The 140,884-nt window shown below is 52.4% G+C and overlaps 4 protein-coding genes and 1 long non-coding RNA gene across 7 annotated transcripts; 1 reads left to right on the forward strand and 4 right to left on the reverse strand.

The window, feature by feature from the left end:
* Nucleotides 1–3,815: 3,815 nt before the first annotated feature.
* KISS1 (KiSS-1 metastasis suppressor) lies at nucleotides 3,816–10,673 on the reverse strand. 2 transcript variants are annotated; one of them, XM_002693903.6, is made up of 3 exons: nucleotides 9,488–10,673; nucleotides 6,461–6,595; nucleotides 3,816–4,236 (listed from the first exon to the last, which is right to left on the reverse strand). In XM_002693903.6, the coding sequence occupies exons 1-3, from the start codon at nucleotides 9,600–9,602 to the stop codon at nucleotides 3,932–3,934; spliced, it is 555 nt and encodes a 184-aa protein (XP_002693949.4). In that variant the 5' UTR covers nucleotides 9,603–10,673; the 3' UTR covers nucleotides 3,816–3,931. The 2 variants fall into 2 exon arrangements, with proteins under 2 accessions (XP_002693949.4, XP_059731617.1); XM_059875634.1 differs by lacking the exon at nucleotides 9,488–10,673 and having other exon boundaries at nucleotides 6,461–7,529.
* A 92-nt stretch (nucleotides 10,674–10,765) lies between these two features.
* Nucleotides 10,766–24,360, reverse strand: GOLT1A (golgi transport 1A). Its single transcript, NM_001075361.2, is given in 5 exon segments — nucleotides 10,766–11,065; nucleotides 11,621–11,684; nucleotides 12,876–13,054; nucleotides 14,166–14,257; nucleotides 24,246–24,360. Coding segments are annotated over 5 exon segments (399 nt in total). The 5' UTR covers nucleotides 24,271–24,360; the 3' UTR covers nucleotides 10,766–11,026.
* Nucleotides 24,361–32,807: 8,447 nt separating this feature from the next.
* On the reverse strand, nucleotides 32,808–67,855 carry PLEKHA6 (pleckstrin homology domain containing A6). The gene is made up of 22 exons (XM_059875638.1): nucleotides 64,893–67,855; nucleotides 64,242–64,387; nucleotides 62,305–62,787; nucleotides 59,893–60,409; nucleotides 59,342–59,428; nucleotides 58,313–58,366; nucleotides 54,113–54,193; nucleotides 53,280–53,348; nucleotides 52,003–52,083; nucleotides 51,573–51,722; nucleotides 50,720–50,815; nucleotides 49,116–49,227; nucleotides 47,845–47,984; nucleotides 46,712–46,861; nucleotides 45,433–45,562; nucleotides 44,996–45,102; nucleotides 43,986–44,162; nucleotides 42,312–42,479; nucleotides 42,092–42,225; nucleotides 41,457–41,602; nucleotides 36,945–37,068; nucleotides 32,808–36,331 (listed from the first exon to the last, which is right to left on the reverse strand). Exons 2-21 carry the CDS (start codon nucleotides 64,310–64,312, stop codon nucleotides 36,953–36,955), a joined length of 3,069 nt encoding a protein of 1,022 aa, XP_059731621.1. The 5' UTR covers nucleotides 64,313–64,387; nucleotides 64,893–67,855; the 3' UTR covers nucleotides 32,808–36,331; nucleotides 36,945–36,952.
* Nucleotides 66,947–108,161, reverse strand: LOC532773 (pleckstrin homology domain containing, family A member 6). Its single transcript, NM_001075973.1, is given in 7 exon segments — nucleotides 66,947–67,954; nucleotides 68,152–68,252; nucleotides 70,601–70,673; nucleotides 71,338–71,442; nucleotides 75,996–76,105; nucleotides 76,832–76,912; nucleotides 107,874–108,161. Coding segments are annotated over 5 exon segments (483 nt in total). The 5' UTR covers nucleotides 76,098–76,105; nucleotides 76,832–76,912; nucleotides 107,874–108,161; the 3' UTR covers nucleotides 66,947–67,852.
* Nucleotides 108,162–124,272: 16,111 nt separating this feature from the next.
* LOC101907689 (uncharacterized) lies at nucleotides 124,273–130,230 on the forward strand. Of its 2 annotated transcripts, none has more exons than XR_003029669.2 (4): nucleotides 124,273–124,933; nucleotides 125,531–125,752; nucleotides 127,877–127,986; nucleotides 129,113–130,230. It is a non-coding gene; the product is annotated as an uncharacterized lncRNA (long non-coding RNA). The 2 variants fall into 2 exon arrangements; XR_811765.4 differs by having other exon boundaries at nucleotides 127,897–127,986.
* The last annotated feature ends 10,654 nt before the right edge of the window (nucleotides 130,231–140,884 follow it).

A 140,884-nucleotide genomic window follows, 5' to 3' on the forward strand; every position in this document is an offset into this window, starting at 1 on the left:
TGAGTCAAAAGTGGTACCGTGAAACATTTTGTGAAGGTAATATGTCGACAAGATAGTTGTTAGACTATATTGTGACCAGCAATCTCACTCCTGGGCATACAGCCTGAGAAAACCACAATTCTAAAAGACACGTGTACCCCAGTGTTCATCAGCACTATTTTTGATAGCCAGGACTTGGAAGCAACCTAGATGTCCATCAACAGATGAATGGATAAAGAAGTTGTACTACCTGTATACTCTGGAATATTACTCAGCCCTAAAAAGGAAAGAATTTGAGCCAGTTCTAGTGAGGTGGATGAACCTAGAGCCTCTAATACAGAGTGAAGAAGTCAGAAAGAGAAAAACAAATGTCATGTATTAATGCATATGTATGGAATCTAGAAAAATTGTACTGATGAAGCTATTTTGGGGGCAGGAATAGACACACAGACATAGAGAACAGACCTTGGACATGGGGTGGGGAAGGAGAGGGTGAGACGAACGAAAGAGTAGCATTAACACATACGCATACCACATGTAAGAGAGATAGCCAGCAGGAATTTGCTGTCGGATGCAGGCAGCTCAACCCAGTGCTCTGTGACAACCTAGAGGGGTGGGATGGGGTGGGAGGTGGGACCGAGGGTCAAGAGGGAGGGGACATATGTATGTATACCTGTGGCAGAAACCAACACAACATTGTAAAGCAATTATCCTTCCATTGAAAATAAATAAAAAATTTTAAAAGGCTATATTGGACAGATAATAAATAAAATATAGGCAAGCAAAGTCCAAAAAGAGGATGAAATTGGCTGCTCTTTGCTGTAATCTGGCTCTCTCCTGATGACCAAAATCGGCCCTGCTGGCCTCCAGGCCCCCTGCTCTGAGCCTGTTGGGCTCTGATGTCTAAAATGGAAGGAGGCACCCAAGGTGAGCAAGGGCACACTAGCTCCCCTGGGACTTGACACCTTCGCCTCCCTATGACCAAGTCTGGACCTGGGGAAGCTGCTTCCAGAGAAAGAAGGAGACAGACAGGGACCAAATCAGTTGCCTGATCCCTAATAGGAGGTTTGAGGGGAGGAGGCTTGCTCTGGGGATTGGTGAGCTCACCTGTGTTGTTATTAAAGAAGTCAGAGAGGGATCAGGATACAGTTACATTGACTGCCAGAGACCTGCTACCCAAGACAAATAATTCAGGAAGAAGGCTGGCTCTGCCACACAGCAGAGCAGAGAAAGGAAAGGTTGTAGTGTGTAGGCAGATGATGATACTTGGAACTGGAAGGTCAGAGTCTCACTCTGGCTCTCGAACTCGCCAGCTGTGTGACCTTGGGCACATCACTTAACCTTTCTGAGAATACTGCCCACTTCATACAGTTGTTGTGAGGTTAAAATGGAGTAGCCCTGCACTTGGCACAGTGTAGTTTCTTAAAAAAATTGCTCGTTAATGTATTAAGAGTGATACTAGAGGCAGAAATCCCCCTGGATCCCTCCCACTCCCACCCCTCATACGCTTCAGGCCATGAGACCAACACCCTCCTAGTGCAACAGACTTACCAAAAGGGGAGGAACGTGGAAAGAGGTCCTCCCACTTCCCCTTCCCCAGGGAAAGATGCCCAGGCCTCCTGGGTTCTAGCCCCTTGGGGACTGTCCAGAGTTTTCAGGAAGGAGTGCATTTGAGAGCCCCTAGGAGCCCTACCTCCAAGTCTTCGGGCCCTGTTGCCCTAGCTCTCTGAGCCAGAGGTCTCGGGAGTCCCTGGAGCACCTCACTGCCTGCAATGTGCTCTGGACATTCCCTTCAATCTGTTCAGAGTCAGGCTGGGACCCTCATGAAACCAAAGACCCCCTTCGTCCCGTGGAGACCCCCATCCCTACACAGTACATAGGGCCAAGAACTGCAGGGCCTGGGGTCCTTGGAGAGAAGACAGGATTGGCAGACCCAGTTCTTCTCCTGCTGCCCACTGAAGCAGCTAGAGCAGAGATCTGGAGAGCATCTGGGCTGCAGAGGGAGCTAACAAGGCCTGAAATGCAGTTAGAGGGGCCACACCACAGACAGTCACACAAACACACGTGTGCTTCTCACATTTACCCCTCTCTTACACATACCTTCTCACACACAGGGCTGCTTCTTATACCAGAGAACACGTTTCACACTTTCAGCCCTCAAGTCACACACACACACACACACACACACACACACACACACACACAAGCACACACACCTGTCTCCTATCTGCTTAAACTTAAGGTCATGAGGAGAGTTAGAGGGGATCACAGGAGATTTTGTAAAAGTAGGCTGGCTAAGGGCAAATTTTGGAGACTCGTTAACTTCTTCCTACCCATAGACTTCATCAGAGAAAGGACTAGTCCAGGAATAGGAGAAAAACTCACCTAACAGAGTAGGTGTTGAGTTTATGATTCCTCTCCTAGAAGTACAGAGACACACTCGAGGCTGTTTGGAGGAGGATATATCAGCAGCATCACCCTGTCACACCACGCTAGGACCCGAGCTCACAGCAGTTTCAAAAACATGAGAGATCCTTGAGGATGGTTTCGGGGTAGAGATGAGGTGGGGCAGGTTGCCCTGTTTCCATGGCAGCCTATCTCACTGCCATAGCAACAAGATTCTGCCTCTAATCCGCGGAGCTCGGGTTTCTGCCTCTAATCCACGGAGCTCGGGTTTCTGTAACTGGTGTTTCATGGAATGGTGGTGAACCTCACAGTCCTTCTCGGAAAGAGCGTTTCCATTCTAGACCAAGCAGGGTAGTGGTAGCCTGAGGCTGTCAAATAGGGCTGGGTTTTTCTGTGCGCAGAAGCCTCGATTTCCTGGAGTTTCCTAACTACTCTCTCCTTCCTACAGCAATTTAAACTCCCCAGCCATTGGGGACCCCCAGGAATGTCTGCACAAGACAGATTGACCCTTTCTGATGTCCACCACAGCTTACTCTAATGTCATGCCATGTCAGAGAAGTGTGACAGTGCGATGGGGAAGCCAGGCTCTGCAGTCAGGAGCCTGAAATGGCTTGCTACTCATTGGCTGTGTGCCTCGAGTGTTATTCTTCTTTTCAAACCTTAGGGTATTCACTGTGGAAAATGGGGTCAATACATGCTAAGCCCCCTGGGTGCCTCCAAGGATGTAGAGAAATGATGCACATAAAATCCACCCAGGGTTTCCAGGGGGTGCGGTGGATCCACCCAGGGTTTCCAGGGGTTGCAGTGGTGGATGCATGGCCCAGTCCCTGCTGACACTCCTTGCAAATGGAGTGGGGCTTTAGGGTCTTGTGGCCAAGCACCCCAGTGGAGGTCTGACTGTGGAACTAGGGTGACATTTATACCTCAGTGAATGGGGCAGCGGTCAGTATAGTCTCTCAGATCAGGCTGTTCGACTGGCTGAAAACTTCCCTGGGAAAAGGGGCGGTGCTTAAGCCAGCTGCCTTCCCCCTCCTCAAAGTGTGGGCGCCGGGCTCAGGGCCCTCTGTAAAATGCTTGCTACCCAGCTGCAGTGACATAAGTCTAGGAACTGAGATAATGTCTTCAGAAAATTTTATAGTAATTTGATGTTGCTGTAATACCACCCAAGCAGCATCCAACTGGGGTTTCTTTTTGGTTGTTTTTTAAAGTCTTAGATTCTGTGTGTGTGTGCGTGTGTATGTGTGTGTAATAGTACTGATCTGCCCCATTGGGGGAAAAACAAGCTGGTCCTTCACCACCTCTAGTTTGAAAAGCACTGACCTCGATAAGATGATAAAGCCACCTTAAAACCAGCTGAAGATGCAGTTGAGAGACAGGGTAACAATCTCACCCGCGCCACCTGCAAAAATGAGCCCCAGGTCACACGCAGGTGAGTCGGCAGCATTCCCTTTATTGCTTCGGGACACAAATTGCAGGTCGACAGCCCTGCCCTGCCCGCCCCACTCCGGCCCGGGTGGGGCTGGAGGCGAAGGCCCTACCTCGGCGCTCAGCCCCGCGCGGCGCTGCGGCTCCCGGGCAGCGCCGCCTGCCGCCTGCCGTAGCGCAGGCCGAAGGAGTTCCAGTTGTAGGCGGACACGTCCTTCTCCCGCTGCACCAGCACCGCGCCCCTCGGGGACGGGATCAGGCGGCTGCGCGGGGCGCACGGGCCCAGCCGCTGGGGGCCCGCGGAGCTCTCAGGGGGGCACAGCGCGGCCCCCCGAGGCCGAGGCCCGGCCACCTCGGGCTTCCCCGCCGCGCACCGCGGGCTCTGCTCCCAGGGCGCCCGGAGCGTCGCGGGTCCAAGCTGCGAGCCTAGGACAGAGCCACAGGGAGATGCTGAGTGAGGCGGGGGCCCGGAGAAAGGCTTTGGACCACCTCCTCACATCCCCATCTTCGGCTTCCCTTTTGTCGCTTGACCCCTAGGAAGCTCAGCGCTCCATGCTGGGCACCAGCAGCATCTTAGCTTGGGTGGCTAGTCCATTTGCTCCTCTCTCCTTCAACATAGCTATGATTTCAGATATTTCACAGGATTTTCTTGAGTGTCTTTTACATTGAATTCTTCTTCTTCTTCTTTTTTTTTTTTTTTAAGGAAGCAAGCAGGATAGAGCTTGGAAATAATCAGCTTCGCTTCTCTTCGCGGCTGGCTGGCCCTGTACCCCTGCTTTTCATCAGGCTCCTACTAGACCGAGCTCCTCGGGGTGGTTGGGGCCATGTCCACTCATCTGAGTCTTTCAGAGTGCCTTGCTCATAGCAGGGCCTCAAAAAGCCTTGTTAAATATATAAAAACTAATGAAAGGCTTGCAGTCATACAAATGAAGAAAGCGAAGCAAAGACCACTGTGCTCCCACACCCTCAGCAAATGTGACCCCTAATAAGCTATATCAGGGCTTCAGCAAAGAAGGGGAACTGGGTCACCTCAACCAGCTCGCCTCCCCTACTCCACGTGTAATCTCTCCCCTTCACACTGAGGGCTAATGAGGCTAACTTGGAAGGCACTTCACATGCAAGGCTCATTAAGTTCATTAAATTGTTAGCAGTAAGATAGTGCAGCTAGCTCTCAGGAGACAATGGCCCCAGCCAGTTGTGGCCAGGGATAGGTGGAAATGCGGTCTGGGGTGTGAGTGGGTGTGTGTTGGGTGGAGGAGGATAGTTGACTCTGAGCCCTGCTCTTCAGTGCCCCGGCACTCTCTGGAGGAGAGGAGCGTGGGTGAGTCTGGCCCAGGGTGAGTGATACTCTTCCAAGGAGGGCCCTGGGCCTGGCTGAGATGGGAGGGACGAGGACCTCTTGTCCAGCTACAGCCATCATCCCAGCAGGTGGATCACTACTTAGGCATCACTGTTTTTAGCATCACCTAAAAGGTTTTGCCAAAAAGAGCCAAGAGCTCAGTGTCCCCAGGGCGGTGATGACATTATTCTCCGGGGGATCCTCCCTTACCCAGAAAGAGCACCCGGTCCCAGGAGAGAAGATGTTCTTGGCAAGGGACGCCTGCGTCCACGGTCTCTTTGCATTGGAACATCTTTTTTTTTAATTTATTTATTTTAGTTTTGGCAGCACAGGGTCTTCTGCACATGGGCTTTCTCTAGTTACAGCGAGCAGGGGCTACTCTCTAGTCGTGGTAGGTGGGCTACTCTTGGCAGTGGCTTCTCTTGTGGAGTCTCAAGTATGCACACATCTCAAGTGTGCGGGCTTCGGTAGCTGTGGTTCTTGGGCACTAAAGCACAGGCTCAGTAGTTGTGGTGCTTGGGCCTAGTTGCTCCTTCCCAAACCAGGAATCAAACCCGTGTCTCCTGCATTGGCAGGCAGATTCTTGACCACTGAGCCACCAGGGAAGCCCCCTTTGGGATATCTATGGGCACAAGGACATCTTGTGTAGAAAGAATGGTGCACGTTCCATCGCTGGAGAGGGACACAGGTCCCAAGAGGCCAGGCTGACCACCGAGCAGCATTAAACCTTGATTCCTGACTTGGGGGTGACCACTAGCTCACGCCCTGTAGAGGGCCCTCTTGGGGGGAGCTCAGCACCTGCTGGGTTTCTGCAGCCTTGGATTGAGTGACTTTGGGAAGGTTTCTTTACCTCTTTGGGCCTCAGTTTCTCCAGCTCTTCAATCCCACAATGAACTCATAAGATTGAGAGGTATTAAGGATCTATCCTTTTGTGTAGGTTTTTTTTTTTTTTTTTCAGATTCCCCATAAAGGAACTGAGGTCACTGATAAGATAGACTTGCATAGTAAATGCCTGCCCAGCAGATCTGCACAGAGGAGCGGTTGGCATCGAGCAGAGAAGCCCGTGAAGGAGCTCGGGGGTTACCAAGCACCTGCACTTGGGTGAGCCTCCTGACGTCTGTAACGGCAGAAATCCGTCTCTTGCTCGCAAGGCTAGTGGAGCCCCGTGTGTGTTGCATGTGTCACCTTAGGTTTCCACTGTGCAGCTTTACATTCATAGCCGCAGATTAGCCATCTCTGAAAAATGTGGCAACTCTCATTTTGCATCAATTCACTGCTCCCTCCCAACCTTCTTCCCAGACAACTTCATACCTGTGGTTCTAGGATTCTCCATGGGCGCCACCTTTTCCAGTGTCTCCCTGAAGGCGGTGGCACAAAGGAGAAGCATCAGCTGCCAGGAAAGCAGCACGTTCATCCTGGTGAGAAGATGCAGGTCTTGGAAGTGCCCTGAGTCCAAGACAGAGAGAGGGAGGAGGAACGGGGTTAGGCTCGCTGCCTGGGCTAGGCCCTGGGGCAGAGCCCCGCGTGCAGCAGGCACCTGGAAGGGAGGAGACAACCCTGCCCATGGAGGGACAAGCCTGAACCAACACAGCATGGAAATAGGACTGAGAGCCCTCGCGCCATATAGTTCAAGCTAAACTCATGCTAAGGTGAAGATCATCAGGGAGGGCCTCCTGCCAGGCAAGGCCAGTAAAGTTAGGAAGGAAAGAAGGGAGGGAGGAGCCATACTTGTGGAAGGGGCAGGACTGCTCAGGTTGGAAAATGGCCAGGGTTCTGAACTTCGGGTTTGCTTGAGAGGAATGTTGGAAAAACGAGGAGTGAGATGCAGTGTAACGATGAGCAGGGAGGGGTTAAGTGAGGTGGGCAAAGAGCTGCACTGAGTGGAGGATGCTGAGGCCCCGGCCATTTCCCTGGAGCCTGGGAGCAGGGGCCTCTTGCCTGCACGCTAGGCTTTGCCGGAATCACAGCTCTCCGTGCTCCACTCTCCCAGCTGGAGCGTGCCTTTCTAAATCTGGCCCAGCCCCTCTTGCTGTAACAGGAACTTTTTTTTTCCTTTTTCAAGAAAAAAGGAAGAAGTAATCATCTTGCTTGCTCTCATAACCCTTCATAGCCTTGAAAACCATCATTAAATTGTCTTATTGCCTATAATTCAGGAAAGAGAAAAAGGCTTTCCCTGATGGATCAGGTCGATTGTCTCCACATTCTGTTCTCTGCGGGCCCTGAGAGGGTATGGATTTAATTGACTGTGTGATCTTGGCAGTTGAGGGGGGAACTGTAGACTCTGACCCCCTTTTCACCCTCTTCCCTTCTCATCCTCCACTGCCCCCCCCTCCGGCTCTTCCAGCTCCCAAGGCTGATTTCTCTTTGGAAAAGTCATCAGGCACTTTGAGACTGTCCAGCAAACACAACAGATGGGTGGAGAACAGGCAGCACTGCAGGCTGAGCGGAACGGGTGTGGGTGCCGGATCTAAGGCCGGACCTCCCTGTGCGGTCCGGGGGAAGTGGGTGGGGGAGCTGTTTGTACCCATCGGCTGCCAGTGGCAGCTCAGCCCATCCATCCCTCTGTTCTTGCTCCTGCGCCCCAGTCCCCTCCTGCTCCCTCCGAGATGCAAGTACGGGGTACGATAAGAATGGTATCAGAAGAACTCAAATGTGGCTGCAGCTCCTCCCTCCCTCCTGTGAGATTAGAACAGGTCCACCCCCAATCTCTGGATCTTATTGTTACCTGTGAAAAATAAGAGCATTGGATCAGACTGGCCACTAACTGTCCCCTCAGATGGCCACTTTCCTTGTAGACTTTGACTCTGTGATACCCTGAAACCCAGATCATGGCTTTCTGCACCAGCCGTAAGGCCTGGGGCAGGCTGTGGAGTGGAGACAGGTTCAATCCACTAGAGAGAAGAGTGTAAAACCATTTCTGTTGTGGCTTTAGGCCATGGATGCACAGGGTCCAGGTCAGTTCAGAAATCATTCCTGGTAACAACAACAGGTATTGCACACCTTCCCCGGGCCTTCCCCTGAGATCTAGCGCAAGAAATTGAGTCATAAGCAGACCGTCTCAAGGTAACATGGCCAGTGATTGACCGGAGGCTTGTGAGCATGTGGGTGGGGTCGGGGAGACCCTGAGCCCCTTTTCACCCCCTTGCCTTCTTATCCTCCACTGCCCTCCTCCGGCTCTTCCAGCTCCCAAGTCTGATGTCTCTTTGGAAAAGTCATCAGGCACTTTGAGATTGTCCATCAAACAATGGAAAGATAGACTGGTGGGGAGCAGGCAGCACTGCAGGCCGCCCGGGGTGCTTCAGAGCCCACCGGAGCCTGACCTGGAGGGTCCAGGCAGGTTTTCTGCAGGGGTGGCGCCTGAGCTGAGTTTCTGAGCACAAGTCAGCCAGGTGAATAAAGATTCATCGACGGCAGTCCCAGCAAGGAAGCCGACGCCAGGAGTAGAGGGAAGTGCCGCCCTCCAGCCTGCCGGGGTGGGGGGGGGGGGGTGGGTGTTGGCTGGGGAGAGAGTGAGCGATGAGGCTGGGAAAGGGGCCACCAGAGGCTTCATCTCGGAGCGGTGTGAGTCAGACTGGAGTGTGTGTAGATGAGCTTTCGGATGGAGAATTCAGGCTGCTCTTCAGAAGCAGGGTGGTACATGAGGGAGGGGGCAGTGGCCAAGCTGTGTGGTTAGAAGGTGGTGTTCCTCCTTCACGCTCCTCTCACTTGTATTGCTTCCTCCCCATCCCAGCAGAGGTAGTGCTTGCCATGGGCGCCGTGTGAGAACTTTGGTTTTTCCCTCCTACCTGTCCTGCGCACAGGGGCTTTTAACATGTGGTGGAACTGAACTGTTTGGAAAAGAACCATCAGCTTCCAAGGGCCACAGTGGCGATTTTGTGGTCCCGCTGTCCCAGGGGTTTTGAACCTAGAGAGTAACAGAAACTCCAGGCTTGCTTGGAAAGCTTTTGGGGTGGGGTGGCTCCCTTCTGGGGTGACCCCATCTCCTAGTGCCGGGGCTGGCAGGGCACTCACGAGCTCTTTGTTTATGTCTGTGTTTGCCATCTGCGCAACGGGGAACTGCCCAGAGGAGCCCCCCGTGTTCCCCAGGCCCCTCCAGATGCTTCTGGGACCCCTTATCCCAGCCATGGGGAGCTCATTCACTGCAGTCACTCCCCAGAAAGTAACCCCCAAGGTCCTGGTTTCAAAAAGTGCAAGTCAGTGTATTTACCCCGACATCCCAGTCATCAGGGAAGATCAGCACCCCTTTGGCCTGTCTGGACACATGCCTGCTCCCACCTCGTGAGCCTCCCTGGGTCCGGCCAGACCCCTCCCCTGGTGTGGAGGCTGCAGGCCACCTACCTTGCCTTGGCTGTGTCCTGAGGGGTCTCCAAAGGATGACACCGCTTGGGCGGGGGGGCACCTGGAGGCAGGCGAGCTGGGCTCCTGGGCTCACTCTCACTGATGCCCTGATCATGTCCCTTATAAAGCCCGGGGTGACGTCTGCAGGCACAGACCCACCTCTGCCCGCCCCCAGCCCCTCGGAGAGTGCAGCCCTCCTGCTCCCTGCTGCTGGCTCCTGCCTCCTGGTGCCCGTGGCTAAAATCAGCCTTTTGCTCCCTCTCCAGGAGTCTTCCAGGGCTGGCTTTCTGATTCCTAATAGTTCTTTGCAGCCTCCTCACCCCAGGCCCACTCACAGATCCACTCTGCTCCCAAACAACGTGGAAAGGGACTGTTTGAGGATGGGGGAGGCTCGGCACGCTTGTCCCCCGTGACCCCCCAGCCCTGGCAGCTCAGCTGGGGTCTCTGACCAGACAGCAGCTTCTGGGTTGGGGGCTGGGGTCTAGGACTTGGTAGGGGGATTGTCTCTTTTTTCTTCTCTGCTCCCTTCTTTCCCCAAGCAATTCCTGAGCTCAGCTCAGGGTTTGGAGAGGAACGTGCGGTGGTCAGATGGGCAAGACAGGCATGAGAGCAGCCAGCTAGGAAGGCAGCGCAAAAAGGCAGAAGGCAGGTGTCCCTGGGAGTGCTGAGGGAACGGAGGAGAGCTCTCCAGGTGAGGGTGTGTGACCTGCGGCTCCTGCAGCACCTCGGCCACATCCTGTGGAGCCACAGCCTCGCCATTCTGAAATCGCCGTGAACCTCTCTTCAAAGTGGGGAGGTCTGCTTTCCTTGCATCTTCAGCACCCGCTCCCTGGTTCTGCACAGACGCAGGGGCCCTCACAGAAACGTATTAAATGTGCTCATTGCAGGGGATTCCTGACTCTTTCCTGGGCCTGCGAGAGTGCGCTTTACCCTTAGATGAGGGGCTTCCCAAGACAGACTGGGGCTCTTAGAAGCTAGGGGCACAGCCCTCTACCCCAGCACAGAAGCTGCCTGGAGAGTGCGCTGTGCAGACATCCACCTAATCAGTAGCTGGGAAGCACTTCCCACCATCCTGGGGATTAATACTCATCCCTTGTTTAACAGCTGCTGCTAACAGGGGCTTGCAAACATCTTATCTCCCTCATTAGGGCTGGTAAACACCAGGGTTTAATGATGGGCCGTGAGGGCTGGCCTGCCCCTCCTTGGGTGGAGTGATGTCTGTGCGCCCACCCTGAGTCAGAGAGTGGGCTTAGTGGGCTAGAGACACTGAGTCTTGGGCACGTTCACAGCTTAGGGGTTTAATCTCTGCTTTTCCTCTCGTGGGCTCTGGGTCTCTGTTCCCAGCAGTCCTGACGGCTTCCTGCATTGGCTTGGGGATCGAGGTCAGTCCCTCGGCTCCGTCCGTCCTTCTGGACCTGGAGAGGTCCGGATGCGTCAGGGGAATGAGTCAGTGCGGGGTGGGCGCCTGCGAGATGTCTCCCATTTCCTTTCCAGCCCCCTCGCCCAGTGATCCAAGTTCAAGGAGTGCATCTCTGCTGTTCAGACCATTGAACTGGTGCCTTGAAGCCTCTGGAACAGCTGTGGGAGGCAAGAATCATTACTCCAGACAAAGAGCGGGGAGCAGACTCAATATCCAGGTCATTATGAAGCCAGCCTTGAGAGCTGGAGTGCCAGGTGCAGGTATGGAGGGGGCTGCGGGGTGTGCCGGGGGCGGGCGTGTCGAGGGGCGGCCGAGGGCCTCCCTGGGCTTCTAGAGGGCTGTGTTCTCTTCACTCCAGGTGCTTCAGAGAGGGGAGGGGCGGGGCCGGGGACCACCCCCTGCCCCAAGAAAAGGATAGAGGCCCAGTTCTCCAGGAATCTGGCACTTTCTGCTGGGTCACTGAGACCCCTTAAGGCTCCGTTTCTTTGGCTCTAACAGGGAGCTGTTGACCGACACCATTCCCAACACCCACACTTTTGGCACAGCTGCTCACAGAACCCTCATCCGCTCTTGTCGGAGAAAAGGGGCTGAGACGGGCCAGCTGGGGAGGGGTTTTGAGGGGAGATGGGAAAGGATCCTCTGCAGCTTCACCAAGTCCATGTGCTTCCCCCTCCCCAAGGACCACCACCAAGCCATTCACATGATTCACTTACCGCACTCAGGAAGGGGATGTTGGAGGCGCTGCCCAGGAAGCCAAAGGCAACAGGGAAAAAGCCCCTAGGAGTAGAGAGGCGGAGTGGGGATCAGGGATGAGCCGGAGGGGAGGCTGAGGTCCTGCTACAGGCTCCAGCTTTGGCTCCTGGGAGAGCAGGCCCTTGGACCCTGGGTAGGCATGGCTCTGCACCCCTGCTTTTCAAGAGGCAGTACGGTGGGGTAGTTATGAATGAAGGCCTTGGGATCAGACTCCTGGGGTCCCATCTGGACTCCACCTCTCACTGGCCCTTGGGCAAATTCCTTAACACCTCTGAATCTGTTTTCAGTTGTAAAATGGGGTTAATAGTAATAGCATCCACATCTCCACAAAGAACTGCTTGGGAAATGTTTATTTTTGTTAGTCGTCTCTCCCTAGACTGGCTGTGAACCAGCAGCCACAGGTTTCCAAGCCCCGGCACGGATCACCACTGGGGGCTGTGCTCAGACTGTTCTCCCCACACCCCTCCCCTGGCAAGAATGGTGACCCTCCAAAGGGCTTGGGGGCACAGAGGCTGGTGTGGGGAGGGAATAGAGATCTGAATTCTGGCTGAGCTACTTCCTTTCCTTGGACCTCGGTTCCCTGAGGTCCACTTGCATTTCTGAGGTCTCTGGTAGCTGTGATTTTCTTCCCCCTTCAATGCTGCTGCAAGCTGTCTTTGTCAAGGTTTACTTTTGGCTAGAACTACTGAGTCTGCAGAGGCCCCACTCGCACTTTTGATCCACACTTGGATCAAGTTCAGATCCTCTGCATGCTCCTTGTGAGAGTTCAGGCAGCGGCAGCCTCTCTGGGCCTTGGTTTCCTTATCTACAAGAGGACAGCCCTACGGTGGGTTGTGGAGATGACAGAATGAGGGGAAAATTGTGAGCCTGCTCCGTGCCTGTGAGGGGCTTCGCAGATGTGAGTTCACTGTCCCTGTTCCCTGTCTGACTGCTAGGCTTTCGGGCAGGTCCTGGGCCTCCTCCCTGGTGCTGGGCACAGTGATGGGCACACAGCAGGCACTCCATGTTTGCTGGTGGGTGTGCCTGTTCCTCCAGCTCACAGTGTCCACCAGGGGCCCACCCCCGTTCCCAGCCCTTCTGAGTCTCCGCCTCTTTTGGGATAAAGTCCGGCTTCTGCACGCACTGCCAGTCACGCTGCCCACACCCGCTGGAGCCTGAGCTCAGCTGCTCAGAGGCCCTGGGGTGCCCATCGCGAGGCCCAGGACCTGTTCTCACCTGAAGAGGCTAAAGAAGCCATAGGTTTCCAGGCACATGCCCAGGAGAGGCCAGCGCAGCAGGACGATGACCACGCCCCCCAGGAAGAAGCTGGTGCCCTTGAATTTGTGCCTCTGGAAGAAGAAGGAGAACGTCCTCCTCAGGCCAATGATGAGAGAGAGGCCAGTCAGGAACAGCAGCTGTGAGGAGGGAGAGCAGTCAGGCGGGTGAGAGTGGGCACGCTGGCTCCGAGCCCCCGAGTCCGTGGCCAGGCACGGAGCCGCACCGGATTGGGGGCAGAGGGGTTGGGAGGGTGAGAGCAGGCACGCTGGCTGCGGGACCCCCGCCCCCCGCAGAGTCCATGGCCAAGCCCAGAGCCGCACCAGATTGGGGGGCAGGACCTGCTCCTTCTTCAGAGGCCGATGTATCAGTGAGGGCGAGCCAGCGGGAGCCCCGAGTTACTGGAGCTGGTGATGGGCAGAAGGGCCCAGAGGCAGGGGACCCGAGGCCTTTGGAGGCCTCTCGCTTGTCACCCAGCCTAGCCTGGTTTCTTGGATCCCAAGCACTTCCCCATGTATGATATTTCTCGTCACACCTCCCAAGTAACGCGAAAAAGACTCCATTTCACAGAGGCTGAAGCCAGGCCTGAGTAGGTTGGGCAGCCACACCCGAGTCCCAGGGAGCTGGCGGAGCCCCGGCCCTCCACCCCGCGGCCTGTCGCCACCTCAGCCAGGCTCCTCCCGAGCCCTGCGAGCGCCTCGGGCTCCTGTCAGACTGAGCTCTCGGCCCTCTTCCAGCATGTTCTGTGCTTTCCCGCCTTCTCCATACCTCGGCTCTAGCAGATCCACCCACCTGGAAGTGCTTTATCCTCCCCACACTCTTTCTTCTCTAAATTCTTTCTCGTCCTTCTCTCACTGTGCGTACTCTTTCCCCCAAGCACCTCTTTCTATACTAGGTGTATTTATCTTACAGTGACTTTACCACTGCCCCTGCCTTCCTCCCCAGCCATGAGGTTGATGTCACATTCCCCTCCCTGGGTGGTGGGATTCTGAAGGGAGGGCCAGTGTCGGATTCATCTGAATTCCCGCCCCCCACCCCCAGCCCAGGGCCTCACCCGGAGCTTAGCATGAGAATCCAGGTCCTCAGGTCCTCTGTGCCCGGGAGGCCTTATTGTCCATCCCCAGCCACCAGCCCTTGCCTGCCCAACGCAGGTGGCACACAATGCCTGGCTGGACCCAATCTGGGTAAACTTGGGGCCGACCCTCCCGGCAGTGGAGACCTCACGCAGGTTCACAGGGCTGGAAGACTCACATTTCCGAAGGCCAGCAGCACCGAATCAAAGTACAGGAGCATTCCAAAGAGGATGAAGAAGATGCCGAAGCCGGTGGTGCCCACACCAATCTCTGCAATGGGCAAGGAAGTTGTGGTGGGATGGGTTTGGGGAGCAAGCTGGGATGCTGCAGCTGCCCCCGTTGCCCCTGGACAGGTGCCCTCCGGGGGGGGAGGCAGGGTGGCTCTGCTGTCACCCGGAACCTTGGCTTCCATGCTCTCAGAGAAGGATGGGAAGGAAGGGGCAGGTGGGCACAAGCCTCCGTTTAGCGCCTGGAAAGTGCTGCTGGGCCCTGCCCACACCCTGCCCTCACCACAGGAAGCCGGTGCTGCCCTCGCTGCTTCTATTTGCAGTTCCCTCTTGTCTTCAAGATCTTCTGACTTCTTCTCTGCCAGATCATTATCAGGGTTGTGACTCCGGCTGAACACAACCCGTTGCCTGCTCTGTCCCTGTTTTCTTGTAGTTGGGAGCCACTTGATGCCAGCTCACACCCGGGTGAAAGAGTAGCACCAAAGACTCATCGCCACAGCCCCAGAGGACCTCAGACCTGCTCAGCTGCCCTGCCCTATTGCTCAGGAGGCTTGTCCACAGCCCCAGAGGACCTCAGACCTGCTCAGCTGGCCTGCCCTATTGCTCAGGAGGCTTGTCCACAGCCCCAGAGGACCTCAGACCTGCTCAGCTGGCCTGCCCTATTGCTCAGGAGGCTTGTCCTCCTGATGATTCTCACAGCCTCTCCTTTCTTTTCTAAACTGCTCTGGTCACCGACTTTCCAGTGATGACCCTTCACACTTGATAGGGAAACAGAAGTCATCGACCAGATCATCACCTGGAAGTCTGTACTGCAGCCAGCAAAGTGACTGCCCCATACTATTTCCTACAGAAGTTACACCATTCTACGTTCCTAGTAGTGATGTGCAAGGGATTCCAACTTCTCCACATCCTCACCAACACTTGTTACTTTCTGGTTTTTGCTCTGTTTTGTTTCTGATAGCATTCATCCTAAAGGGTGTGAAGTGGTATCTCACTGAGGCTGTGGTTTGCATTTCCTTGATGATTACTAATGTTGAGAATCTTTCATGCACTTGTTGGTCATTTGTGTATCTGTTTTGGAGAAGTGTCTATTTAAGGCCTTTGCTCATTTTTAAAACAGGTTGTTTGGATTTTTTATTGTTCAGTTATAGGAGTACTTTGTATATTTTGGATAGTAACCCCTTATCGGATATATGATAAATACTTTTCCTATTCCTATATTTCCTATCCTATTCAAATACTTTCTCCTATTCTGTAGGTTGCCTTTTCACTCTCTCGTGTCTTTTGATGCACAGGAGTCTTAAATTTTTATATAGTCCAATGTTTTTATTTTCTCTGTAGTTGCCTGAGCTTTTGGTATCACACCCAAGAAATAATTGCCGAATCGAGCATTGTGAAGCCTTTCTCTTATGTTTTCTTCTAAGAACTGTTTTAGATCTTACTTAGAGCTAAAATGAACTTTAATTTTTATATGTGGTGTAATGTAAGGCTCCAGCTTCATTCTTTTGCCTGTGAATATCCAGTTTCCCCAACATCATTTGTTGAAAAGACTGTCCCTTCTCCACTGAGTGGTCTTGGTGCCCTTGTTGAAAACCATGTGCCCAGGTATGCCAGGGCTTGTTTCTGGGCTCTCTTTTACATTCCATCCTTCTCTCTGTTTGTCTTCCTGCCAGTCTCACTGCTTTGATTACTGTAGCTTTGTAATAAGTTTCGAAATCAAGAAGTTTGAAACCTCCAACTTCGTTCTTCTTTTTCAAGATTGCTTTGGCTATTCAAGATTCCTTGAGATTCATGTGTATTTAAGAATGAATTTTTCTATTTCTGCAAAAAATGTCATTGGGATTTTGATAGATTATTGCAATAAATCTGTAGACTGCTCTGGATAGTATTGACAGCTTAACAACAACATTGTCTGCCAATCCACAAATATGGGTCTTTCTACATATTCAGTTCAGTTCAGTTCAGTTCAGTCGCTCAGTCGTGTCCGACTCTTTGCGACCCCATGAACTGCAGCACGCCAGGCCCCCTGTCCATCACCAACTCCCGGAGTTCACTCAGACTCACGTCCATCGAGTCAGTGATGCCATCCAGCCATCTTATCCTCTGTTGTCCTTCTCCCCCTGCCCCCGATCCCTCCCAGCATCAGAGTCTTTTCCAATGAGTCAACTCTTCGCATGAGGTGGCCAAAGTACTGGAGTTTCAGCTTTAGCATCATTCCTTCCAAAGAAATCCCAGGGCTGATCTCCTTCAGAATGGACTGGTTGGATCTCCTTGCAGTCCAAGGGACTCTCAAGAGTCTTCTCCAACACCACAGTTCAAAAGCATCAATTCTTTGGCGCTCAACCTTCTTCACAGTCCAACTCTCACATCCATACATGACCACAGGAAAAACCAGAGCCTTGACTAGACGGACCTTTGTTGGCAAAGTAATGTCTCTGCTTTTGAATATGCTATCTAGGTTGGTCATAACTTTCCTTCCAAGGAGTAAGCGTCTTTTAATTTCATGGCTGCAGTCACCATCTGCAGTGATTTTGGAGCCCCCAAAAATAAAGTCTGACACTGTTTCCACTGTTTCCCCATCTATTTTCCATGAAGTGATGGGACTAGATGCCATGATCTTCATTTTCTGAATGTTGAGCTTTAAGCCAACTTTTTCACTCTCCTCTTTCATATTCATCGAGAGGCTTTTTAGTTCCTCTTCACTTTCTGCCATAAGGGTGGTGTCATCTGCATATCTGAGGTGATTGATATTTCTCCCAGCAATCTTGATTCCAGCTTGTGTTTCTTCTAGCCCAGAGTTCCTCATGATGTACTTTGCATATAAGTTAAATAAGCAGGGTGACAATATACAGCCTTGACGTACTCCTTTTCCTATTTGGAACCAGTCTGTTGTTTGATGTCCAGTTCTAACTGTTGCTTCCTGACCTGCATACACATTTCTCAAGAGGCAGGTCAGGTGGTCTGGTATTCCCATCTCTTTCAGAATTTTCCACAGTTTCTTGTGATCCACACAGTCAAAGGCTTTGGCATAGTCAATAAAGCAGAAATAGATGTTTTTCTGGAACTCTCTTGCTTTTTCCATGATCCAGCGGATGTTGGCAATTTGATCTCTGGTTCCTCTGCCTTTTCTAAAACCAGCTTGAATATCAGGAAGTTCACGGTTCACATGTTGCTGAAGCCTGGCTTGGAGAATTTTGAGCATTACTTTACTAGCGTGTGAGATGAGTGCAATTGTGCGGTAGTTTGAGCATTCTTTGGCATTGCCTTTCTTTGGGATTGGAATGAAAACTGACCTTTTCCAGTCCTGTGGCTACTGCTGAGTTTTCCAAATTTGCTGGAATATTCTACATATTAGCATCTTTTAAAATTTCTTTTAGCAACATTTTTTAGTTTTCAGGGTACAAGACTTTTGCCTCTTTAGTTAAGTTTATTCCTAAGGATTTTATTCTTTTTGATGCTATGGTAAAGGGAATCATGTTGCTTCCTTTTAAAAAAATTACTGATGAGGTACAACTTAAAGTTTACATTTTATTGTTTACATTGTTTTGCAACTCACTTTATTTACTTAATATAGCTAAAATGCCTTATTTTCTTTTTGTTGAATATGAAAATCATTTGTTACGATGAATAGAGAAAGAGCTAGAGTGTCTTTTTCAACTACAACATGTATAGCTTTATTAAAAATAGCTTAATTTTTAAAAAGAAAACGCATAGGTAAATTTTAAAAATAAAATTTTTACTGGACTTGTTAACTAACATCTCAGAACTGATCCTCAGCATCTCTGTGAAACTGGTATTACTGCCATGTTTCTATGTGTGTGTGCTCAGTCAGTCAGTCATGTCCAACTCTTTTTGACCCCATGGACTGTAGCTCACCAGACTCCTCTGTACATGGGGTTTTCCAGGCAAGAACACCGTAGTGGGTTGCCATTTCTACTCCAGGGGATCTTCCCAACCCAGGGATTGAACCTGCTATGTCTCCATAGAGCGTTGTAAAAAGTTGCTAAAAGTTTGGTTGTTAAGAGCAGAACTAAGAAAACAAAATAAAAACAGAATTATGAGGACAAGGCTTACTGGCTTCATTATATTTACAACTGAAAGAGAATGAAACACAATTGTCTTTCAGGTAATTAATCTTTCCTAATCTGTGCCCGTGGCTCAGTGGGTAAAGAATCTGCTTGAAATGCAGGAGACACAGTTTCGATCTCTGGGTTGGGAAGATCCCCTGGAGAAGGAAATAACAACCCATTCCAGTATTCTTGCCTGGAAATCCCATGGACAGAGGAGCCTGGCGGGCTACAGTCCATGGGGTCGCAAAAGAGTTGGACACGACTTAGTGACTAAACAAAAACAGCAACTTGTTATCATACAGATCTTAGGAGGAAATTAACACCGGTTCCAGTGTAGAAATAAGGCTAAAGGCCTTCCTTAAAAGAATCATTAAAAATACAGAAATGAGATTTGTACTGAAACCTCAGTCAACTCATATTCAAAAAAAAAAAAAAAAAAAGCCAGCCTAATTAGTTCTCCCTTTTGGCAGAGTTGGATTTGTTAGGAACCAGCACAGCATCATTTCTCTCAACATATTGCCCCGCCACCAGAATCCATCTGCAACAAAGAGCAATTCCTCCTGTTTCTGACAAACCTCTGTAATATATTCAAGCTTCCTATTTCTACCTTCTAGAATGCCTGCCCATATTAAATCTCTTAGAGCCCAAGACACTGGGCAAAATACAACCTCCTTGGTCGTTATGAAGTTTGTGTTCTTTCCATTGCATGATTTTTCTACCCTCAGGGACAATAAGGGCTTCCCCAGTGGCTCAGCAGTAAAGAATCAGCCTGCAATGCAGGAGACACAGGAGAGTGGGTTTGAGCTCTGGATCAGAAAGATCCCCTGGAGGAGGGCATGGCAACCCACTCCAATTTTCTTGCCAGGAAAATCCCATGGAGAGAGGGGCCTGGCAGGCTACGGTCCATGGGTTTGCAAAGAGTTGGACATGACTGAAGCAACTGAGCGTCCATGCATGAAGAGACAATAAACTGAGGATCAAGAAGTATTTCTACCTTGTTGTGATTATTTAACATGGGCCAGGATATTGTGGAGGAAGACCACAATCTGAATGACAAAAATATCTTAAGTTTTTATGACCACTATAAAAACCTCTTATTAGAGGTCAGGAGATTAACACTGATACATGACTACCATCCAGCGCTCAGCCCCATTCATGTTTCATCAGTTGTCCCTGTAATACCATTCCCAGCAAAAAGGTCCAGTTCAGGGTCACACGTGGCATGTGCTTGCCTTGTCTCTTCAGACTGTTATGTCTAGAACAGTTCTGCAGTCTCTCCTTGACAGGACCTTGACACTTGGAAGATCTGAGCCGGTCATCCAGTAGCACTCCCTCTATTTGGATTTGTCTGATGTCTCCGCGTGTCTGTATTCGGGTTATGCAGAAATATCAGCAAGAGGTGATGCCGTGTTCTCCTCCTGCCACTGTCGGTGACGCACGATTCCCGTTTGACCGCTACTGAGGGCGTTTCTTGAAGTCGGAGTCTGCAGGACCCTCCACATAAAGTGACTCTCCAGCTCCCACCACGACCCTGCCAGACGCCCCCCTCCTCCTGGCCAGCTGAACCCCACCCAGCGTGAACCCTCCAACCTGGGGAGCGCTCTGACGCCCGCCCTGGGCACTGCCCCGCTTCCGCAGTACGGCTTTAGGACGGAATTGTTGAAGAAGGAGGGAAAGGGGAAGAGAAAGAGCCTGTTTCTCTTTACAGAATTAGCAGCTCTGACTAATAGTAGTCATTGTTAACACTGGTGAGCGCATGGTGCCAGGCAGTCTAAGCGCTTCATGCGTATTAACTCATCTCGTCTTCATAACTGCCTATGCGGTAGGTATGCGTGCCCCCCATTTCACAGACAGAACTGAAACGTGAATGGTGTTAACCTGGGCCCTGGGGTGCACAGCCAGCAGCAGCAGAACCAGGGTGTGAACCCAGCAGACTGACTCTAGAGAAGTGACTTGAACGCCCTGTCCAGCCCACTCCTGCCCCCACCCCCTCTGCAGGAACTGCTCTGGCCAGGGTCTCCGACATCCAAAGTGCAAAGGATAGGGGTCGGGCCTCCTCTGTCAGCAGCTGGCCAGCCCCTTCTTGCAGCATCCTCTAGTGGGCTCCGAGACACCATATTCTCGATTTCTTCCTGCTATTCTGGCCGCTCCTCCCAGGCTTCTTTGCCAGCTCCCCTTTCTCTCTCTCCCTCCCGGGGTCTGAACTACTCAGGGCTTCAGCTCCAGCTCATTTCTCTTCTCAGTCTAGTTGCACATGGACTCCCACTTCTTTAAGTATCTCCTGTGTGCTGACAATGTCGATATTTCTCTCTCTAGCTCTTGGCTTCTTTGAGCCTCCAAACTCATATCCAGCTGCCTACTTGGCATATCTGCATGTTTTTCTCTCTTCAGGACATCTTGAACTCAACAGGTCCAAACTGAGCTATTGGTTTCCTTCCTTAAAGCTGCACTTGGCTCAGTTTTCCCCAAATGAATAAAATGTCGTCACCATCCACCCCGCAGCTCAAGGCAGAAGCCCAGTGGCCTCACAGCTCCGCCACCCCCTCCCCATTCGATCCACAGGTGAGTGTTATCGCTCCTTCCTCCCAAGTGTATCTTGAAAGCTGTCCGTTCCTCTCCACGCTTACGACTTAATTCTAAACCACCATTTCCTCTTTCCTGCACTCTGCGACATTCCCCAGTTAGTCTCCTGCTGCGTTCCTGCCCCCGTGATCCCTTCTCCATACAGTCGTCAGGGGTCTTGGAAAACATGCAGTCTACTCGTATTAGTGCATCGGACAATCCGTCATGGCTTCCCGTGGGCTTAGAAGGAAAGAGTCCTCCCAGCCGTGCCTCGGCTCCCGGGCCCATCACGGGGCCTCGGCTTGCTTTTCCGACTGCATCTCCTGGAGCAGGGCAGGCAAGAGTATGATCCTCGCCCTCCACACTCCGAGCACATCCTTGTTTCCAGGACGGGCCTTCCTACCTCAGGGCCTCTGTACACAGGGCTGCTTCCCACTTGTTATCTGGCTGACACACACTCCGCCTTCGGGTCTCAACGTAAATGTCAGTTTCTCAGGGAAGTCTGGTCCTCTCTCCATTCCTGACTTAATTTGGTTGCCTCATTTTTCTCTCTCGCAGGACTGACTTAGCACATTCTTCTCAGAACTTAGCACATTCTTCTTAGAACTTTGCACATTTTGGTTTAATAAAATGTAGGCTTGTCCCTGGGCTCAGGCCTCAGCCCTCTTTATTTTTCCTCCAGGTCAGTGTTTCTCAACTTGGTGGGTTGGGGGAGGGCTGATAGATGGTGGTTGGCAATTCTGTTCACAAGAAGGAAATGGCAACCCACTCCAGTGTTCTTGCCTGGAGAATCCCAGGGACGGGGGAGCCTGGTGGGCTGCTGTCTATGGGGTCACACAGAGTCCAACACGACTGAAGTGACTTAGCTGCAGTAGCAGCAGCAGACAGGCTGATGGTCACAGTCGGTGGTGAGAGTGTGCTACTGCCATCTAGTGGGGAGAGGCCAGGGATGCTGCTAAAATCCTATCACAGGAAGTTCATTTCAGTTCAGTTCAGTCCTCAGTCCGACTTCTTGCGACCCAATGAATCGAAGCACGCCAGGCCTCCCTGTCCATCACCAACTCCTGGAGTTCACTCAAACTCATGTCCATCGAGTCGGTGATGCCATCCAGCCATCTCATCCTCTGTCGTCCCCTTCTCCTCCTGCCCTCAATCCCTCCCAGCATCAGAGTCTTTTCCAATGAGTCAACTCTTCGCATGAGGTGGCCAAAGTACTGGAGTTTCAGCTTTAGCATCATTCCTTCCAAAGAACACCCAGGACTGATCTCCTTTAGGACGGAGTGGTTGGATCTCCTTGCAGTCCAAGGGACTCTCAAGAGTCTTCTCCAACACCACAGTTCAAAAGCATCAATTCTTTGGCGCTCAGCCTTCTTCATAGTCCAGCTCTCACATCCATACATGACCACAGGAAAAACCATAGCCTTGACTAGACGGACCTTTGTTGACCAAGTAATGTCTCTGCTTTTGAATATGCTATCTAGGTTGGTCATAACTTTCCTTCCAAGGAGTAAATGTCTTTCAATTTCGTGGCTGCAGTCACCATCTGCAATGATTTTGGACCCCCCTAAAACAAAGAACTGAAAGTCACGTCCGACTCTTTGTGACCCCACGGACTAATCCATGGAGTTCTCCAGGCCAGAATGCTGGAGTGGGTAGCCTTTCCCTTCTCCAGGGTATCTTCCTAACCCAGGAATTGAACCCAGGTCTCCCGCATTGCAGGCGGGTTCTTAACCAGCTGAACCACAAGGGGAGCCCACAAGGGAAGAATACTCAAGTGGGTAGCCTATCTCTTCTCCAGTGGAACTTCCCAACCCAGGAATCGAAATGGGGTCTCCTGCCTTGCAAAGAACTACCCTGCCCGCAAATGTCAGTAGTGGGGAGGCTGAGAAAGTGTGCGCCAGACAACCTCTTGGTTTAAATACTATCCGTATGCTGGCAATTCCCAGATTTCTCTCCCTTCCAGACTCATATACCTGACTACCTACTTGACCACAAACTCAGCATGTTTAAAACCCAACTCCTGCTTTCCTTCTCAACCCTTCTAATTGCTCAGGCTGTAAATATTGGAGGCACTCCTGAGTTCTTTCTCTCACACCCCACATCCAATCCACAGCAAGCCCTTTGGGCAGTTTGCTCAGCGCACGCCTAGCACTATTTCCCACCACTTTGATGCTACCACCCTGGTCTCCCCACCATCTATCAGCTCAGAGCGTCTCCCCGTCACCGTCTCCTGCCTCTTACCCGGCCTCTCTGTTGCTGTCTACTCTCAGGCCAGTACTCAGAGGGATCTTTTAAAAACGTAAGCAGATCTACCACTCCTCTGCACAAACTCTTCTAACGGCTTCCTGTCTTCTGCAGATGAAGCTGGAATCCTCACGCAGCCTGGCTGCTGGGTGGCCTCCTGACCAGCCTCCTGCCGCTCTCCCGTCCTCGCTGAGCTTCACCCACTCTAGCCGCCTTGTGTTCCTACCCAATGCCTCCGGGCTTTGGCCCTGGTGTTCCCCTCTCCCAAGAAGATCTCTCCCTCCATACAGCTACGTGGCTTTGCCCCCTCAATTCCCATGCACTTTCCCTGGGGAGTTTAGTGACCACTCTATACAAAGCAGTAACCCCTCCTACTCGTCACTCGCACGCCTCTTTACCCTGTTTTATTTTTGTCCAGAGGGTGTATCACCACCTGACAAACTACATACTGACCTCTTCATCAGCTAGTTACCTGTTTCCTCATCCTGGAGTATAAGCAGAGAATATATGTTTCATGCATTGGTGCATACGCTGTGCCCAACACAGTGCTTCGCACATAGAGGAGACAGTGAATGAATGGATACTGTCTCCAGTTCATGGATGAGACACTGGCTTTAAGTAACTCACCCAAGCGAAACTCACAGAGCCACAGTTCTCATCACTTTTCCCGGCCCTGGGGACTACCTCCCTGTCCTCTCTCGGCAAGAAATGGGAAAGACACTTAGGAGTGAAGACAGGGTGATTTAGGGAGAGGATTTGAGTTTAGTTTCTGATAAGAAGGTGCCAGGGCTACAGGAGACTTTAACAGTTTGTGGGGGAAAAAGTCTGAATAAGAGGCCTTCTAGGTTCACCCTTGCAGTACCCCCAGTTTCAGAATCCTGAATGGGGATGGGATCAAAGTGGTGAGCCTGCCAGTTCCTCTGGGCAGCAGCCTCTGGCCTCCTGGGAGCCCTGAGCAGCCCCCACCCCGGACGGCAGGGATCCCAGCTGGCCTCAGCCCTGCGGCCTGGAGGAGGCCAACGTGGCAGCTCCCAGCCACTGGCTCCGGAGGTCACCTTGCAGGTTCTCCAGGGCCAGCCAGGCTGGGAGGGGCCGCACCTCCCCGCGCCCCAGCCCAGCCCCCTCAGAAGCATGGGCCCAGCCCCCAGCACTCACTCTGCCATTCGGTAATGGAGATCATGTCGAGGGCTGCCTGGGGAACGCTCCAGGAGGAAGCTGGCCAGGGGCAAGGAGCCCTGGGGACCGAACCTGGACATGCTCAAGGGAAGCTGACCCTTGGTAAGTTGTGAAATGAGCCTCTGGCAAATCATTAACACAGACACACACCTACATGCACACAGACACACACACACTCACCCACATACACTCACATACAGGGCTGCTTAAAGTCACAGTTTCTCCCGGAGGGCACTGCTCCCTCCCTCTGGGAAGTCCACACCCATCTGACTCCTGTAATTCCTCCCAACCCATCCACTGAGGCTGAGTTCTGCAGTTTCCATCTCTCTGGCAAATCTTGGACTGTTTAGGGAAGAACTGTTTAGGGAAGTACCTGGCTTCCTTACATGGTTTGGTAGATGGTGTGGGAAGAGTTGGGATCTGTTTCTCTTTGGGAAAGTACTATTAATAAATTCATTTGTTGATTAAATTCATTAATAAATGCAGTATGAACTCAGAAATGAAGTCAAAAGCAGTATTACCGTAATACCTCCAGCCAGTGTTAAGGGATGCATAATGCAAATTCAAGTTGGAACCGACCAAAAAAGATAGCCCACAACCAAAGGCAAAGGAGAAGCCGCAACACGATGGTAGGAGGGGTGCAATCGCGTTTAAGATCAAACCTCATGCCCCCCAGAGATGCTGGGAGGGCACAAACAAAACCTTGCGTGCACCAGGACCGAGGGAGAGGAGCAGTGACCCCCACAAGAGATGGGCCAGACCTGCCGTGGTGTCTGAAGGTCTCCTGCAGGGGCCTGCTGCAGGGACAGGGGCTCCGGCAGCAGCAGTCCTGGGAGGTGCGGCCTGTGGCCCAGGTCCTCTTGGAGGAGTCACCATGAGCCCCACTGTCGGGCCGCCAGGCGGGCGACTCACAAACTGGAGGACAATCATACCAAAGAAGTTCTCACTGCTCTGAAGGTTCCAGGCCCCACCAGACTACCCAAGTAAAGGGACTCAGTATCCCCGGGGAATCTGCCTTTGAAGAGCAGCGAGATTTGATTGCAGAACTTCCATAGGGCTGGTGAAACAGAGACTCTTGGCGGGCACGAACAAAATCTTGTGCACACCAGGACCCAGGAGAAGGGAGCAATGACCCCACAAGAGACTGAGCCAGACTTGCCTGTGTGTGTGGGAGTCTCTGGTGGGGTGTGGGTCGACAGCACGGGGTCAGGGCACTGGCCACAGCAGTCCTGGGAGGCGCAGGGTGCTGGTGTAAGTCCTTTTGAAGGAGGTCGCCATTACAGTCATTACCCCTACCAGTTTGGCCTCAGGCCAAACTACATGGAGGGAACACAGCCCCACCCATCAGCAGAAAATTAGATTAAAGATTTACTGGGCATGGCCCTGCCCACCAGAGCAAGACCCAGTTTTCCCCACAGCCAGTCCCTCCCATCAGGAAGGGTCCACAAGCCTCTTATACTCATCCATCAGAGGGCAGACAGAAAGAAAACCAGAATTACAGGAAACTAACCGAATTGATCCCATGGACCACAGCCTCGCCTAACTCAATGAAACTATGAGCCATGCTGTGTAGGGCCACCCAAGACAGGCGGGTCATGGTGGAGAGTTCTGACAAAACGTGGTCCACGGGAGAAGGGGATGGCGAACCACTTCAGCTTTCTTGCCTTGAGAACCCCATGAACAGGATGAGATGGCTGGAGGGCATCACTGACTCAGTGGACATGAGTTTGAGCAGACTCCAGGAAACGGTGAGGGACGTGGAAGCCTGGCGCGCCTCAGTCCATGGGGTCGCCAAGAGTCGGACACAACTGAGCGACTGAACAACAATGTTAATAGATTCATCTTGTAAGCAGTTGGATCGCTTTGTGCTGATGCCCACGCTAGACGCCGGGGGCGACAAGCAGCTAATTGAGACCTGTTGCTGACCGTCTGAGAGCGCCAGATTCAGTTGACTCTAGGGCAGAATGTCCCAAGGGTGTTAGACACACAGCTTCGCCCCTTTCCCCCAGCGTTGTCCGGCTCTGGACTGTGAGGCTGAGCTGTGGAAAGACGAATCTAGGCTTGGGGTGGGGCTGGACAACGAGTCAGGACGCTTGGTTCTAGCCCGCCCACCTGCTGTGTAGATGCGGCTGCATCCCTCCGCCCTCTCTGAGCCTGAAAAAGGAGAAGCTGACCGGTTCCTAACCTCCTCTCTCTCTCGGTGGAGAGCAGTGGCTTTCAATCCCATTAGAGCTGGCATCCCCTTTGCAACATGCCCTCTATCCTGTAGTGCAGTTTCATAGATGATATGACCAGTCCACAGCCTTCATTTAAACACCTCAAAGGTAATTATAATAAAGAAGAAAATATTACCATAAGACACAATGTCTCCATATGTAACTGTTCAGTTCAGTTCAGTTCAGTTGCTCAGTGATGTCCAACTCTTTGCGACCCCATGAATCACAGCACACCAGGACTCCCTGTCCATCACCAACTCCCGGAGTTCACTCAAACTCACATCCATCGAGTTGGTGATGCCATCCAGCCATCTCATCCTCTGTCATCCCCTTCTCCTCCTGCCCCCAATCCCTCCCAGCATCAGAGTCTTTTCCAATGAGTCAACTCTTTGCATGAGGTGGCCAAAGTACTGGAGTTTCAGCTTTAGCATCATTCCTTCCAAAGAACACCCAGGACTGATCTCCTTTAGAATGGACTGGTTGGATCTCCTTGCAGTCCAAGGGACTCTCAAGAGTCTTCTCCAACACCACAGTTCAAAAGCATCAATTCTTCGGCGTTCAGCTTTCTTCACAGTCTAACTCTCACATCCATACATGACCACTGGAAAAACCATAGCCTTGACTAGACGGACTTTTGTTGGCAAAGTAATGTCTCTGCTTTTGAATATGCTATCTAGGTTGGTCATAACTTTTCTTCCAAGGACTAAGCGTCTTTTAATTTCATGGCTGCAGTCACCATCTGTTAGACAAGACTTAACAGAAGACATAAAGTAGGCAGATTGCTTGCACCTAATTGTAATAAGTTTGAATTTAAGAGAAATAGAAGACTTGGGCCACCCTTCCAAAAAAAAAAAAAACAAAACACCAAATTACCCCTCTCTATATACAAAAAAATCAAAAGAGCAGTAGGGAGTGAACACTAGAATAAAAACTGTTAGGTAGGTAAAAACAGACCAGAGGTCTTTGCACATATACAAATAAAAGAGGGAAATAACCTTCACTGAAGTACAGCTAACATAGCAAAGCAAGTTAAAGATGACAAAGTGAGAAAATGGAGGGAATACAATGTGAGTGCAGACAGACAGTCTGAGGGACCTCCCTGGAGGTCTGGTGGTTAGGGTTTGGCTCTCTCACTGCTGGGGCCCATGTTCCCTGGTCAGGCAACTGAAATCCCCCAAGCCACCCAAAACCACAAACCAAAAACCGGATTTGATGTGTGCTGTTAAAAATAGCTCCCCGTGTTACCACATGGGATGGGGCAGTGGAAACATGTCACAGACACATAGATCTGTGCTTTACTTTTCTTAAGATTTTTTTTAATATGGACTATTTTTAGTCTTTATTGAATTTGTTACAATATTGCTTCTTCTTCTTTTTTTTTTTTTTTAATGTTTTTTTTGGCATTTTGGTGTGCAGGGGATGTGGGATCTCAGCTCCCCAACCAGGGGTTAAACTCACACCCCCTGCATTGGAAGGCGAAGCTGTAACCACCGGGCCACCAGGGAAGTCCCCACAGATCTGTGTTTTGAAACACCATCGTGTGTTCAGGCAAACTTCAATCTGGGGGATCTTAAAAGGCCTTGGAGATCATATATTTCCAAAGGGCAATATAGGAAGGATTGGAAAGAGAAGTGGTGATATAAGCTGTTTAAAGCAATTGAATATGCACCCTGAGAAAAACAGCAGGCAATTCCCCCAAACATTTCCATATGCAATTGTTACAACATAGATGTTCATCTTTGGGCTGTAAAAACTTAAAAAATATGAAGGAGGCAATACTGTAATATGAAATAATGTCTAAAAACAGGTATTAAGGAGAGCCAAGGAGACCTTGCATCTCAAGAATCTTTGCTTTAATAATATTTGGTTCTCTCAGAGCTCCTCTGTTAACTGTTTGCAATCAGCCTCTGCTTTTTTAGTAAGACCACTGCATTGGAACCAAATATACAGTAGTTGCAGTGTTAGAATCCGTTGTATAGACAATGATTGGAGTAGATTATTCAATCATTTTGAGACAATGTCTTTATTCCATTTAAGTGTCTTCTCCATAATAAGCATCTCTTAACTTACTGACGGAGAAGGCAATGGCACCCCACTCCAGTACTCTTGCCTGGAAAATCCCATGGAGGAACCTGGTAGGCTGCAGTCCATGGGGTCGAGAAGAGTCGGACACGACTGAGCGACTTCACTTTCACTTTTCCTTTCATGCATTGGAGAAGGAAATGCCAACCCACTCCAGTGTTCTTGCCTGGAGAATCCCAGGGACGGGGGAGCCTGGTGGGCTGCCATCTATGGGGTCGCACAAAGTCGGACACGACTGAAGTGACTTAGCAGCAGCAGCAACTTCCTGAGTTATTCAGAAAACTAATTTTTTAAAAAATTAGAAGCATGCAAAAACTTTTTAGAACTATTATGAATTGTAATATGACTGACTTACACTGGTAGTGGATTTAGTCTACTTGTTTAAAGTTATACAGCAACAGTTAGAACTGGACACAGAACAACAGACTGGTTCCAAATAGGAAAAGGAGTACGTCAAGGCTGTATATTGTCACCCTGCTTATTTAACTTCTATGCAGAGTACATCATGAGAAACGCTGGGCTGAAAGAAGCCCAAGCTGGACTCAAGATTGCCGGGAGAAATATCAATAACCTCAGATGTGCAGATGACACCACCCTTATGGCAGAAAGTGAAGAGGACCTAAAAAGCCTCTTGCTGAAAGTGAAAGTGGAGAGTGAAAAAGTTGGCTTAAAGCTCAACATTCAGAAAACGAAGATCATGGCATCCGGTCCCATCACTTCTTGGGAAATAGATGGGGAAACAGTGGAAACAGTGTCAACTTTATTTTTTGGGCTCCAAAATCACTGCAGATGGTGATTGCAGCCGTGAAATTAAAAGACGCTTACTCCTTGGAAGGAAAGTTATGGCCAACCTAGATAGCATATTGAAAAGCAGAGACATTACTTTGCCAACAAAAGTCCGTCTAGTCAAGGCTATGGTTTTTCCTGTGGTCATGTATGGATGTGAGAGTTGGACTGTGAAGAAAGCTGAGCACCAAAGAATTGATGCTTTTGAACTGTGGTGTTGGAGAAGACTCTTGAGAGTCCCTTGGACTGCAAGGAGGTCCAACCAGTCCATCCTAAAGGAGATCAGTCCTGGGTGTTCATTGGAAGGACTGATGTTGGAGCTGGAACTCCAGTACTTTGGCCACCTCATGCTAAGAGCTAACTCATTGGAAAAGATCCTGATGCTGGAAGGGATTGGGGGCAGGAAGAGAAGGGGACGACAGAGGATGAGACGGCTGGATGGTATCACCGACTCGATGGACATGAGTTTGGATAAACTCCGGGAGTTGGTGATGGACAGGGAGGCCTGGCGTGCTGCGATTCATGGGGTCGCAAAGATTCGGACACGACTGAGCGACTGAATTGAACTGAAAGTTATACAGGACAGAAGGCAATTAATTATTTTGGAAAACTCTCCTGTGCATTGGAGCTACTAAATGCCAGTAAAAGTTTTGCCTCCTTAACACTAAGACAACTTAAGACCTGAAAATTTTCAAAATCACCCTTAGGGGGCCGTATAATTCCCATTGAAACTGGTAGGTAGGGAGCTCAGGCTATGACATCAGAGTGCCCTGGGCTTCACTCTAGCTTCATAAGACCTTTAGATATTCTATTCACTCTTTCTGTGCCTCAGTTTCTTGGATAATAATCACATAAATGTGAGAATTAGTGAGTAAATGCATGTGAAGTACATAGAACTAGGTACCTGGCTCATAATAAATACTTAATGAGCCACTGTTATTACTATTTTCATACAGCTGTAATAATTATACTGTTATTAACATTACTATTATTACTCTATTGTCTAGTGCTGCTGTATGAAAGACTTGGATTTCAGTTATGGTTTCAAACTGCTCCCACAGGAGTGAAAGTGAAAGTCGCTCAGTTGTGTCCGAATCTTTGTGACCCCATGGAACTACACAGTCCATGGACTTCTCCAGGCCAGAATACTGGAGTGGGTAGCCGTTCCTTCTCCAGGGGATCTTCCCAACCCAGGGGTCGAACCCAGGTCTCTCACATTGCAGGCGGATTCTCTACCATCTGAGCTACTAGGAGTAGCAGCTAGGAATCCATTCCTCTCAGCCATGGAGCCCACCTGTAAGCTAGGAACTGAACTGTCCTGAAATTGGACCATTTTCATCTGATCCTCAGATGACAGCACTGTGTACCAGAGTTGGGCCCACGGGCTTGTCTACAGCCCACCATGCTGAAGAGGGGCCCCTTCGTGGGGGCAACCTCAGAGAGGAGGACGCAGGCCCTGGGATGCCTGTTCTGGTCCGTGGGGAAGGGCTGGGAGAGCGCAGCTGCTCCCCGGGGCTGCAGGGATGGAAGCGGCAGGGGGAGGACCCCCAATGGCTGAAGGGTAGGGGCCCTACCGAAGTCCTCCAGCGAAGACCGTGGGATCAGCCAAGGATCTCCAAGGAGACATTCTCCCTCTCCCTTCATCGTGATCCTAAAGACAGCCAAGGGGCCAACACAGGGTCACTACCGTCTCCTCACATTTGTAAATGAATTTGCATTTTGAAAGTGCTTTCCATCCCTTTTTTTTATTTGACTTTCTCGAGAGCTCCTTATGGATGGTAGTTAATATCCCCATTTCACAGACAAGGAAATTGAGATTCAAGAATTTTAGTGACTTCTCCAAATCTTTATGCAGCTAGCAAGGAGCGGGACCAGGAATTGAGCACAATGTCTCCTTTGCTGCACCAGTCTCACAGTGGGGTGAGCCAGTTCTGCACTGGAAGTTTGGGGATGAGTGGGTGTGTGGCATGGCCCCCGTTCCCTGCAGCAGTAGGGTCTGAAGTCTGGCTGCTTGCCTGGCCCCCAGCACACCCGTCACCACGAATAAAGACATGGCCATGCAGTTACAGAGTCCGCTCCTTAAAGGGCCTTCTCCGAGCTGCTTGTTCATGTTTGGTTGCTGACTACCAACCTCTTTTGCACCCCTAGCCTGACTTGATGGAAGGACTGATTTGGGCCAGAGAGTGGAGCAGTCAGGGCCTGTGAGCATCCTGCCTAGAGGGAAGCCGGGCTATCACGCTCCATGTCCTCTCCAAGCCCCTGGCTCTGGCCTGGACAGAGAAGCAGGTCCGGTGTGTGGGCAACTTCTCCAGTACGCCTCCTCCAGCTCTACAGGCTTCTGCGCGAGCCTGCATCTGGTCCCAGTTCTTGATTCACAAAGGACATTAAGGTTTATAACTCTCTTGGGATGTTACAAAATCCAAAATCCAGTCATTAATACAGGTGCTACTAGCCCTTTAGGGATGAGAAAAGGTGCCCAGAATTCAAAACCAGCCATTAGAACCAAGCTAATCAAGCTTGCCTTCCTATATATCCTCTTTCTCGAACCAGGAATGCCACCTTCTCTCCCCAGAGATCCTGCGGAAGCCCAGCAAAGCCTGCTGCTGTCCTGGGCTCATGTTCACTCTCCACCCGCTTCCCCACAGAATTCACAGGGTTTCTTAATTCTCACTCCTCGCAAACATTTCAAATTGAGCAGCTCTGCTAAAGTCCCTCACACTGGGTGTCAATAAAGGATAAGCACTGAGTACCTGCCAGGAGATGTGGCCCCAAATCTCTGAAGCTGGATGAAAAGAATTCAGGCAGCCTTTCAGATACCAACCCCCACCCTGACTTCAGCGGAAGGTTCCAGGGCCTAAAGCACGTGATGCTTCCATTGTTCAGACTTGGGACAAGTCTTGATCTGGGATCACATGGATCAAAAAGATGACAGTCGTGTTGACAGCAAACCATCATCCCCAGTCTGTGGGGAGGTCCCATCCTTCCGAGAATTCTGGGATTCCTGCCCAGGAGGCAGGCCAAGGAGGGCAGCCCCCGGCTTAGGGGGAGCGGGTGGTCCCTTAGGGAAGGCCTGGCCCAGGCCTCCTCGCCCTTTCTGCCAGGCATGTAAACTGCCATGGACCCCAAGGCCAGGCACGGCAGACATGGACACGGAGTGCCAGAGACACGCCACTTGCACAAACCATTTATTTCCTGTATTGGGTTTATACAAACTTGCAAGATACAAATGCAGAGTTCACTGAGTGCTTCAGTACCTGTATCTATAAAAAGAATGTTGCTGAGAAGGAAGCAAGCTCTCACCTGTCAGTTGGGATGGCCCCTCCCTGGGGAGGGGCTTGTTGGCTAGAAAGAAGCTAAGGGGCTGCTATGGAGCCCTGACAGATACTCACTGTTTATCTAACCTTAACTCTTCTTCTAAGGTCATTTTTATACTAAATAAAGACACCAAGACCATAAATTTCCTTGTAGAGTTTATTGTCTAATACTAGCAAATCAAATTGGCCCCAATATGTGCATAAATAGATATATGTATATATACGTATATTTCATATTTTCCTTAGTTTTAAGAGCTGCCAGGTGAGGGGCTGCCTAAAGGGAAGGGAATTACTTCTGTCTTGCTACAGTCGGCCCTGCTCCAAGAGCATCCCTCTCACCAACACAGGTGAGCAAGTACGCACAGCCTTCAACCTCAGAAAATCTCTAAAGTGACAACATTAGTACTTGATTACAGCCTCCTGGTTATTGTTGAGGGAGGTAATGTGTTAACTGGGAAGGCCCTAGATTGGTAACCAGGGCTTTCCCCGGGTGGGTTACTTAGCTCTGGGCCCCCAGCCAGGCCCCCTTCATTCCTAGCAAGATGTTTTAAGCTCGGAATAGGGTGCCAGCAAAGGTCAAAGTGGGAGGCCAGGCTTCAGATGCTGGCCAGGAGCTCTGTGCTAGGCTCCAAAACCTTTGATTCCAGATCTGGACAAAAGACTTCCATTCTGCCCAAATCCTTGCAAAGCAAGAGCCCCTTGCCCACTTCAGCAGTCACTAAGCAGTTTGGAAGGCTGAGCTGGCTTAGTTCAGGGCCCCAGCAGCAGGAAAGTCCTGGGCAAGGCTGAGATGCACCTCATCCTTCGGACCCTCAGGGCTGACTTCACAGTCTGGATGCCAGACTGGGGTACCATCCCCTTAACAACGGGCCCCAGAAGAAAGGTCACAGAGGGAGGCAGGTGCTGTAGATGTCACTCAGACCAGAGAGGGACCAAGTGAAAGGAATGTGAGAAGTCCAAGGAACTTGAATGTGTCTGCCCCGAAGGACCAGAGATGTCACACTGTTTGCACTGGCCGTTGCACCATACCCTGGGTCCATCAAACAATAGACCGACATTCTCAGTGCTGTTTGGCATATTCCAGCAGGGTGATAAAGGTGGTGATCCAGGAGCACATCTGGGGCGTGTATGCCTGCAAGGGTCTGCTTTTGTGCACACAGCTGTAAACATTTCCTTCAAGAAGGTTCACATTCAATAACCCTAGAGAGTCATCAAAAGTTGACAGTGTAATCAAATCCTTAGACCAGGACTGCAAGAGAATGTCCTGCCCTGGCAAGATCCTCTCCGGCTGAGTTCTGGGGACCAGCCCTTGGCAGACTGGGAATGGGAAGGAGGAGGCTGCTGAGGAGGAGGGAAGGGTGGAGGGCGGGACCTAGAGGCAGCCCCCCAGTCCCTCACATCGTCTGCCAATTCCATTCAGACATTGCACATGTGGAAAATAGATTTGCTTTTATAACAAAAATGTAAAATAGATCTGTCTTAAAATAACTCCTCTCCCCCTCTTTGGATCAAAAGGCATGGGGTATGGCCACAGTATGCTTGGAATGATGTGGAAAGGAAAGGAGAGAAAACGGGCCTGGGCAGGAGTTTCAGGAAAGGATCAGATGTCCAAACAAATATATATATATATATATTACATATACATCTGCAATATGATAATCTTCACAAAACATATATTAAGGCATGTAAAGCAACATAAAGAGCCAGCTTTATGAAAAAGAGGTGAAAGAGAGGTCGCAGAGGGGCAGACATTAATCCTTGGTATTTCACATGTATTTCTAAAAATATCACTTAAAAAAAAGACACAAAGAAAGGGAGAAGGCGTGGAAGGACCCCCAAAATCTGCTTTTTATGGATGGACAAGGTGTGGGAGAAGATGGAGAAGGGAGAGAAGGTTACCGGGGAGCTGATCCCACCTGTCAGTCTATGGGGGAGAAAGGACACGTTTGGGGTGCTTGAGCTGTGCTGAAGATGGGAGATGCAGCCAAGGGTCACGTTTACAAAAACCTGCTAGATGTGAGGGTGAGCGAATCCTCCTGTCTGTAAACCCTCCGAAACATGGGAATGTCTTAAGCACCTACAACAGCGCCTGGTACATAAAAGGTGCTCAGGGAATATTTGTCAAGTGAATTGTCAGCTTTACTCGCATATGAACCATAACTGTCCCAGCCACGAAGGAGTGGAGAGGAATTGCTAGAAGATGAAGGAATCGTTCTCAGGGTCTCTGAAGCTCAGCTTGAAGTCTCGGGGAAGCACCCCTGGCAAAGAGAAGGTCTAGGGGCCAAGGGTTTTCACTCTAGCTCCTCCGTCCTCTCTGGCTACGTTCATCTGAAGGTGGTGGAGCGGAGGGACAGCAGGCTTTGCTCCTGTCTCTCTGCCACTGGTCCCCTGGCTACGCAGGGTGTGAATGAGCCACGCGAGAAGTGAGACCCTCCAACAGCTTCAACTTGTCCCTGTGTGGGACGCCTGGGATTGAGAGGAGGACTCCAGAATCTGGCCTACCAGGCTCAGGCCACATCTGCTCTCCTGGGACACACGCTCAGCTGGCCCACAGCACATTCCAGGGGGAAGGCGATGAGATGGTGTCACAGAAACGTTTAGGGAAGGCCCCGTGGCTGATCACACGCTCCACACCCCGACCACCCCACACCTTCTGGTCTTCCAGCAGGACCAAGACAGGTCCTTGTCTCTGCTCCTGACCCCAGGACAGGGAGGCCGACATCAGGCCCAGATCCAGAAGAAGCTGTCCCCAGCCCACGCTCCCTGGGCCCTCAGCGCACACCTCCTCCCCACAGCAGCGTGCTCCGTGGGGGTCCTGGAGCTGGCAGCCCCCGATCCCGGCACAAGGTGGGGAGAGCTGAGCTGACACCTGGCACTGTGCCTGGCACTAACCTGAGGCTCCACCCCGGGGAAACCGACCCCATTCCCTTCTCATCTCTGTCCTCCCCCTCCTCCCCGCACACGAGTCCTGCCAGTCCCTTTCCTCCTGCCCTCCCGAGACCTCTCCCCTTCTCTCCGCTACCCCTTCTCAACCTGCCCTCAGACGCTGCACACACTTGCCGCTTCCCACCCACGGCCAGCGCTCCCCTCTGGGAGCCGAGGAGCCTCTCCCATCTCTTGTCAGCTTGTCTTTGGCTCAGGCAGGTGGTCAGTCTCCACTGGACCCCAAAGGAGCACCCAATAAACCGGGATGTGCCAAGACCCTGGGCACCGCTGGACAGCAGGGCGGGGCTGATGGAAGGGGATGACGGCAGGCCCCACTCTTGGCATCGAGCGACAAGTCCTAACCTAAGAGGGCCCAGGGTGCATTCCCCACTGCATCTTCTCCACCAAGGAATGTTCCAGCAGGGCTGTCACAACCCCAGCCAGGGCCAGAGCGAGGCTCCCTGTGCCGAGGGCAGCGGACAGGATGGCGCTCCTCACCCCGCCACCTGACGCCCAGCCTAGGGTGGCTGTCTGAGTAGCGAGGATCTCGGGCCGGAGTCCCGGGGGTGTGGACACCGTGGTGTCTGTGCTGCTGTTGGGCGACCCCAGCCCCTGGCCTGGCTCCCGCAGCATTCCCGTGGGAGCGCAGGGGTTGGGGGGCCAGGGTGGGCCGCGGGGCAGAGGCGGCTTCAGAACGTGGCTCTCTGGAGCTTCGCGGCGTTGGCTTCAGCCAGGGCTTGCACTGGAGGAGAGAGACGCGGGTGAGAAGGCGCTGCACGGGGAGGGCCCTCCAGCCCACCCGCCCAGAAAGTCTCTTCTGCAAAAACCACCCCTCAACCCTGTGAGAGGCGGACAAAGGAACAGAAGTCAGTCCTTGTTCAGCTGCCTGATACTGAGGGGCTGTGTGCTAGGGGGAAGGGACACAGCCTTTGCCTAGAGCTGTCCGGGGCCACTTTACTTTACAGAAGACCTGGGTACCATCTGGGAGAGATAAGATCTGGGAGAAGCAGCTTCTAGGGGCTTCTGAGGCAGGGAACAGATGGCAGGCTTGCAGGCCGACAGGAGGTGCAGGGGTGGGGAGCTGGGGTAGCCCTCTGACAGCGGACAGGAGCGGCCTCTGTCCTGTCTGCTCCTGGAGACGCAAAGCCACTGGCACCGCAGCTTCCGGGAGCAGCCCTGCCAGCCGGCTCCAGCCCAGCACCGCGCGGGATGGACCGACGGAGGGGAAGAGCGGCGAGGCGCGCCGGCGCGGGGAGAAGCGATGGCGGGCGGGATGGAGGGTGCAGGCGGCTGGCGGGGGGAGGGCAGGGGTCCCACTCCCGGGGCTGGATGAAATACGGTAGAAAAGTGCTTACGTCAGAGCTCAGACCCGCATGACATGGCTGCTGTCGGCGCCCCGCGGGGGTTCAGACGGTAGGGGGTTGGCTGGTGGAGCCGGGGAGGCAGGGGAGGTGGGAGGGCTTGGGGTGGCACATTGCACTGGAAACAGAAATGAACAGGGCAGTGAATAGGGGCTGCGGGGGTGGGGGGTGGGGAAGGCGGAGGCATGAGGCCGGTGCCCAGAGCAAGCGAGGCCCTCCTCCACGCAGGGAGCAAGGCAGGAGGCAAGCAGAGAGGAGCGCTGAGCTTGGGCATCTGTTCAAGCTGAGCGGAGCTGGTTCCAGGGTCGCCATGGAGGAGAGCACGGGGCCCCAGGGGAGACCTGGCCGCATCCAAGCTCTGCTGAGAACCAGGGTGACTGGGGGTGATGCTGGCCCCTCTGAGCCTAGAGCTCCCCTTCCATCTGTGCAGCGGGGAGATGCTCACACCTCCCCTCGACTGTGGACAGGGTGAGGGGTGGCACCTTCAGAGGCAGTGATATCACTGATGACCATGATTAATAGTGCAGTAAAATCACACTAATCCAAATCACCAGGCCCTCATTCAATGACTCAAAGTGGAGTGATCCCAGTGTTTATCAGCTCCACGAGGACAGAGGCTCCTGATGGGCTTCAAACCAGTCTAACTTTGACTGGAGGGTTCAAAAGCGATTCCCGCTGTCACTTGAGATCTCTTTTCATCCATCCAGGAAAGGCCAACTTCAATCCACCTCTAAACAGATCATTTAAGCCCGAAAGTGGTGACATTTGAATTACTGAGATTTTACTCTATTATCATTCTTTTCCATGCTGAGAACAGCAAAGTGAAGGACAAGGAGTCGTAGTGTTAGGAACAAGCCCTGCAAGTCTCTAGACCCCCGTGCTCCCTTGGTGTGGCTGTGGGAGCCTCACTCAGGCTCAGAGCAGAACCAGGCCTGGGCCAGGGTCACAATGTCTCCCTCCGGAGAGGGACCCCGGCACCGGCCTTCCCAGACCCCTGCTCCCACCCTGCCTGGGTCCTCATCACCTTCCCTGGCCTCTGCACAGGAGAAAGGGCCCACGCAGCACCGTGGCACATCTGTGCATGCCCACAAACATACAGAAGGAAGTGATCCAGTCTGCATGGGTCCAGCAACACCACACTTTTCTACTCAGCGCACACAACTCATGTGTGTGTGTGGGCACGACTGAGCCTGCGCCTCGTACACAACCCAACACACTTGTCACTTTTCATACAAATACATCCACAAACACCTCTGAAGCACACATCCATGTGCACACCCGTATCACAGATTCAATGGGTAGTTGTCTGGTAACTTCGATTCCTAAGAGTCAAAAAACCAAAACCTAAGCAAGGAAGATCTTAAGGAAGCCAAATAGATGCTACAATGTGCATGCAATAAAGCTCTTACAATTTATTCACTCAAGAGTTCCTTGGAGTCCAGATACTTATTTAAACACAAGTATGATAGGTGTTGACTTTCTGGGTGTCTAGCCCATGAGAGATTAGAAATAGGAAAATTAGGAGAGGGAGAGAGAAAGAGGAGTTGAGAGGCCCACTGAGGCACAACTGAAGGCGAGAGCACCTTCTGTGAAAAGGAGACATATTAACTTTAAAGCCTTCACAGTCTGGGAGCATTTAGCAGGGCCACAAATAGACCTGTACGGATTAGAGACCCCAAGGGCATCTCTTCAACAGAGGTCAGCAAAATAAGGACATTTATAATGATACTCTAGTGGTAAAGAACCCGCCTGCCAATATAGGAGATGCTGGTTCGATCCCTGGGTTAGGAAGATCCTCTGGAGGAGGGCACGGCAACCCACTCCAGTATTCTTGCCTGGAGAATCCCCATGGGCAGAGGAGCCTGGTGGGCTGTAATCCACGGGGGCGCAAAGAGTCAGACACAACTGAAGTGACTTAGCACACGTACATGCATAATGATACTAAATGAGCGAGAACAAGAAAGATTAATTATGTTAAATACAACCTCTACGAAATCAGAAAAATACTAAACACAGATTATGAACATGTCCATCAAAATAAGTTCACATATGCAGCACATAGGCATTGTACAATGTGCTACTTCAGTTGTGTGTTCACAAGTACTACCACACCTGCACGTATAAATAATCAGTCACACGTATTCACGTTCATGAGGCTGTGCTCTCTCCATCCTGCACACGTCGGTGTGTTTTCACAAAAGTTCCACACACACACTGTGCACAACATATACACAAATAGCCTCGATCATCCATCACACTGCAAAGAAAGCCCATCACGTGTAAACGTCTGCATGTTTAAGCACCACCTCCACCTACATATTGTACACTCACAGCAACAGTTTCCCAAACACCACCTGTACTGATAAATAATGGGTCTCTGCACAACACCCATAGGCATCTTGCACACACAGACACACTCCTATATTTGCAAACATTCCCTCCACGCATACATCACATACGTGAATATACACACATACATGTGTACCTACAACCATTACCCAGTACAGACACTGAGATGACATCACGCCACATGGACAAACCCACTATTGCCCCATCTTCCGTGTACTGCACGCCAGGACACCGACAACGGCTACAAGCTGGCCGCCCGCCTCTGCACCCAGGCCACACGCTGCACTCAGGCCCTAACTGCACCCCCTGCCCGCTGCACCAGCCCATGGGCACCCTCTCCCACACAGCGTCTGCCGTGCCCGGCAGAGCTCTGGGAACGTGAGCCACAGGTCGGGGCGGTGGGGACAGGGTAAGTCTGAGGTCTGGCCGGGCCACAGCCATGTTTTAAATAGTTGGGGTTTTGGCAAAAGCAGGGTGACCATTTGCTTTGCACACACAGACTCTGGAATGTAAGCCCATGTGTATCAAGGGAGAATCTGAAAAGCCAGGGTGAGCTTTGTTTTCACAACGCCTTCGGTAGGGGAGCTGTAGCAGGGAAAGCCAGGGGCTGGGGAGGGTCAGAGAAGTTTTAATAGCGCCGTCTGTTCTAACTCTTGAAACAGGAAGTTGCCTTTTGCCCAGAGCATGTGGAATTTGATCTTTGGAAGGTTCGGGTTCATTTTGTAGCTAAACTACAGGGCGGTTGACAGAAGCTTCCTTGTAGCCAAACTGGTTCTGCTGCCTTTTGGCTGCAGGATGGGGCTCTCTGAAGCCTATCACTTCTCTTGCTCTCCTCTCCTGCCAACTGAGAGCTTGTTTCTGAAAGATCTCCAAGGACTTTCCCTGGCCACCCATTCTAAAGTCCATTTACACCCCAACTGCTAGTAGCTTCTCTCTTAAAGCTTACTTAGATCCCTTTTGCTGTATCTCAAAACGCTTTGGTTTCTGAAAATATCCATATTTAAAATAGCTAGAAAAACCACAAAAGGCTCCTGCTTCTACTTTAGCTGCTGCTATTTCAACTAATATGACCCCCAGCACTGGGACTACCGCTCCCACAGCAGGGGAGCATTTACTGAGCAGTTACTGAGCGCCAGGCACGGTGCTACCTGCTTAGCACCCCTTGTTTCCATCCTCACACCACTAGACAGGTATCTTGATTTAAACTTTACAGATGCAGAAAAGAGCCAGGACTGAAACCCTGTGCCACTAACATGAAAAGCCTTTCCTTCCTCTGTGCGTCTAGCCACGATCCTAATCTGACACTCACCCAGGGCATTAGAACTGTGGCCAGCACGACTAAAGTTACCACAAGCCTGGCATCCATCTAGGGCATTTGTCTTGGCTGGCCTTTGGAGCCTTCCCCCTCTCCATCCGAAGCACCTTTCATGTTGAGGAAGAGGGAATATTCTGTCTCCCAGGCTTCGTGACTTGACCACTTCCTCCACCACAAAGCCTCCCATTCACAGAGTCTCTTCCATTCTTCCCAATTACATTTTCCTCTTTTCCAGGATGCTTCCCTTCAGACGGAAGAGAAGTTAATTCTACTGGCTACACCCTGTAGTGTCCACTAAGACCCCCTAACCTTTGTATCAGTGTGCAGTCAGCTCCTTACACTCATCTTTTCTTAGCAGGAAAGTGGGTTTGGGTCAATAGCCAAGGTGGTGACTCTATTGGCTACTTGTACCATCTTCCCTTTTCATTCCTGTTATTTGCCTGCAGCACGAATGGGAAGTTGGAGAATGCCCTGGAACACTGGCCCTCACTCCGCCACACTCTGGCACACACTTGTATATCTCCGCATCAGGCTCAGTCATCACCCCTTCTCTGGGCCTTTCCTGGACCTGCACAGGTACAGCGGCTTCCTGCGCTCCCCACACGGCCTCTGGCCATTCCGCCAACCAGCAGCGAGGCGGGTCATGGTGACTCGGAGCTCCCAGATGTCAGCGACTCTGGTCCCTTCGCACCCCGTGAGCCTAGCACAGTCCCTGGTGCTCAACAAGCGCTCATCCTGACCTCAAGGAACACTGCCCTGCTCTATGCTCGCCCCTGCCACACTGCCTCCCCTACTCCTGGGCAGCCGGTCTCCCTGGCAGAGCGAGGCCCAGCCCCTCTCACCAGACAGCATGCGGCCTCGGCGGGAGGCCTCGGTCGCCAGGGCACAGGAGATTTCAATCCGCTTCTCCTGCTCCTGCAGCTGGCTCTCTGAGTCCTGGGGCACGTCCACAAAGTCCCCCTCGCCGACGGGCACCACGTTCTGCATACTGAAGAGGCACAGACACACAGACATGGAGGGGGCAGGATGGTCCAGCTGGCTTGGGGGACCTGCGGGCTGAGGGTGGTGGGGGTCCAGGGGCCTGTGAGTGTGCAAGCCTGTCCCCTGGGGTGAGTAGGACCCTGGCAAAATGCATGTCAGGACCCCTGCCTGCAACATTTCAGAACGAACTAGAAGGTTTAAGAGAACACTCAGGGCAGCCTTGATGGGGAAAAGAAGTCAGCAGAGGGCAACTCATCCGTTTGTCTTGATGAGAGCACATGCATGCGCCCAGGAGGTCTTTGTGGCACCGAGGGCTGCGTCACCGACCCAGCCACGTGTCTCGGCCCAGTCTGCCGCCTCAAACCACTTCTTCCACGGTGGGAGGCTTGGGAGAACCAACCACATGTCCGGGCACTGGATTCAGGAGCGCTAGTGCCCTCGATGTCCTGGGTGCCAGGGTGGGCGGAGAAGGTAGAGGTCACCCGAGGCCTGTTACCTGGACTTGGCAATGAGCGTCTTGATCCTCTCCACCTTCTTCTGCTTCTCCTTCAGCTCCTCTGGGCTCAGGGGCATGTCGGGCTCCAGGTCAATGTACCGCTCGGGGATGAGGACTTTGTCCGGGGTGGAGAGCTGTGGAGAGACGCGGTCACCACCTCCACGCCCTTCTACGGTCCCCCCACCCCGACCCTGTGCTGCTCTTGCAGGACGCTGCTCACCTCCTTGTTGATATCCACGTCATAATGCTGGGGCTCCAGCTCCATCTTGCGGAGCCGGGCGATCTCCTCCCGCGGAGTCTCATAGGCCTGCCCGCCGGGCTCCTCGGCTCGCAGCGCCGCCTCCAGGTTGGAGATGTCTACCTCGTGGATGCTGCGGTGGCGGCGCACCTGGGGGGCGGCAGAGTCAGGACCACGCGGGGCCTGTGTCCCGCTGCCTCCAGGCAGCCCCAACCACGCCGGGGTCCTCACCGGCCCTGCCCAGCACGCCTGACCTGGCAACCACCCCACTGTACCCACCACGCCCACTGCAAAGCTACCCTCCTTCCGTGGTGCTCATCCAAAGCCTGCTCGCCTACAAGGGTGTAGAGGAAACACCTCATCACTGTCTCCTGTCAGTGCCTGTCTCTCTCCGCCCGCCTCACCTGCGTTCACATCCTGTGCCATATATTTTGAGTAACGGAATCAGTGTGTCTTACATGGATCTCTAGCCTTATCACGTGAAAAAAGGGCAGGATTTATGGGTCATAATTTTTCTGTATTTCTGAAATTTAGTGGAAAGAGAAGTTAGCCCCATAGTTTGGGCTATTCTTAGCTCTGCACTTAGGAGCTGTGTGGCCCAGAGCTCCTTAATTTCTCATGACTTTTTCCCCGGTCTCTAAAATGGGGACAAAAGCCCATCTAGTCAAAGCTATGGTTTCTCCAGTGGTCATGTATGGATGTGAGACTGGGACCATAAAGAAGGCTGAGAGCAAAGAATTGATGCTTTCTAATTGTGGTGCTGAAGACTCTTGAGAATCCCTTGGACTGCAAGGAGATCCAATCAGTCAATCCTAAAGGAAATCAACCCTGAATATTCATTGGAAGGACTGATGCTGAAGCTCCAATACTTTGGCCACCTCATTTGAAGAGCCAACTCAGTGGAAAGGATCTTGATGCTGGGAAAGATTATAGGCAAAAGAAGGGGGTGACAGAGGATGAGACAGTTAATTAGCATCAGCATCTCGATGGACATACATTTGAGCAAGCTCCAGGAGATAGTGAAGGATGGGGAAGGCTGGTGTGCTGCAGTCCATGGGGTCGTAAAGAGTCTGAAACGACTTAGTGACTGAACCACAACAACAGTGGGGGTAACACTTCCTAGTCCAATATCCTTGAAACGACTAAACGAGACAAAAGGGCTTGGGACCTGTACTGCAGCATGTGCTGGTGCGCTGTGATGATGACCTGCCACCCCCAGCCCAATGTTAAGGGCACAGGAAATGCTCTAGAAACATTAGAAACATCTAGCATGTGCTGGTGCGCTGTGATGATGACCTTCTAAGCGCGCAGGAAATGCTCTAGAAACATTAGAAACATCTAGGCTGTGGATTCTGTACTATTCTCTATTCAATGAATTTTGTATAATTCACTTCAACTAAAACAATCAAGGCATTTCTTTTTGTGAGTTATTTTTCTTAAAACACTAAAGAGGCAAACGCTTGCTGCAGTATGTCTTCTGCCCAGCGTGGGAGAAGCTTCCCCAGGTCTCCCAGTTGCCTGGCTTGGGTCCGTCCTGGCCCCTCCCTGCTGAAACCTCCTCCTCCTCCAGGCCCCTCCGGCTGAGGTTGACCATGCCTGGTAGTGGGCAGTGCTGGCAGACGCCAGGCCATGTCTGTGGGGCCGGGAGGACGTTACCACTTTATAGGCAGGCCGGGCGCCGGGGTCGGGGGCCGGGCTGGGTGGGAGCTGCAGACTCCTCCGCTTGTCCCTCGCAGAGCCGCTCTGGCGCCGCCGCATGCGGTCCATCTGCTCCTCCACGCTCATTTTGGCCTTGCCCTCGCAGGGAAACACAGCACTCTTGGGGCGCTCCTGCTGCGGGGGGAGGACAGGGCTCGGACTGGTGCCCTCCCCTGCCCTCCGACTTTTTACCTGCCAGTATCCCTTAAAATTTCCCTTCTCTGGGAAGCCTGCCGGTAATGAGTTACATTGTGAACCCCGAAGAATACATCTAAGTCCTAACCGCAGTATCTGTGCATGTGACCTTACTTGGAAATGGAGTTTTTGCAGGTGTAATTAAGCTACGGAGCCCAAGATGAGATCATTTTCAAATGTGGTGTGTTCTAAATTGAATAATGGGTGCCTTTATAAGCAACAGGAAAAAGAAGACATACAGAGTAGAAGGTGATTGAAGGTGGGGCAGAGATTGGAGTGGCGTGTCTACAAGCCAAAGAATGTGTCTACAAGCCAAATGTTGCCAGCAACAACCAGAAGGCAGGAGGGAAGCATGGAATGGGTGTTTCCTCAGCCTGCACACACAGCCCACCTTCAGACATCTTGATTCTGGATGCTGGCCTCTCTAATGGTGAGGGAATAACTTGTTTTCAGTCACCATATTCGTAGCATTTTGCTAACTTCCTAGGAAACTAACACAGTGCCTCTGGCCAGCACATGTATCTTTGACCATTGACTTTTGCATTTGTTTCATCAGTGGCACATTATAACAATTTTGTTCAATATGATATCTTGATTATGCACAGCTTCCTTGTCTCATGGCGTGTTTCCTTGAAGCACTCCCCTGCTTCCCTTCTGTCTTGTTCTACTTTCCTCCTCTAGCTCCGGGCTTCCTGAACTGTGACAGGCGGCCACACAGAGGCTGACTCCCAGCCCAACTCGGGCAAGCTCGGGGCCTGCGGGCGTGCACTCACCCGGGAGGAGAGGCCATTGGTGAGCCCGTTGGCACTCCTCCTCACCACCCTCGATGGGGTCACTTCTTCATCGGTGGGTGACTTGGTCCGTGGGGGTACGATGCCCACTGCAGGGAGACACAGTGGCCAGTGGGTCCCACAAAGAGGGACACAGGGCTGCCCGCTCCTCATAGGGGCTCGGCCCCGCCCCTTCTCAAGGAGACTTGGCCCCGCCCCTTCTCAGAGATGCTCGGCCCCGCCCATTCCTCAGAGGGGCTCGGCCCCCGCCCCTTCTTAGGGAGGCTCGGCCCCGCCCCTTCTCAGAGGGGCTCGGTCCCGCCCCGCTGCAAAGGTGGAGGCCCAGGTGGGGAAGCGCTTTCTTGGGTGTGAGCGAGCACCTCTTTGGGCTCCCCCCTGGTGCGAAGCCTTGCTTCTAGGGGACAGCGGGGCAGGGGTACCTTTGTTGAGAGCCGCCTGCTTCTCTGCCTCAACTTCTTGCCTGGTGGACACAAGGCTGATGTCTCTAGAGGTGTCCAGGGGGGATGTCTGTTGGGGGTCTCTCTTGCTTTGCTCGTAGCTTGCCTTGGGCTAGGGAGAAAGGATGAGAAGATGGATGGACGGACTGTGCTACAGTAACCTCGGAGAACTTGGCCCTGGGTGGTGATGCTTTGTTTTGCAATGGTTGGAGTGCCAACCTTTGAAAGAGACATGGAGCAGGGAGACTGTGCACTCACTGGCAAGTGGGCAAGGATGCACTTGAGCCTCCCACCCATGCCAATGTGGGGCCCTCTTGTGGAATGAGGGCTCAGGGTCTCCAAGAGGCCCCCAGTTGAGGCTCATCAGAGAAATTCCCTCATGGCAAACATGAAATGTACAGACTTGCTGTGAGCCAGAGGAGGAACGACTGGAAGAGGGGGCCACAAAACCAAAGATCTCTGAGGATTCTATCGGGTTTTCCCACAAGAAAACCAGATGAGTTTTGTGGGAAGGAAAAGGGCATTGGGGTTGTGGACTCCCAGAACCATGTAACTAGACCAGAGGTCAGAAACTAGCTCTGGCCTAACTGGAGAGCTTGGGTGAGTCCTACCACCTGTTTTTGTCTGTAAAACTGAGGTAATGATGCCTGTCCTGCCCACCTTACCGGGCAGACCCTCAGGGTTGTGCATATTACCAGTAAATGGCTGAGCCTGTTTTACGACTCTTTCTACTCAGCACGCAAACTCTTCCAAGCCTAACTGCACATTTCTCCTGAACCTTGGCTAGCGATTCAGGTGAGAGAAGGAGCCAGAACAGGGGAGAAAGTGTGTGTATCCTTACATTCCGGGGGCTGGTGAGGCCCAGAGACACAGGCAAGGGGAGAAGGAGAGCGTGGGGGGACGGGGGCTGAGGTGGACCGAGGCAGGACGAGACCAGAACGGCACTGGTGGGGATGGGGCACCGCGGGGTCTCCGCTGTCGGTCACGCTGGCAGGGAGAGGGCCCCAACCCACCACCTACAGCCATGGGCTGCCATGGGGCAGGGCAGCAACGCAGTTTTCCATTGTCCACAGGAAGCAAAAGGGGAAAGAGGGCCGGTACGAGGGCCTCAGCCATCCCTTTGCTCATCCCAGAGTCTGACTAGACAGAAGCCAGGAACGCTGAGCTGTGGGAAAGTCAACCCTGGCATAGGGTCAGTGACTTGGTCTCCTGCAGGCCGTTCCCTCCATCCCTGCCCTCGGGGCCCGAGGGCACTGGGTACCTGACCCCTGGCTGTCTCACCACCGCGGTGCCAGGAAGGGGAGTTGGGGTGCGGCCAGAAGCGGCTCTCGCTAGGGAGTGGAGGCACAGTGGGAGGAGACTCCAGGGGGACGTAGGCTTTGGGGAGAGGGGGCCGCGGCGGGCCGGGCTCCTGAGGCAGAGAGAAGCCAGAGCGTTAGGAGGAACAAGAGCAGCCGCTGTGAGAGCAGAAGAAGAGAACGTTAGCAGAGGCAGACGCGACACTGCAGGAGCCTGGGCGGGCCTGACCGCCATACTCCCACCTGAACTGGGGCGGGCCGGGACCCCCTCACTCCCACCCAAGCCTGGGCGGGGCAGGACCACCACACTCCGACCCAAGCCGGGGCGGGCCCAGGACCACCTCACTCCCACCCGAGCCAGGGTGGACTCCATCTGCAGCGCAAGCCCTGCCTGCCCGTGACGCCCTCCTGTACTGAGGCCCCAGCATGTTCTTCAGAGCTCTCTCCTCATCACCACCCCCATCACTCTGGGCACATCCTCCCTTCTACCTCTGTTCTGCTCTCTCTCCTGACTAATGCCTTCCGCCTGTCCTTCTACCTGCCCCAATGCTTCATGGCCCAGCTTAGATTCCACCTTCTCTTTGGAACACTGGCGCTTCTGCAGTCTGAACCGTGTGGCTCAATACTGAGACACACGCCACCACGTTCCAGAGGAGGGCTGTTCACTGTGAATGGGGTAAAGCCCCGCAGGCATCTTTCTTGAGAGGGCCTCACACCATCCCTTGCCCAGTCTCAGAAAAGACTTGCTGGTTTACTGACTCAGAAAATGCTTCCCACACTGACTCTCAGCTCTCCTGTCCCTGAAACAATCCCAGATTTAAATTTCTATTAAGTGTTTGGTATCTTTGCTAACCATCATGGAGCTCAGGAAGACTGCCCTAAACGGCAACTAAAAATGACAGCTAGAGATAAGAACAGGCAAAGGAGAAATCTGGAGTGAAGTTCACAAACTGGGTGTGAGAATGACCATCTTAGTGAGAGAGACAGAGCACTAGGGGCCTCTGGGGAGGAGATGAGCACAGAATTTGTACAGTTTCAAGCAAATGAGGACTGGGTCCTCCCTCCCCGGCCCACCTTACCCACGACCTCAGCTTACCTCACTGAAGCCAGGCTTGGTGGGGGACCCCTGAGAGCCAGACACCAGGGAGAAGGGGCTCAGTGGGCTGGTGAGGCTGGCAGAGCTCAGAGGGCTGGCGGGGCTGTTGGAGCTGTAGGTGCCCGAGGGGCCAAGTCCTCCTTGGGGAAGCAGAAGAGGAGAGAGGTGAGGACAGGGGCAGGGGTGTGGCCTGGAGTGTAGCCGGGCTCTGTGGTGGGAAGGCAGGGGGTGGTTTAGGGTGTCAGGGCCACCTGGCCTGCTGAAGGGACTGGGGCTGGGTCACAGGCTGGCTGTCGAGAGGCAAGCTGGGCAGGAAAAGATAATGGATGGAAATAACACCACTGCCTCCAAGGGTCACAGAGAGCCAGACCAAAGTCCCTGGGCTGAAGGAAGGAAGACACTAAGCTAGTGGTCTCAGATCACCAGTTAGCCCATGGCTCCAAAATCACTGCAGATGGTGACTACAGCCATAAAATTAAAAGGCACTTAACTCCTTGGAAGGAAAGTTATGACCAACCTAGATAGCATATTCAAAAGCAGAGACATTACTTTGTCGAAGGTCTGTCTAGTCAAGGCTATGGTTTTTCCAGTGGTCATGTATGGATGTGAGAGTTGGACTATAAAGAAAGCTGAGCTCAGAAGAATTGATGCTTTTGAACTGTGGTGTTGGAGAAGACTCTTGGGAGTCCCTTGGACTGCAAGGAGATCCAACCAGTCCATCCTAAAGGAGATCAATCCTGGGTGTTCATTAGAAAGACTGATGTTGAAGCTGAAGCTCCAGTACTTTGGCCATCTGATGTGAAGAGCTGACTCATTTGAAAAGACCCTGATGCTGGGAAAGATTGAAGGCAGGAAGAGAAGGGGACAACAGAGGATGAGATGGTTGGATGGCATCACCAACTCAGTAGACATGAGTTTGGGTAAACTCCGGGAGTTGGTGATAGACAGGGAGGCCTGGCATGTTGCAGTTCATGGGGTTGCAAAGAGTCAGACACAACTGAGTGACTGAACTGAACTGAGGGCCAGGAAAGCGCTGTGCTCTTTGACCTATTCCAGGGAGGAATCAAGAGGATCAAGGCAACAGCCTCTTTGGTGTATCTGGTCTGTTCTGGGTGGGGGACGTTTCTGGAGCCCTGAGAAGGCCCAGACTGGCTCTGAGCATGGTGTGAGGGCCTGCAGAGGTACAAGTTGGCAGCTGCGGGATGGAGACCAGAGACACGCTTTTTCTGCTGAGGCCAGGAGCCCAGGAGGCTGCTGGAAAGAGCACCTACCTCTGTGCTTGGCTGTGTCTGTGCCCCGGGACGGGTTATTCTTCCTCAGCCCCTCCATTACATCCTGGATCCTCCAGATCTCCTTCTGGATTTGCCGGTTGAGCACCTCATTCTGAAACGGCCAGAAAGCAGGTCAAAGGAAGTTGCTACCAAGGAGCGTCCTGGCAGGAGCATTCCCGCGCTCACGCTCGCACACACATCCCTCCAGCACACGCCTTCTTCACGGGCAGCCTCTGTCTCTTCAGCGTCCAGAACTGCGGGAGAAGAGGGCTCTGTTATCACAGCAAAGAGCCCTCTTCAGTAAACCAAGAGCGAGGACCTGTCCCTCTGATCCCGCCCCACCCAGGGGCGCTCAGGATGGTCTTGGAGTGACCGCCCCTTAGGTGGACACTTGGTGGTGGCCTGTTTTCCCGGGGCGAGAGCTTCAGCTTTACTGTCTTGTTTCACAGCCAAATAGCCCTTCTGTAATGCCCGCATCCAACTTCTGCCTAATTGCCATGAATTCTCCTCAGTTACAGTGTCCACTCCTTGAAAAACAATAGCTCCCTTGATTTAGCATTCCCTGTGCCCCCCAACCCCTACCAGGGGCTGCGCTGAGTGCTTTGCACACACGGACTCACTGCGGCTGCACAGCACCTCTCTGAGGCAAGGACAGCAGTTGTCCGCACTTCAGAGGTGGAGAGGCTCACGCCCAAGACCGTCCGTCAGTAAGCAGCGTGGCCACCATCTGAATCTGGGTCTACTTGTCTCAAGAGCCGGCACCTTGACCATGATGCTCTCCCATCTCCCAAAATGTGCATGTCGAACTGAGGCCTTGCCCACAGGACATGGTGGCGCGTGGGGCCTCTGGCCCTCACCTCACCCACCTAGACAGCTGCAAGGTTGGGTGGTAAGCTTTGTTACCAGGAAGAAGAAAGGGGAAAGCAGGGTGTTAACTGCCTCAGAGAGACAGGGCTTACAAAGTGAGCCAAAGGAGTGGAGCCTGGGGAGAGAGAAGACAGAGGGCGGAAAAGAAAATGCCCCCAGTGTCCATCCTCCTGCCTCCAAGCAGGCATTCCTGACCCATGCCAGAAAGGAAGGCCTCTTTCCCGTCTAAAAACTCGCCATTGTTTATATCTGCATGTCTGTTAAAGTCTCCCACGCTTCAACTTCTCTTTGTCCCCCAAGATTTGACAGAACTAAAGAATGTTCCCACATTATCTTCACCCTGAAACTGAGAGTCTGTTTTAACACACCCTGAACTCCAATACTTTGGCCACCTGATGCACAGAACTGACTCATTTGAAAAGATCCCGATGCTGGGAAAGATTGAGGGCAGGAGGAGAAGGAGACAACAGAGGATGAGATGGTTGGACGGCATCACCGACTCGATGGACATAAGTCTGAGTAAACTCCAAGAGTTGGAGATGGACTGGGAGGCCTAGTGTGCTGTAGTCCATGGGGTCGCAAAGAGTCGGACATTCCTGAGTGACTGAACTGAACTGAACCTTGTCTTTCATTCCAGGACAACCTCCCGGTTTTAAGTCTCTGAACTCTCCAAAGCATGAAAGGAAGATACTGTGGACCAAAGGACAGGGGCCCTGCCTGCCTGGAAGCCCCTTCACCTGGAGGTCCAAGCTGAGCTGCTCCCAGAGCTCGTCGTGCAGGGCAGAGACTTCTGCCTCCAGGCTCTCATATTCCATGGTGCTGTTCGCCAGGGCCTGCAAGGGGAGGGCTCACTGAGAAGCCGCAAGTGCCAAACCGCCCCTCCTCGTCCTGCCTCGGGCCGGGGCACCTGGGGTCTGGCAGGTTGGGGAGGAGGACACGGAGGGATGGGAGAAGGCACAGGGCTGAGATAGTCTGATGACAGCCAAACCCTGGCCTTAGAGGAGGTGCAAACTGCTTAGCCTATCGTACGCCCAAATAGGAAGAAAACAGGATCTTCTCCAGACAGGCTGAAAGGGGCTGATCTCACTCCTATGCCCCTGTGCTGTCCCCAGGGTGGGTGACAGAGACTAAAGGAGAGCCAGAGGAGTCCACCCTCCGGAGGCTAGACACCTTCCTCCCTTTGGGCTTCAGTTTTCCAGGGCTTTTGCTGCTGCTGTCTGCATTGGAGGGCCCGCCCGGTGCCTACTAGGAAGTAGCCAGGGTGGCATGTTGCCAATGTCTTGGTTCTCCAGAGAGTGGAGAGAAAGGGTGTGCAGCAAAGCTGTTAAAGCAGCCGAGGAAGTAAGTGGCCCTCAACTTCACTTTGTCGTGAACAAATCCTGGCGCAGATGTGGCTCGTGGGAAAGAAGCCAAGCTCCCTGGTGGAGACTCGATGGGATGAGGCGGCTTGCTGCCGTTTTGCAAGGCAGCATTAAGGGCTTTGTTTACATCCCTCCCAGACAGCTTGCTCTTGCCCTCGGGGAGAGTGGGGACTAGGGGAGCCCAGGCTGGGAGGGGTGGCTCTCTGAGCAGGGAGGAGCACAGGATCACCGTGGTTGCCTGAGACAGCTCCACCCGGATGTTGATGAGCTGGTTCTGCAGCGACTCCTTTTTATGCAGCAGTTTCTCTGGGTAGGCGGGCTGGCTTCCAAACATCTCCAGTTCCTGGTGGGTCCCCATCAAGGCACTTTCCAGACTTTCCTGAAGAAAGGCAGGGGAATGCTATGAGGAGCCCTGTTAACTCCTCGCTGGGGCTTTCGGCAGCAAAGGCTAGAGCCACAGGGGTTCAGCCAGGCAGCTTAGGGGAGGTTCCTCACACTGGCCAAGATCCCCAGAGGAGCTTCAGCAGGGCTGAGTAAGGGCAGGACAGAGGTTTGGGGAGGGACAAAGCTTCAGCAGCTGAGTTAGGATGGAGGAGCCACCTACCCCTTCTCTGGGCCAGCCCCTGTGTGCCCGCTAAGGACAACCCCACGGCTCTCACCTTCTCAGCTCGCAGCTGCTGCACCAGCCGCTCCTGCTCCCGCACCGCCTTGTTCTGCTCACACAACTTGCCCAGCAGCTTCTAGGGTCCCCAAGGGGGAAGGGAGGGAGAGAGAAGGAAGTCAAGGGCATGGCCTGACAGGGACCTGGGAACTGGATAAGCAGGACTGGGCCTCTGGATACCACCTCCTTTCCCCTGCCCAGGAAGCCTGGACCTTCACCCTAACCTTGGAGGCTCCTGCAAACAGGAAGTTGTCTTCACCTTGGGGCACTCCCCAAAGACCCGTTGGGGGAGGAGATGGACTTATTCTGAGGAAGCGAGTCAGCTTGAGCAGGGAGAGGGCCGAGAGCTAAATGTTGAGTTCCTGCTCGCCCCTCCTCTTGGGGGTGCCAGTTCACAAGGGGCTGAGGCGATAACACGGCCTCGCCTCTCAGGCCTCCAGGTATGTATGGATCGGAGGGGTACGCCGGTTTCCGAACAAGTCTTAGTAAAACCAGTGAACAATGTACACTGGTCCTGAGGCCCACGGGACCCTGACCTCCCCTCCTCCTTCCAGAGTCTCAGGACGGCTGACGCTGGGGTCCCTCTGAGGTCGGGTCCTGGCCTGCACGGAACCTGTGCCCTGCCTGCTGGGCAGATCCACCACCCACACAAGGCCAGTGGGAAGAGGCAGGTGAGGCCCAACTTGTTTCCTGGGGAGACATGTACTTTCCTGTGTCCACACCTGTATTCACGCCACTCCTCAAACACCCCCTTGGCTCCCTTCTATGGACCAAGAATCTTGTCCCCTGGGTCCTTTACTTCAAGATTGGCTCATATACCACCTGCTCGTGTCCCGGGCCCACAAGCTAGCATGGCGCCCAGCCCTGCCCTCCTGCAGGCCCTGGGACAGGTCTGCTGAGACCCGAGCCTCCTGTTGCCCAGAAGCTCCCTGAGGAGGGACCGGGCCACAGTCTTCCTTCCAGGCACCTGGGGCTACTTCCTACTAAAGTCTGCGTGCCTGAAATAAGCATGGGCCACTGCTATAGACAAGAGGGCCTCGCACTCAGTGGAGAAACACACAGCCACGATGCCAGGTAGGGTGAGCAGTGAGGATGAGAAGGGGCTGAGGGGGCTCGGGCAGAGAGCACTGTCTGCAGGGAGATGGGACAGGGACCAGATTTGTGAGGGGCCACAGGGGACGAGAGGGGGCACAGGAAAAGCCCCCACGGGGAGAGCTAGAATGAGGGGGCAGCGGTGGGGCCAGAGGGGCAGAAGGAGCAGTGAGCTGCTCTTACGTCTGTGTCTTGCTCGTTCAGCTTGTAGGTGTGGAGGCTGTCCTGGAACACTTCTGGGTACGGAGGGACCTGCAGGAACAGGAGATCGGTTACCGCGGCAGAGGGCAGGGCGTGCGGGCACGGGAGAGCTGACGGCCCCGCCTTGTTCCTGCCACCGACCACAGCCTTCCAGCTCAGACAGCACCCACTCCAGAACCCGAGCTGAGCCGGCGCTCTGCCCGCTGGAGAGCAGGGGACGGCCCGGCCGAAGCCCGTCCCAGCGGATCTGGAGGGGCTCCAGCGCCGGGTAGCTCCCAAATGGCTCACGCGTAACAACCGTGGGAACAACAGTTAAGTCTCGGCTGGTTTTGAGGATAAGACCTGGGAGAAGGAAGGAGCATCGGAAGCGTCTGAAAACGACTGCCCTAGTAGACGACGTGCCAGTCCCAGGGACTGGGCCTAAGCCGGAGGCGCCTCTCGGTCCGGCAAGCGCGCCTTCCACTGGTGACACATGCAGCGAACGCAGCCACCCTGCACAAGTGTCCCTGGACGGCTGCACACCACGCCCCATGCTCCCCACCCCAGCCACTGGTAAGCAGACACCAAACGCGAGGAAGAAGTCCTGGACACTCTGTGATCACTGGCATGGCATGAGATGTCAGGGCTGGCTATGCTGATGGTTTGGGGAATGAGCCCGGTTTACCCACGAACATGAAGAATGGAGGCGACCCCAGGAATGAAAGGAGGAAGGCCGGGCTGAGCCCAGGGGTAAGGCCTGGCAGAGGAGCGGCTCGACCATGCACGGGAGGCGGGAATGATGCTGACGGGAGCGTGCTGCCAGGCAGAGGCCTTACTTGCATGAAGAGCTGGGCGCTGGGGGAGGAGCTCTCCACCATGCGGTTCACCACACTGATCAGAGCCTCGCTCTCACTCATCTGTGGCAGAGGGAGGAACGGGCGGCTCAGATGCAGTCCACGCGGGGGTCTTCCCCATGCCTGCCTGGGCTCCAGGAGACAGCGGAGGGCGGATCCTCCTCCTGGGGCCTCTAGCACCCTCTCTGCTCTCGCCCGTCACTCACCCGCTGTGAACTCTGGTTCAGGACCAGCAGCAAAGCTGCCCATGAGGAAAGGCCATGGCAGGGAGGCGGGAGGTCACGTGGCCTGGCCCGGGCCCAGGGACACCTGCTCAGGCGCCTGCGTTGCGGGCCTCACCCCCCGGCCCAGCCCTCGTTTCTCACTCTGGTTTGGTCAAGGACCACACAGGCAGTGGGAACGGCCAATCTCCCCAGACGGGAACTAAGTGAAACAACTTTAAAGAAAATGCGACCTGCTCTTTGGATGGGCCTTCACGTCGGTTAGGCACAGGCCTCTCTCCCCGAGTCCTGCCCACCTCTGCTCTAGAGTAGAGAGGACTGTAAAATTCTGTTTCCAGAGCTGGGCTGATAGCATCCATGCTGACCTGGGATGATGCCAGGGAGCAAATAAGGAGGTCAAAGCAAGCAAGCCATGTTAGAGAGACACCAGACTGGGACACCGCACTCCCAACATGCACTCTTTATGCTTCAGAGATCTTCAGGAACATGGAGGGGGAAGACTGCTTGCCAAATGAAAGAGAAAGAGCGGGAGGAAGGCTGAGGGAGAATGAGAGGGTGGAGGGAGCACTGGCCAAGCAAACCAACCGGGAAGGCCGGCATCTCCCCCAGCTCCAGGGTGGCAGCGTCGAGTGTAGACACATGGGGGGTGTCCCTGGCTATGTCCCTGTAACTCGGCTGATCTGCGGGGGAAGGTGGCGGGACACAGCGGGCGTGTGCAGAAAACACTTCCAGGGGAGGGAAGTGAGTAAGGGGAGGGGCAGCGCCACCTTAGGGCAGATCTTCTGGGGTTAGAAGATTTTTTACCACATTTTGTACCCTTGTCTTCCCAGTCTGTGTTGGACCCACACTATTTCCCTCCTGCCTGCTTTGGGTGGCTGCCCAAATGCAGCCTTTCTTCTCTACTCTGCAGGCAGGGCAAGGGGCGCCCTTCCTGCTCCATTCACAGGCTCTAGCGCATGTTAAAGGGCTTTCCTAGGATCTGGTTTTTCTACTTTTTTAGCCTGCTTGGGAGTTTTTTTCCTATAACATAAAGTGTGATTTAAAAGGCTTCTAAAAGAACAACTCTAATATGAGATTGAGTATTTGTTAAATGGTTAAAAGTCAATAGGACATCGACCACATTTTCTGTAGTGTCTAAGCTCAATTCCTATCTTCTTAGAGCCTGTGCACGTGTGTGAGCGTGTGTGTGCTGTGTACAGGGTGTGCCCGCGTGGCATGCGTGTGACTGCATGTGGCGTGTGTGTGCTGTGTACAGGGTGTGCCCACGTGGCATGCGTGTGACTGCATGTGGCGTGTGTGTGCTGTGTACAGGGTGTGCCCGCGTGGTATGCGTGTGACTGCATGTGGCGTGTGTGTGTTTACGTTTGCTGCCTGTGCGTCGGGCCCGTGTCCCGTGTGTGGGGGACACGCGGATGCGTACAGGACAAGGCATGTCCACCAGCACCTCAGGCTCTGAGAGGGCAAGCGAGGCCCAGGCTCTTGCTGGTCCCGCACGGGTCTCACTCCTGCCCCAACCAGGGATCTAAAACAATAAAGGAAGCGGCAGCAGTCTCGCCCTGACCACCCCCGCCGTGCTGTGCCCCCCAGGACGGTTTAGCCCGTGTGGACCTTGCCTCTAGGGGAGTTCCTGTGTGCCACCTTCTGTCCCTCCAAAACGTTAGAGAAATCTGGTGAGAAAGCGCCTAACCCAGGACCTTATACTAATACGTAGCACTGGGGTCAAGGGTGGTCAAGTTAATATTTTTGAGTTTTGGAAGAAAACAAAAAAAGTGATCATATTAGCAATCACTACCCACATCAGTGTCTGCCAGAGGGCTCTCATACGCCTTCTGACCTGGCTCTCCCAAAAACTCTGAGGTACAAAGGGCAGGTCCTACAAAGTCCATCTCATGACTGAGAAAACAAAGACCCAGAGAGACCAAGTGACATTTCCAAGGTTTAAGGAAAGTCCTTGTAAACAGCACAGTTGGAACTCGAGTGTAGTGTCTGACTATATTCCGGACTCTTCTCGTCATACAAAACTGTCTTTTAAGAATATTATCCTCTATCTAGGAAGAGCTCCTCTGAAACGTTATTCCTGAAGCCCCCAGCCCTCCTGTGAGGGCAGAAGCCCCCAGGAAGGGGTCCTGACACCTGACACCTGAATGGGACAGCCAGCCACGTGGATGGGCTGCAGGGAGGAAGGCCCGACCGGGAGCCCTGCCACTCACCAGCCCACAGCCCTGCAGACCCCGCTTCCTGCCAGTGTTTCCCAGCCCTGAGCTCTGGCGGGCATCCTGAGACTCACCCGCACACAGCCTAGAATGTGCACAGTGCCTTCTGGGACTAAAATGCCATGTTCTTGGGGACTGGGAGCCATCGCTGATTAAAGTGTGTGTATTGTGTTTCCCAGTGCCCAGGTTCTCCCACGAGGCTGAGCTCACTGAGACACCATGATCCTAGGAGATGAAAGTCACATGGCTTGTGACTAGAACCACCAGCAGTTACAGCCCCATCCTCTGATACCATGTTTGTGATCCTCTCCACAACGTTACGAGCACAGAATTAATCTGATGAGGTTTGACCCCAACTTCTTCACGTTAGATGTTTCCTCAGCTGTAAACTGAGTCAAAAGCTCAGAGTCATAGCCAACCTCTGTTGTTCATTGGCTGCGTGTCCTTGGCATGTTATTTGATCTCTTTGGGCTTTTCACCATTATTGTTTCACCATTATTTTTCACCATTATTGTTTTTAGTTGCCAAGCTGTGTCCGACTCTTTTGTGACCCCATGGACTGTAGCCCACCAGGCTCCTCTGTCTATAGGACTTCCCAGGCAAGAATACTGGAGTGGGTTGCCACATCCTTTTCCAGGAGATCCTCCTGACTCAGGGATCAAACCTGCATCTCCTGCATTGGCAGGTGGATTCTTTACTGCTGAGCCACCAGGGAAGTCCTTAGTTTCATCGTATCCTGTACAAAATGGGGATAATAACAACACCCACCTTGCAGGGTTGTTATAAAGATTAAATGAGTTAGGATCTGTAAAGTGCTTAAAACACTTTGGGGCACAGAGGAAGCATCCAATTATGGTAAGTCTGCCATTGTTATTATTGCTGTCATTATTCTTTCCACCACCCTAGGCTACCTCCACCTGGGCCTGGCGCACATTCAGATCCCCATGATTTGGGGGTACAGATCTGAACATGAGTACGTCCTCATATAAATGCCCAGCATATTGACCCCTGACCTATCTAAACCCAGTATCACAGCCTCATTAGCCTCAAAAGGCACGGCAGCCAAAGGCGAGAGCCCAGGTAGTGGATTCCTTCCATCACACAGGGACACGCACTGCCTCTTCAGGATGCTCATCTGTAACACTGGGTTGGTTAATATTCCCTCTGTCTATGGCACTGAATTCTCAGGAAAACATAAGCTGTGTATACAAAAAAACTTTGCAGAGGAACTAACAAATATACTGAATTAACATAAACTAAAAAATCAGGGCAGGTCTATGGTCCTTCATTTACAAATTATGGAATTTAACCACAACCTGGAATTGTGGAATAGGATAGGCTAATTTCCCAGATTCAAGCTGAACTATATCCTTAGCTTTAGGATTTAGTTCAGCTTTAGCCAAAACTCCCATTTTAGAGCTCCTCCCTATCTCTGCAACTCTCTCCAGCAAAAATGCAAATTGTTGCCTGCTCCCTGGGGGCATTTCCATCTGGGCCGAACAAATAGATGGCTACATTAATTATTCATGTGGTGATTTACTGTTCTCCTTTCCCCAGGAAACTCCCAGCTGTCCTAAAGGGCTTTGCAGAGAAGGGGTGTGAAGCTGTGAACCAAAATATAAGCCGCTTTGTTGTGCCCTGGTAGTGCCAACAAAGGCTGTTGAATGGATGGAAGATGAGGAGGCGAGGAGGAACAGGCGGACGTGATGGAAGGGCAGGGGGTGGCGAGGGGCACCAGCTCTGCCTACCTGCTGATCCAAATACTCTAGGTTTCTTTGCAACTGAAGGTCTAAAAGTTCATCCTACCCGGAGCCCGAGGCCCAACAGCAACACAAACAACAGGAACACAACAAAAGAAGACAATAAAAAAAGGAAGCAAAGCAGTTAAGAGTTAGCTGGGCAGTGACAAAGAGGGGCCGCCCTGGCCCTGAGGGGTCTAGGGAAGGGAGAGGGGCAGAGGAGGGGCACACGCCGTGGCTCCCGGTGCCATGGCTCCCGGTCAGCCTGGCCCTCGCCTGGGAGATGGAGGAACCAGGAAGCCACTCAGGCAGCACTTTCTGTCAGCTCTGCGTTTTCTGGGGAAATCCACTGTTTCTGGGTGGGTGCATTTGCTCTGTGTCAAGACTACAGAGTTTGGACACACGCAGAGGAGACTCGTTGAGGGAGGTCAATCACAGGCCCTTGGGGACAAGGACTCTGCCTGTTGCTTCCAGAGGCTCTCCCAGCTCTCCAAGTGGAATATCTGTATCAAGTTCTCCAGGGGAGACGGAATTCTCAGGAGAACAAATTCCAGGAAGAGACACGAGTGGAAAGGTGAGAGAAGATACGAGAAGACACAATACGGACTCTTCCTCAATCCCACCTCTCGTCTCTTTCCCCCGAAGTAACATTCCAGGAGAGGGCAAGCTCGAGGAAAGTATACTTAGGGGGAAGAAACCTAGACAGCCACGCCTGTTTGGGGAGCGCGAGCCTAAGTTTTCTTCCCAGCCCGCAGCCTAAGCCAGTCCCCTCTGCATACCGGACAGGGGCTGTCCTGAGATGCAGAGGACGGGGACATCTCACGTTTCCAGGGTTTGTCCCTGCTCCTCTGCCCCGTGTCACTGCAGAGAAGGGGTAATTAGCACCGCACTCAGTATTGACGTTAGAGTCCAGGCTGCAGGGAGGAGGTATCCAGAGGCTGCCAAAGACCAGACGGTCCAGGCACCGGGCACAGAGCATCCGTCCTCCCCTGGGAGGAGGGGGCCTGAGGGGAAGCGGAGTCGGGGGAGAGGACATACCATCTTATCGTGGACCGTGGGGGATGGTGGGCAGTTGTAGGGGAACAGTCCTGCAGGGACTGGCCGCCTGTCTCCCAGGTAATCATACTGGAAGAGAAAGGGGATTGGAGAGGTGAGGCTTCAGCTGGGACATAAGCTTCCCCACCAACTGCAGCTCAAGGTCAGGGATGCTGTATCCTGTCCTGGAGCAGATTTCAAACTAACATGGACAGCATTTACCCACTGCAATATGATTGCAATGATCTGTCCAGGTCCTCGAGGTCTGAAGCAAACAGAGCCTCTCTGCCCTCTTATACAGCATCAGGGCTCCTGGCACAGCCTGGGGAGGGGCACAGAGAGCAAAGTTCCTGCGCAGAGGCAAAGCGACTCCTCCATGGACAGGACCGCGGGGCTAGCGGCCCCGCCCCAGGAGGCACCTTTGGTCTTGTGGAGCCAGCCGAGGGACCCAAAGGCCCCACACGCCCCCGCCTCTCCATGTCTTCTCGACCGACGGCCTCAGGCTTCCGGGGGACCTCAGGGGCTGAGGAAGGCGGGGAAGGCGGGGGGCTCACCTTGGGGGAGCTGATGGATCGCCTCATCACGTAGGCGGCAGGGTCAGCGTAGATGTCCTCGCTGCGAGGCGGCAGCCGCTCAAAATGGGCCCTGGGTGAGCGGGCGGGGGAGTACACGCGGCTGCGGCTGTAGGAGCCCTGGCCAGGCGAGCGGGGCACGGAGTGGGAGCGGGGCTGCAGGGACAGGCGGCGCAGGGAGCCGGAGGCGGCATCCAGCTCGTCGTAGTAGACGGGCTGCCGGGAGGGGCTGGGGATCCAGACGGTGCCATCCGGCCGCCCAAGGCCAGCAGGCTCCTTCCACTCGCGCAGCTGGAAGGCAGGGCCGCCTCCGTTCCGGAAGGAGTGCCGCTTATCCTCCAGGGCCCAGGGCGGGCTGACCCGGTCGTAGGCCGGCATCGAGCAGATGCTGTCCGGCCGCACCCCTGGCGGGTAGTACTGGTAATCATCAGGGAACTGGGAGGAGTAGGGGCTGTAATACTCAGGGACCCTACGGGACACAGGGTAGAACCTAGAAGGACTGAGAGAGAGAGAGGACTCTGTAAGGAAGCCAGACAAGACGGGCATGTTCCCAGCCACCTGCCCGTGCCCCAGCCGCCCCTCCCTGTCCTCCAGCCTAGGCGGGTTCTGACTATGTGGACGTGCCCTAGGCTGACCTTGCCTGCACTGCCCACGCACAGAGGCTTGTTTCCAGAGGTGCAAGAAGGACCAGTCCTCAAACTCCCTCCCTCAACCAGCTCCCTGAGGCCAGAAATTTCACTATTCAGAGCTTCCATCCTTCTCTCTTTAAAATGAAATACACTAGGGAGAAACTTTAAGCCCTTCAGCCATCTCCATCTCAGCAGGAACCAATTTCTCAGATCCTTTCCAGAGAGGCTGCGAGCAGAAAGAAGTGGAGTGCACCAGGCCCCTGGAGATGGGCAAAAGAGGACACACAGAGGCGCCTTCCCTGATTTCAGGTCCCGTCAAAGACTCAGCCAGTCGGGTCCTGGGACTCAACCCAAGCGAGGAGCTCTCCCCAGGGCAGGGCAGATCACCACAGTGAACTGTTACCTGCAGCCCTGGAGCTGCCCAGAGCCCCAGGGAAGGAGCGGTAACCCCACCTGCCTGATGAACATACTCAGGTCCAATAAAGGTCTTCAAATATCCAAATATCTAATATCCAATAAATGTCTTCTATCCAAAAGACATGTAAAGACATCCAAAAGAAAAATAAATGTCTTCTATCCAAAATGTCAAATATCCAAAAAATTCAAATATCAGATATCCAATAAATGTCCTCAAATGAAAGCCAGTCACTATTATCTAGTAATAGATAGTAATAGAAGTAATTGATGCTTTTGAACTGTGGTGCTGGAGAAGACTCTTGCAAGTCCCTTGGACTGCAAGGAGATCCAACCAGTCCATCCTAAAGGAGATCAGTCCTGGGTGTTCATTGGAAGGACTGATGCTGAGGCTGAAACTCCAATACTTTGGCCACCTCATGTGAAGAGGTGACTCATTGGAAAAGACCCTGATGCTGGGAGGGATTGGGGGCAGGAGGAGAAGGGGACGACAGAGGATGAGATGGCTGGATGGCATCACCGACTCGATGCACGTGAGTCTGGGTGAACTCCAGGAGTTGGTGATGGACAGGGAGGCCTGGCGTGCTGTGATTCACGGGGTGGCAAAGAGTCGGACACGACTGAGCAACTGAACTGAACTGAATAGAAGTAAACTTGTCTAGAGGGTAGAACTAGGGCCAATGAGTGGCAACATCTTTCTTTTTCAAAAAGTGTTTATAAATAATGGCTTTCAAACAGTTAGAGCCATTCAAACACAAAGCGAGTTGCCTTGGCGGTTAGTGCGTCTCGCATTGGTGGAAACACTGGATGTTATACAGGGTGGGAAGCAGGGATGGATGTCTAGCTGGAACAGCTTTAAAGGTCCCTCGTTGTGACTGCCTCCACATTTCAGTCCACCCAGTGCCCTGTGGGGCTTCCCTGGTGGCTCAGATGGTAAAGAGTCTGCCTGCAATGCAGGAGATCTGGGTTCAATCCCTGGGTCAGGAAGATCCCCTGGAGAAGGTAGTGGCAACCCACTCCTGTACTCTTGCCTGGAAATCCCCATGGACAGACGAGCCTGGTGGGCTACAGTCCATGGGTTTGCAAAGAGTCGGACACGGCTGAGCCAGTTCACTTGCCTTTCCTCTGTTTACTATCCTGGGCGAGGCATTGGGCGCTCTGCCCGCTTCCTCTGAAGGAAGCATCAGGGGTAGGGGGCAACCATGGGGCAGGAAGGACTTGGGCAGGCAGGGAATGGGGCTGGTTTCCCCATCCAGCCTGGCTTCTGGAAGGTATCTAGCGCAGGCTGCCTGCATGTCACACCCCAGCCCCAGGGGGAACAGCACCCCACCCTACCCGCCCCAGGCCGCACCTCCGAAGGTCTTCAGGAGGGGGTATCCCTCGGCGCAGGTTCACCCACTGCTGAAGCTGGTTCATGGAGCTCTTGCGCTGGGCGATTTTGTCAGGGTTGGTGCGTGGCGGGAAGCTCCGCCGGTGACCCCCGCTCTCGGAGTCCTGAGGCGGGAAGGCCGTGCTCCCTGGCCGGCTAGGGGAGCTATACTGCCAGCCATTGGGCTGGGCGGGCCGCTCCCCACCTCCCGGGACCCTCAGGCCCTCAGGGAAAGGGCTGCCTGGCTCTGAGGCGGGTTCCGGTCCGGCGTGGACACCGTTGGATTTCACCAGCGGCTCGCTCTTGGCGTCGGGCCTCTCGGGCCTCCGCTCCGCCTTCTCGCAGCCCCGGCCGTCACCCTCACCGCGAGTCTTGGCCTCTGGTTCAGGCTTGGGAACGCTGTTGTGGGGGAGCTGATGATGGTGTTTGCCGGGTGGGATGTTCTCGGAGTCTGGCTTCTCATGGCTGTGGGACGCCAAGGGCGGTGTTGTAAGTGACCCCAGCCCGGCGTGGAGTTCAGGTGGAGGAAAGTGAGAAGGAGAAAAGGGATGAAAAGAATGGGCAAGAAAGCAGCGATGGAAACAGTAGTCAATGTATTCCATTCTGCTTCCTAAATCCCACCTTCCGCTCTCTCTCCCTGCTCCAGTCAGGGCAACTATAAAGCACAATCCAGGGTTACCTGTGTGTGTTTGCTTGTCGTCCCCAAGGGCCACCCTCCACTCCCTTCTGCTGACCCACCTGGAGTCGAGCCTTCAAGCTATGGCCGAGACCAACCCCACCCAGACTGGGTCTCCTCTGCAGTCTGTCCAGGACCCAGCTGCCTCACTTGGTGGCAACTGTACACGACACAGAATAGAAACTGCTGATGTCCCAGCTACAGAGGCTTGTGACAGGCAAGCCTTCTCTCCTAGAGAAAGTTATTTAATGTTCACGAGCCTTGGGCTCCTCAATGGCAGAGTGGGTAAGGACTGTGTGAGGTCAAATGCGGCAGGCACACCAGGGGCCAGAGTGGCTGCCTCAGACTTCACAGGCACAGAAACCCCTTTCCAGAACAAGCTTCTCACAGGACTTTCTCTGAGAATCTAAGCTTCATGAGGTTTGCGCTTGTCAGACTTTTCCTACCTTGTTTTCCTAGCAGCCTATACACGTTAGTATTTACAGTAAATATTTGTGAAAAGAATAAGTGAACCCCTGGAAGTTCACTCCTTGGTAGAGGCAAGGACGGACTCTCCTGACAGCGACCTCTTTATACCTTCTCTAATTCAACAGTCAAGCATCCTTGCTGAGACACTGCTTGGTGAACAATTCTAAGACACGCATAAAGTCTTGGAGTCTACACTGTAAAACCTCTTTCTGCTGGGTCCCTATTAAAATCTAACTTCAGATGCAAAGTTGAAGCAGAGCCAGGGGCTGAGGCTCCGGGTAATGATGGGATAAAGTGACTCACACACTGAGCGCTTGCTGCACGTCAAACATTTTACATACACCATATTGTCCTCACAACCCAGAGGTAGGATTATAAAGGCTGTCTCTGAGGGTCAGAGGCTAAGTAACTTACACTCAGGTCACACAGTGGGCAAGTGGCTGAGCTGGGCTTCGAACCTGAGTCCCACAAAGGTGGTGTGCTGAACAAAATGAGCCAATGACCCTATATGGTTCCTGGCCAGGCCCTGCTGGAACTGGCTTTTCTGTTGGCCTCCACTGGCTCAGAAAGAAGAGGAGGAGATGCCCAAGGGAAAACAGACTACAGCTCTGAAGTCACTTAGTCAGGCACGCTCCTGGAAGGCAAGGAGCTTGTTCACCTTTTCTAGGGGTTCAAGCCCATGTGCTGGGCTCAGCAATGGCATGGGGTGGGGGCCTCTTCACCCCACTCTCTCTCTGATGGCACTGCCCATGCCCTGCTCCAGCCCCACACTCACTTGTGACGCGAAGCCTGGGGCGGCGCCGACTTCTGGGCTGGGGGAATCTGTACTCGGGCGGCCTCCCCCATGGCCTGGATCCAGGCCTCCTGCTCCTCGGGGCTCTCGGCGCTGAAGAAGTAGGTGCGGACCCCGGCGTGCTCAGCCTGTGGGGAGAGGCAGTGCGTGGAACTGGCCCCAGCCTCGTCCACCCAGCACACAGTCACCTGTGGGGAGAAGACACCCAGCCCGCAGGAGGGGTGGTCAGGCCAATCACTCCCCCGACCGGCAGCTCTTGGCTCCATCTGGAGCTCAGGGCAAGCTGAAGAGGCAGGCCACAGCGGTCCCAAGGACTCCAGCTGGCCTCCGCCTGCCTGCCTGTGACTAGCCCTCGGGACACCACCAGGCAGCCCAGTAATAGCCAGGCAGGCTTACCTGCCCTACCTGAGGCGGTTACAAGCAGAAGGGACAATTAATTACCTCACCCGCTTCGCCCACCAAATTCGGTCTCTGATGTGAAGGTCAGTCACCCCCATGCCTGGGAGAGATGCCTCCCACCCTCAAGCATGGCCCATCCCGGCCCCAGCTCAGCCTCTAGGAAGCTGGCCCCCTCCTAGGCAGAGGGACAGCACGGGCACACGGGGGCATGCAGAGACAGTCAGAGCACGCTACCTAGTTGGCGGCCGCAAGCAGGCATGGCAGGCGGGCACCCCGAAGAGAGCTCCTGTCCAGAGGAGGGGTCCTCACGTGGCCAGAAGGAGGAGAAGCAGAGAACAGGTCAATCGAACACCAGAGGCAGAGACAGGAGACGGCGTGGCAGGAATGTTGAGGAGCAGGGGGACGTGGGGAGCTACTCGGGCTACCCCTCCTACTCAGCGTCACCACCAGGACCACAGCACCCAGCAAGGCCCAGTCCACCACCAGGAGCCGTGGTGGAGAGCTCAGACCCGGAGAACCTCGACCGGCAGAGGGGAGAGGGCAGGGCAGCCCAGTGCTAATCCTAGCTCTGTTCCTGACCAGCTCGGCAACTGCAAACACACTGCCATGTGGCTCTGGCCTTAACGGAGGCACCTGTTCCATGGGTATGTCCATGAGGAAAAGACGCTCCCGAGCTTGAGTCTGAGAGCTGAGAACACTCCCCAGGTGAGAGCCACCATCTCACAGAAAAAGCAGCTGGCTCTGTGCATCCCACTCATCACGAGAGATCCCAGAGTGCACATTGGCCCCTGACCCCTTGGGTGCAAATCCTGGGTCTCCGGGGTTTGGGAGCAGAGAAGGCAGGGCTGTTCTGACGAGCCCCAGGGCTCTCCTAAACAGCAACACTGGGCCCACACCCTCCGGGAGTTCCCCCAGCCAGGCTCCGCACACCCTCAGCAGCTTCCCTGGGACAGGGTTTCCTTCCTAGGAGCCGCTGCCCAGTGGAGGAGCATCCTGCTTCTCTCAGCACAGAGAGGGGGCTCCTTCCTCCGGATCCTGCCAGTCCCCACTGTCCCGCCGGGCTGCCCAGCAGGCAGGCAGAGGAAGGGGGCTGCTGACTGTAGAGCCACTGTAGACTGTAAAGCCACCGAGGCTGTAAGGAGGTCTCCAGGGGTTGAAACTACAGCAGGGCCCAGAGTAAGGCCCCTGGGGTGGAGGACACAGGGATCCTGCAGAGGATGTGTGGGGATGTGTGCCCTGGGCTGGTGGGAGCGGCAGCAGACAATTCACCCGCTGCGCTTCCAGTGAGCGCCCTGTGTGTGCAGAGCTCTGCCCTGAGCACCAGTCACAGGGAGGGCAAAGACACGCTCCCTACACCTGAAGAGCTGGCAGTCAAGCTGGAGGACAAAACACGCCCATGGGGAAACAAGCAGAGAGCCAAGGCACAGGAACAACTGCCTGTGACAGTGAAGCAGAGGGCCTGGGAAAAGACAGGGCGACTGACGCGGAGCCGCACCAGCCTGGAAACACGAGAGGGGCCAGAGAACGGGGGTGGCGCCCGTGGGGAGCCCACCGAGCCCCACGGGCGGCTCAGGGCACGGCAAGGCATTCAGCCACAGGACGGGCAGGACGGCCCCTCACTACTGGCCATCTGAGGGTGTCGCGGCGGGACAAGCCTCCCATCTGTCTCCTCGCCCCTCCCTTCCCTGGGGAGGCCACTGAGTGACCACAATTAGGACCTTCTGTGGGCTACTGAGCACAGCCCTCAAGTCGGGATTAAAGAGGCAGTGCGCTCCTCAAGGAAAGGAGAAGGCTGATGGGCGCGGAGGCCCGGGTTTGCGGAGCAGGTGTGGCAGTCACTAGGGACGTCTCTCTAAGGCGACCGCCAGCAGGGCTCCGGGCTGGAGCGTGTCTGTGTGCACAGGTCTGCAGGGGAGGGTGAGACAGGCTGTCTGACTGTGTGGGTGTGTGTACTTATCTGTGTGTAGCAGGACCGTTTGTTGTTGGTTAAACAGCCTGTTCCTATTTCCCCAGCTAAAATCTGGTGCCCTGGAGCCAGGCTCCTATTGATTATCCATTCTGCAGACAGGACCCGTGGAGACTGGGAGCTAATTATGTGCCTGAGCAGCCCGTCCTTATTCCCCGGAGCAGCACCTGCGTATCTGCCCACCTCTCTGGAGCCAGGTGACCAGAGCCTCTGGGGCCCCAGGAACTTTGACGCTGCCCTCGAGCAACCTGTGGGTTTTCAGGGTCTTAGACAGTATTTCTCCACTGGGGGAGAGAGGGCTTTGTATGAAGAAAATGCATGGTCGATATCATAATTTTATATTTGGAAAATGAAAAAGAACCTATGATCTTTGCATCATTAAGTCCAAAAAAGGCAAGGAATTTTTTTTATCACTTCAAACAGGCCATGAATTTTTAAATGTGGAAAAACACTGGCCCAGGAAGAGACAGCTGCAGACGCGTCTTTGATAGGTGGATCCCCCATGGGTTCTGAGCAGCAATGCTCGCTGCTCAGAGCAGGCAGGTGGGGCCCGTCTCCCTGGGCCCTTACTCCTCAAATTGTGTCTCCATGAGGTTAGTGGCTTTTAATTACTGTGCCCTTTATACTCTTGCACCCAGTTAGTTGCTCAGTCATATCTGACTCCTTGAGACTCCATGGACTATAGCCTGCCAGGCTCCTGTCCATGGGATTGTCCGGGCAAGAATACTGGAGTGGGTTGCCATTCTCTTCTCCAGGGCATCTTCGTGACCCAGAGACTGAACCTAGATCTTCATTGCAGGCAGATTCTTTACCATCTGAGCCACCATGAAACTCACTTCCTAAATTTTCTCCAAAGATTTTTTTTTTCAGGTAGAGCACATTGTTTATGGAATCTAAAACACACAGGCCTACAAAAGCCATTTTGCAAGGTTACAAATATAGCAGGGCGCTGGGCCATGACAAGGGCTGTGAAGGGGACAGGGAGCAGGCAGCAGGGTTGAAGGGCAAAGCAAAAAAGGGAAGTGAGGCCCAATGACAAATTGAGGGCCCTTACGCGGCCGTGGGAGCATGCTGGGCACTGAATAGGAGCGAAGAGCTGACATCTGAGCCCCTTTAATTAAGGTAGCCTGGGGGTCTAGTTCCCGTAAAGGTGTGGAGGAAGACTTTCCAGAGCGGATCTTAAAAACCCATGGGCCCACAGCTTCTGCCTCTGCGGCGAAGGATTTCCTCAGTGCCAGGACGCTGCGCAGAGGGTCCGCGGACGCAGCACAGAATGAATTCTCCCCCAGGAGACTGTGGTGTCACGGAAGCTCATCTCTACAGGCCGGCTCTGGGAGCGAAGACCAGGGGCCAGCCTTGGGTGAGCCTTGCAGCAGCCTGGACTGAGTCCTGGGGCCACTGCCTACTCCCCCAGTACCACCGCCCGGAACTGCTCAAGGCGGCGGCTCCTGACCCCGCTGCGTTCCGTGCGCTCGAGGAGAAGTGCCTCCAGCCCCCACCCGGCCTGGGAGAGGAAGGCCCACTGACCTTAAAGGTGTGCTTCCGGCTGATGTTGTCCGAGGGCTGCACCGCGGCCACCCGGAAGCTCAGGAGGGGCACGCTGCCCAGGACGCTCTCCTCCTTCTCATCTGTCGAGGAAACAGCGACGGTGAGACGCGTGCGTGCCCGTGGGGCGGGGCGGGGGAGCGCAGCGCCTCAGCCTTATGGTGATAAACACCCGAGAACCCCGGCTCCCCACCGCCTGTCCGTCAGCTACTCGGGGCCATCGCACAGCCACACAACGAGAGCTGGGGAGCATGGCGGCCCTGCAGACACTGTGCTAGACTCGGGGAGCTCACGTTTCTAGGAACCGCAAACAAGCACGTAAGAGCCAACATTTTGGAGTACTTGCAGCAGGTCAGGCAGTGTTCTAAGTTAAAGCCTTAGATTTAACTCGCCCAACAATCCTGTGAAGGGTACTGCATGACCTCCATTTTTATGTAGGCAAGGAGGCTGAGGCACAGGAAGGTTACATAATTTGTCCAAGGCTACTTAAGTATTAAGTGGTAGACTGATCTTTAGCCCAAGACGTCTGACTGTCAAGCTAGCATTTGTAACCTACCTCCTGCCCCCAGTGCCCCTCCAGACAAGGCAGTCCCAGCAGTGACGCCCGGAACAGGTCTTAATGGGGGGTAGAGCGGACACTGGCATCTTGGCCTCCTCTGGGTGGCTGTCTCTAAGGTTTTCCCAGGCTCCTGGCAGCTTGCTCTGTCCTCCCCCGACTAGACTCCCCACTAAGGTCTGAGTCTGCCCAGAAGACACACCCCTGCGTGGCCTCTGGCCCTGGGGAAGAAGCAGGTGAAGGAACAGGCTGCAGCATGACTCATCCCGGATCTCCGCAGGAGCCTGATGGATCAGCTAGCTGGTTCCCAGGTGTCAGGTGTCCCACACACCCACACACTCACAGGGGCAGAGGTGCTCTGTGGGGACCACGAGGTGGGGACTCCCTGAGGCCATGCAAGAGCCTCCCCACTTCCCCGGGAGAGCACTTTATTCCTGGGCTGGAGACTCTGTGAAGCCCTCAGGAGGGGTCAGAGGAGCTGTCAGAAGGGTTACAGAATCCACGAACTCCGCCTCCCCCTTACTCATCCCTACAAAGACCCTCGGGCCAAGGTTCCTGCGCTGACCCTGCGCAGTGCCAATCAAGGGCTGGGCAGACGCACAGGAGGGCTGGGGACCTGGAGCTTCTTCAGGAGGCGGAGGCTGTCTCCCTGGAGTGGGTGGGCCCCGCTGGGCTGAGTGCAGACCAGTGTTTAGGGATCTCCTGAGAGCATGCCTCATGGAGAGCACCCCCCATCTCTGCTCGCCTGGAGCTCAGGGCTTTTCAAGGTTCCCTCTCACACCCACAGAGACCCCAGCCCTCCCTCCCACCTGGAGTTGCTGTCACTCTCTGGCTCCAGGGGGGCCCTGCGTCCCGGGGCCGGCCCAAGCAGATTCCTTGCTCTCAGTCTCAGGGTTTCCTCTGTGATTGGACCTACACGTGCAGCCCCTTCCTGCTGTCTCTCCTAGGGACTCAGGAGCCTCGGGGCACAGCGACAGTAAGGAGGGGTCCCTGGGTACAACCTTTGTGTGCCAAAGTTAATGGTCCCCTGAACTGCCCCCAGGAGACCGGGAGAAGTCGGATCCCCACCTTTCCGGGGCACGTGGGAGAAGGAGACAGCCACACCTGCTACATCCCTTCCCCTTCTCTCTCCTCAGCGCCCAAGCGTCAGCAAGACAGGACTGTCACTGCCATCAGCCCCTACCAGTTCCCTCCACGCCCTCCGTGACAAAGTAATGCTGTGCATGCTTTGAAAATAACCTCCTAGGGGCCGCTGCACCCAAGTTACAAGAGCTTTACCCTCTTTTGAGGGGAGGGAAGGGAGTGAGTATTGGGGCAGGCAGAGAGGGCAGAAGCTGGGGGATGATCGTTTATCCCACATCGACAGAGCGCCTAGCGCATGCCATGGGCTGTTTTTGGTGCTGTGGATACAACAGTGAACAAAACTGACCAAAAAACCCCGCCTGCACAGGCCGGACCATGCGTTCCAGTGGGGCAGGAGGGAGCTCAGCAGACAAGGTCCAGTTAGCAGGTGGCCTGCTTTGTGGCCAGGCACTCTCCTCTTCTCCCTCCTTCTCCTCTCCTGCCCTCCTCACCCAGACTTCACCCTCTGCCACCTGACAGTCTTGTTCATGTACCGCACTACCCATCAGAACTGCCTGAAGCCCAGGAGGCACTCAGTAAATACTGTCGAGCAGGAAACGAGTGAGAGAGTGTAAGCAAGAAAGCTGTGTCTTATCTCACGGTCATGCCCCACCGGTGCCAGAGACCACAGAGGGGATGTGTGCGCCCCTATGCACCGACATGCATCAGGTTAAGAGCCCCGTGACAGGGCAGAATGATAAAGAGGGGGCACTGGCTCTCGGCATCCCCTGCCAGCACCAGGGACAAGCTCACCTTTGTAGTAGAAGAGGCAGCGATCCACCAGGACGAACCAGCGCTTATTCCATTGCTTAACTCCAGAGCTGGCCTGCAGGACACACAGGGGAACAGACAGGAGGGTCTGTGAGCTGGGTGCGGCGAGGAGGGGGCCGCGGTGGAAAGAGGGCTGCACTCAGTATAAGGACACCCAGCTTCTGGTTGTGGCTCTGTCACTAAGAAGGGCCCCCAAGAGCCCTCAGAGGTGGGCTGGGGGTCCCAGTACTGCCTGGGACCTTCCACTTCCGTGGTTCTGCGCCTCAGCGTCTCCCCCAGGGAAGCTAAATGCGGCAGCAAAGAGTCGAAAGGACTGAGCAGAAGGGCAGGCAGCGGTAGTGGCAGGGTCAGCAAGGAGAACTGGACCCTGCGACTCAGAGGAGACATCCCTCCCTTCGTAACAAGCGGGCCTGCCGACCGAGCCATTGGCTGCTCTCACAGGGTGAGGGGCCTAGTATATTTCAAAGTCATTGCCTCTGCCCATCAGGAGACCTGGCTGGACTCCCAAATATGATGCTAATTTCTCTTTGTGACTTTAGGAAGATACTCGACCTCCCGGAGCCTTTATAAAATCAGGAGATCTGTTCACAGAAATATACCAAAATAGAACCTGGGAAAGACATAGCAAAGTTTTATACGTGGGCTCTTCTGAGTACAGAGAAATGACGGTATAAGGAGAAGCAGCGTTGTGAGGGGCAGGATGGCGGAGGAGGCCTCACCTGCTTGAAGAGCCAGCCTGCCTTGGTGACGGGAGCACTGGGGTTCCGCTTCATGGAGTGGGAGCGCTTGCCGAAAGCGATGGCCTTTCGGGATGGCCGGGCGGCCTAGGGAGACAGACGGCAGCCGGCTTCACTCTCTCCCTCTCCTTCCCGCCCCACCTGCACGGAGGGGCTGCCCTTGGCAGGAGAGGTCCCTCTCCAGAGCCACCCCGGGGGCCCTCAGGTTAAGCAGCTCAGGTGAGAACCTTGGATCTGTTACTAACTCAAGGGCACAGGCTTTCAATTTTTTGACTCTTTTTTAAATCTCTAATGTGGGGCTCAAAAGAATAGTCCTACCTGTCTCACTGTGATGTGGTTTTTGTTAAGGAGAAAATAAGACTTTTTTTTCCCTTTTCACTTCTGGCCTATCCTCCTCCTATCGGCCTCACTCCTTACCTCTTTCATAATGCTGTCTTGGACCCACTCAGTTGGAAGTAGATTCCCTACATCTCCATCCTCTCCGAGTCCTATTCACTCCTGAACATCAGCATGCCACAGACCAGGAAGGATGTACGGGTGTTCTCCTGGCTCCTTACTGCCACACGGACACTGCCATTCTTCCCACATTCTGGCAACAGTCTCTCTTGAAGTACTACTGGTCTTTCACTGTCTAGCCTTTCTTACCACGATCAGCTCCTAGACCATTCCTTCAGAGACGAAGGATTTTGATATCAGTCATCTGCTTTGTTCTAAAGTCTTGCATCACAGTGACAATTTCATGGCTCCAATGGCCCATCCAGTGGCCTGAGTTTAAACTACCCTGATTCCTCAAGTCCAGAATTGTCCACTTGCACCCCAGCAACTCACCCCCACGGCAACACCTTAGACCTGGCCCGCTCCCAGGACTCCGTCACCAGCATCGCCAGTTCTCATACTCCCATCTTTCCACCTCAGCGTCCCGTCCTCTGGGCTTTCTCACTCCATCACTCACCTATACCAGCTTTTCTTTTCCGCTGTGACCCCCAGCTCCTGAATGTCTCCCCTTTTCTTGTGATTCATTAGCTACCTCCTGGTATCAGTTGTCTTCCTATAAAGCCTAGGTTCCCTGGCAGGGTAGATCAACCGCACTCTCCAGCACCCCATCCAGCACTTTTCCTTGATCTTCTCTGCAACTCTAAACCACAGAGTAATCAGATCAAATCGTCCGCCCTCCCTGCACTCTCAGGGAGATTACGGACCGCAGCGCAGACAGGTCCCTCAGGCCGGCCGCCGCTCCAGCGCACCCTCACCGCTCCCCTGCCCTCTGCCCACCCTGCCCTCCACGGGCCCTGATCCTCACTGAGAAAATGAAGGCTGTCAGATATGCACTTCCTCAATTTCACACCCTTTTACCCAGAAAATGACGCCCTCGCCACTCTCCTTGTCTCCTTCCCTACAAGGTCGAAAGAAGAGGCATTTTCCTTCTTTCCAGGGCCGTTGAGTCCAGCCAGCTGTCTCCTCTGAGACTTGCTTCACCTGTAATCTCTCAACTCTGTCTTCTTCTCTTCCTCCTCCACTGGCGGCTTCTCCTCGGCAAAGGTGCTCAGGCCTGTCCATCTCAAATCATCCATCCGTCTGTCTGTCTCTCAAACACGCACACACCCTGACTGCCCTTCCACCCACCGTCCACTGTCCGGGAACACCTGCCCTCCCTTCCGTCTCTTTCCTCCTCCCTTTCCTCGTCAGCCTCCCACGCCTCTTCTGAAATGGTCCCTGCGACGTCACTGAACTCAGGCCACGCAGTCCCTGACATTCTAGAACGCCGGCACTGAGCCTTTCTGCCCCCCGCAACTCTCCTCTGGTCTCTGGGACGCCGTTCCTCACTCTTCAGTACTTCTGTCTGCGCCAGCCCTTCCCACGCTCTGCCTCCTCTGTAAGTGCTGGTGGGCTTCAAACTCACTCCTTTCCTCTCACCAAACACTGTCCGCGTCACCTCGTCCACATCCATCGCCTCAGCTGCCAGCAAAGTGCTAAAAGCTCCCTAACCCTATCTAAGGCCCGGTCCACTTGCTCACTAGTCGTCCAGCTAGGGTTGAATAGCGCAAAACCAAAGCCATCCCCTTTGTAACCAACCTTGCTCTTCTCTACTTCTGCGTTTCTCCTCCGGGGACTGGCCCACACTCCGCTCGGGCCTAAAGCCGCTCTCTGCGCCGGCTGTCAGCGTCCCCTCCTCCCCGCACTCCTCACAACTCTCCATACGGGGCTGGCGACTTTATCTTCTGAATGAGTTTCAAGCCCACCCTTTCCCCTCAAATGCCGCTGCTGCTGTTGCCTCGTGGCTTGTCATCTCTTCTTGCTAGCTACCCTCTGCAATGAACTACACTTTTATTAATTACCCTACTCTTTTGCTTAAAACTTCTCACTTGCTCCATCATTTAGAAGAGAATTCCAGTCCTCAGCACAGCATGCAGGGACAGGTCTGCAAGACCTGGCTGGGCCGTCACCCACTCTCAGCAACTCCACCACACAGTCACTGCCACTGGTCACGCCAGACTCCGAGTGGGTCTCTCCCACCCCGTGAGGCCTTTCCTGGAAGGCCCCGCTACCGTTATCCGTCCTTGAGAGCCTAGCTCAGCACCCCGAGCCCACAGAACCTCCCTGCTCTCCCAGGGTGGCGCTGCTGCCTCTTCTTGGGCATTCTCACAGTCTAGACCCTGTCACACTGCAACAGGACCGTGGGCTCCCCATCTCCCTCACTAGACTGTGAGCTCTCTGTACAGAGAGATTTCTGTTCGTCATCATCACCAGAGCCTAGCAAGGTGTCCAGCTATCAACAAGCACTTAGCAAACACTTGTAGGAGGAAGGAGAGAAGAAACTGGGGTTTATCATAAAGTCCCTCCCAAACTGGGAAGTGAAATTATTTTCTCTACTTTACTTGTAAAGACTCACACACAGTGGCAGAGATTAGCTATCTGAAGAAGTTATCCATCACCCTCAAAATATGAAAATCCTTAAGTCTCTCCCTTTTCTCTCAGTCCGACATCTGGCATAGTTTCACGGGCTCTCTGCAGCCTAAAAGCTGCTCCCAGAAGCAGCCACTTCAGCCATTCCCCTGCCAACCCCTCAGGAATAACCCGGCCTTCTTATCTCTCTGCCACTGCTTCCCAGCAACCCTCAACCTCCAGTCAACACAACTGTCTGCCAGGCCATAGTACTGCTGGAGGAGAAGCACACCCACCCGTGAGTCAGAGCCACAGACTCCCTCTACGACCTCAGGTGACCCTTCAATATTATCAGGCAATATTCCAAATGTCCCTTGCTGGCCGCTGACCCTTGGATTTATTCTGAAGCCCTGCCCCCGATGCCCCTCTACCTACCCCACTCTTAGCAGAAAACTCTACCTCCTACTTTCCCGCAAAAACTGAAAACATCTGGCGGGGATGTCTTTAACCTCCTAGCCCCACCCCCACGCTTGACACACCTTTCTATGCAGCCTCAGGAAGAGGGCCCCTCCTCTAACCTGGCTAACACCACCTCTGCACCTGGCTCCTGGCTCTATAGACACTCAACACATCGGCTATGCCCTTTCTCCTGAAACAGCCTCCTGGGCCGTTTCCCTCCTGCCCTTAACATCGTGAAACAAAACAAAATAAAGAAAACCTCCCTCCATCTTGCATATCTCATAGCTGCCGCCCTCTGCCCCTCATTTCCCTTCATAGTTAAGTTACTTTAGAAATATTTTTTTGAAATACTTCAACCATTTCAGCAAAGTGGGGCCTAAATCACCACTATATGCTGTCTTCTTTCCTAATAAAATCTGACAAATAAGCTGAAACTCCCTGTGAGCCCCCTCCCTGACCTCACCACCTTTTCTTCCTCCATGGATATATGTTTGTACTGCAAGCTTATCTATAAAAATGCTGAATTATTTTCATGCTTTTGCAATTTACGTAAATGACACTATAGTTTTCATACTTTCCAACTTGACATGTTTTTAAGATTTATCCTTGTGATACACCCAGCTCCAGTCCCTGGACTAGAGGGCTGTGCCACCACTGACGGTCTCATTTCTAGCAAGAGCAGCCTCTACCCCTCAGCGCCCCGCGCCCGTCCTCCCATCTCCTCGTAAGCCCTCTCCGCTTGTGTCTGTCTTCTGCTCTCCTCACACCACTGCGACTACTCTTGTCAGAGCCCCCAGCTACCACAGTGTTTAAACCCCACGGACACTCCCAGCCCTCCTCTAACCAGACCTCTCTGCGACATTCTCCTCTGGTTGCTCCTTTCTCCTGACACTCCCTTCCTCCCCCGTTTCTGAGCACCCAGTTGCCAGGCCCTTCATTAGCTATTCTCCTGCTGCCCCCCTAGGTCGGTGGTTCTCAGTGAGGGTGGGACAGTTTTGTCCCCCAGGGGACATCTAACAATGTCGAGAGACATTTGGTTGTCACGGGATGGGTGATGGGCATCTTGGGCGGAGGCACCTATCGTGAAAGGGCGGCCGCACACGGCAAAGAGGGACCCAGACCCAGTGCTAGCGGTGCTGAGGCTGAGACCCCTGGGCTAGAGGTGGGCCTTCCGTATGGTTCTGGTCTGAGCCCTCTTCCCTTCCGGCTCCCCACTCCCTGCATCCCATCACCTGCTCTTTGCAACCTGCAGGAGCAAGCAAGCAGCCTGATACATTTCAAGGATCGGCTAGGCTTACCCGGACGCCGGGCCGCTCTGGAGGGACCTCAGACACCATGCTGTGGTTGGTTAGGTCACGGTCGGTGGCGGCTGAGCGTTTCCCACCTGCTTTATTGGACATGTCCAAAGCTGATCTGATTGCAAGTTGGCCAGAAAAGAAGAAAGAGGCCAGTGAGAACCAGGAAACAACGGTGCTGCCCGCCCCTTCCCCACCGTGCCGTTCACGGTTCCAGTGTTCAGCACAAGTGAGGGCCCCCAGCACCCCCAAGGGGGCCTCAGCTGCCCCCACTGCGCTTCCGAGACCATCCACCAGGGGCTCTGCACATTCTCCTCCTCCTTTCCTGAAAAGTTACCTTAAAAACCTAGGCCCTGGGACTCTGGGACTTCCTCTCCTTCTAATTTAAAAGACATGGTGGACATGAGAGACATTTAATTATCTTTTTTTAAATGAGAGACATTTAAAATGAGATGGTGGATTTAAAAGACATGGTGGAAATGAGAGACATTTAATTATCTTTTTTTTCTTTCATTGACCAAGCCAAGGTTCTCGTGGTCACAGCAGACTCTCACTAGCCCCTCAGAGGCCCAGGTGAACGACATGCCAGCCTCAGACCTGTTTCACTCCTTGAGCTCAGCCCATGGGATGCATCAGCCTAGGCCCAACAAGATTCCAGGAAAGAGGGTAAGGGTGTCAAGCCAGATGGGCCTCAGAAGTTTCCAGCCCTCAGAACTGAGGTGAGTGACCCTAAAGTCCTCTGCTCCGCTTTCTGCCCCCCATTCCCTCTGCTTCCCAGCTGCACAGATCATGGTGGTCAAGGATGCAAAGGCCAAATAGTGGGCAGGGAGTAAACATACATTTTCAAGTCAAACTTTTTGTTTTCCTCTGGAACCTGGCCAGTCAGTGGGTGTAGAAATGTGTTCCGTCTTTCATTATGGCTGTAGAGGCAAGAGAGAGAAAAAAGCCGTGGTCAAGGCGAAGAAGGCAGACACACGGGCCCGAGGGTGGACGAGCCCGGGCAGAGACGGGCATGGGGACCTCCAGGAGCTTGTCACTCTGCCCTCCAGCACGACTGAAAGCAACAAGCGAGGGCCGGGCTGCAGAAGCGGCAGCAGGTCCGTCAGGAGGGGAAGCGGTCTTTCCGACAGTGTTAACGACTCACTAGAGATAGGCAATGGCACCCCACTCCAGTACTTTTGCCTGGAAAATCCCATGGACAGAGGAGCCTGGTGGGCTGCAGTCCATGCGGTTGCTAGAGTCGGACATGACTGAGCGACTTCACTTTCACTTTTCACTTTCACGCATTGGAGAAGGAAATGGCAACCCACTCCAGTGTTCTCGCCTGGAGAATCCCAGGGACGGGGCAGCCTGGTGGGCTGCTGTCTATGGGGTTGCACAGAGTCGGACACGACTGAAGCGACTTAGCAGCTGCAGCAGCAGAGATCCCTAGGCTGGAAAGAAGCCCACTTAACCCTTTCGGTGGCCATTCTGGGCATGTCTGTTGTGGGTGGGGAGGGGTCCAATGGTCAAGACTTGGTGTTTGGCGGGCACCCTCAGCAAGACAACTCCGGCCAGGGCTCTGCATAAAACTGCTCACTCATCATTTGCTGAAAGAATTCTCTTGTGACCTTGGACCTCTTCCTCCCCTGTTCTACCTCTTTCTTCAAATGAAATAAGAGATCCAGGGCTTCCTTCTTGAGCTCGGGCTGGGCCCCACTCACTCCAAGTCCAGGACCTCCCTGGCAAGGGAGTAGCTGACGCAGCCAAGCCCTTGGGCCAGTCCAGCATTGGAGGTGACCGCTGGCTCAGCAGTCACGTCTGACTAATGGATACTGTGGCAGGGGAGTGGCTGCTGTGAAGACGGCCCTCGGGAAGCAGAGGGAAACCTGGACCAGGGGTGGGGTCTGTGCAGAGGCAGGTGGGGCTGTATTGTGGAGGCCCTGCTGGGGCTCTTCTGGCTGACTGTCAGGAAAGTTCCCTGGGGGCTCCGCAGAGAGACAGGGGAGGAAGGGCAGCAGATAGAACTTAGGGAGGGGCTGGTGCAGAGGGTCTAAGCCATGAGTAGCGGTCATTTGAGGTGGACTCTGCAAGCCAAGGACCACCTGGCAAGAAAACGGTAGGAGATTCAAGCCTGCAGCCAGTGGGGGTGCTGGGAGAATTTTAAGGTCTTCTTTTCCCACCCCTCTTGAGAGAGACTGTGAGAGCCCAGACATGCCCAGTCCACCCCCAGAAGCTAGTGTCTGCACAGAGCCCGCGGAGGCTGCACTGGGGCTTGGCACGTGGCAGGTCAGCTAGCAGGGGGAAGAGACCTCAGGACATCACTTTAGTTGCATGAGAGAAGTAAAGTAACCTTTCGGAGAGCTGCTTTCCATAGTCTGGGACACTTCCCAGCCGAACTTTTTGCTGAAGTTAGACGTAATATCAGCGGGTGTTTTTTTCAGCTTCCAAACCAGTCATGTTCAGATCAAATCCAAAGACACGTGGTAGATAGAAGCCCAGTGGGCAGTGGCTACAGCCTATGTGGAAATCTGGGTTTTGCCGCCTGGGCTTACCAGACGGGACCCTAAGTCTGGCCAGTGTCTAGTTAGCCTGGGTTCTAACTCTATCACATTGATAACTCACTTTCTGTTTCTCAAACTGTATTCCTCCCTTTGTCCCAGGTTTATAAGGATACTCTCCTCAACAGGGGGTCTCGGCAAGGGAGAGCAGTTGTTTCCGGTCACCCACATGCCTGGCTCTGCTCTGTGGAGGGGGTGGGGGGCAGGCAGGCTGCAATAGCTAAGATCCTTGAGGCACCAAGGTCTCTGCTGTTTTCCAGCTCAGATCACCTACCCCCCGACACTCTCCCCCAAATCATCGCCTTCGGCCCAGTCTGCTGTACACATTCCCTGTGATAACTCTGCTGGAATCTTTCCTGCAGGCACTGGTACAGATGAACAGACGGAAAGACACACACACACGCCCCGAAGCCACACAGAGTTTGCTGTCAGCCGGCACAAGTCTTTCAAAGGACACTGAATTCTTCCTGCCCTAGAGTCTCCTACCCAGCAACCCCGACAGATGACGTCCTCACCCCACCCAGGCGCTACCAATTTCAAAACAGCGTCCCCTTCACAAGCACTGCAATGCAGCAACCACTGACCTAACTACTCTGATCTCCAGGTCACACGGGGCGGGCCCCTCACTGTGACGCCCCCAGAGCCAGTGACCCGCCAACTCAGCTGTCACTTCACCTGGCTCACAGTCCGCTGCAGAAACCCTACCTGACCCGTCGATCGGCTCGAAACTTCAGCATCTTGTTGGCAGCTCTGGCCCCTGTGCGGCAGCCTCAGAGGACCCGGCAGCCAGCCTGCTCGTAGCATCCCTCTGAGAAGTGAGTCCTCCGGTCCTGCTCGCAGTGCCGGCCGGGCTCCAGCGCGTGGTGGCAGCGGGCACTGCTGGTTCCCTCCTCCGGCTCCGGCACCGGGGAGGGGGAGGGCCTCTCTCTGGGTGGCAGGGGTGCCCGGGTGCCCTAGGGGGGCCTGTGGCTTCCCAGCATTCAGTCGGAATGTTGCTGGGCAGAGCGCCGGGGGCAGGATGAGTGAGTGGGGGATGATAGGCTCAGTTCAGGTCCCCAAGGAGAAACAGCGAACGCGGAGAGATGGAGCAGGCACACAGCGCAGGTGTACCACTCCTAGGCAGTCTGACCTCGTGGCGCTAAGGACACAGAGTCGCTGGGAGGGTGGAGGAGTCCGGGGCTGCATCCCCATCTGCATGGCAGAAACCCACGCCAGCCCTCCCTGCCGCCCCACCTCTTGGCCCACAACACAGGCCCCCGGGTGAAATCCACTCGCTTCAGAGAGACCCTTCTGAGCCCGTGGGCACAAGGTTACATGCAGCTCTGGATTCACGTGTGGCTGTTGTGCCATGCTGATGCTGGAAGCGGAGACTGACGGGGTCTCCTCTCTCTGCTCTCAGCCTGCCCAGCCTTCTTCTGTGCAGACAGGAGCGCAGTGGACGAGGCTTCGCGGCGTCCCCCTACACGACCCCTCCAGACACCGCCCCAGGCTGTCGCCCAGGTCACTCACCCTCCGCATGGGGTGGCCCAGCAGATGAGCAAGTGAAGCGCGTGGGTGTGGGTGTCGTGGAGCCAGGGCCAGTGGTGGGGATTTACTTCTTTGCTCGGGTGAACTAGGAGAACAGCTTCTTCCCAAATCTTAGGAGGAAGAGGGTAGCCAATGGGGCTCAGAGTGGGGGTCATCATGTGTTAATTTTTGTAAATCTGCCCAGATGCAATGTGATAAATGCCAGCTGGAGACTGTCAGATCTGCTTGGGGCAAGGAGGTTTGCATCGTCGTTAGCTACTCCAAACTCTCCAGAGATTGAAGATGGTCACATCTCTTCTTTTCCTGATGTCCTCCATGTCTTAAAGTGCAAGGGCCCTCCATGCAGGGGGCTTCTGATGGTCATCTCTTCCAAGCCCCTGCCACCAGGCAAGCCTGCTCTGCAATCAGTCTCGGTGAGTGTCTTGGCTGTTTGTGAAGGGTTTCAGTAAAGGATGCTCCAGACCTACCATTATCTTACACTGCCGAGATGTTTTTGGTTTTTTTGGAGATGTTCTTTTTTGATATCAAATTTTAGTTTCTCTAGCTTTGGATATTGTTCCATTTTTATCTTCAGATGACAGAATCCTTTCTGACCTATGTGGTTCCTTTCAGCAGCACCAGGCATTCTGTTGACATCATAGTCTGTTGTTACAGCAATTTTGTGACGCCAACAGACACGGAAAGGGAGGAGCTAATCTAATTGTTTGGTTTGAAGACAGAACCCAGTCAGAGAACAATGCAATCAGTAAGTAGAAAAGACATTATTTAACCCATGATGAGACAAGCTGGTCGGGTATAGCTGGGGCTGATATTTAAGCAACTAATCCTAAATCCAAAAGGTCAATATATTCAGCCATTTAGTGGTACTTCTGCAAATGCTTTATCCTGATGACAAATGGCTTCACTTTGCAAATCCACCTCTCCCTATCCCTAATCCAGTTCCTGGAGCCCTGCTGTGGTCATGGCGAGCTGGGCCCTCTCCCAGTTCCTGCTTGGGATCTCTGCCTGTGCACAGTAGGTCCCAATAAATATTTGTTGAATGAATAAGTGAATGAATGAATGAACAAAAGAAACTCCCTATGCTCTGATTTAATTTTTAGCCAGCTGCATTTGGAGTTTGACATTGTATTACCAAGGGCTTCCTTATCTTTGCTCTCTCAAAATTAATTACTTCCTCTCCATGAGAACAGCTCCGTTTCTGCCCCCTCACCCCCTTCACTCAGCTTCCCTGCCTGGCTCCCCCTTGACTATACAGCTTGGCTTTGATCCATCTTCATTAGGAGGGGAAGAAAATTAAGCTCCTGTGCACAGGAGGAGGTGTTGAGGTGCACTGAGAAATGAGATTTCTCCCACTAGAAGGCAAAAATGTCCCTTTTCCCTTCAAGTTGAGCTCAGGGGCCTCCCACAGCCTTTGCTTAACTTTGCAAGTTAAATGACTTCTCCTGCCTGGTGGAGATAGCGCAGGCAGAGGGACAGAGGCCCAAGGGTTTCCCCTGTCTGCTGAGAGCTCTGCAATCCTCAGGATTACATGAGCACACAGAATACCTGACTGGAGTTTTTCTTTTTCCTTTGCTACTAAACTACACAGATGACAGGTTTCCATTAGGTTAGACACCAGGAGGAACTTACCAAGTACTGGACATTATTAAAAAAGGGAAAGAGAGACAGGTGATCAGGTTTTTTTTTTTTTTCTCTCCTCTTCCCTTTCTTTTAGGACATCAAAGGCCTCCATTTCTCAAGGACAAATGGTTATGAATCTACCTCCAAATGTACTGCTCAAATTCCTCTCAAGGGAAGGGGGTCTCTCAAGCAGTAAAGGGGGCAGGAGCATCCCTAAACTCCTGAGTTGCCCACTAGGTGGTCCCCTCACCCACTGTACCTACAAAGGTGGCCCCAGTGGCCATCAGTGAAGAGAGAACTGGAATGACTGACCTTTCAGTCCAAGGCCCTACACGAGAGGGCCTTCTCTGGCAAATGAGGTCCTTTCTAGTTCTGTGAAATAATACCTAGAAACTTTCAAGATGTGAAACATTTTATATATAAAACACAATGGCTATATTTTCTGCTTAAAAACAAATCAAGATATATGCTAAGTACTAGAGCTAGAAAATGAAAACCAGTCTTGGGTTTAAGACGGCTGTGAACGTAGCAGGGGCTGGCATTCCAGAAGTGCCCAAACCAATAAACTACAAAGAAACGAGATAGAGCCTCTCCCTTTTCTAAGCACTGTCCCCTCATCTAGTTTGGGCTTTTCTACAGTTTAAGAGACACCCGCAGCCTCTAAGTGCTGGCGCTGGTACAGCATCGCTACCGAGGTAACCGTGCGCTGACCAACCTCCAAACTACTCCCTAAGAATCCGCGTCGACCTGGAACGATACCCGGCACCGTGCAGTCAGAAGCAGCAAAAGCAACCCGGATGCTCAGGACCCTTTGCAGACAGGCATGTTCACACATGTGTACACACACCTGCACACACACACACACACACACACACACACACTCAGAATGGACAGCTCCCATCGTGATAAATACTGAACAACGAGAGAGATACATTCAACTCCTTCCACCTTGGGCTCCTCTTGGTTATTTGCAAAACACCAAGCTGCTGCAACCCCAGAGCTCCCGAGAATGCGTGCCAGCCAGGTTTTTCCATCCCAACAAAGCTCTGGCTTTTGGCCTTGCAGCTCATTAGATGGAGAGAGGACTGCGAGGTGAGCGGAGAGGAGGGCTGCCACAGCCCACCCCTCCCACTTCCTTCTTCCCCCAGCTCGCAAATTCCAAGCTGAGGCTGTCCACACACAGGAAAATTTCTGCAGCCTGCAAAGGAAGCGAAGGTCGGGCTCCCGCTCTCCACCTCCCCTCTGGATGTCATCATCATTTCAAGGAGCTTTATGTGCTCCACTTTTCTGTCCCAATTAAAAACCAACTTGGTTCACGTTCCCAACAATCCTGATGTGCCTGATTCCTGAGGCTCCCCCCTCCCACCCACCCCCATCATTCCTAGGAAAAAATACACTTCCCTAGCCAAGTTCTCCCCACCCAAGCCCCACTGCTCTCCCGCCTACTGCAGCCATACAAAGAGGAGGCCGAAGGGGGTCAGGCCTGGCGGCACCTGTAGGTATGCAAGGGGGAAAGGCACCTTCAAGAGACACTGGGTCTTTTCGAAATGCTGCCAACAGATCAAAACACCAGCCGTGCGGTCTCGGGGGACACAGCTGTCAGCGCTGTGCTTGCGCTTGCTCTCTGTCCTCCCCGCCTTTGCTCCAGCCTTCCTGCTGTGCACGGTCATTTCCAAAATGCCAAGATGACAGTGTCTTCCCCAAGTAAGCTCGAAACATAAAAAAAGCTGGCTATGGGGCTGCAGGAAGTAGCGAGGACGGAAGACCCAGGCTTGGTCTCTCCCACTTAACTCTGCCTATCCTCACAGCCCCATCACTGCCCCAGAGTCAGAACACCTTTCCTCCCCTGTTGTAATCAGACATGGAGCACTGGGGCAGTTTTAGCCTCAGCTTGGCCCCGAGCTCAGGTAGCAAGCAGAAAAGCTGGCTCAGTAGCCAAGGGATGGAAGTCACAAATCAGGGCTCCAGATCCAGGCTTCCTCCCTGCCATCCTATGTGGATGTCCTTCCCTAGTCTCTCCTGGGCCTGGACATTCCTTTTAAGAATAGGAGGTAGGAAAGCCTACAACTGCAGGTAAGGGTAGGAGAGCCTTGTGTGCTCTCGAGTCAGGGTAATGCTTCACTGTGTGTATGTGAGCACACGTGGGCCTGTCTCCCTTGAAGGAGGAAATGCCAGCCCGCTCCAGTATTCTGGCTGAGATAATGCCCTGGTCAGAGGAGCCTGGTGGGCTACAGTCCACGGGGTCACAAAGAATCAGACCCAACTGAGCACACAGCACTTTACTGTGTGTACGTGAGTGCATGTGTGTGTGTCTCAGTGGGTGTGTGTGTGTCTGGCAGAGGGGGGTACTCAGGGTAAATTCATGGGGAATCTTCATGCTGATCTTCTGTCTCAACTTGCATTATCTTATCTTCAAACTGATTATTTTACTTTACGGACCTCCATTTGTCTTCTGAAAAATAAACGGGGTGGATATTCAGCATAACCATGCCATTTATTAAAATACTGAGACTCTTCCATACTAGTTGGTAAAGGGCTACTCTTCCAATAAGGAAGAATCTCAGTACTTTCATATCTGGCCCTCCCCTCCTCTGTGTGATCCAGAAATATCTTAGGGCCCTCCAGGATGCCAGGCCTGTGTCCTTTCTGGTTGATAAATTATTAAATGTCATTCCTGGGATGACTGTTCCTTCACTGTCTGAACACTGACAGCCCTTTCAGGTGTTAAAATGATTCTGGTCTCAGAAGTTGTCTCAGCACAACACTGTAAAGCAGTTATCCTTCAATTAAAAAAATCCTATGATAAAGCATAACAGAAAACAATATTTAAAAAAAAAGAATGTGTGCATAACCAAATCATGCTGCTGCATAACAGGAATGAACAGCATTACAAATCAACTATCCTTCAATAAAAATAAATTTAAAAAATAACAAAACAGAAGACTAAAATAAAAAAGAAGCTGTCTCAAGCAGGTTGGGAGGCGTTCTGCCTCCGCACACCGTGACCCAACTTGGAGAGCCGGGGCAGCCCGGCCTCCGCACACCGTGACCCAACTTGGAGAGCCGGGGCAGCCTGGCTCCCGGCTCCTCATACTCCTTGTCCCTGAGCTTCTGGCCATCCCGCTAAGGGGAGAAGAAGAGAAGGCGAACAAGGGGGGCAGGCTTTCCCTCTCTCAACCTCCCCTGGGGGCCCCGCCAAGCCAGACAGAACAGAGGAGAAGGGCTCCAGTCCCCTCCCCTCAGCCTCTAAGCTGCTTCCCCGACGGTCAGCAACGGGGAAGAGGCCCCAGAGGAACGAGCAGGGCAGGAACTAATTACCTCCCCTCGCCCAACAAAGCTGAGCCCTGCTCTCCAGACACTGAGGCAGCCCAGCTGTCCGCTTCCAGGCCTCCCCCTTCCTAGCTCGGCAGCTTCGGTCCTGGCGTCCCGCAGACAGCAGTCACCCCACCCACCCCGAGGGAAGGAACAGTACCGAGTGAGTGTTTGGAGAGTAACACAGCTGGGCTGGCCCCCTCCTTCCACACCCTGAAAAGCTACACATGCCTTCTTGGTTCCCAGCCCAGCAATCTGCAAGGGTCAAGCTGTTTCGTGCCTCAGTTTCCTCATTTTAAGAATGAAACAGTAGTAATGAGTGGTGGCCTGTTTAGTGCTCCACTGTGCTGTGCTTAAATATCCTACTAGACTAGACAGCAGAGGAATAAAGCTGATGATGCTCTGAAGGGGTGAACACAGGAAAACATTAAACTCACATGGTCTCTGGTCCTTGGCCTGGGAGCAGGGCAAGGCCCACGCAAGTCAGGGGGGCTGAGATTCATTGCCTCGGCTATAGTAACAAGGGGCTTCCCTGTGGCTCAGCTGGTAAAGAACCCGCCTGCAGTGCGGGAGACCTGGGTTCGATCCCTGGGTTGGGAAGATCCCCTGGAGCAGGGAAAGGCTACCCACTCCAGTATTCTGGCCTGCAGAATTCCATGGACTGTATAGAGTCAGACACGACTGAGCGACTTTCTTTCACTCACTCACTCACAGTAACAAGAGATACAAGACAAAGTTCACATCTCCTTGGTTGCCCCCAGTCCCCACCGCGTCTCCAGCCTGAGCTCCTCACTCTAGAAGAGAAGAGGGAGAGAGGCTTGTGAATCAGGAGGGCTCCGGCTCCACAAGGCCTGCTGCAAGAAGGCAGCGATGAAGGTCACACCGCCCCCCGCCCCGTGTGAACCCCTGAAGGCCACAGGTGACGTGTGTGGCGTGGGGTGGGACGTGCCCAAAAACGTGCGTCCCACAACACCTGCCTAGTGCAGAGGAGTGCAGGGGCAGCCACACACAAACCGCTCACAGCCTGGGCCTTCTTTGTCCCTGTGCCCTGGCCGGCACCTCACACCCGGGAAGTGGACGGCTGTTTGGTGGGGTGGCTGAGATTTGTCTGACGCGGTGGCTGCGATCTGTCTGGCCGGATCTGTGGCCAGCGGTCTGCCCATGGCAGGCGGATGGGGCGTGCTGCTCTGCTCCCGGAGGCTGAACTGGGAGTGAGGCAGGGGAGCTCAGCCATGAAGCCTCTCCCCAGGGGATCTGACGGGCGGGCTCTATCTGCTCTGGGGCCTCTCCCTTCTCCCTTCCAACTGGCCAGCCAGGCTCTGCTAAGAGTCTACTGAGCAGAGCTTCATCCGGTGGAGAAGAGAGCAGTGAATCAATGGGCGCAGGAGGGCAGGGCCGAGGCATCTGCTCTGGGAGGAAGGAGGTCCCCACCTCACAGGGCTGCACGTGGTGCAGATGCAAAGGCAGGTGGGCCGGGAGCAAAGCCCCAGTGTGAGCACCGCCCCTCACTCGCCGGCCGCGAGGGCTCGGCTGCTTGGTTCTCCTGACCTGGAACAGCAGGGACACAGATGGATTGTGGGAAACTCTGAACACCTCCTCCTGATGGGAGCGAGGAGTCTGGAACTTCCCATGGACGCAGGGAGCTGGCTCAGGGCTTGGAAGACAGAGGGCTCTCCCAGATTGCTGTCTGCTGCAGAAGATACAAGAGGAGCTTGGGGACAAGGGCCACCAGAGGAAGCAGCCGGCACGCAATGGCTGTGCCTGGAGAGAGTCACTGCTGTCTCCATCTCTGTGTGCTGAGAAAAATCACTGTGAGCTCCCCTGACAGCCCAGAAAGAGAAAGTGAGACCTGGAAGGGAAAGAACTTAGAGAACTTTTGGAGACACTTGTCACTTAAAGAATGGTGGGCGCGTGACTGTAGCTGACCAGTACTGACATCTCAACTTTTCTGGGTCTCAGTTTCCTCGTCTGGAACATGGAGTGATACCGAATTGCTGAGAGAATTAAAGTGAAAGTGCTAGTCGTTCAGTCGTGTCGTTCAGTCGTGTCCGACTCTTTGCGACCCCATGGACTATAGTCTACCAGGCTCTTCTGTCCATGGGATTCTCTAGGCAAGAATACTGGAGTGGGTAGCCATTCCCTTCTCCAGGGATCAAACCCAGGTCTCCTGCATTGCCAGCAGATTCTTTACCACCTGAACCACTTGGGAAGCCCTCGGAAGATTAAACGAGAACACATATTTAAAGCACCCAGGAGAACGCTTGGCACGTAACAGTTGCTCAGTCAGTGACTGATGTTATAAACATTAATAAAATAAAAGAATAAAATAAAACAAAGAGCACTATCCCATCCATTTTAGTAGCCACTAGTCAACATGCAGCTATTTACATTCTCACTAATTAAAATTAAATAAAATTAAAATTTCAGTTCCTCAGTCATGCTAGCCACAATCTGCTGGGGCTTGAGAGCCACCACAGCTAGAGGCCACCAAATTGGACAGGAAGGTTATAGCATGTTCTACCCCGGTGGATATTCTGTTGGACAGCACTGGGCTAGATGTTCTTTAAGCCATCTTCCAGTTCTAATAATTTTGGATTCTATAAAACACATAACTCCAAACCAGTCTGTCCTTCCACCAGCTGACATGGGTTTAGTGTCCTCAGGGAAATGCAAGTTCTCTTATAGCCCTAAGCTAAGGAAAAAAGAAAAAGGAAAAGGAAATCTGTTGCCAACAACAATAACAGAAATGTTAAACATCTAAAATCAAAGGATACATCTGAAAGTCCAATCAAAGTTAATGTAGGTATCTATCATTTTAAAATAGATGCACGAAGACTCCTCCAGGGTTTGAAAATATTGTTATTAACAGCCCTAATGGGCACAGGCCCTGGGAGAGGCAATTGAGAAAAGTTACAGAGAGGGTCATGGAGGCTGGCAAAGGGAAAGGAGCAAGGAACGGGCCCTCCTTCCTACCTCCTTCTCCTTCTTGGGTTGGCCAGCTGCTGGTGAGGCTGGAGGGGGGAGAAGGGACGGCTGGCCTGCAGGGTCTGCCTGGTCCTGCCTCCACGGGGTGGGAGGCAGGGAAAGGAACTGCAGGGAAGACAGCAGGCTCAGGGTCTTCCTTCCCTTGCACCTCCCTGTCCCCACCCAGCCTGGAACCTGTGCTAATCCCAGGGGTACAGTCTGTTCTTAAACAAACAGCACCCAAAGCAGGTGCCAGAGTGTGCCCATTGATAACTGGCTTGGAGCCGGGAGGGGAGAAGACCTCAGAGGAATGGGAGAGGTGTTCCCAGGCCTAGACCCTGCCTGGAGCCCAGACAAGGGACAGAGGAGCTTGGGAAGAAAAGGAAAGTGGATGGGAGAACCTGGGGAGGGACACTGCGGGCCCCTGCCCTGTCCCCCTGCCATGCAGTAGCCTTGAAGGAGGCCTCGGTGGGGATGCTGAGACAAGAAGACACATGTGCTTTGGAGAGGACAAAAGGGACGCTGGGCTTGGTCCTGGTCAGGACGGAAGCCAGTCTTGGTAAGGGACACCTGAGTGACGGGTGAGTGTGTCTGTGCCTTTTGGAGCACGTGAACACCATCCCGATGCTGCCCCTTGTGGCTGGCCTGGGAATAGTGCAGCTACGTAATTCGCAGGCCCCAGAGCCAAATAAAAGGCAGAGCTCCTTGCTCAAACATTATGAAGTTCAGGACGGTGACAGGAGAGCATCAAACCAAGCCCTTCTGAGGATGCAGGGCCACGGCACAAGCTGTGTGCCCACGAAGACCGCCCTGCCTGGGAACACCAATTGCTCTGTGGTGCTTCTCCTGGAAGTTTGAGGATGGAGGGCGGCTAGTCATCCTTGCGGCTAACTCTTAGCACAAGGCAGAACACCAGAAGGGGCAGCTCCTCTCCCAGTTCCTACTTTCCCCTCTTTCTTGGCTTACATGCCCGGAAACACGGCTGCTTTCGCTGCTGCCGCTGGGTCTGGTAGCTGGCACCGCCCCTTCTCGTGCCTGGTTTCTGTTTGCCTGTGGGCAGCTTAGCTGGAGGAAGCACCACAGCTGAAAGCCAGAGGGTTGGACTTGCCTTATCTTTCAAACCTGCCTTCAAGACCGGCACAGGGAACCCTCTGTTCCTACCCGACCGACCCCTCCAGGGCCGCCTACTATTACCATTATGTCATCGAACCTTTTTCCTCCCAAGAAAGAGGCAGGGGACAAAAGGGCTTCTGGCTACGATGGGGGTAAAGTCAACATTTCTGCTTTGGAGACAAATCAGGCTTTCATTTTTTGTGCATGCATGAGTACACACACACACACACACACACAACATCAGCTGAGACAAGTCCGTCTTAGCACTCCACCAACAAAGCAAAGAAACTTGTCCACATTCCCTGCACAAGTCTGACCCAACGTGAGAAGGTGCCTCGGTCAAAGAGCCCCAATATTTAGAAGGAATGAGGGTCCTGAGTTGGCAGTTTGGGGAAAGGGGACAACAGATACCTAAATCCAGAAGAATGGCTCTCTCTCTTCCTGGATTTCTGTTGCTCCCAAATGACAAACTTTGTCTTCTAATGAGTTGAGTCTCGCGCCAACTCTCTATTCCACGCCCCCTCCTTGCATCCTGCCTCCCACCTCTCCACACTTGACGTGAAGTAAAGGGAATAAAAGGCAGGGCACAGCTATGCCAGTCTCCTCTGGTTTAGCCCTTACTGCTTTCCTTCAGTGCTGGGCCCAGGAAATGGCTGTGAGGAGGCCGATGGCACTTCTGCCCAGAGCTCCCGAGTCCCCTGCTCTGGAGACAATGGCTCAGGGAGCGGGGGGAGCCGGGCTCCAGCTCTGCATGCAGAGGGGTACACAAAACCATTGTCTCTGCAGCAGGGCAGACAATGACTTGTATTTCTGGCATCTGTGCCAAGGGGTTCACCCCCTTGGACTAAGAGAACCCTGAAGATTTCCTTCTAATAAATAGGAGTGATACTGAAATCTGGCCCAACGCTGAGAATGTGCATCCAGTTGTAACAAAGCCCACTCCAGCTGATGGTATGGGAATACTGGAGCTCCCTTACTTGCTCCAGAGCCTCCCAGACAGACAGACAGCGAGACAGAGGACCACTCACTTACCAGCTCTTCTCTGCGATGCCCTCTGCTCTCTCTGACTCCTTTCACACTCAGGAATAGGGAAAAGGCTCTCCTTTAACACTCATCAGGCCCCTGGTGGGTAGCAATCATTAACAGCCACACATGCTGACTGGCTTTAACCCCTTCGGTGCTGGCTGCCTCCAGCTGGCTGATGGACAGCCCCGTCCCCTCTTCCCAGCTCCGAGAAAGCAGGAACTCCTGCCTTGATGCCATCCACCTGAGTAATGCCGCTGCCTCCCATGTGGAGAGCAGGAGCCCTCTAGTCCCACCCAGGCTGCCCTGCCTGATTGGAGCACACTGGCAACCTGAGGCGCTTGGTCCTGGCACAATGCCCAATTGGATGAGCCCACATTATGAAATATTTGCCTAGCAGGCCAATAGAGGAGCCAGGATCAGGGGGGAGGGGTGATATTTTTATTTATTCCTGGAGGAGACAGAACAGACAAAGGTAGTCATAGCATGCCTAGCCCTGGGCCAGGAAACAGTGGGAAGGGGGCTTCAGGTCAGTGAAAGCGCCTCTAGCCTCCCTGTGCAGGTACAGGGCGGAATCCCGGAAGGCTTCTAGGCAATTTCAGCTCCTGGCTGTTTAGCTAGAGGGTTTCTTTGCCTTAATGATTCCCTGACTCACCCAGGAGTTTGGAGCTAGGAACTGTAACAGAAATGAAAAAGGAAAATAACTTGACAGGCAAAGGATTGCTTGTATCTACACAAACTGTGGGGCACAGGTAATCTATATTTCAGAGTTGCAGAAATCATTTTTGCATCTTTAGTGGATGCGAAAGAAAGGTGACCAGGAACGAGCAGAGAGAAATTACCTCCTTTTCCCTTTAAAAATAGGCAACTGATTTGGGAAAATCTAAATCCAGCATAAAAGTATCTACATGTAGGACGTATGCAAATCTATGCAGATATGTGCAAATGAGCAGCTCCAGGCTTTTCAGAGTAAGTCCTTGCCAGGATTTTTCTAGTTTGAGCAAGAAATCCAGCAGTCTCCAAACCCTATAACAGAGGATCTCACTGTATGCTGTAGCATAAGTGAGATATCAGTAGAGGGAGCATAGCATATAGGGCTCAATAAACATATTTATTGAACATTTACTACATATAAAGCCTTGAAGTAGTCTCGTAGGGTTTTTAAACCATAATCATAAACATGATAGGCTATGCTGGAGAACGTCAGCACCCTCTCTCTGCACGCCCACAGTTAATACCCCCTTTTCCTTTCTGGCCCCAGTGGGTGGTGCTGCTCCAGCTCGTACCAGCCTGGGTCTAGTGGCTGCATCTCCTCTCACCACCCCTTGTTCTTGTCTGTCAGTAGTCCAGTCACTGTGGCTCAAGACCCTGGCTTAAATCTACCAGGGGGCCCTTTCTTATCTCCTGGGCTGCCTTCCCAGCTGCCTGATGGCGGGTTGGCCCTGGTCTCTTAAAGGGGCTGCGAGCATTCCCAGCCTGCCGCGTCCACCCTCAGAAATACTCCCAGAAACCTGGTGCCGCACTGCCTGCAGAGTCAGGTTCACCATACCGCTCCCCGCTCACGTCCCTTAGAGCCACAGCTGGCTGCAGGACTGCCGGAGTGTGATCAGCTTAAACCGGCAAAGGACGCTGATGTTTGTGCCTTTGTTGTAAATGCTTAGCATTTCATGTAAAAGCCCTGCATCTCAGTATTTAAAGGTTCCCACTCTGTGAAACTGAGTTTTAAAGGGGGACAGGGGCTCAGGATATAAAGTCAACATAGAAAAATCAGTTCTATTTCTAGATACTAGTAGCAAACGGTGAAAAATTGAAATTTTAAAAATACTACATACAACAGGGTAAAAAATATGAAATATTTAGGAATAAATTTGACAACAGATGTGCAAGACCTATATACCAAAAACTCTAAACTACTACTGAGAAAAATTAAATCAAATCTAAATAAAAGGCAGATATACTGTTTGTATGAAAAAGGAAATTAAATATTGTTAGAATATCAATTCTCCACTAATTTTCCTATAGAGTCAATACAATCCCAATAGGTTATTTGTAAAAATTGATACAGGTACTCTGAAATTCATATAGAAATTAAAAGGACCTATAATAACCCCCAAAAGTTACAAAAAGAAGAATAAAGTTAGAAGTCTTAGATGATCTGACTTTAAGATTAGAATCTACAGTAGTCAAGACAATGTGGTATCTGCATAAAGATACACCTACAGATAAACTGAACAGAATAGAGTCTAGGGATAAACCCATTCAGATACGGTCAGTTGGTTTTCCATAGAAGTATAAGGATAATTCCGGAGAAGGCGATGGCACCCCACTCCAGTACTCTTGCCTGGAAAATCCCGTGGACGGAGGGGCTTGGTGGGCTGCAGTCCATGGGGTCGCTAAGAGTCGGACACAACTGAGCGACTTCACCTTTCACTTTAGTGCATTGGAGAAGGAAATGGCAACCCACTCCAGTGTTCTTGCCTGGAGAATCCCAGGGACGGGGGAGCCTGGTGGGCTGCCGTCTCTGGGGTCGCACAGAGTCGGACACGACTAAAGCGACTTAGCAGCAGTAGCAGCAGCAGCATAAGGACATTTCAATGGGGGAATGACAGTCTTTTCGGTACATGGTGCTAGAAAAACTAGAGGTCCATATACCAAAAGCAAAACCAAAATGCCTCGACTTTACCATTAAAATTCACTTAAGATGGACCAAGGCCTAAAATGAAAAGCTTAAACTACAAGATTTCTAGAAGAAAACAGAGGAAAAAATCTTAAGTGGCTTTTGGCTTGGCAAATCTCTTAAATACGACATAAGATGCACCAGTTTTAAACAAAATATCAAGAAATCAAACTTCATTGAAACAAAAAGCTTTACTTTTCAAAACATGTTACAAAAATAAAAAGGTAAGCCATAAACTAGAGAAAATATTAGCAAAGCATGTGACATAAGACTTTCATCGAGAATATATAAAGAACTCTTACACCTAAATATCAGAACAGCCAAGTGAAAGTGAAAGTCACTCAGTCCTGTCCCACTCTTCACGACCCCATGGGAATTCTCCAGGCCAGAATACTGGAGTGGGTAGCCTATCCCTTCTCCAGGGGATTTTCCTGACCCGGAAATCGAACCGGTCTCCTGCATTGCAGGTGGATTCCTTACCAGCTGAGCTACCAGGGAAGTCCATTAATGTGCAAAAGATTTAAACAGATCCTACACCAAAGAGGAAACGCTATGTCAAATAAAGTACAGGAAAACATGCTCAACAGCATTAGTCATTAGGGAAAAGCAAATTGAATCCACAACGAGCTAACACTAATACACCCGCCAGAACTGCTAAAATTAAGACTAATCATACCAAATGTTGACCAAAATGTAAATGAACTGAAAGTCATACCCTGCTGATAAGGCTGTAAATGGTACTTCCACTTTGTTTACCTTTTTAAGAAACTGCCAAACTTTTCCATGCAGTTTAACATACATGGATTCCTAGGTATTTGTCCAAAAGAAATGAAAATATATGTCCACACAAAGATTTGAACACAAATGTTCATAGAAGTTTGTTTGTAAGAGCCCCAAACTGCAAGAAACTCAAATGTCCATGAATAGGAGAATACATTATGTGTACCATCCATACAATGGAACATGACTCAACAATAAAAAGAAATGAATTATTGACATACATAACAACACAGATGCATCTGAAAATAATTGTGTTGAGAGAGAGAAGCTGAACTCCCTTCCCCCAAGTAAAAAATGTATACTTTATGATTCTATTATACAAAACCCTCACAAAGGTAAACTAATTTATAGTGGCAGAAAGCAAATCAGCAGTTATTATGGCGATGGGGTAGACAGAGGGATTTCAAAAAGGCAGGAAGAAACTTTGGGGAGTGATAGATACATTGTCTGAGAAGGCAATGGCACCCCACTCCAGGACTCTTGCCTGGAAAATCCCATGGACGGAGGAGCCTGGTAGGCTGCAGTCCATGGGGTTGCTAAGAGTGGGACATGACTGAAGCGACTTAGCAACAGCAGCAGCAGATACAGGTGTACTATCTTAATTGTAGCTACAGTTTAAAAAAAAAATGCATCAAATTTTACCCCTTCAATAGTTATCATAAATCAATTGTACCTCTCTAAAGCTATAAAAAAGAAAAGTCTTCAGATGAGACATTAAAAAAAAACCACCTACCCCTGGGGCTCTGCTGTGATGGATCTGGGCAGGTAGGGGTGTGGCGGGGCAGGGTGGGGATTCCAGCTTCCCTAGTGACCTGCTTTAGACGGCTGGTTAAAGACGGGCACCGATGTGGCCTTGAATCAGCCTGGACCTCTCTCCTGGATTTAGGTCAAATAATTTGGCAGACCTGAACATCGTCTTTATAAAAATAATTGTTTGTTTTATGACAGAAGGGAAAATATCAAATAAAACCTGGTTCACAAAGTCCTCTCCTCATCATCTCACATGATTCTTTTATGGTTCTATATGGTAGGTAGAAAAATATTAACACTCTCATTTTACAAAAAAACATACAAACAGAAAGCCTGAGGCTCACAGAGGTAAGATCACCCACCTCCTACAAGACTCCCTTACCCTCAGCGTGGAGCTCTTCCTGCTAACTACGGTCTGCCCGCAGCCTGGGGGCACCCCGCCCGTCCCTCAGCCCTGGCTCGGCTCCCAGGACCACAGAACGCAGACCAGCATCGGGGTGCTCGCCCCACGCTGAGCAGACGTTCTCGTAGCACACAAGTGGTGCTAGGAGACTGGAAGGGACCCTAGGACGGGGGAAAACGGGGCAGGTCTCGGGTCATAATCAGCTCAGCTAAGGGGAACCATGCCATACTAAGACAGGCTCGCCTGGGAGAGAAGAGGGGATCTGAGGGTCTAATCAGACCGCGTATCTGATGAGAGAGGAGGGAAACCAACCCAACACCACTCCCAAGGCAGAAGTCTGGTGGATGCGGAAGCAGCTGGAAGCTGTTAGAGGGCTCCAGGCCCTGCGCCTCCTTCCCCTCTTCATCTGCCCCCCTGCTCTGTGGGGGCTGGGAGCCCCCCTCCTCTCTCCCTTGTTCTGAGGACAGGGTGACGGGAGGGCGGAAATCCACGCTGCAAGGTGCAAAACGTAAGAGGCATCGAAAAGCTCAATGATCAAGTTTGATCAAAGTTTTATGCAGTATTTTGGAATAAAAATTAGTGCAAAAAATCCATAATGAGTGAAATATTTTAAATAAAGACCAGATTGCTGCTGCTGCTGCTAAGTCGCTTCAGTCGTGTCCAACTCTGTATGACCCCATAGACAGCAGCCCACAAGGCTCCTCTGTCCCTGGGATTCTCCAGGCAAGAACACTGGAGTGGCTTGCCATTTCCTTTTCCAATGCATGAAAGTGAAAAGTGAAAGTGAAGTCGCTCAGTCATGTCCAACTCTTAGCGACCCCATGGACTACAGTCTACCAGGCCCCTCCGTCCATAGGATTTTCCAGGCAAGAGTACTGGAGTGGGGTGCCATTCCCTTAGTAGTACACAATTTCCAATTCGCCTGAGGCTCCAACATGGCTTAGGGTGGCACTGTTACTGATTCTGTTGTTACTGAAAATGTTGATATTTTGTCTTGATGAAATTTTCACACTGATTTTTATTTCTTTTAATATTGCAATAAATGCTATTTATCTTGATTACTGAGTCTTCTGGCAGCCTCTTAAATGCTGTGCCTAAGGAGACTGCCTCAACCACCTTACCCTACTCAGCCCTGCTCAGGGATGAGACTGGAGAGACTGGGAGAGAGATAGGGAGATGAGACAGGGCCCAGAAAGGGCCAGGGAGAGGTCTGCACTCTTCAAAAAACCTCAGTGCATGAAAAACAAAGAAAGGCTGAGGAATTATTCCAGATTAAAGAGGAGCAGAGACATGCTCCTGGATTAGATTCCAATGACATTATTAGGGCAACTGGTGAAACTGAATATGGCCTGTCTACTAGATAATAGTAACGTATCAGTGTTGTTTCCTGAATTTGTACACTGTACTGGGTTTATGTAAGAGAATGTCCTTATTTTTAAAAGGAAAAAATAAAGTGATAAGGGTCAGAGGGTGACGGCGGTCTGAGAGCTACATTAAGCCAAACACTCCTCTCTGTCCAGCCTGTCTTTCCTCCAATTCCAGGCAGTCCCAGCAGGGACCAGTAGGAAATGGTAATGGTAGGAAGTCTTGTCCGGAAGATCAGGTCTTGGAGGGCTGGTTAGACATTTGCTTCTCAAAAAAAGAATAAACCTTGAATTCTCAAATCACTCCTCACTCGCTCCAGGAAGACTTGACAACTGGCACCGAAAAGAGAGGAAATTAACACTGACCCAGGCCATGAAACTAGCACATTCTCTGCTCAACCTCCTGAGGCAGGCACCACGGCCCTGCACTTGCAGAGGAGGAAGCTGAGCCATCAGGGAAGCAGCTCTAGGCAGCTTGGAAACGGGAAAGCCGGGGTGAGAGCCCAGGACACAGCCCAAAGCCAACTCTTTTCCCACTTCCAGTTTGTTGTGCAACTTGAAATTCCCTTCTCATGCATCATCCTACAAACTAACCCTTTAGTTTATTTTTGCGGAGTTGAATCTGCATTGGCCTTGGGATTTTTGGCTCCGAAGTCAGACCGCCCCAATTCCAATCTGACGGCACCGGTTATTACCTAAGGGGCTCTGAGTGAGTGATAACTTTTCTGTGCTTTCATCTCCCCATCTGCAAACAGAGATAATATAAACTGCTACCTCAAGGGTTTGTCATAGGATTAAATGAGATTATACAAGCAGAGAATTTGAGAGACCCGGACCTTGCAATGTTCAATAAATGCCAGAAATCATTACTATCTGCCCCTGCCTCAGATCATTCGCTCATAGGAAGTGATGGCCTAATTTCTGACTATAAAACCCCTCAGCACTTTGACACATGAAGACAAATGCTTAACAACTGCTCCTAAAGAAGTTATCCATCAAGATAGTATTTTGGATATTCTCAACCTAGTTAAGAATGCCTTGAAGCCCCCACCCACCTCAGACCACTCGCAATCATCTGAGGCAGACCCCTTACCCTCAGGAGCCAGCATAATCGACACCTAAGAATCTTAGAGAGGATGGAGGTCTGTCCTACCGTGCTCTGAACGAGGAGGGGATCTTGTTTTTCTATGTCATGTCACACTTGGAAGTTAAACAGCAAGTCCATCTAGGGGCCACATCCCTGGGCTGGAGGAGTTGTCTGGGAAGGTTCAGGCCCTAGTGCTGGTAGTCGCCCATGCAGCTGTATAATGCGGGCAAGTGCTTGCCCCTGGGGCCCACCGGGCCTGAGCGGGGAGCCACCTTGTCCGCAGAGTTGATGAGAGCGTACAAGAGGCCACTAAGTCCTGGGCACTTCAGCAAAGAGCCGGGCAAAGGAGGTGGGGAAGGTTACCGGTCCAGGAAAGCCTAAGCCCCTCTGGAGCACGCTCCCGTCTTAGGGTCCTCCGGCTGAGGAGCCCTACAGCAGGAGAAGGCAGACAAGCCAGAAGACACGCAGCAGGGGACTGAATAGGGGCGGACCAAGGGCAGGGCGCCCAAGGGTCAGGCGGCGGTCAGATTCAGCCAGGAAGATGGTTCTCCTGCGACAAAGGCAGAGCGGGAGCAGGGCGATTTTCTAACTATAAACAGAAACCCCAGAAGCCCCAAACCACACACAAGCATGTGTGAGGATGCGGGCACAGCGTGAAGGACAGCGGGCACCGTACGCAGGAGGAAGGGCTAGTGCAGCGGCAGGCGGGGACGAGGGGCGGTGCGCGTGCCGGCGCCCAGGACGCAGGGGCATAGCCAGGTGAGTGGGCCTGAAGCGCATCAACGTGGGCAGCGCTTACGAAGGAAAGGACTGCAAACCCAAGTGAAGAGGGGCCTTGGACGGGGCCGCTGTGGGTGGGAGGCTCACACTGAGCGGACAGAGGCTGACCCTGCTTCTCGTAAACTGACCCCGCATCGGTCCGTCCGGATCTCTGAACACAGGCGCAACTCACACACCTGTGCTTGTCCGAGCCTCCTGGGCCCAGCCTCAGCACTGTTTCTCTTGCCCTTCACACAGGGCTTTGCCTGACCTGATTTTTCCATGGCAGAGAGCATGAAATAGAGTCCCACACCCTGGAATTAAATTCCTCCCCATCCCAGTGCAATGGGTATTTGGATTTTGTGCTCTCCCCAAACCCCTCCAAAGCACTGCACCAGCATCTCTGCCACCGTCCCTCCCCAGGCCATGCACTTTGCTCTGGGTAACACACCTTCCCCAGGGAGCAATGCAGGGGCTGGCTGAGCTGCCAGGAGGGGTGCGACCGCAGCTCCCTCCGCTGCCTGGCCCCTGCATTCCAGCCCTGCGCCCAGAGTTTGACCTTCTCTGTGGCTGTGGCATGTGTGTTCTGGGTTACAGAAATAGCTCAGCCCCTGGGACCCTGCAGGCCCTCCCTCTCCTCCACCCAAAGACGCCCTCGGCTCCCAGGCTCCAGGGGCGTCAGGCTGGAGCAGGGGAGGGCTCAGTTCCCCACTGCCCTCCCGCACGCCCCTCCCAGAGCAGAGCCAGGTTGGGCCGCCTCCCCACACGCCCACCCCTTCCAGTCCCCGCACTTCTGGGGTGTCTGCCATCACTGTGGATGGAGCTGAGGCTTTTGGCAGGGGAAGGCATGAAGGAGACACAGCGCCATGAAAAGCTTAGACAAACCTGACCCCTCGTTGTGTTTTCTTTGGAGTTCATTTGGATTAAGGGCAACAGCCAGCCAGAAATGGTTCCCAATCCCACACACCCTGGCCTAGCCACCCTGTCGTCTCACACAAGGCGATGATGTCATGGTCCCTGTTTCAATACTAACCCAAACAAGATGGCATCGGTCCTCCAACAAGCCCAAGATGGAATGGGGGACCGTGGACTCAACGACAATATCAAAGACTGAATGTAGAAACAGTGATGAGCTTTTGATGTGCAGCTTTTAGATCCTGACTCCCTAGTGTCTGATGAAACAATAAATCTTTCATGAAGGACTTTACTAAAGGGATAGAATGTTACCTCTGGGGAGGGTGGGGCCCTGAATGGCCTTCAAGATTCAGGTTCCACACTTTGTCCACCCGTGGGGAATGGCGAGGACAGCCACGCCTGGGCCTCTTCAGCCACACTGCCGTCACTACCTCCTAGGCCTCGGCAGCCTCGTAGACAGGTGGGGAGAGAGCTGGACAAAGGATATTGGGGTGTATAAACTCTGCAAATCAAACACCTCTGGGCTTGGAGGTCCAGGAAAGGCTATCGGTGATAGAAAGTACCCATCCCCCCCCCAAAAAAAGAAAGTACCCATCCCTTTCTAGACACTGCCCCTCCACCCCGATACCACAGAGTTACAGCGGTAATAGCCATGTTCCTGCAACCTCATGCCACTCTCTTGGTTCCAGGTAGCCACCCAACCCTAGCTCAGCCAAAACACCTTTCCAGGGATGGGAATTGGAATTTAGAGAAAAAAAAAGACCAGTCCTTCTTCAGGTGACATGTACACAAGGGAGCTGCGAGAAGCCATCTCTTTAGACTGACGCGGAGCCAGGACAGCCCCGCAGGGAGAAGAGCCTGAAGCCAGCCCATGAAGAGGACCAATGGGCAAGGCCACACTTGCACCAGCCAGCTTCTTGATTCTAGCTTGTTCCTGCAGCCCAGCCATCCCTCTGAACTTCACAATGCAATCCCCTTGGGGCTTCAAGTCCTTTGAGCAGTTCCAGTAACATACTCGAAAGTTATAACTAACATCAGGAAGAGAGACAAGATGAATTCTGGAGGATCCAGCGTCTAAACTCCGTAGATGTGGCTGGCATGAGGAAGAAAAGGAAGGAAGAGGAAGGAAAAGGGCCAAGGAGTTTGCCCAAGGGTTGCAGAACACAGTGCTGTTAAGACCTGAGCTGGCCTAGAAGGCCATGCAGGAGGACAGGGTGGATGTAGGTAGGGGTCAGGGAAAGCAGGTGGATTTGCTGCCTCCCAGGTCAGGGAAAGCTCCTCGGGTGTTTAGAGAGCTGGCAACAGGAGAAGTGCGGGCCACGTGGGTGAGCTAAGTCCCTAGTGAAGGTGGTAGGCCACCTCTGCTGACGGATGGGCCAGGGGTCTGGGAGCATGTTCCCAGAGGACATTCGTTATTCAGGAGAGGAGAAAATTTATATCCTTTCTCCTGCCCTTTCCAAAGCAAACGAGGGTCCTTTGCCACCTTAGAGACTCACAGCTCTCTCAGACTAAGGGATCTGCTCTGTCCTTCAGGCCTTCAGAAACACTTCAGTTCAGTTCAGTCACTCAGTCACTCAGTGTCCGACTCTTTGCGACCCCATGAATCGCAGCACACCAGGCCTCCCTGTCCATCACCAACTCCCGGAGTTCACTCGGACTCACGTCCATCGAGTCAGTGATGCCATCCAGCCATCTCATCCTCTGTCGTCCCCTTCTCCTCCTGCTCCCAATCCCTCCCAGCATCAGAGTCTTTTCCAATGAGTCAAGTCTTCGCATGAGGTGGCCAAAGTACTGGAGTTTCAGCTTTAGCATCATTCCTTCCAAAGAAATCCCAGGGTTGATCTCCTTCAGAATGGACTGGTTGGATCTCCTTGCAGTCCAAGTGACTCTCAAGAGTCTTCTCCAACACCACAGTTCAAAAGCATCAATTCTTCCCTGCCACCAAATCCATGAGCTAACGGTCCCTTTAAGAATATCTTCCTCCTCTGTTCTCTAGTTGGCCAGAGCAGATGTTCCTTGTCACTATGGCAACGAACCTACCACTCCTCCTAACGGTAGCTTCCTAGGGAAGGACACACACAGCACAGGCCACTCCCCAGACAGAGCGGCTGACCTGCGAGCTGCTTGGAACTCACGGATGGGAGGCTCCTGACAGCACAGGACGCTGCGGGCTCCTGTGCGCCTGCATAATAAGAGCTCCAATCCTTCCTGTCTGAGAGGTGACACAGGAATAGCAGGCACTGTCTGACAGCAGTTAGCAGGTAGGGGAGGGAGGTTACGTATGTCACTGCCCAGACAACAGACCAATGATCATCTGTCCAATGAAGTGTTAAAAAGCATGTGGTCTATCTTCAATAAATTGAATTAGCTGTTCCTTTGACCTTTTTTTCACATCACTAATGAAGACCAGTGAAACCCTCCTGATTGAATTCTCCTTACTTCAAGCTGCATACCATTCTCACCCTCATCTGGAGTTTGTTATCCTTCCAGACAGTCCTCTCCAATGGGTCCCTGCTCGAGGCAAGCCTTCTGCAGCAGGTGGTGTGGGGAAGTAGAAAGCACTGTATCCCGCTGGTTCTGCAGAGCTGTTTCCACTGAAGTGATGCTTCTCTCACTAAACCCAACTTGACCCCATCTGTTCTTGGCTCTCACAGCCCCGATGAAGCCAGCTGGATTCGTCTTGTAAGCCACAAAATTGACTGAACTTTAGCTTCTTCTCTTCTGAGACCTTAGCTTACTGGGATCCCAGAAGTCAAAGTATAAATAAGAACAAGTCAGTAAATGATCCCTATCGGATGTGCAGGAAAAGCATTCCTAATGAGGGAAGACGCCAAAGTCAGCGCTCCGCCCCCACCCACACACCCCCAAATCTCCTTCAGTCACTCCCAAAGGTAAAGTGCGCCCTACCTCGGAGGAAACGGCTTGTCTCTGGAGATGAACAGGGGTGGTATGGAATCACAGGTCAGCTCTGATTGGAATCCACTTACCCGCCAAATGGCATTAGACAAGCTACTGATGCTCTCTGAGCCTTAGTTTCCTCATCTGTAAAATGGGAATGCTAATTCCACGTGATAGGGTTATATGAGGCAGTATAGAACTGCAATGCCTTAATTACATTCCCAAATCCACAAATATCTGAAAATGTAAAGTTTTTTCTTAACTAGATTGATGGCAGAACCCAACCTGACTCAAACCTAGTTGGTAGCATCACTTGAACTGGCATGAGACTCATTTTAGCCTTTTTAAAAAATCCCACTTCTGTGATTCTTTAGACACATCTTGCTGCGGAAATATTAATATGTGTGATTTTGGAGCTGTTCCAGACTCTGCCGGAGGTTTTTATGTAATACATAGTGTGTGCATCATGTTACCATTCTGAAATCCACAGGCCCCAGGCATTTCAGATGATGAGTTTTGGAGCTATCTGAGCTCCTCCTCCAGCCCCTGAAGTCAGGTGGCTCAGGAAGGCCATCAGGGTTATTTAAGCTAAAGATGTTGACAAATACTGAAAGCTTTTGCCTTGCCACAATCTGAATCTCTTCTGGGTCCCTGGGTTCCTGCAGCCTGGAGCCAGCTTCCCGGAACACAAGTTGGCATGGGGAGGGGAGGGGATCCAAAGACCAGCCCATCAGCCCATAAGAATCTGCTGCTTTTCCACCCCAACAGAGCTGGCAGAGGCAGCGTGCTGGTATTTGATTGGCTTCAGGTATAGACATGCCTGAATATTCCAAGTATGCTTCCAACTCCCCACCTCACTGGGCTCCTAGCACCTTCTCCACTACCACTGCCCCACAGTTTCACCTCTGCTCCCTCCTCCCTAGAGGCATTCTCAGGGGAAGGGGTGACAGAGACTTGGGGAATGCTAAGGCGTGGAGAGAGCCAAAGAGTGTGGGGAATTGGGCTAAAGGAAGAAAAGATGCTGAGTGTGAGAGAAATGATGAAGATGGACACTCTGGATGAGAAACAAACCTCGGACACGCAGTGGAACAGGTTTGGCGTGTTTCGCTAATGCTGTTTCATGACCCCAGGAGGCTTTTAAAATAGTAGAAAACCCAGGCCCATAACTGTGACCAATACTGGGCAACTGTTATTCACAGGTCCCTTGGCTCTAGCCGTACATTTCAGGGACTTACTAATGACTGTGAAGGACTTAACCTGTCCTGATGCACGATTGTTCAAGTCCAAGTGGGTATCTCAGTTCTGACCCTGGGTCTGTTGTCTCAAAAATAACTCATCTTATCCTGCCACCTCAAGCTACTTTTCCAACAGACCTGCAACTGCTGGACAACAGACCTGCATCTCAGAGGAAAACAGAAGACTCTCGGAGTGATAAGGTCTGTTGGTCAAATGGAGAATTGGTGCATGCAGAGCTGAGTAGGATAGTGGCAATCAAATTCAACCCTCTTGCTTCACAGATGAGAAATCTGAGACCTAGAGAGGGACTGAATTGCCCAAAATCATGCAGTCAATGGAAAGGAAAGGTGGCCCTGGAGCCTGGATAGTGCTTTCTGTCACTTCACTGGGACAAGGATGGGAACGTCTGTGAAGCTCCAGTCACATCTTGTTGACCTTTGCAGTCAGAAAAAGGATAGTGCTTTCTATTACCTCACTGTGACGAGGATGGGGATGTCTGTGAAGCTCCAGTCACATCTTGCTGACCTTTGCTGTCAGAAAAAGGCATGCTGAATGGCGTTCACCTTTGGCTTGAAAATTTCAGAAGAGATTTTCTCCAAGAATTTCGCTGTGCTCCTTGACTCTGTGTCCCGATCTACCCAAAGTTAGGACAAAATCCTCATGAAAGCTCTCTTGGGGAAAGCCAAAATTGCTGGTGATCAGGGATGAGCTAAGAAAACCACGGCCCCAAACCTCGGCGGAGCCATCAGAGGGGCCGTTGAGGGGTCTCCTGGGCAGGAGCTCCGCGGGCGGCAGAGATCTCCCATCTGAACTTCTTGGATCCTTCTCACTTTGTCCGTCCCTCTCCGTTGGTTTGAGTAAGGCTGTGGTGTCCATCATCCACAGGCTCAGGCTTTTCCGTAGCGCTGTTCCCAGGTGGCTGTACTCGTGCCCCACCACCATCCAGAAACCTCTGAGAGGATTTCGCCCCTGGGCTTGGTCTTCCGGCTCAGAGCCTGCGGCTCTCCTGTTGCCTTTAGCAGTCTGTCCCACGTCTCCCTCCTCCCCACGGAAGCTTGGGGTGAGTCTACCACCAAACTCCCAAACTCAACTAAGTCCAAACGCTGCTTTCCTAGGTTAGGAGGGTTCTTGTTTCAGAACATAAAATTAGGGTGGAAAATCAGAAAATTCTATCCTACAAAAAGATTCCCGGGCTTTCAGGAAAAAAAGGTCCTTGAACAAGTCTCAAAAAGAGCATCTAGTTCAATTTCTAGGGTGATTTCAAACTGATTCTCCTCTAAACGTCTTCTCTCCTACAAGTCTGCACACATGTGCACACCCAACCACGAGTCTCAGTCTGGTAGCTGGGGCTGCCCGGGAATTCCCACATATTTGTTGCTATTTCAGGCCTGACTACAGAAGGTAAAAGACTCAAAACACTCTAAGGCCTCAGGAGCCTCCAGATTTAGAAAAGCTCCAGTTGATATCCACCATTTCAAAAACTGATGGCAAGACCTTTCTAACACCCTTGCCTCTTGGCCACCTAGTTAAAAAGGTGCTTCCAAATGATTAACACTGGACACCAAGACTTCAAATGTAAAATGTACCTCATGCTGCTGCCTATTTCAAACCACAAACCCTCTCCATCTTTTCCAAGCAAAGGAGATGACTATAGGAATAGGAACCAGCAAGGCCTGATTCCAGAACCCCTTTGAGAGTCTCAGACTCAGGCGAGGAGGAAGTGAGAACACATTCCTCTGCTGGTGACCTTGTCCTGGAGGCAGAAACCGCCCACAATGGAAAAATGAAGAAACCGAGACTCTATGTGAGTTTATCATGGCCCAAGAACCCAGAGGGAAAGAACAGTGATGACAAGATCAGAATCCAAGTTTTCAGAAATCTGCCCCAAAGAACCCCTATCAGGGAAGTAGAGTCTCATCTGTTTGAAGAAAATCGTGCCTGGAGGCAAGATTTTTTGATTTCATGGACTAGTTAAATTTCAAAAAATGAAATTTGAGGAACCACTATAAAGTTGCCAACTTTTCAATTTGCCAAATAAGGATATTTAAAAAGCCTACCTACCATCTACTCTCATCACCAATTCTTGAAAAGAATAAGCAAGCCATAGCCTCAGAATAAATATTTGAGTACATCTCCTGCCCCCAAAAGAAATCCTTTAAACTGAATACATTTTTGCTTCCCTGCCAAAAAGTTCAATATGCTTTCCCTTTCTTTTCTCATTTCATTTCGGACTGGTGAAAACTCTTGTCACAGACCAAAATTTGATAATCACTGGGATAGATGACCTCTCTATGTCCTTTTCAGCTTAAGCCTAAAAATGAAGAGAACAATCCTAAGCTTTGGTGATTCAGACCTTTCCAGGAAATCAGAGCTGGCAGACTTGAAAGGGAGGGGGAATCGACAAGCATCTTTGCTCATGTGAACACACTCTGTCAACTACAAAGAACTAAGCAATGTTGATTATTTTATAAATCCGGTGTTCAGTGAGCATCTACCTCCTCGTGGAGTCTCCCAGGTTTCCATGAGCTCCTGGATTTTACTGTCCCCTTGTCTGTTCAGATAATCCAGGAAAAAAGGGGGAGGAAGATAATCTGCCCAAAGTCAAGAACGATCTGAGAGAGAACTTCCCCAGTGGAACAGCGGGTAGGAGTCTGCCTGCCAGGGCAGGGGACACGAGTCGATGCCTGGTCCTGGAAGACTCCCCATGCCGAGGAGAGACTCAGCCTGTCAGCCACGACTCCTGAAGCCTGGGCGCCTCCAACCTGCGCTCACAACAAGAGAAGCCGCTGCTCAGAGAAGCTCGTGCCCCGCAATGAAGAGCAGCCCCTGTGCACCACAGCCAGAGAAAGCCCACAGCAACGAAGACCCGGCGCACCCGCAAGAAAAAGAAAAGAATAAAGAGCTAAAGGAGGCTACTGGGGAGTGGTAGAGAGGATCAGGTCAGCAGCTCACATGTATGCAGACCCACTGATGCCATTTCAGTTGCACAAGTAGGACCCAAGAGAGGACCGACTCCATTGCAGGAAGCACTTTTTCCATGCTGCCTTCCACAGACAATGGCTGCTTGCTCGTGACTCTGGTGGAGACAAGGTGGGGGATGAAGTGGAGGGAAGTTGACACTACTTCGGGGCAGAGGAAACACAAAAGAGCACTGGATTAGGAGCTGCATCTTATCCTAATCCTTCTGCTGACTAACCGTGAGTCCCTTAGCACTTTTTAGCTCCCGTCTCCTCATCTATGTTATAGGAATGATATTCTGTCTTCCTGATAGGGTTACAGTGACTGTGAGATCCTTGAGGGCGGAACCAGGTCTTATCTGTAGATAAGTCTTAGAGACTGTATACCCAGTCTCTAACACAGCACCTAGGAGAGAACAAGGCTTGGTAAACAGCTGCTTGAACTGGGCCAGAGAGTGTCTCCAAGCTGGAAAACCATACACAAGTGAATGAAATGAAAGGTTATTATTATCTGTTGGCCAAACTGATGCATTGCACCATCTACCAAATATAAAAAAAAAAAAACACACTAAAATTCTATTTGGAAGTAGCTGGTGATGTAAATAAAAAATAGTTTTTTTAAATGCCCATAGTTTCAAAAATAACCAGGCTACACTACATATTAATTATCCTGCCTAATAAATAACTGTGTGATTGCCTCCCAGACTCAACTGCAGTATATAATTTCTCAAGCTGAAAATGTGTTTTGCCTAGCCCTCATCACCTCTCATCCATCCATCTCATTATATTCAGAAGTCAGTAGGCAAACTGTGGTCCTCTCACCCACAGGTTACATCCGTGTTGAGAGTTGAGGTCTCTGTTTGGCTACAGCCTTGAACTGTATCAGAACCTAAGATTCCCTAGTCCCCTCTCCTGGATCCTTTCCAGAACTCCATGTTCTGCCTCTAGCAGACTCCACCACACTCCTCTTCCAATGCTTATCTCAGCACCCCAAATCTGTTTTTCAAAAGCCACATCTGGCCCGGCCCGGCCAGCACCCACCACTCCTGCGGACCCTGCTGCACAGCACGTGCTGCCCAGGGGACACCACTGCACAGACAGGTCCTGGCACCTTGGCCCGGCTGCCCACCCACCAGCCCCAGTATGAGGTAGGCCTCTGATCTCTGCTCCTGGCCATTGAGAAACAGCACGCAAACCCTGGGAAGACAGAGCCGCATTCAGCCAGTCTGACTCACCAATCACCACCCCATCCAAACTTGGGTTTCAGGAAGAGTGCCAAGCCCCTACCCCACCTCCACCCTAGGCACTGGCCTCCATCCTGCCCAGTTCTGAGGCTCTGAGAAGAAAGTGCTCCTGGCACTTGTCTCTAATAGCTTTGATCTCATTCAGCTGGATCACCCTAATACTACATGGAGGCCATGCTAGAATTTATACTGGTTAAACCGTCCCACTCTACAGACTTACAAGTTAGCTCTACCGGGAGTGTTTCCAAGTGCCTGCAACACCCAGGGCTGACTCCAGGGACAAGAGTCTTCTGGACACACACCTCCATGTCCCTAAGTTCCCTTTGCAATCCCACAAGTGAAAAAATACTCACATTCTAGGAAGTCAGAAATTTTCTCTAACTTTTTGATTGGAGACCCTCAAGGAAGATAGATATTCATGGGACACTCTTATTTGTTAGGAGATAAAGAGATGATAATAAAGAGAAAGTGTAAAGATGATTTGCTTTCCAAAAATAATAGAAGTGCTTCACACACACACAGACACACTGCCTCCCTCCCTGCCCTTCCTCTCCCTCAGCAGACACTCCTCTCTCTCTCTCTTATCTCTCTTATTGTGAACCACTCCTCTTTGCCCAACATGTGTATCCCCCTTCCCCCAGGGTCCTCTCCCCTGAAGGCTTGGACAGCCCCATTTCTTCCCAGCCCAGGTGCCCGGGACCCCAGATATTACCTTCCATGCTGGCAGCCAGGACCCAGCTGGAAGACGCAGGCTGTTGATTGGGAAAGAATCCTAACAACACTCCTGATCCGAGAGTGGCTCCTCCCTTGAGAAGGAAGGAGACAAGGAGAGGGCCCGGCAATCCAGAATTTCCCCAGCCTTCCAGGAAGGCTCTGGTGTCAGCTTTCTCTCTGTTACAGCATTGACTGAAAACCAGGGAAAATTCTCCAATAAAGCAGAGTCTGAAATCTGAAACTGCAGGTTGGCTCAGTCCTATATAAATACACTCACACCCCCGGCTCCGCGGGTCTGATGGCTTACCCGCCCTCGCGCTCCCCTCCTCCCCACCCAGCCTGCAGCTCGGGAGCATCAGACAGCCCTCTAGCTGCAGCTCCTCCAGGCGCCCGAGTAGAGCGGAGCCATGCGGGCCCAGACACTGCCAGGCGCTGTCCACAGGCTCTTCCAGCCCGCCCCCTCCAGCTGTTCAAGTCCACGTGCTTAAGTGACGCTCAGGGTCACGGCAGCGAGGAGGGTGGGAAGTTTCCAGTTGAGGAGCAAAGATTTCTGGAGACTTCCTCCATGTCAAGGAATAATACTCTCCTAAGGATCAGCTTCCAGATAACTGGTATCAGTTCAGTTCAGTTCAGTTCAGTCGCTCAGTCGTGTCCGACTCTTTGCGACCCCATGAATCGCAGCACACCAGGCCTCCCTGTCCATCACCAACTCCCGGAGTTCACTCAGACTCACGTCCGTCGAGTCAGTGATGCCATCTAGCCATCTCATCCTCTGTCATCCCCTTCTCCTCCTGCCCCCAATCCCTCCCAGCATCAGAGTCTTTTCCAATGAGTCAACTCTTTGCATGAGGTGGCCAAAGTACTGGAATTTCAGCTTTAGCATCATTCCTTCCAAAGAAATCCCAGGGCTGATCTCCTTCAGAATGGACTGGTTGGATCTCCTTGCAGTCCAAGGGACTCTCAAGAGTCTTCTCCAACACCACAGTTCAAAAGCATCAATTCTTCGGCGCTCAGCTTTCTTCAGCGCTCAGCTTTCTTCACAGTCTAGCATATATTAATTGCTAACCACACCTTCCTCTCCTCCAAGTTTCTGCATCTGGCTCTTACAGAGTCACCCCTTTCCCTTATGTTTTAGCCGTAACAGAATCAGGCCAGGTGAGAGTGGGAAGGAAAATCTGGTGACAACTGGCTCATTTTGCAGATGAGAGAGCTGAGGCCAGGAAGATGAAATGGCTTGTCAAAGCTAGGCAATGACTTCTAGCCAGATTTGGCATCTTGGGTAGCAGAATAAAAAGAGGCTTTAAAAGTCAGATGCTTTAACACAACTAGATGATCCCTTGAACCACTAATTGTTCACTTAACCTCTCTGAGCCTTATCCTCATTTGTAAAATGAGGCAAAAAAAAATCCTACCTGAGAGAGTAGCGACTACACATATAACATGTATAAAGCAGTTGGCATACAACAGGCATTCAGTAAGGATCCACTGAGCACCCTTCCGTCTGTGACTGCACGCTAGATTTTACTGGCTGGCTTGAATGGCCTTTAGTACTTGCTGTTCTTCCAGGGGTTGGCTTACTGTTTCCAGTTCATTGTCTTTATGTCAACCTATTAGCATTCAGTTTACTTTTAACCGTGCTCAGCATGTGATGCTTCATTTCTGTAAAGGAAAATCTTTGATCTACAGGCCAAGGTCATAGATTTGCGTTGAAGTCCTCCCAGCAGATGTCACTCACATCTTCACCTCCAGGCTCCAAGCTTCAGCCCAGCTGGACAAGGAGCATTTCCCCAAGGGGCTTGGCCTTAAACTCACATACCTAAAATCAAATTAAGATTCACCACCCACTGACTATATTATTGTATTGATATGATCAGTCTACAAGATACAGTAAACGAAGATAGTAAGGGGCAGAACATTTAGCTTCATATGCTACCATTTGGGTTAAGAAATGACTTGTAACTACCTATATATGTTTGCCTAGAGCAGAGGTCAACAAATTTTTTATGTAAAGGCTTAGATGGCACATATTTTCAGCTTAATGGGCCTTATCGTCTCTGTCGCAAATACTCAATTCCGCCTTTGTAGCACAAAAGCAGCCAGAGACAATGTGTAAATAAATGAGCATAAACAAGTGAGCATGGCTGTGTTACAATAAAACTGTACTTGTGGACACAAACACTTAAATTTCATACAACTTTCATGCGTCACAAACCACTATTCTTATTTTCTTAGCCATTTAAGGGTAACCATCATTGCTGGGTCTTTCTCAGACAAAATTAGGTGGGGGGCTAGATTTGGCCCATGGGTCATAGCCTAGACTGGCTTAGAGCATTTCAGAAAGGGCATAGCAGACACTGGTAACAGTGATCACCTCCAAGGAGGGAGCTGAGGCTAAATCTGAGACGAGGTAGGAGAAACTCTTCATGGAATACTATTCTGTACTTTTGAAAAGTATAACCTACGCATGGTTAAAAAAAAAAAAATTTTTTTAATAAAAACAGTTAATTATTAATGGGCTCCCCATATAAGCTGTCTTACTTCTGTAAATGTCGACATAAACTGTCCCAGGCAACCAGGCTTATAACCACAGCTTTGAGTCTCTCCCACCCCATCTCTCCACAGTGATCAGTGTCCAAAATCCACTGGCCTGGTTCACCGGTGCCTCAGTCCAGCACTAGCTAATCGACTGCTCTCCCACCCACCCCTACCACTGTCGCTACCACTCGGCTCTCGTTTCATAGAGCCTTGTACCCTTAACTGACGTTTTACTTGTGTAAAGCTCATTTCCCAAAGAGAGACTGGAGCTTTTTAAGGACTGGGACAATACCTTGCCTTCCTGGGTCTCCTACACCACTGCCTTGCACCCAATAGGAATGCCATAAATGGTTGCTTGATTGTTAATCTCCCATCCTGCTAGAGAAGGTTTGGAATACAGAGTACAGATCCACCCAGAACAGAAGCTGGTTCTGAGACATGCAGCAAGGCAAGAGTGTACACAAGCTCAAAGTCTTTGATGGTGATAAACATTTAGGGAGAGGAAAGAGTCAAGGTTTGATCCAAATGAAAGGGGCTGTGCTTTGGAGAAGGCCGTCAGGAAGCCCCAGGGGAACCCTCTAATTCCAATCTCTCGTGCATTTGCCTAGTAGTGAAGGGAAAACTCCCTATCCTCTCCTGGGGAATTGTGGTGATCCCAGAATCAGACCTTCCATGTTTGGGAGCCATCTCAGCACAAAGCAGTCTTCTCTCCCACCCAAAGGAGGAAAAGCTGGCCTCCAGCACTCGGAAAAGACAAACGAGCCACATGGACTCCCACAAGGACAAGGCACTACCTTTGAAGGTGGTCTATCCTGCTACTGAAGCGTGCCATCAGCCCGCTTTCTGCCTCCACCCATTATTTCCAGTTCTGAGCTAAACAAAGGTTTCCTGAGTGGGTTGAAAAATAAATACATAAAACCGATGGTAATTTCCAAATACAATAGAATTTGTGAATATTGCTTCCTTCCAAGATACTTTTTTCAAAAAACATAAAATCATTGACTCTTTGGAACTGGAAATATCTTTGCTAAAATATGTCTACGGAGAGACTTGCGCGGTCCAGAGGTCAAGAATCTGCCATGCAATGCAGGGGGCGCAGGTTTGATCCCTGGTCAGGGAACTAAGATCCCACATGCCGAGGAGCAACTAAGCCCGAGCGCTGCAGCTACTGAGCCCCCGAGACACAGCTAGAGAGCCTGTGCACCACAATGGAAATGCCAAGTGCCACCAGTAAAACGCGATGCAGCCAAAGACGCAGACGAAGATTTTGTAAATGTTTATGAAATGAAATTGAATATAGTCCCTGTTTCCCAACAGGAAAGCATTCAGGGTTATGCTGTAGAATAGACTGCTTTATTTCCCCATGGGAGGAATCATCACCAACACCCATGGCCATGTGGGTTCTGAAATCCCGTGTTAGGCCACAGGGAACACAGCTAGTAAGTAGTAAAGCCAAAATTCAAAGCTTGGTCTGCCCAGCTTCAAAATTCAGCCTTTCCTACAGTCCAAAGTTTCCATGACACTAGATCACCCTGTCTTTGAAATGGGCAGAAATGAGAAGTTCCATCAGGACCATCAGAAGCATACAGCCGTCCTGCAGCCCATCAGATTGCATCCTCCTGAAGTATTCAGGCCTCCCCGGGATGGAGGAAAGGAGACCAAAGACAAGCCAAAGCCAGGATGCCAGTGCCCCAGATACCCAGAGGCAGAATGGGAGGGCATCTCTCTGGCTCACACATGGACTGACACAGGTGGGAAGGGTGTGACTGAGCCATTCACGCTGCCCACCTGCACTCTGCCATCTTACTACCCAACTGCTCATAGGCCCCTTGCTTCACCTGGCCTCTAAAGCCACCCTCTCCTTTATCTGTCATCCCTCTGGGACTTTCCCACAACCAGCCTTCACAGGGGGGCCTGGCTCAGGCCTCCCAGCAGGGCTAAAGCACTTGGGAGCCCATGAAGTATGGCATTATTTGGGCACCACAAACACAGCATTTACCTGGATCCTGGCACCTTTCCTCTGCAGCCCTGCTTTTGGTAAATATTTGGCTGGCTCATGCAGGACAGGGCTGGGGCCTCTTTGCCCTATATCCGCAAAACCACAGTTTTAGGAAGATGTGCTACAGAAGGTGGGGTTAGGCAAGAAGAGTCACAAACACTTGTATCCAGCCAGTCCCCCAGTTCCACAGGGAATAAGCTAGTAAGTAGGGAAGCCAAAATTCAAAGCTCGGTCTGCCCAGCCTCAAACTTCAGCCTTCCCTACAATCCAAAGTTTCCATGACACTAGGCCATCTCTGCCAACCCCAGCAGAAAATTACCAGCGGCACTTTGCCTTTAGCACACCCTCTGAGCAGCTCTGAAACATTTGTGGCTAGGCTCTTAGCCCATTATCGAAACTGAGCTTCAGATCCCACAAAAGTTCTTGATTGTCCAGTTGGAGTTCACAATGCTGAGCGATGCCCTCCTCCAGGCAATTGTCAGAGCCGCCCACCCAGCTCTCTTTCCAACCTAACGTGCAGGTGCCTGGAAAAAACCCTAGTTGCTCTGCACGGCAGAGCACTTACCTCCAGAAGCACGCACATGACTGGCGTCATCTGGCCTCAGTGACTGCCTGGACACAGGGGATGACCCTCCCCATTTCTGAAGAGGCAAACCACAGCCAGGAGTTTGGAGCCCACACAGGATGTTAAGACTGGAGGCAGGATGGGCCCCAAGCCCTGCTTCCCTCCTCAGTCCCTGGTGAGAGAGCACCACTCTCTCTGATGGTCTAGAGTCTGTATCGGCCCAAGGAAGTGCCAAGAGGTCCTACCTCCCTCGCCCCCATTCTCAGGTGGCTGTCCTTGAGAACTTCAGCTGGCCTCTGAAGCCACCCAGCCCTTTATGTGTCATCTCCCCGGGAGATACAGTCATTAGCAGAGAGCACCATGTAGGTGTCTAATTAAGCAACCAGCGGCAAATGCAAAACCCTGTTTAAGCACCTCACAGAGCGTCCACTTGGGGATCTTCTTACAGGCAACTCCCTCTCCCGAGCGTCCTGGAAGTTCCCTATTGTTTGCCTGGAATACAGAAAAGTGTCTAATTCTGCCCTCCTCCTTATCTGCTGGCACTGCCTTCCCATCCCCAGCACACCCCGGGGGTGCCAGTCACATGGAGCACGGTGTGAATGTGCCCCTAGAACTGTGGGGCACGACAGCGCCGGGTGGGTGGGAAAGTGCCTGTGCCCAGGCGCGAGGGGCAGGGTCTCCTGAGAAGGCGTCTGCCTACCTGGCCTCTGTAGGTGTCCCAGGGCCACATCCTAGTTTGGGGTCTGGGCTCAGGAAGCAAGGGGCCCTCCAGCCGCTGGGGAGGAAGGGCTGGGGGAGAGGTGGGCAGCATGGGGGCTCAGCCACACTCCTCCCACTTGTGGCTCTGAGTCCTCTCTCCTGTCTGCACTGTAGCTCACCTGGTCCCGGCTCACCCTTTAAATGGAACGTTCCACTCGCCCTGGGAGCCCAGGGGGAGTGGGGCAGGAGTCCCTGTTCAAGAACAGCTTTCTTTTCTAGAGACTAGTGTGTCTGGGATTCCATCAGACACTGCTGCAGGTGGCAGGTGGAGGGAGGGAGCGAGAGCCACAGCAGAGGACAGAGGAGGACCAGACAGACTTAAACTCGAGCTCCGCGCCCCCAAGCCCAGGGCTGGTACAAGCTGGAGACTGGCAGGGAACAGACACCACAGTCTGCTCCCTCCTGGCACAGCCGCCTTCGGGCATCAGATGGGCACCCTGACAAGCAGGGGTGAGAGCCCCCCACCGCTCACCTCTGCTCCTTTGCCCCTCCCTTGTTCTTCCTCCATGCCCTCCTCTCCCGGCTTAGAGACCTTTATCAGCCTTCTCTCTCTTACCCTCACTAGCGAGGAGGGTCGAGGGCCTGTCTCTATGCCTGCAAGCTTTTCCAAGGGGCAGTGCATTTGCCTGTACCGGGAGTGGGGGAGGGAACAGCACCCAAGAGACAAGTCCAGGGCCTCTAACCCACCGGGGGCTCTGAGGACCCCAGCCCCTACCCTGAGAGGTGGGCCCCGTATCGATGTCGGCTACAGTGCCCTCCCGTGCCCCAGGGCTCTGCCAACTTGGCCCAGAATCCTGGCACGCATACCGGTTCCACTGAGATATGTGGGTTCTCGCTGACAGAAATGGGAGGATGACTGTTCTGTCCAGGTGTTTTCCAATTCCTAGGAGACAAACTGTACTTTGGTTGCAGCCAGAGAGATTTAGGTTAGACACCCCAAAGCACTTGGAATGAGTAATAAGAGGAAGTTTAGGACTCTGTGCTTTAAAAATATAGCCTATGTCCCCTCTGCAGGGTATGGTTTAGTGTCTGTTTTCATCATGTTACTTTCTTGCTCAGAAACTTCCCCTGGCCGGCCACATGAAGGCCTCGCGCCTTGATTAGCATCCCAGGTCCACCACAGTGCATCCCCAGTCATCTTTCAAACATCCTGTCCCAGTGCTCTATGTAAAAGAAATTCTAGTCCAGCCAGAGTGTCCCAGTATTTCCCCCCAAAGCCTTAAGGATCTCTGCTTTGGGCCATGCCCACCCCCCAACAAGATGCCCCACTCCTCTCAGCCACCAGAGCAAGCCACCTGCAGATCTTAACCAAACTGATTGTCTGATAGCCTGAAGCACTTCTCTAAGAACCTGATTTCCAGATTCCATTCTAGATGCCTGTTGAACCCAGGTATCCAAAAGCAAGCAGACACTGCTTTAAGGGGGAGCGCCAATGCCACTGTTCCCAGAAAGCCTGCAACAAACACCCCCGGCCCACAGAAAGCCTCCTCCCGTGTGCAGATATGGGCACATATTCACCACTCGTTCCAGGGACATCCGTGCATCCACGGGGCTAAAGACTTCTCAGTCTTTAGACTTTAAGAGGGGTTCCTGCACTCGAGAAACTCCAATCTAGTCCTGGACACAGACAAACCAAACCTACCAAACTGTCCTCGTCTCAAAGGCAGCGCATGATGAGGGCAGAATAAGGCAGAGGCAGGAGCAGGTCAGGGAGGCAGCCGCATGGAGACAGCAGCTTCTGGGAGACCCAGGGTGGGCGCCCCCAGAAAAAGCCACAGAAAAGGGGCGGCAGAAAACCGACCCCTGGCCTGGGTCAGGAGTCACGCCGAGAGGTGAGAGTAACACAGGGGTGAACGCGTGTCCACTCCCGTGTTTACCACTCCATACTTGCCACCCCGTGGTCCCTCAGAAGGAACTGGAGCTGGGGGAGCGTCGGGGGACTGGCTGCAGGGCCCACCAGGCACAAAGCGGCCGGTGCTCAGTAAATATGTTCTCACTGATCAACGGACGAAATGACCTTTGAAGCCTCACTCCCAGCAGCAGGAAGCACTCAGGAGCAGCCACAGCGCTGAACAATATTTTCCTAACTTTTTAAACTACTAAAAGCAACCCCGGGACAGATAAGGGGAGGTGAGGCGCTGGCTGGGAGACAGCCTGGCTTTCCTGACACAGGATGTGGGAGTGGGTGTGAGAGCCGATCCCCCTGAAAGCTGGGCAAGGCCTGTGGGGACAGCTGCCCTGAAAGACAGCTGCAGGGCGCTCAGGACAGGGGCCCATCTGGGAGGAGGGTTCCCCGCAGGCTGCCTAGCGGGCCCAGCCTCCCCCAGCCCCTCTCCCTAATACAGCGCTGGACTTGAGGGGCAGGGCTCCCCAGAGCTGGCGGGGTCTCATGAGCTGAGCTTGTCCCTCCTGCTGCAGGGGCAGTGGCTCCGCTGACCCGCCCCAGAGAGACAGAGGTCCTTCTGAAAGGTCACAGCTTCCCCCGGCTTCCACCTTCTCCGGCCTTCCAGTCTTTGGGTTGACCTTTATCTGGCTGGCTGGAATTTAAGCCATCCCACACTAGGGAAGTCAACCCAGATATCAGACTCACCCTGATAAGAGTGCCAGCACAGGCTGACAGAAGCCATGCATAGGCTGTTCCCGCTGCCTGTGGCTCCTGTGCTAGGACCCCCTGGGGTGGGGTGCTCCCTGCATTTCACCAGGAGGCCATGCAGCTGAAGAGCAGGTAACGAAGCCCAGGTGGGCGAGGCGGCCTCTGTGTATCCGCTTCCTTCATCATCATCACACGCAGTTACACCACCGCCTGTATAACCTGCAGCTAAAATCACCGGAGCCAGAAGCCCAGAGCCTGCATTCTAGCTTTCCCTGAGCCCTGGCCGGACCACTGAATGTCTCTGTGCCTCTCTTCCTTCACCCGTGGAATGGAATGGAACCTACATTCACTTAATTTAGCTCTCGTGCGTATAAAGTAAGTTAATAAATACAGGAGTGTTTCAAAGTTCAGTTCAGTCGCTCAGTCATGTCTGACTCTTTGCGACCCCATGAATTGCAGCACACCAGGCCTCTGTGTCCATCACCAACTGCCAGAGTCCACCCAAACCCATGTCCATTGAGTCAGTGATGCCATCCAACCATCTCACCCTCTGTCATCCCCTTCTCTTCCTGCCCTCAATCTTTCCCAGCATCAGGGGCTTTTCAAATGAATCAGCTCTCCGCATCAGGTGGCCAAAGTATTGGAGTTTCAGCTTCAATATCAGTCCTTCCGATGAACACCCAGGACTGATTTCCTTTAGGATGGACTGGTTGGATCTCCTTGCAGTCCAAGGGACTCTCAAGAGTCTTCTTCAACTCCACAGTTCAAAAGCATCAATTCTTTGGCACTCAGCTTTCTCCATAGTCAAACTCTCACACCCATACATGACCACTGGAAAAACCATAGCTATGACTACATGGACCTTAGTCAGCAAAGTAACGTCTATGCTTTTTAATATGCTGTCTAGGTTGGTCATAGCTTTTCTTCCAAGGAGCAAGTACCTCTTAATTTCATGGCTGCAGTCACCATCTGCAGTGATTTTGGAGCCCAAGAAAATAAAGTCTGTCACTGTTTCCCCATCCATTTGCCACAAAGTGATGGGAAGGGATGCCATGATCTTAGTTGTCTTAATATTGAGCTTTAAGCCAGCTTTTTCACTCTATCAAGAGGATCTTTAGTTCTTCTTCACTTCTTTAGTGTTTCAAAAGCTAACTCTAAAAGCAAAACCCAGGGTGCTACTGACAGAACACTAGCAGCTCGAGACGAAGCCCAGCTGCCTCACGCCTTCAACAATCGGGCCCTCGTCCCGGGCTCCAGGCAGGAGCTCCAGGCTGGGGAGCCTTTCTCTGATCCATCTGGGAAGGGATAGAAAACAAGAGTGACATCCCGAGCCCCACCCAGCCCCCTCCCAGGGTCCGATGCTCTTGAGAGTCCCCATCTGGGAGCAGTGAGGTCCCTTCCCAGTCTCAGAACCCCAGTGCTCCCAGCAAGAGCGCCATCATTTCTCAAAAAAGGCCACGTGAAGCCACCATGCCCTTGTCCTTCTTCCACTCAGACGTTTCCTCTGATTACCCTCCTGGCTTTCTGAGGAGACTCTGTAGGGCTTTTACCATGTAATTTTTGACTCATCGGCAGGTTGTGAAATCAATTTAGCAAGTCAAGATTAGCACTTTTAAAATTTAATGGAATAGAATAGAAAATCTCCGTGCGCGCTTGGTAAGAGTAAGCATTACTCTGCGATACCTCTCAAACCCATGACACACACACGCAGGCACACGCAAGAGTTACGGTCTTGGCTCAGTTGCTTGTCTTTCTGTGTTTCTGTGTCTTCATCTTTAAAATGAGTATTCTGATAGCATCTGCCTTTTAAGACTGTTGCGAGAATTACATTAGTTAGCTACAGAAAGTGGTTGGAAAGCTGTTGGCTTAAGTGCTATATTATACATACATGTGTACATGTGTGTGCTTATTTATATCTTTCTGAGGTATGGAGAGAAAGGCTGAAATCTTTGCTGTGGGAGAAACAAAGAAGTGTCTCTTCAAAGACAAGATTCCCAAGTCTCAGAGGTTTCATGAGTATTCATACACATAGCTTTAGGGAAAGAGGCTTAGGTGATTTGAAGTTGAGCTTTCCTGGAGGCTCAGCGGTAAAGTATCTGCCTGTCACTGAGAAGACACGGATTCAATCCCTGGTCCAGGAAGATCCCCTGGAGAAGGAAACGGCAACCCACTCCAGCATTCTTGCTGGAAAACGCCATGGACAGAGGAGCCTGGGAGACTACAGTCCATGGGGGTGCAAAAGAGTCGGACACAGCTTAGTGACTAAACAACAACAGTTTGAGGAACACAAGCCGGAGCAGGGTGAGCGCCAGCATGAGAGCACTATGCTAAGCGCTTTCCCGATTAGCTCTTTTAATTCAACACACCCCTATGTGGTAGGTATTACCAGGCCCATCTTCCAAGTAAGGAAGCAGCACCGAGAGGTGAACTTGCCACACGGCGTATCAGTGGTGGAGCCCGAATGTGAGCTCTGACTGCCCCGTCTGGGCTGTTACCCGTTGCATACACCACATTGTCTGCTTCCTTTGATGCCACCTTCTCACACGTGAAAGAAGCTTGTGCCACGGAGGAGACGGCTCTGTTTGTGAGAGGGGGCTTCTCTTGCACTCACCTCAAAGCCAGGCGATTTAATTTTCTAATGCTCGAGTTCAGCAAACAGCACCCCCAGGGTCCCGTCACAGAGTCCAGAGAGTTCTACTACAACAGCCGGAGGTAATGAAGTTGGTTAACAGGGCTTATGACCACGTGTGTTAAGCACTCAATCTGCGCAGTGTAAACCTGGCCGGAAGATATTAAACGCTCTCACACCCCTTATTCCAGAGGACTCAGGTTCTTTCTCATCATGTATCACTTTATCTTCACTATGGTCCAGAGATGCCAGGATCCTTCCGTCTCCCAACCTTGCCCGAGCTCACTTGCGTGAACGTTCAGCAGAGAGTGGGAAGGTTTCCGGGAGACAAGAAAAGAGGGACTCAGGTCCCCCCGTCACAAAGCGTCTGGGAGCACCTGGCTCTCAGTCTGCCCTTGTTTGCTCCCCACCTGGACATCGATGCCAACTCCCCTAACACAGGACACTCAGTTTGTCTCTGAAACCAACCGCGGGCTTCATCAAACCCAGCTGATACTTCTGGTGGGAAGAAAGAGGACAGACAAAAAGGACAACACAGCCGTAACTGTGAACGAAGCCTCTCCTTTCCCTGGGCCGCCCATAGTCGCGCACCTGCCACGGAAAAAGCACAGAGCAAGGGGAGGGGCAGCCACTCCTGTCCCACCAGCTGGGCGGGCCACTGCCTCTGGGGTCCCCAGCATCCTTGTTCACTGTCCCTCCAGTGAGAGCTGGCTAACATCGCCTCCTACAAGGCAAAACCCATGCTTTTGTTTGTATATTTTCATTCTGTAGTAAGCCTCAAAAAACTCTTTTTAAAAAATAAATAGGAAAACTTGAGATCCAGGGAGGTTAAGGACTTGCTCCTGGTCACAGACTTTGTGAATATAAGTGAGGGCAGGTCCCAGCAAGGCCAGGCTCCTACTGGAGGTGGCAGGAACGTCTCTTCCCCATCACCTGCACCCCCCTCCCCACTCCAGTGAAAAGGACCACTCCCTCTCCTGCACAGGTATTTCTGAGCCATGCTATCATCCCGTGTGATGATCTGTTTATGGATCTGTCTCCCACACAGTACTCTGAGTTCCTCGAGAGCAGTGACCATGTCTTACTAATCTTTGCATTCCTGGTATCTAGCAGCTAGTGATTTCCTAATAAATGTCTGGCCAAGAGAGGGTGGGAAGGCAGGGAAGGTGGGATGGACAAAGAGGGCGGGGAGAGAAGAGAGAGATGGAAAGGGGGGAGGACTAAGGAGGGAAGAGGGAGAGAAGGGGGAGTAAGCAGGAAGGCAGGCAGGAGCCAGGGGGGAAAGAGGGCTGAGCAGGCGCCAGGAGAGAACGTCACCTCAAGGCACAGGGCCGGACCGCGCATGTGACCCTCCGCTGATCTAGGTCACACTGGGACGCACAGACGCGGGCTGCAGCCCCCAGAGCCCGTCCAGGACAGACTTAGGGAGCACTCGAAAGGGGGTGGCCGTCAGCTACCAGGGCAGGCCTGGCAGAGTCCCAGGACGCCACTGCCCTCCTCTCTTTCTCACCTCGAAAAGTGAGAGGATGGGTGTTGCTGCTTCTCGGGCGCACCTGCGCCACCCCGCACGCCTTGCCATGCCCACCTGTCAATGGAGGCTCCTTTCTGTCCTGGATGATGGGCATGGATTCAGGGGAAGGGGACCGGCAATCCAGGCTGGGGCAGCCCCTCCCCTGGATGCTCAGCCCCGGAGGTGGGGTGAGCTTTGGGGGTGCTTCCCAGGTGAGGAGCTGGCACCACAGGAACCTGAAGAAGAAACCACATCCCTCCGCCTGGACCCCCCACAAAAGGCCACCCCACCTCCCTGAGGCGGGACGGAGGGGCAGCCCCTGTGGGAAGGAGCTCCTGCAGCACTCGGGAAACCACTGGAAACCGTAACTCAGCAAGCTGGCCTCTCTCGGGAATTTCCCCAGGACGAGGAGATAAGGAGGCTTCTTGCTCAGCCTGAGCCCCGTGAGGCCCCCCTGCTCCTCCCGCTTTTCTAGAAAGTACCAGGTCCCCAAGCCCTTCCTACACGGGCCACTGCTCACTCTGCACGTGCTTGGGGAGACCCCCGGTCTGCAAGGCACACTGGCCCCGAGGGCGGCAGGTGGGGCGGGAGAGGGCAGAGGGGCTTCTTGGCTTTCTCCGAAAAGTCCAGAATGATGCCATCACACTCTGCAAATCCTGCCCAACCTCTTTGGAAATACAAGCCCTCAAGCCAAATCTGGCACGTGCCAGGCGGCCAGGCACCTAGCAATGAAGCAGGAACTTATTCCAGCAGGTCTTGTGGCTTCTCCTTTGCACCAAAGAGCTGGGTTGGGGAGCGGCGTCCAGGGTCAGTCACACTGGGCTCTCTGAACAGATGGGGCAGTTGTTGCAGGGCAGAACGTGGGATCATGTCAGCTGGAGGCCACGGAGACACCCACAAGGACAACCTACTACTGAAACATCGGTCGGGGAAAGCCAAGGGCGCTGGCTGAGTTCTCATTCGGACCCTACAGCTCACACGCGGTGTTCTCTCAGGCAGGCCACGGGCCTCTCCGATCCTCAGGGAGGATCTCATCTGTGCAGGGCCCTAAGGACAAGCGAGGGCAAGGAGAAAGAGGTAGCAAACGGTGCCCCAGTGGGCTCAGACCCTGAAAGGATTAAACCCACCCTCCCGGTAGAGCCGCCAAGGGTCTTCACAAGCCACGCCCACCCCAGCCTCCTACTCCAGGATCCCGGAAGTGTTCTCTGCGTTTCAGCGTGCTGACGTATTTCCAGTTCCCCTCCAAGCACACTGTTCCTCTGCCTGAGCTGCACCCTTCCACTCCCTCACCCACGCTTTGAGGCTGAGCCCAAGCCTGCCCCCTGCAGCTGCTCTTGACTTCCACTCAGGTGATTTTGTCTTCCTTCCTCTGTGTTTGCAAAGCACTCAGTGCATCTAATCTTATTTTTCTCAATTCTTTGTTTACAAGTCTGTCTCCTCTGCTAGACTATGAACTTTAAAGGGCCATGTTAAATTCATCTTCCATTACACAGACATTCAGTAAATGTTTGCTCTGTGCCAGGCCCTGTGAGGTACCAGGATACAGAGAGGGAAAGGCAGTCTCATGTCTGGGGTTGCCAGTGTCGCCAGTGTCCAGGGCAGCACGGGCACAGAGCCCAGCCTACCGCCCAGTCAGGAAAAGCAGAGGCCAGGACCGGCCCCTTGGGCTGCACATGGCCTGCTCTGCCCCCTTTGTCTTAGCAGGAGAAGCTGAGAGCATAGACGATGACCACTTCTGAGAACTTCACACGTACCTTGTAGGCACTGCTCTCCGTACTATTTTTTTTAATCCTCAAATTAACTCTCTGACAAAGGCCTCTGTAGATGAGTCAGGTGATGCTCAGAGAGGATGAGAAACCTGCTCAAGGTCACATAGCAGGTAGCAGAGCTTAGCTAGGACCTCAAATCGGTCTGACCACCCCTTGCCCTTAGTCTCATGCTGCCCAGTTTAAATATGCAAACAAATGAGCACCTGTGTGTGCCCAGACTTCTTTTTTTAAAGGAGGAAATAATGATGTATTAACTCAAGGCTCTAAACTGTATGACTTTAGTCCTAGCTACCCAGGTGGCCTGCTAGAAATTCTCAATTCCTTTCCTTTCCACTGCAACAGAAGTTTCCAAAACAAATAAGCCAGGCCAGCTCCCCACCCTGACTGGGGAAGCCAGTGGGACTGCAGGGCAGAGTGCTGCCATCCAGCTTTTACCACCTTCAAAGTGTCATTAACCGCTGCTGGGCAGGTGGCCCGGGTCCCTGCAGCCTCAACCACTGTCCCTGTTATCCAGAGCTATCAACCACTGAGATTCTTCTCCTAACAGGGAAACAGCAGAGACCGGGCCGCCCGTGGTCTGCTCCCCGACCAGCCACGATCGGCTTCGCAAATGTGCCCCTCCACATTCCCCTAACCAGTATTTCTCTCTCAAAATCCAGCTGGAGCTACTGCCCAAGCGGACTCCTCTGCCTGGGCTTCAAGGGCTACTCTCAAACACTCCTTTCACTTCTCCTGTGACCACCCCACCCCCCCCACCCCCCACCAACTCAAACTAAGCTAACCGGCCCTGGGGACTTTGCAAATGCCTTTCCTGTCTCATGGAGTATCATTTTACTGATGCAAGTTCTCCTCCTTCTTCCCATGCTAAATCTATATCATCTCTTTCAGGATGGTCCTGACAGATGGAGAAAACTGCTCAAGGCTACACGCGGGGTGCAGGAGAAGGCAATGGCACCCCACTCCAGTACTCTTGCCTGGAAAATCCCATGGATGGAGGAGCCTGGTGGGCTGCAGTCCACTTTCACTTTTCACTTTCATGCACTGGAGAAGGAAATGGCAACCCACTCCAGTGTTCTTGCCTGGAGAATCCCAGGGACAGGGGAGCCTGGTGGGCTGCCGTCTGTGGGGTCGCACAGAGTCGGACACGACTGAAGAGACTTAGCAGCAGCAGCACACACGGGCTGCAGAGCTTAGACAGGACCTCAGGGTAGTCTGACCATGCCTTGATCCTAGTCTCACGCTGCCCAGCTCAAGTATTTGAACAAATGAGCACTTACGTGCACCCAGACTTCTTTTCTTTAAAGGAAATAACGATGTATCATTAACAATAAGGCTCTGAACTGTGTGGCTTCAGCTCTGTCATGGTCCTAACAGACCGTGCCCAGCACCGGTCTTGCGTTTGCTTTGTATTTCCCCAGAACTTGGTATCCTCCCTGCAGCTATGTTGGAGGGAACCATTTGTTACACTCATTCATCTGACAAACATTTACTGAGGCCCCTCAACTATGTGCCAGGCATTTATTGTGTGTCTACTATGTGCCAAGCGCTCTGCTAAGCACTGGTCATTCAGTGCCCTCGAGGAGCTTCTTGCACTGCTGCTAATCCCCTTCAGGCCCTGCCCTGGGGGAGGCACTTAGATCCGGAGCTCTCTGAAAACTGTCTCCTCTTTGTCATCCTCTCGTCTGTCGTTAACAAAGAACTTTTACTTTTGCAAGGTGCTTTGGCAACCATTATCTCATTTTATCCGTGGAGCACCCATACAAGGTAAGGTTGAAAGAGATTATTATTCCATTTGAGAGAGGGGGGCACCGAGGCCCAGGAAGATTAAGTGATCTGTTTAAGGTCACCTGGTTGCTATGACCTGGTTAGCAGCCAGGTCATCAACAGTATTCAGGTCCTTTGACACCAGGCGAGTGACCTATGCATGAAACCCTGCCCCATAACAGGCAGACGAGGGTCATCAAGATGGGACCTGAGTGATGACCCACTTCTCAAACTCTGTTGCTGCCAAGAGGCTAAAGCAAAAATAGAGAGCCTTAGAAAATGCTTGTGTAACTGGAAACTTTGAAGAAGTTTATCTGTTTTCCAGGTACATAATAGGCACTCAGTACATATCTGTCAAATGAACGAACAACTTGCTAGACAGGCAAATGGCAGAGGGTATGAGCCAGCTAATAATAACGGCTGTTTGAGTGCAGACTTTGTGTCAGGCATAATCCTAAATCAACTCACTTCATCTTCACAACAATCTTCTGAGATGGCTCTTACCATCTCCCTTGCATAGATGAGACAAAATGAGGTAAATACCCAGAATGGCAGGCCCTGGACGGAACCCAGTCAGACTGATGCCAGAGCTGTGCTCTTGACCACGTCAGCCAAGTGCAGGTCATACGCTCCTGCCATCCATGATAACCACTCAATTCCCACTACAAGCACACTGAATGAGTGTTCTGATGAGTGCTGAGTGAAGGCTGAAGTCACACTTCTGCCCTGGGCCCCAAGTTTCTGCATGAGTCACCCCCGGCTGGAGTGAAGTGTAATAAAAATCCAGCCCAGGGTGGCAGCAGAGGGTGTGTGTCAGCTGCACAAGGACTTCACAAGTCCTCTCCAGCGTCTGCACCCCAGAGTCCAGCCGTGACCCGTGGGCCTATCCCCCAAAGAGCAGCTCTCCACTCTGAATTGATTGCAAAACAGGCCTGGTAAGCATTGGGGCTACGAACGGTGAAGACCAGAGTATCCAGGAAGGAAATTTCTAGCATCTCAACCAAGGCTGAAGTAGAAGGCAGCATTAAGGAGGGTAGAGTAGTGTTCGTCACTGGGACAAAGACATGCTGGAAAGATTTATAAATAGGCTAAAGAGAGGGGCCTCCGTGAATAACTCCTTTATGGGAGGGGACGGGAAGGACGGGACGAGGCAACTTCAGCTCTTGCTATTTTCAGCCCCCATCAGAAAAGGAGGCGGGCCACTTAGGAAAAGTCTCATCACCAACAAGACGGGGACAGGGGCCAAAGAAAGAGCAGGCGGAAATAATCTTCTCTGAGGCGCCTTTCTCTGACAAAATGTTAAGTGGGAGGGACAAGATTCAGAAGAAATGATTTGAAGCGGGAGAGGCTATTCCAGAAATCACAAATGCTGAAGATTTGTGCCTAAAGGTTGCTGAATTATAAGTTGATTCTGATCTTAGTGCTTCTGTGTGTTCTTGGGCCTAAAGCTTACTGAACCATCCCTAGACTTCAGCTCCTCTAGTTATTAAGAGGCGTGTGTCACCTGTACATGTCTGTGTCCTCTGGCACAGGAACCATGCTAGGGTCCAGGAGGCCAGAGAGCGGAGGATGCTTGGAGTTACTCAGAGGAGAAGAGATGCAGAAACGTGAGATCTGGTCGGAGCTCTTGGCGACGGACAGGCAGGAGCCATCTCCAGGCAGCACTTCAGGTGCTCCAGTTGCAGAGAGGAGCAACTATTCTGATTGTATTAGAGCTCCTGAGAGACGGGGAAGAAGTGCCTCCTGCACCTTGGGTAGGTGACATCTCTGTCCAGTTATCTGTGACTTTAGATCTCTAGGGTCAGCCCACAGAAGCTGAAAATGTTCCCTGTGATTTAAGCAACATGGAGAAAAGCAGACCAGGGTTAGAGAGCTAACAGAGCGAGAATCCCCAGGGATGGGTGGCCAACTGTTTCAGTTTGCCCAGCAATGAAGGGTTCCCAGAATGCTGGATTCTCAGTGCTAAAGCAGAGACAAATCAGAACAAATGGGCCACCCTAATGAAGGGCTCACATGTTAAAGAAGTCTCTGGTTTGGCAGAGAACCCACGGGCACCATGTGGAAACCCGATGCTCAGAAATACTGAGAGGTCAGGTCCCAGGGTTGGGAGGTCAAGTGCCCTGATGCCTTCCAGTGAGCCTTTGGGCACAAACTGGCCTTGCTGGGCCTTACTTCCTCCAGAAGACCCAGATAAGTTTGCCTTCTGAGCTTGAAAATCTGCTAGAAAACGACTGAAGTTGCTCAGGACCCTGCGCCCTAAAAAAGCTCCTCCTTGGAAATTGCTTAGAATAGATTGCAAGCAAACCCAGGAGGAGGCCATAAGGCAGGATTCTGCTCCCTGACTTTCCCCAGAGGTCACTCATCCTACCAAGATCTCAGGGGTCAGAGCAGGCAAGGGAGTGAAAGATGGACATGGGGAGAGGTAATAACAGCCATTTCCAGGCAGCCAGTGCCAAGTTCAGCCAAGCAAGCAGCTAGGAACTTCTAGACTGGACAGAGCACAAAAAGGGGCAGTGCCCCCTCATTCTTCACCCTGCCCAGCGTCCTCCCTACAGAGTCCAGTGCCACGAACCGAGCTTCCCCTGGCTTGAATCCATTTAATTTTCCCTAAGCTGGTTTGTAGGGCAGGCTGCTGAGCACTCAACGTGTCCAGTCCTGCTGTAGCCGCCTTTCTCTACGGCCGAGGGCAGGCTCTGGTTCCATGCCCCTTCTGCCAGCTGAAACAGAGCCCAGCTCAAACTGGGCCCCTGAGTTCAAGGAGACCAGAGGGCATGACTGGATACTCAGCTCCTCTGTCCCTTAAAGGAGTCTGCCCCATTCTAAGGCCCAGAAGAAGGAAAAGGGGCGAAGAAGTTAGGATGGAGAAAGCTTCTCCGTCCTGCCTCTGCCGACTCAGTCATTTCTTAACTCAGCAAATGTCCTATAGCACCCACTCCGTGCGAAGCACAGGGCAAGAAACGGCACTGACACCCAGACTCAGAACCCGGGGGCACAGGACTCACGGAGCTGAAGGCTACAGACTTCCCCAGCTCTCACTCTAAGGTTCTAAGTACGACCGCCCGCCTCTGGTCCCCGCACACCCACCCAAGTGAGCCTGCAGAGATGGGGAGATAAAAGGCAAAGAAGAGAAGCCCCAAATCCTGGTTAATTCATGAAGCAGAGCTCTGTGGGATAGAGAGTCAAGCTTTGCCTCAATTTACAACACATTCCTAACAGACAACCATTTTGAGACTGAAGTCCAAACCCTAAGGATCAAGTTAGAGAATTCTTAAAGAATCTAAGGATAAATGTAGTTAAACCCCTTTTCTTTCTCCTTGACTGGTTCATCCATCCATCCATCCATCCATCCACTCAGTTTGTATTTCACGAGTGCCTTTGGCGTGCCAGCACGGAGCTAGGCGTTAGCAGTCTGGGAGGAAGTTTAATCCAGCCTCACTCCGGCTATATCATCCAAATGTTCATGGCTCTGTGCCCTTGAACTCTGCTCACTGCCCAAACCCTGGGGTCCTCTGCTTAGAATAGGCCCAGGCAGAAGCCAGCTCCAGACAGTAGCCTCTGTAGTCTGGAGTTACAGACAAAGCGGTTACTTGGGTTTCTGCCTCGCCCCAGTCTCTCCCTTACCACTTTCTCCTCTGCCTGGGATGGAAACTTTGCCTCTGTCTGCTCACATGTTTCAGTCACAAGGCTGAGCTCCCAGCAAAAGAAGTAGCTCAAGGATACAACAGGCCGGCGCCAGCAAACAGAAATGCAAGCATTTATTTTGTTCATTCAATACCAGTCTTCCTTTTTTGATGCCTAGGAAGGCAGTGCGAGCTCACTGCTTGCCCGGCCTTCCCACCTGTCCTTCCCACCGAGGGCTTACTCCCTGCTCCTCTCAGCCCTTTCTGTGTCTCATCAGACCCACAAATGGCGTCCTGTTGTCTACACAGCTCAGCGCTTGCGAGTTCGAGGAACCAGCCAGCGATCAGAGCTCATACGAGCACACAAGGTTGGTGCCTGCCAGTCTCCTCTCTTTCTGTGAGCCCCTTGCAGAGCCCTGCTCCGCCTGGCGTCTCTGGCCCACTGAGGCCGAGGAGTGCACCAAGTCCCGTGCCCGAACAGCACCTTATAAGTAAGCTTCCGCCTCTGCCCAGGCGGGCTGCTGTGTCTGCCTGTCTAGCTGCAGATTTCTATCTCTGATCTGCATGGGCAGATGGGCAAGCAGCTGTGCCAGGCCCCAGGGGACTGCAAGCTCCCGGGGAGGAGGCGTGTCCACCTGGCTCACTAGGCCCAAGGCCTCAGGGGGCCTCCTCAAGGATAAGAAACAGTCAGGCCTCCAAAAGGGAAAAATACAAGAGCGAGTCTCAGCCAACCCCTGTGGCCTCCCACTCCCTCCTGCCTGCTCCCATTCCTAAGGCAGGGACAAAGCAGGCATCAGGGAGCCAGGGAGGCCAGACTGCTTCTCTCATTTTATGCACATCTTCTGACTTGCTGTGTTTCTGAGAGTAACTTCTCTGGATACAACCTCACCATCCTTAAAATTTGGGCTGAAGCCCTAGGCTGCTTTCTGATGACTCTGGCTAAGCTGAAAAGAAATGAAATTGCTACCAAATGCTGCTTAACCTGCTTATTGGTGGCTCCTGGAACAGCTAGCATACAACCCTATACCTGTGACATACAGTTAGCTCTCAATTCTCTGCCGCTGCTCTGTCCTTGTAGGGTCTGCAGATCTCACAGCTAGATACCTGATTGCTCATTCCAGCAGCCAACATTTACTGAGCACCTACTATGCGTCAGGCACGTGCTTTGTTTACATTATTTAATATCCCTGTAAGGCAGGTGGAGACACCGATTCACAGAGAAGTTAGCTCACTTGCTCGCAGCTAGAAAGTTGGATCAAAATCCACACTCAAGCAAGCTGATCTCAACGCTTCACTCTTAACCTCTCATGCATGAGTGTGTGTGTGCATCCGTGCATGTAAGTGCATGCACTTTGTAAACTACAAACTGCTGTACAAATATAGAGGAGTTATTATCAGGTCGAGCATAGTAGTATAAGCCAGGCTGGTGGGTACAGGAGATAGCGAAGGTTTGTGTCTGAGCATTAATCTAGTTAAAGATGAACTGTATTTCAGAGGTAACTGGAAAAGTTATTTGGAGTATCCTGGGCTTTGACGCCCTCCATCAACACAAAGACTTGAAATTTGACTGAACGCTGTAGAGGTGTAAAAGACTCTTCCTAAGACTCCCAGCCTGGCATTTGTAAGACATCTGTCTTACCAATCCACAGAGACACCAGAATGGATGGGAGGGGGCCACCCTGTTGCCATGTGGGCTCAGCCTCCACAGCAACACCTCCCAGAGAAGGAGGCTTCTTTCCAAAGCAAGAGATCACTTACTGTGGGATGAAAGAAGCAACGTCTAATTACAAAGAGTCATTTATAGGCCATTAGCCTATAATGAATGGATGGATCCTGGCAATGATCATCAAGGAGGCTAATAACACAAAAGGGAAGACAACCAGACATTGTGTGTCTCCTGATAGATGTACGCACCATAACCAAGAGAGTCTTGCCCCTCTGATGAATAGACTAAAGGAACCTGAGTGTGACCAAGCCCTAAATCTAAGTGTATGTACAGGAAATACAGGGACAGTGCGTGCACGTGTTCTAAGTCACTTCAGTCGTGTCTGCCTCTTTGCGAACCTATGGACTGTGGCCCACCAGGCTCCAGGGACAGTGGAACATGGCAAATGACATGATGAGGATGCAGTCAGCCAAATTCAGAATATGCAGAACTCTATAAGACAAATGACCCAGTTTCTTCAGCAAAACATCATAAGAGAAAGACAAACATTACTTATAGTTGAGAGTGACTCTTGGCTATAGCAACCAACCACAGTGCATGGACTTATTTGGAGCCAAATTAAAAAAAAAAAAACTAGGAAATAAATTTCGGATAAGCAGGGAAATAAGAATACCAACTGGATATTTGATTATATTAAGGAAGTATTCATTTGTTTAGGTGTGATGATGATTTTTTCAGAGTTTCTGTCTTTACAGATGAAGTGATAAGCTGTGTAGAATTCACTTCAAAATAATCAGAGGGTAGAAAGGACTGGGAGTGTACATAAAACAACATGGGCTGTGAGATGACTTAAAAACTCTGAGTGTATGAGGGCTATTACACTATTCTCTCTACTTTTGTGTATGTCTACAGCTTTCTACAAGAAAAACGTTTTTTTAAGTGAAAATCAGACTCTCCATGGTCATCACTGTGGTAGTGCAATAATGTGTGTGTGTGTTAGTTGCTCAGTTGTGTCCGATTCTTTGCAACCCCAGGGACTGTAGGCCACCAGGCTCCTCTGTCCATGGAATTCTCCAGGCAAGAGTACTGGAGTGAGTAGCCCTTTCCCTTCTCCAGGGGATCTTCCTGACCCCGGGACGGAACCCAGGTCTCCTGCATTACAGGTGAATCCTTTACCATCTGAGCCGCCAGGGAAGCCCAGTGCAGTAATAAACTCCTCCAAACGGGCCAGGGCACTGGCTCTGGCCTCTGTTCCCCCACCCTTGAGAATGATGCAGAGGACCCCCAGACTGCTTTTCCCTTTCCAGTACTACCACTGCAGCACTTAGCACTTGCTACAGCAGATCCCCTCGGGCCTCTGACGGTGGTAGAGCCAACACTCTGTAGAGAAAGCAACTCTCCCAAGATCGTGCCCCAAGACAGTAATGGAGCCATACTCCAGCTCTGGAGGTAGAACGCCACACTCCAGCTTTCCCTCAGACCATCCTAGCTCAGAGCCGAAGACTAATAGCTCTCCCAGCCCCATCCTGAATTTAGCCTCTCACTACCCCGCAAAAGAGCCAGCATTCCTGCAAAGCAGCACCCACAGCCACTGGATCAAACCCACGCTGCCTTTCCGCCTCCACTGGGAGGAAGCAGAGGAGGAAGGTGGAGGGAGGAGCGGGCAGCACAGGCCGCCGCGGAGCCCGGAGACCCAGTGTCCCCCAGCCCAGCCCGGGGACCCAGGCTGAGGCCAACCTCACCCTGGGCAAACAGCTGGCACCACCCAGGCGGGTCCTCCCCTGGCACTTCCTGGAGCTATGGCTCACAGAGCTCCTGGGAGGGGAGACAAGGCTGGGGAGAGGGCACGGAGAAGTTGTGGGGGGAGGGTGGGACAGTCTGGGGTATCTGCAGACGCCTCCAGAAGGGAGGACGAGGAGCAGTGAGCATCAGACCTGGGACATTCCAGAGCTCAGAGCTGCTGGGGAAGTAACTGAATCAAAGGGAGAGAAGAGAAAAGAGAGCAAAGGAGAGAGGAAACAGCAGTAGGAGGTAGGCCAGAGAGATGGGGTGGGGCCAGGCCGGACCAGGGGCCCACAGCCAGAACCAGGGCTCGGCCACCAGCCCAGCCACCCCGCAGCCCCAGCCTCGGCCCGAGCAGCCGTGCCCAGCCATGTGCTCAGAGGGGGCCCTTGCCTCGCTGGCTGCGCACGGGCGTGCAGGTGCCAGCTCCACGAACCTGGCCCCTCTGCCCTCGCCTACCTCCCGGCAGCTGCTCCGGAGAGACTGACGATCCACCTGCCTCCTGAGTGGGGAGGGCCAGGGCAGGCTCCACCCCGGGCCAAGGGGCAGATCCAGGCAGCCTGCCGGAGCCCGCCCTTTCGGGGCACATCGCTCAAGGGGACACAGGCTTAACCGAGCGCTCCTCCAAGGCACCTGCTCCATATTCATGCCCACGCTGGGCGGTCACGGGATGACCGCCGCCCACCTCTCATGCTCACTGACCTTCAGGGGCCACAAGACCCAAAGTTACCTTGGAGCCACCCCTCGGGCCCTGAGGAAGTGGACCACGAGTCTCCCACTGAGCTTCAAGGGCCCTCACAAGTAACCCCAGAGGGAGTGCCGACTCTGAAGCTCAAATCCTGGCTCTGCCACTTGCTGGCTGAGACCTAAGGCAAGTCCCTGAACAGCGCCGAGTCTTCATTACAAAGTTATATGACCCTGGGGCTCAGCCTGCACCTGCAGAGAGATGGGAGCGTGCACGGAAGGATAAGGGCTGAGGATCCAAAGAGGAAGTGACGCTCTATAAATGCTAGGTATCACTACCATAAACAACGTTCTGGCCACACCTAGGAAGGAGGAGGCAGGTTTCTGTCAGGCTCTGCACTGCTGTCCCAAGAAAGCCTAAGGCAAACAACGCACCAAGCCAGAGAGTACCGAAGCTGGGTCTCAGCACCCTGTGCAGAAGAGCAGAGCTCCCAACCCCCACCCCACAAGCCCCATCAGAGGGAAAACGCAGACACAGCACAGTCAAGAGGGAAGGCCCAGGCGTGATCTGGGGTTTCTCTAGCCATCAGGCTTCAGCACTGAAAGCAGTGTGGCTCCGGAAGAGCAGGCAGTTCATACCCCAAGGGTTGCTTCTCCTTTACTCCTCCAGGGAGGAAGTTGTGGGCTGCAGGAATTTCCACGAGCAACTGGGGCTCCGAAGTTTTGTGCCTCTCCTAAGAATAATACTGTAAGTAATAATCTTTGACATTGACACATTGCTTTTTATACACGTGGCCTGCTCCCCAGTTGCAGCTTCACAGAACCCAAAGGAGGAAGCCTTACATTGTCAGCCCTAGACCGCCACTGATTAAACAGCTAGGGCTCAGAGGGGAGAGAGAGTGATCCAAAGTTGCACATCTTAGGGGACTGCCCGGGAAACCCAGCTCTGCCTGTCAGCGTCCATTTCTGCCCCTCGGTCAGCCCAGGGCCTGGCCCTCAGGGGAAGGGTAGACACTAAACATGGAGGCCAGGTCCTGCTCGCTGGACAGGCCCCCAGTCCTAGTCTACAGCCGCTCTGGGGAGGGCTCCCGTGACGGGCTACCTCAACCAACCATTAGCAACCTAGAAGTCCAGATCAGGCAAGTTCAGGGGCCTCAGGGGATAAAGGCAGATCAGGCAAGTTCAGGGTTTCACTGGCAATAAATTCCCTTAAAAATTTAAGAAATGTCCATTCATCATGCTCCTGGTCGACAACAAATTCTTACTCAGCTTATTCAAAATGACAAAGTCCCTCCGAGGTTGTGAGTTCTGAGAGGGCCAGCCTTGGACCATTTCTCCCCAGGTTTTGAATACAAATGGGCAAGAGTAATACAATGCTGACTGTGGCCATCACGGAGGAAAATGAGAATCCCCCATCTCCAGAACCTTCCCTGGGAGCAGGCTTCAGACAGGGTGGAGCAGGCAGTATGGACCAGACATGCTTCAGCCCAGGTGGCAGAAAAAGGTCCCATGAGGCAATCACGCATGTAAGTGGGGGAGTCAGACAGAGCATAGCTCCCCCATCTCAGAGAGAAGCCAAGTAGGGGAGGCAGTAAGGTGAGTTGGAAGGAAAGTCTCCTGTGCCTCCTGTTCAACAAAATCTTAAATCTTTGAGCTAAAATAAAGAGTCCATAAAAGACCCCGAGCCTCCAAACTTTTCTAATTATTCATAAAATATATTTGCACGTCCTGTAAACTCACCGTTGGATGAAGGCTCTGGGCCTCCTAGTCTAGATTTGGTCTGATGAGACCACCTGGGAAAAGACAGAGATGCTTTCCTCCCAAGAGATTCTTTCATCTCCTTGGCCTCCCAAGGGTTAACCAACAGACCCTCCCCCCCCCCCGCCCCCCGCCCCTGGCCCCTCTTCCCAGCCAGGCTGGAACTGCAGGATGGCTGGGGCAGCTGGCAAGTGTTGGGGGGCTGTGGGGGGGATGTTTAGCTTGGCTTCAGCCCAACTCTGCAGACAACTTTACTCAACATATAGACACCCGGGCTGGGCCCCTTGGACCAAGCTCCTCCCTGCCTTCCCCACCGGAGACAGGCTCCAGAGAAGGCCCCTCTTAGGGGAGGAAGTAGGGAGGGGGCGGCTGTGTTTCAGGATTCTGGATCCCAAATGCATCTCTGAGGCGGCAGGGGCAGGGCAACTAGAATAAGGCAAGAAGACACTCAGAAAACGCTGGGCAGCCTCAGCTCTAGGGGTGGCAGTTCCAGAAAGATGGTGCCAGTGTTGACAAAGGCGACCTCGGAAGAAAGCTGGCAGATGAGGAGGCGGGTCACGCCCCGGCTTCCCCTTCCCTGCGTGGGCGGGCAGGTGCACGGAGGGGCCAGCCGCTCTCAGGCAGGCGCGGGGCCTGATGGCACCTGTGTGACGTGGACACAGCTGCGCCTCCTCAGTCTCGCACAGCCCCGCCGCTGCTTGACACGGCCCTGTCACCTCACCTCAGTTACTCTCAGGGCCAGGAAACAACCCTGCTGGGTCCCTTTAAGAGGTGCCTCTAAGGTGCTCCAGGAGACGCTTCAGCCCTCCCCTGAGAGTTCACCCTTCCTGAGTCCTGCTGTTCTAACAAAAGACAAGAACCAGAGCACAGGGCAAAATCTCCTACATGTGACGGTGTCCAGTGAAAACTTCTCAAGTTTCAGAGGAGCCTTCCAAGGGCTCCTGTACCTCATCTCCCAATCGGGTCCCACACGCCCTAACTCTCACCATAACCCTGACCTTCCTGCCTCCACTCACCAATTAAGACTTGGATTTCCAACCTCACCCTCTAAGCCCCTGAAATAACTCTCAGTTTGTCATTAGAAACTCCCATCACCAATCAATCTCCCCCATCCATGATGCAGTCTTTAAACTACAGACCCAGGAACCCACCTGAACTATGGACTCCCCGGTTCCATCATTCCATCGTTTCCATGCCCTGGAGGTGAAATACCTCTGAATCTGGTCTCCTCTACTTCTACTCCCACTACCGGCACTCTCCTCCCCTCTTCGAATGATAATTTAGTCATGCTCATAAATCTACAACGTATCTCCACTGACTGTAGGATAAAAGCTAAACGTCTTACCTCGAAACCCAGGGCCTTCTATAACCCAGCCCCAATTTGTCCAATACGATCTACTTCTACCCTACAACCAGAAGCATAGATTTCCTGTAAGTGTTACACGTCATTGTGCCAGAGGAATTCTAGTGGAAGGAGAGACCACTTCTGTCTAAGGCCATCAGGTATGTGTGTGTGTGTGTGTGAAGCATTATTTAAAATTATGCACTGGACCAGCTTGTAACTGGTCTGCCCTCCTCCTCCTCACTCTCCTGCTCCACCCCAAGCACCACGGGTTTGTAAGCATGAAGGACACCCGTGTGGATGCAGGAAATGCCGTTTTGCACTGGACCATCTGTCAGACTCCAAGCATCCAGGAACAGAATTGGACTGTTTAGGAAGCCTTTGTGGATGGCGGAGTAGTTGATGGCACCACACAGAATCACACAAGCTAGCAACTGCCGATGATGAGCCTCCTGCGGGTGCTGGACCGACTGATAAAGAGAGCAGGGTTGATCTGGAGAGGTCTCCTCTGCAGCTCCTGTGGGCGGTGTGCTAGCAGGGCTTCCATTTCCCCGCCGCCCCCTGAGCCCTGTGGCCCCACCAAATACCTAGCATTGGGAGGGAAGAAGGACCTGAGGCAGGGAGGAAAGTTAAGTAATTCCCTTCTGTCTGGACTTCCAGCCTTTTCAGTTTGAACCTCTGGAGGGAAGGGGATGAAAAGAGTTAAGAAAAAATAATCCAACTTCTTCTGCCATCTGTGATTCTGGCAACTCAATGCTATATATGAGTGGCCAGGAAGGGGAGTGGGAGACCAAACTGAGCTGGGAATGAAGCGACAGAAGAGCGGGCCAGACCAGTGGACGCCTGGACGAGCCAGCTCCTCCCTTCCCAGGCAGAATCTCCAGCCAGAGAAGGCTGAGGCCAGAGCCAAAGCAGTAAGAGGGAAGGGCATCAGGGAAGGAAAGACATAAATTATCGCTGTCCCCGGCTCTACCAAGGACCCCCCTTCACTGTGCTGCAGTCTCCTTTCAAGTTCATATAATTCACCCAGTGAAACACCACCACTGTGCGATTATCCTGAATGGCGTACTCGTATGTGGCGAGACAGAGAGAGAGCAAAAACTGGAACCGGGGCAGAGAGGCGAAGAGAACATGTGAGCAGGAGGATGAAGGGAAAGAAAGAAAACGAAAGAGCTCTTGTCGGAATTAATTTTCAAAGACCAAACAAAAAACGATTACGGTGGGGAATCTGCAGGCTCGGTGCTCCAGGGGAAGCTGTGTTTACAAAGAAGGTGGGACGGTGCACAGCGGGAGAAAGTCCAGGGGAATGGCTCCCAAGTGCTTCAGGGCGAGGCGAGGAGTCACTGGGAAGCCTGTTCCAGAGCAGTTCTGTATGTGCTGGTGAACAGTGCAGGCACCCAAAGACGTTAGCAGGGCCGTGCCATCAGCTGCTCCGCTAGCCACAGAAGCATCCCCAGCGTGCGGAGTGCCTGTCAAGCCCTTGCAAACCTGAAGTCAGGTCCCAGTAGGCAATATGGAGTGAACGCCTACTCTATAACAAACACCGGATGTGTGGCATGTCTAGTTCATCCGAAACCACCCTGTGAGGTAAGAGCTATCCTCCCCCTTTTATAGATAAATAAGGTTCTAAGAGGTTAAGTGTACGGGAGAGAAGATTTGCCCCACGTTCCCAAAGACCTAGGCTCTACAATTTTCTAACTCCACGACCCTAAGGCTGTCACCTGCACATATTATTTAACATTTCTGAACCTCAGCTTTACCATCTGTACAACTGAGATATCACTACATACTTTCCAGGTTTTTTAAAAATTAAATAACATAATTTATATAAAGCTCCATATAGCAAGTGTTCAATAGATCTTTCTCCTCTTCCCCCACCACCCTCCCATTAAGAGAACTTATTCATTTTTCCTGTGGTCATGTATGGATGTGAGAGTTGGACTATGAAGAAGGCTGAGCGCCGAAGAATTGATGCTTTTGAACTGTGGTGTTGGAGAAGACTCTTGAGAGTCCCTTGGACTGCAAGGAGATCCAACCAGTCCTTCTGAAGGAGATCAGCCCTGGGATTTCTTTGGAGGGAATGATGCTAAAGCTGAAACTCCAGTACTTTTGGCCACCTCATGCGAAGAGTTGACTCATTGGAAAAGACTCTGATGCTGGGAGGGATTGGGGGCAAGAGGAGAAGGGGACGACAGAGGATGAGATGGCTGGATGGCATCACTGACTCGATGGACGTGAGTCTGAGTGAACTCCGGGAGTTGGTGATGGACAGGGAGGCCTGGCATGCTGTGATTCATGGGGTCGCAAACAGTCGGACACGACTGAGTGACTAATCTGATCTGATCTGATCTGATTCATTCAACAGACAGTGGAGGGGTCAGTGTCTGAAGTTGGGGATGGGATGGAATTTTGGCAGCTCTTTTTTCGTTCCAGGCACTTGGAGTAGGGTGTGGAGGTTAACAAGAAGAAAGGGACACAGTCCCTGCCTTTGAGTAGGAGTTTACAACCTAACAAGCCAAGCCCATAAATAAGTGCTATGATGTGTGATAAGGACAGTGTGAGACAAGGCAGACAAAGATACAGAGCCTCGGGAGTTAAGAAAGGGAAGAGAAGAGGGACCAGGAAGAGAGATTTGATGGTTTTAGGGCCCGAGAGAGGCTCTGAGGGGAGATCACAGGACTCCTAAGACTGAAAAGAGGCAGGATTCAGAGCGGAAGCCAAGGGGCTCCATCTCTCACATGGCCTCTCTGAAGGCAGAATCTAGCAGGAATCCATACACACTTTCCATCTCTAAGAACAGAGATCAGAGATGGCCGCAAATTGGGGGACAGAGTCTGCCCCTCTCCCCGTGCATTGGGTGGACCCACGATTTGGTTGACCAACGGAATGTAACAGAAGTGATGTTGTATGACATCTGAGGTTACAGCATAAGAAGCCTTAAAGTTTCTGCTTGGGTCTCTTGAAATGCTCTGTCTGGAGTCACTCCCTCTGGGAACCAACTGCCACACCGAGGGGAGTCCAGGCCACGTGGAGAGGCCACACACAGGTGCTCAAGTGGCCAGCTCCAGCCGAGCTCCCAGAGGACACTCATGCATGGCGCCACCTCGGCTGTCTGGCCCAGTGCAGCCTTCAGATGACCATAAGAAAGCCCAAGTAAGCACCTAGCTGAGCCCAGGAAACCCAGGGAAGCTGATGCGCTGAGCCACTGTGTTTTGGAGATGATCTAGCCTGCAGCAATTCTTGCCAGAGTACCAAGTCTCGTCTTCACTAGCCTGGGCTGTGACTAGGGGATTTGGAGCAAGAATCTTACTAGAAATGGATGAGAAAAGAGGTGAGAAGACGGAGCATCGGTATTGGGAGAGGGAGGTGAGGGAACAGGTTAAACTCTCCAGGAGTGTCCAGCTCGCCTCTCCCCTCAACTTTTCCCAACATGAAGCCAGATCAATATAACTCATAATTCAATTTACCCACTGGGAGAAAAAAATCAGTAACATACAAATGAATAACAGAGCTATTCATAACAGCAACAAACTGGAAACAACCCAGATTTCCAGTAATAAGAGAAAAGCAATACAATCATGGAGTAACATGACAGAATTATTGATGGCTATCTAAAATGAAAAATTTATGGACCATCATCATACCTGGAAGTGTTTAGATAAAATAATATTAAGGAAAAAAAAATGCAGGGCATAGGACAAGAGCTGTACGCTAATTATAACTATGTAAAAATATTAACAAAGATCAGAAGGGCCCATGGAATAAAGCACATAGTTCGGTATTTACTCACCCTTGTTTTAGGAAGAGTTAATTAACTACTACTTTCTAAAAGGCACCAGTTCGACCTTACAAATCCTAAAAATAGGGTCATGACTGCATGGGAATTAGCAGATGATGTTTTGGAAGATGTCACCCAGGGGATGTGGGTAAAACCCGGAGGGGTCGGGGGATGGATGACAGGAACGGGGGGGAGTGGGATGGGGCTTCGGCATCTCCTCAGCAGGGGAGCCAAATGTTAGGAAACAAACCCTCCATGTTTGCTGACACAGTGCAAGGAGAAGGCCTCCCACAAAAACCACCCATTATCCCATAATTATTGTCTCTCTTGTGCCTGCAATTAACGGCTGTCTGAGAGGCGGCTGCCGGGGTAAATAAATGTTCGCCTGCATTACAGTCAATCAGCCAGCTGAAGCGCCAATTACCAAGCCCACTGCAGAGACACTTCCCGTAGCCAGCAGTGGTACCCAGCGGTGACCACGGGGAGGAAGGGGATGGGACAAGATGACACAGATCTTGAGCACACTCATACCCCAGAAGCAGGGAAGGGACATTCAAAGGGACATCCTGAGCCCCAGGGCCGAGGCCAGTCTAGTCCCAAATGAGCCAGGCTAGGCAAGGAGGTTCTCTGACACCCCACCCCAGTGCCAAGTCAGAGGAGTGTGCATGCATCCACGTGTTGCCAGCAAAGTCCCTGGGGGCTGCCCCAGGGGTAGCTTTTGGCCTATGGGAGCCCATGGAGGGGAAGGTTTGTAAGAGGAGGCCTCAGAGGGGCTGTCACCTTCTGAGTCACAGGGGCACAGAACCAAAGAACAAAGAGAGGAACCAGACAGGGAGCCATCTTGTCTGGCTGATGCTAAAACTGACCTCCACTGGCCTTTGACTATTTTTCTTAAGCAGCAAGCTCCGAAACACAGAAGCTAACGTCAGAGAAGTCAAAGATGATTCTACTGTCCAGAGAAGGGCAGAAGGGCAGATGGCTGATAGGGGGCACCCCAAGTCCTCTCCCTCCCAGAGGGTTGGGGAAGCCTGCAGTTCTGCATGACCTGCCCAGCACCAGCACCCTCTCTCCTACCACAGACCCGGCCAGTACTGCTCAGGCTGCGGGGGCAGAGGCCCCAGAAGATGACTGTCAGGCTGCCAGGGAGCCTCTGAGCTCAGAGCAGCAGATTGTGCAGGGACAGACATCTGGCCCAGGGGTTCTCAATCCGGCTTCACGTGAGAATTACCTAGAGAGCTTCTAAAAGTACTAATACCTGGGTACCACCACAGACTAACTGGATCAGGTCTCCGAGTGGGAGGGGAGGAGGCCTTCTTTAGTGCACCGGGGGATCCCGCTGACTCCCCCAGCTTCCTCCACGGCAGATGAAGAAGCAGGAGTCTGCCGTGGTAATACTTTGCGAAAGGTGACGAAAGCAGCAGGCAGCAGAAGCAGAGCTCAAGCCAGCTCATCTGACTGCAGAGGCGCAGCTCTTGTGCTCAGCAAGGCTGGCGGAACGAATGAATGAGCTCCACCGGGGTCTGGCCAGGATCCTGCTGTGTTCCACGGGTTCATCTACAATTTGCATAAAGACCCAGAAGGGGAGGCTACCAGATTTGCTCCTGACAAGGCCGAGAGGGAGGGCTAACACACATAGGGCAGAATCAAGATTCCACACACTGAAACAGTGGCCTACCACTGACAAAAGGAAATCTATCAAACGTAAAACCCTACACTTATCATTTAAAAGATTCCCATTGTGCATATAATTCAAAGCTTTGAAAGATGCTCAAGAGCTTATCACTAATAAAATGGGAAAACTCAAATCCAATCTAGTTTTTTTTTTTTTTCAGGCATGAGAGTTTTATAAAAAACCCTATTATTGGCAGTCCAAGAAACAACAGGGCATGTGGACAGTTAGTGATCAAATATCCTAGAAATAGTTTTATGTTTGTCCCTAGGAGCCTTGTCAGTAAGACTGATTTTAGTAAGTCAGTAAGATCTTGGAAGATAGAATTCTCCCCGCCTCACCCTCATTCCTACTCCAAGTTGAATAATGCAGAGCAGTACCTCTCAAATTTTAATGTGACATTGTAGGGGCCGTTGTTAAATTTGGATTCTGATTCTGTAGATCAGGAGTGAAGCCTGAGACTCTATCTCTAACACATTCCCAAACGATGTAGAGGCTGCTTATAAAGAACAAAGGTTTAGAGGGTCTCAAAGCCTACCCGTGAAACCAGGCGCTCTGAATACCTCTGGGGCATTGGTGTCCCTTTC

This window comes from Bos taurus, chromosome 16 (genome assembly GCF_002263795.3).
Source record: "Bos taurus isolate L1 Dominette 01449 registration number 42190680 breed Hereford chromosome 16, ARS-UCD2.0, whole genome shotgun sequence".
In the NCBI taxonomy this organism is placed as follows: Eukaryota; Metazoa; Chordata; class Mammalia; order Artiodactyla; family Bovidae; genus Bos; species Bos taurus.

Excerpts from the sequence above, each read along its gene's own strand:
- KISS1 (XM_059875634.1), bottom strand. The coding sequence starts at position 6,743 with ATGCTGTGTTGGTTCAGGCTTGTCCCTCCATGGGCAGGGTTGTCTCCT. Across the intron at positions 4,237-6,460 it reads GGAGAATCCTAGAACCACAG|GCTCGCAGCTTGGACCCGCG; the intron begins GTATGAAGTTGT and ends GCTCTGTCCTAG.
- PLEKHA6 (XM_059875638.1), bottom strand. The coding sequence starts at position 64,312 with ATGGGGGAGGCCGCCCGAGTACAGATTCCCCCAGCCCAGAAGTCGGCG. Across the intron at positions 62,788-64,241 it reads CCCCAGGCTTCGCGTCACAA|CCATGAGAAGCCAGACTCCG; the intron begins GTGAGTGTGGGG and ends GGCGTCCCACAG. Across the intron at positions 37,069-41,456 it reads CCGAGGCCGCATGCTGTCTG|TGCAATGTGCCACCCCAAGC; the intron begins GTGAGAGGGGCT and ends TTCTGTTTCCAG.